We start from the raw sequence: 127,210 nt of genomic DNA on the forward strand, positions 1-127,210 counted from the left end.
GGTCCTTGTTAAATGTTTCTTGTATTTTCTCCATTCTTTTGCCAAGATTTTGGATCATCTTTACTCTCATTATTCTGAATTCTTTTTCAGGTAGACTGCCCATTTCCTCTTCATTTGTTAGGTCTGGTGGGTTTTTGCCTTGCTCCTTCATCTGCTGTGTTTCTCTGTCTTCTCATTTTGCTTAACTTACTGTGTTTGGGGTCTCCTTTTTGGAGGCTGCAGGTTCATAGTTCCCGTTGTTTTTGGTGTCTGCCCCCAGTGGCCAAGGTTGCTTCAGTGGGTTGTGGAGGAGACTAGTGCCTGTGTTCTGGTTGATGAGGCTGGATCTTGTCTTTCTGGTGGGCAGGTCCACGTCTGGTGGTGTGTTTTGGGGTGTCTGTGACCTTATTATGATTTTATGTAGCCTCTCTGCTAATAGGTGGGGTTGTGTTCCTGTATTGCTAGTTGTTTGGCATGGGGTTTCCAGCACTGTAGCTTGCTGGTCGTTGAGTGGATCTGGGTCTTGGCGTGGAGATGGAGATCTCTGGGAGATTTTCACTGTTTGATATTATGTGGAGCTGGGAGGTCTCTGGTGGACCAGTGTCCTGAACTTGGCTCTCCCACCTCAGAGGCACAGACCTGATGCCTGGCTGGAGCACCAAGAGCCTGTCATCCACATGGCTCAGAATAAAAGGGAGAAAAAAAAGATAGAAAGAAAGAAAAAGATAAAATAAAATAGAAGTTATTAAAATAAAAAACAAGATAGAATTATTAAAAAAAATTTTTTAAGTATTTATAAAAAAAGAAAGAAGAGAACAACCAAACCAGAAAACAAATCCACCAATGATAACAAGCCCTGAAAACTATACTTAAAAACAAAACAAACAAAAAAACGGGCAGAGAGAACCCTAGGACAAATGGTAAAAGCAAAGCTATACATAGAAAATCACACACCAAAGCATACACACACACACTCACAGAAAGAGAAAAAGGGAAAAAAATATATATATCTTTGCCCCAAAAGTCCACCTCCTCAATTTTCGATCATTCCTTCTCTATTCAGGTATTCCACAGATGCAGGGTGCATCAAGTTGACTGTGGAGATTTAATCCACTGCTCCTGAGGCTGCTGGCAGAGATTTCCCTTTCTCTTCTTTGTTCACACAGCTCCGGGGGTTCAGCTTTGGATTTGGACCCGCCTCTGCGTGTAGGTTGCCTGAGGGCGTCTGTTCTTCGCTCAGACAGGACGGGGTTAAAGAAGCAGCTGCTTCGGGGGCTCTGGCTCACTCAGACCGGGGGGAGGGAGGGGTTCGGATGCGGGGCAAGCCTGTGGTTGCAGAGGCTGGCGGGTCGTTGCAGCAGCCTGAAGTGCTCTGTGCGTTCTCCTAGGGAAGTTGTCCCTGGATCCCGGGACCCTGGCAGTGGCAGGCTGCACAGGCTCCCGGGAGGGGAGATGTGGAGAGTGACGTGTGCTCGCACACAGGTTTCTTGGTGGCGGCAGCAGCAGCCTTAGCGTCTCATGCCCGTCTCTGGGGTCCACGCTGATAGCCGCGGCTCGCGCCCATCTCTGGAGTTCTTTTAAGCAGCGCTCTGAATCCCCTCTCCTCGTGCACCATGAAACGAAGAGGCAAGAAAAAGTCTCTTGCCTCTTCGGCAGCTCCAGACTTTTTCCCGGACTCCCTCCCTGCTAGCCGTGGTGCACTAACCCCTTCAGGCTGTGTTCACGCTGCCAACCCCAGTCCTCTCCCTGGGATCTGACCTCCGAAGCTTGAGCCTCAGTTCCTAGCCCCCACCTGCCCCGGTGGGTGAGCAGACAAGCCTCTCCGGCTGGTGAGTGCCGGTCTGCACCAATCCTCTGTGCAGGAATCTCTCCACTTTGCCCTCCGCACCCCTGTTGCTGTGCTCTCCTCCGTGGCTCTGAAGCTTCCCCCCTCCGCCACCCACAGTCTCTGCCCGCAAAGGGTCTTCCTAGTGTGTGGAAACCTTTCCTCCTTCACGGCTCCCTCCCGCTGGTGCAGGTCCCGTCCCTATTCTTTTATCTCTGTTTTTTCCTTTTTCTTTTGCCCTACCCAGGTACGTGGGGAGTTTCTTGCCTTTTGGGAGGTCTGAGGTCTTCTGCCAGCGTTCAGTAGGTGTTCTGTAGGAGTTGTTCCACGTGTAGATGTATTTCTAATATATTTGTGGGGAGGAAGGTGATCTCCACGTCTTACTCTTCCGCCGTCTTGAAGCTCCTCTCCACACTTATTTATTATTTACTATTTATCCATCCAGATTTTTCTCTATGTATATTCAAGAAAGCCAGGACACACACACACATTTATTTATTTACTTACTTATTTATTATTTATCCATGTAGATTGTTCTTTACATATATTCAAGGAAGCCAGAACACACACACACACACACCTTTATTATTTATATATCCATCTAGATTCTTTATATATTTTTTAAAAAGCCAGAAAATGAGTAAAGGGTGGGGTTGGGTATTTAATTTCTCCAGGAAAATATTAGATGCTTGGCTAATATGTTAGTTATCACATATTTTATAGGTGTGTACCATATATTTTTTCATTATGTTATGCAGTTCTTTATGAATTCAAAACCACTGGTCTTAGTTTTGATTGCCATTATGATTCCATGAATAATTTTGTTTACCCTCTTCTGCCATTAGCTTCTTCCTTTTTGTAGTTCTTGATTTATCTGGAATCCATTAGTGTATTTTTTGAGGTATGGATCAAAAGCAGTTCTTCTCCACATATGTTTAATTGCTTTTACATGTTTTTATAATCTGTGTGTTTTCCCTTAAGTTTTGTTTAATCATGTGGTTTAGGAAGAGAGGTGGGGGTCAGAAGGGGGAGGAGTCTAGGTGTAACAAAACAGGGGTGTATAGGGTACTTCAGTTTCCTTGCAAAGTGGTTTGGTTAATAGCTCTAACACCATATTGTCTACGTTATAAGTAACCCCCACCCCCCAAAGCAAGCATTTGTGTCCCACTACCAATTGGGCCAGTTCCACCCACTACCCAGTGCACCTCGGAGACCTTGTGAACTCTGGGCTGGATGTGTAACTATTCAGGATAGTGTGCTTCCAAGATGAGAGTTTTTAGGTTGTGTGTCCATCATTACCCCAGATCATTCCATTTAGTCATCATCTCCCATGTGTAATTCCCAATAAGTGACTGTGTTTATGTCATCACCATGCCACATGAACCCCAGTAACTCTTCAAAACTGGCGCATCATTAAGAGTCCCTTTTTCAGGTTTTCTTTTTCTAAGGAGGGGGGCAGCTGGCAATCTGTTGGTGTTTTTCTTCCAGTTTTATTGAGATATAACTGACATACATAAGTTTAAGGTATGCTGTATAATGGTTTGACTTACGTATATTGTGAAATGATTACCATTATACATTTAGTTCAGGTTTTCTATATGCAGCCTATTTTTCTACAACTCTAATGTTATTATGTTTTGAAATTTGATAGGTTGAGTGCCTCATTTGTCACTTTTCCTTAGATAACTTTCATGATCACTCTGATATTGTTTTAGTGTTACTTGGCATTAAAAACATCTGTATCCTAATTTCTCTGCACGTCATACCTGACTATATTGGGGGTTTTTTTGTCCTCACTAAAGTTTTAATAATTTTCTATTAATAAACCTCAAATATTCCAAGTAAAGTTTATATAAAAGTTTTATATATTGTCAGTAGAATCTCTATTAATTGTGTGGCTTTAATTTATATGTTAAAGTTTCGCAGCTTAAAAAGTTTTTTTATTATGTCCATAGAGTCACTATTGTGTGGCTTTATTTTATACATTGTTTGCAGCAGGAATTATTTCATTGATTTCCTGGAGTATTCTGGGTAAATAATGGATACTGGGTTGCTTGATTGATGTATTCATTATATTACCCCCACCACTTCCCCATTTACCCCTCCTCTTCCCACCCCCAACCCCATCCTCTAGACCCCCTACCCTCCTAACTCCTCCTTCCCCCTCTCCCCCCTTCCTCACCCCTCCTTCCTCTTTCCCCCTCTCCCCTCTTCTTCCCTCCTTCCCCCTCTCCCCCTTTCCTGTCCCCCCCCGACCCTGTTCACTTTATGCCAGTGTATGCTGAAATGATCGAGACACAGTTTGCACTTAACCACTAAATCTTTATTGAATTTTTACTCTAACATCAGTACAATATTAGTAAATAGAAATACAGAGTAAAGAGAAAACAGCAATAAAATGGGGAAGGGTAGGGAGGTGGGGCAGGGATAGGTAGGAGGTGTAGAGTTAGGGAAAAGGGGCAGGGGTAAGGAGGAGGGCTACTGACAGGGGCCTAAGCAATGGTTCTTATTCATCAGTTTCCTATAACTTCCATGAATCTTTACCATTCATCATTATCAATTTCACTCCAGCAACAACTTCTCAAAGGGCATCTATCTATCCTAACTCTCTAAAGGCTTTGTTTACGATCTCAATCCCTGGAGTGAATACCCAGGGCAGAGAGGCTCTATTAAATTATTTATCCAATCATCTTTGAACTTTCTCCCACTAGGTTTTTATCCATGTTCAATAGCCCTAAAAAGATTGATCTCCCTGCAGTTCCCTCCGAATTTATTTGAAATCTTTAGGGGTAGCAATCATAGGGTAAGGGATCACAAGTAAGTACACATGTCCACTTACAGAGATATCTAACACATTATATCATGCTTTTTAACTAATCCCACCCACTTAAGATTACTTAATAGTCCCTCCCACTCTAAAATACTTATGATTATATATATCCCCAATTACTTATACTGATTACACAAAGATATAAGAACAATGCAATTTTCCACAGACCAATTTGATAGCATTCTACAATCTGAAGCAACAAAGAACTTTCAGTCCCAACAGATGTTCATTCTTTCTTTAAGATGAAAACGCAGCATGGTTCCCATCATGCGCTTCATCTCTGCAGGTGGTCCTTTATCTCTGCCCAGGTCTTTCTAGCAGAGTGTTCTCTGTTGTCAGTCTTGGAATTCTATCTGATGTTAGACATCTGTGGTGGATGATGACTGGATCAATTCAGGAGTCCAAGAGGTACCTGCACACTTAAGCAGAAATCCAGACTGCACTATGTAGATGTGCACCTGCAAGTTCACTGCGCTAGCTCACGTGATTTAGTCCAACTAATTCTCCATTTTCCAGTATCTAATACAAATACCTCATTGCTCAAACTAAATTGACCCTTCAGAAATGTATGTAAACTTCCTCTGTTTCAACAACCTAACATGGTGACCTTAGCTAGTTCTCTCCACATCCGCCTAACAATGGGAGCTGATACCTTCTTCCTTGATTTTTTAAATTAACAATGAAAATTTGGGCCAAAAGTCAATCAATTTTGCCATTTTGTTTCAAAAGGTAGACTGTTGGCTTTGCTTAATAATTTTGATGTTTTATTTATCTCCTTTGTTTCTATTTTGCTCCCTTTCCACCCTCTTTAGAGATTTAATTCTTTGCTTTCCCCTTTCTGATGAATAAGGCATTTTGTTGGGAAATGCCAAAAAAATCGTATTCAATTAAAATAGTTGACCAACAGCAATGAAATAAATCACATGAGCGAAAGGAAACTTAATAAAATTCTGATTCTACAGAATAAATTTGAGATTACTTATCCTTAACACCTACACTTCTAGATAGCATATATAGCTGTAGAGCATAGTACACACTGCCAAACAGGTTTTCACAAGCTTTATGAAACAGCCAGAAGCATGTCAGGGACTTCATCCGTGAGTTGTTCACCCACACCACCATGCTCTCCCTGACAGTTGTTGTTGCCACATTTCCAGACTTCTGCTTGTAGTGATGGCAAATGTCCATGTGCACATGCCAGGGCTGCAGACAACAGCCCATTTCTAGGCCCTCTGCAGCTTGAAGATCAATTGACAACTGTAAATGTGACATAGAACAACTTAAAATTCAAATGTATGGAGGATGGATTGGTATCTGAGGTAAACTGAAGTGATGCTTCAAAAAGTCCAGAAGCACAAATGCACCATTTAAAAAGTAATTACTCTAAAACACGAGTGACTGACAAGCTTTCTGCTTCCATTGGGGGAAAAAAAAAAAAAAAGGAAAAGTTGTTTTGAATTAAATAGCCAATTAGGTATCTTCCTTGAATTTGTATGTCATTTTGTGTGAGTTTTAAAGGCCCAATCAAAAAAAACATTGAAATTATGGATGATGTTAAAACAGAAGTTTGAGGATGAACTATTATACAGATACTCCAGTTCTGAGGAGCCTCTCATTCACAGTGTTGTAAGAGTTCACAGTAAAGAAATATTTTACACTACCTTACTTATCAATTTTAATTAATTTAACAGTAAGACTTGGATAGTACTTTGTAATTCAATGGAAATAACTTTTGAAAGCAGAGTCACCACTTTAAAACACTGTTAAAAGGACACTATCAACCTACAGCTAAAACTTTTAAGTATTTAAACATGCAAGGATAAGGGTGGGTGATAATGAATATGTGAAAGATGATGTTGATGAAAAGTGAAACTTCACCATTAAACTCCTCTTCATGACAGGCAATTTGAAATGTACACCATGTTGTTTTTCTACTGCTCAAACTGTTGGAGACTGTGTGTTGAAACACATGCTCCGAGAAGCCTGCCTCTTTCTTCTCCATGCATGGCAGCAAAATAGAGTCTTAGCAGCCAGGCAGGAAGGATGACACAAATCCTGCAGCAGGGTTAGTAGCAGTAGTAAACAGAAAGAGAGAGGTTAGACAAACAGTTCAAGGTAGTAGCAAGGGACCAGGCTAAAGGAAGTCAGGCAGTCCCAGGTTAGCACAAAGCGTCCAGGAGACACCAGCTGATGTCACTGGATTGAAGACAGCTTGTGTTGTCTGTTGCTTTGAGTTGCTTTCCGAGGCCTTTCATTCCTTGGCAGCTTATCGGCTCCATCCCCTAGAGGGTGCTAAAATCATTCCCCCTCCCTAAGCATCCTAGTGCTACAGTCTCGTGAGGGGAGACGATGAAATGCCCAGATGCATATGGAGGCAGAGACATGGATAGATGCTCCCAAGACTTCAGGTGATGCTCTTCCAGCCAATTAACAATGCTCTTGAAAATTCTTCCTGAAGTTCCAGGTCAAGGTGGTAACATTAACTCTGAGTCTCCCCTTTAAGAGTTGGGTACGGGGACTTAGGAGTCCTTTTGATTTGCTACTCGTTAGCCTTCATACATGACGGAGACATGATCACATTTCACAAACATCTAACACACCTGGAGCCACCAATAGTCTCTGGTTACCAGGTTTAAGGTTTTGTGGAAGCCATTGCTGGCATGGTGATGGTAAGGTGTTGTGACAAAGCCAGAGTTATTGGGTACATGTGATTTGCACCAGGATGTGAAGGCACACTCAAACATGCCAACATCCAACTAAGCGTACTTCCTTCCGAGGCCTGAGGTGTTTCTGTTGCAAGGGTTTTGCCTGCTCCTGGGGGAACCAGTCGAGTTGCTGCTCCTTGCATCATGAAAGTGGAGTTTGAAGATGGTGAAGTTTCAAAGGGTGCAGCAAAAAGATCATGGAAGCCGTTTCACACTGCACCAATAATTGTGGCTTCCTTAATAAGGCCTCGGTCCTCCAAAGGTGTAAAGAGAGTACCGAAACTGCAAGAAAAGTCATGTCCTCCTCCTCCTTGTCTCCCCCTCCATGAAGAAAACAGCATTTACTGTGTTTGCATCAGCTTCTCAGTAACTATTAAATGAGGAACCTGGCAGCCAATAATTCACATGGTGACAGAGGTTTCAGCAGGTAAAACCCAGGCTTCCAGGGTTTGCTGGGAAGTAAACTTATTACAAATTTTAATTAGATTGGCAGTTAAGGTGGAAAACAGGGATAATTTGTTGGTAAATATTTTGTCACTCCCACCAAACAGTGGAGGTCTGTTGGTGCTTTAGGATGTGCCCCAGTCCAGGGTGGCCCTGACCTTCTGTAGCCGTTTCAGAGAAAACCTGTGCCTCAGGTTGGTCTGAAGGTGCAACAGCCCAATTTAGCACACAGTCACTGATTGAGAAGCTGAACAGGAGTTCATTTCGAGGGCAGAGATCCTGAAGGATATGATGCGTATTTACATGGTGCTGTAAGACGGCGGCGGCGGTGGAGGTGGGGGCGGTGGCGGCGGCTGCGGCGGTGGGTACTGGGGCACCGGTGGCTGGCGGTACCAATGCGGATTCCAGGTGATCATCACGGGGACATACAGTGATCGCCCCTGTCCATCTCGCCCCACGGGGTACCAGGCGAATCCTACCGGGTAGGTTGGGTACGTGGCATATGCAGGGTAGGTCGGATATCCTGGTATTTGAGGTACGTATTCAGTGTACGTTGCCAGGTGAGCTTGGTCTTCTAAATTTGGAATAGACAGTCGAGGATACTGATTCTGGATGGTGAAATTGTTGGGAGCTCGGCAGTCGTAAGAAACTTGCAGTTTCCACCCCCTTTTCACTTGGAGAACTTGGGCTCCGTTGGGTGCGACGGTGGGAGTAATGAGCCCATCTTTCACGTTTCGGGCCACAAAATCTCGCAAAGCTGCCATTTCGGGTTCCGACAGTGAGTACACGTGTCCGCTGGGAATACTGTGCGCTCCAGGGATCATTTCTATGTTACGGTCAACCAGACGGTGGTCTGGGTAGACGTTTTCATCTACTGGAGTGTACACATTCTGGACGTAGTAATACCTCACGGGTTGGTAAACTCTGTATCCTTCCACCGGGTAATAGAATGACGGTTGTGCTGGTGGTGGGAGCGTGGGTGGTATCGGAGAGTACATCCGGCAATGGTATCGGCAATATTCGGAATCGAAGACGATCGATCGGGTGCTCCACGTGATGTTGGGATCGTGTGTGCTCAGCCAGCGCACCCCTAGGACGATGGGGAAGAACGGAGACTGAGTCACATCGAATGACAGCACCTCACGGTGATCTCCCAAGTCGACGATCAGGTCGTGCGTTTCGTGAACAACTGGGCCCGATGCTATGGGACGTCCATCAATCGCTTCTACAAGTATTGGCCAGTCCTTGACTCTCAGAGGAATGCCATTCTGGGCAACGTATTCGTGATCAATGAAGTTGCCCGAAGCACCAGAATCGATCATGGCTCGGACAAACAGGGTGTGTCTGCCCGGAAGATGAATCTGGAGCATCACTTGCAAGTGTGGCGATGAAGCAGCATCATCTTGTGGGGACCTTATTAATTCCGGCCCGGTCGCTGAAGGTCCCTCTACAGCGGGGCCGGGGAGTTTCCCGCCGGCGAAGCCTTCGAGGCCTTGGCAGGACAGTTGTCGGCATAGTGACCTCCATTCCCACAGTAGAGGCACAGGTTCAGCTTTCGGCGTCTTTCTTTTTCTTCCTGGGTCAGGCGCATGCGGGCACCTCCCACGGGCTCGGTCGGATCTACCTGGTGGTGGCTGTTGACGTGAGGCATCACCAGCGCACGTGGCGGGGAGCGTGGCTTGCGGGTGGCAGCTGCCCGGGCCAGCCTTCTCTCGATGTGGATGCACTGGCCGATCAGCGCGGACAGCGACTTGGCGACTTCGAGGCGCGACAGCTCCGCCTGAATGTGGTCGCTGAGGCCCTCGTGGTACTGGTCAATCAAGGCAGGCTCGTTCCAATCCAGGTCCTGTGCGATCATCTGGAAAGCGTTGGAATAGTCGATGACTGACCCCATGCCTTGGCGCAGACGTCTGATCTTGCGTTTGGCAGCCTCGCGCCGCTGAGGGTCTTCAAAGACATGCTTCATTTCGGTCATGAAGGCTGGGTAGTTGTGCATCAGGTAGTGTGATCGCTCTAGCTTGGCGGAGGCCCAGCGGGCAGCACGGCCGGTCATCATGCTTGTCACGAAGCAGACGCGCACGCGATCAACAGAGAAATCTCTGGTGCTCTTTTCCATGAAGAGCTGGCACTGGGCCATGAAAGGCACCAGCATGTCTGGGTTGCCGTCAAACTTCTCGGGAAGGTCTTCTGGGCTCTCTTCCTCGATGGGAGTGGCTGGGGCAGCAGCGGCGGCAGCTCCGCAGAGCTCGATGTCATCTTCCTCCTCCTCAGGGGCGGGCTCCACCTGCTCGCGGAGGGAGGTGTTCTCCTCTGTGAGTTTCTGTACCTGGTTCTGCAGGTTGTTGTTCTCCTCGGACTGCTTCATGACCTTCTCTCTGAGGTTGTTGATCTCTTCAGAGAGATCCTCCCGCCTTCGTTCGGCCAGGTTGGGGTTGTACTGGCCCCTTTGGCCACTGCAGGGGGAGTTGGAGGGGGAGGCAGGATCGTTGGGGGGAGGAGGAGGAGGAGGAGGTGGGCAGTCGGGCCCCAGGGTGAGAGGTGGGGTGGGAGGAGACCTCCCAGGTGTAGCCTCACTCCGGTGGGGATGGAGGCCTGGATCCTGGCCTCCTCTTCCACCCTTTCGCCTTTTGGTTTTCAGAAGCTTTTTGTTTCTGTAAGTGAAGATAAAAGCATAAATTCAACATATGCATTTAAAGCACCACAATACAAAAAAGATTTTATCATTTAAAGTATCTACTAAAGTACTCTAAACACATGACTATTTAAAGCATCTCTTTGTTCTGCTTGCTCACATCAATAGTTAATAAACAGACAAAAGCCCTGCAAAAAAGATATTAATCAGTAGGACAGTAGATAATGAAAAGCATCCTACTTTTTGATGTCCAAATGACTTTTTCCTCCTCAAGAACCACCTGTTCATCATGATTCAACAATACACAACTGTATCAACAGCACTATGACCTTTACTGACTAATAAAGAATGAGGAGACACTCCAAACAAGAAGTTTTATAAGGAGAAAGCAGAGCAAGAAACTTTCAAGCAAAGATTGATAGTGGAAAATTACACAAAATAAAGTCAAAATTATAACTGTTTATTATTACAGAAGTTACCTGAAAAGTTGCTACTATTCCAGCCAATAGAAAACCAAGAAAAAGAAGTGGGGGGGGTGAGTTAAAAATCACAGTGCCTGTATTCATCATCCTGGGGGGAGAGGGGCACTCTGGCCCACTGTCACGACCCTGATCCACCTCTACAGAGAAGGCAACTAACTAGTCATCAAAACAAACAACTGCCATCAAACCAGTGGGATTGTCTAAATTACTTTTCAGACCATAATTTGATTTCCCAAAGAGAATTCCCTTTGGGACAGAAATGGCAATGAGTAGCAACCTGTGTAATATCAGTTTCCCTCCTTATTATGCAGTCAATCAACAAATATTAATTGACGTCTCCTAGGAGTAGCTGGGCTATAAAATGGGACATTCCAAGAAGCCCAATAATAGTATACCTCAAACTTATAATAAGGATTTAATTAAATAATGCAGGTAAAGCACATAGTGAGTATTCAGTAACTTAGCTGATATTAATAAAGTTATTAATAAAGAACAGAAACTTTAAATTTCTGTGTAATGAGGCTGCGATTAGAACAGGGAGGGGCTGCAACTATGGCAACCTGGGTATGCACATCCCACTAAAGATACTAATTTTTTTTTTTTTAAATACTCTGTTGGTCAGACAAATCCAGGGCCTCATTAGACTTGCAGGTCACCAGTGTGCAATCCCAGGTTTTTAAACAAGGTTTGTCAATACATCCCCACCCAAAAGTTTGTAACTGAGAGTGGGATGGGTCACTCCTAGCGGGGTGAGTGACTGTATGTGTGTGTCGGGGGAGGGGACAGGGGGGTTAAACGTCCTAATTATGGGTAGGGTGACAATAAATCACACATATAATAAATCAGCACACAGGGCCTGATTACTTCCTGGAAATAGGGTTAAATTCATTTCGAGTAATTATTTTAACACTTTGATGATTTTTTTTAACAGGCATCAAATTCTCATATTTGGAAAACTGTAGGAAAGTGCTCAAAAGTTTAAAAATATAATATGTAAAGCAGGCAGACTGCCTATTCACTACATTTTAACTTGGCAGTCCTGGTCACCTGTTCCTCTCTGACCCATCAAGGTAAAAAATGGACACCAAATTAATTATGTAAAATAAAGCCACAAAGATAAACGTGTTATTTCAGAGAAGTTAGGTGAAAAATAGCTAATATTTCAACCAATAGTGTACAAGGGGGAAAAAAAAGGTGATGGTAATCAAACGTGATGCCTGGCTGTAGAGAAATACCCCTTCCTCCTTCCTTCCTAAGACCCCTCCTCATTCTTCAGGCCCCTCCCCTGCGCCAGCCCTGCCATCCACAGCCATTTTCCCTTATGCCCTGGACTGTGGGTATGGCCTCGTCAAGGAGTGGCTATACAGCAAGTAGAGTCCTTAAGGGACAGAATTACTGTGCCATTTTAATAGTTTTAAATGCTACTTAATTACTTTAATAGCTTAGGTTATGGAAACAACTAATAGTTGACATGCAAGATAAAATCTTCAAGTTTAGAAAAAAAAATCAGAAGATGTAATTAACACATCATAGCCTGTGACATTGTTTCATTTCCAGCTGCTTAAAGACAATTATATTGGTGACACTCAGAATATGAGGTCACAAAATAATGCAATTTTTATTAATTAAACTTAAGAGTTTTAATGTTCCATTAAAAAGCAACTAATAAGCGCAGGTCAGGTGACTCAGGTGTCACTTCTGTCATCAAGACACTAATACTTAAAAACTTAGAGACAAGACTTCTGAAAAGGCATTCACAGCATGGCCTGGAGCAGCGTGACCCAGGTCAGGAAGGTTAACAACCTATATGTCAATCACAGTCACTGGGGTGGGCTTTAATGAGGCCCAGGTCTGATGGTTTTCACATCTGCAAGACATGATAGGAGAGAAATAACAGTACATTAGGAAATCAGCAAACAATCACTGTATTGTTTATGGAAACAGAAAATCAATAAGAGTTTAAAATTCAAATGCTTTTGGTGACAGGAAGGAAATATAAAGGTGAGAAGAGACTGGAGATAGGAAAACAGGAAGGGGCTGCAACTATTTAACTTGGGGATGCATACCCCACCCCCCCAACTTTTAATTCTTGTAAAATTTTTAAATACAGTGCCGGTCAAACAAATTCAGGGCCTTTTGTAACCTAGGAGATCACCAGTTTGAGGCCCTTAACTTTTACCAATATCAGGCCTAAGGTCTACACCCCCGGGGTTTGTAATTTTGGGGTGGGACCCTAAGTCCTAAAAGAGTTAACTGCCCAGAACAGAGTCGTTTAACCATTAAAAGTGATATGGCAGTGGGCAGGCAAGTCAACAATGTAAGTAAAGTTTACAAATGTTTAAACAGCAATTGGAGCACCAGTTAACATGGGAACAGGAGAACGGTAACTTGACTTGAATATAGGACTATGGCTCCTTAAACACCCCCTTAGTAGGGGCTGGACTGGGGAGGTGGGTCAAGGGGCCCCGTGCCTAAAACCTGGAAGGACACACAGCATAAAGCTAAGTTCCCTGGGTCAGATGCCACCTTTACACACGAAAAAGAGTTCAGTATTACTCTGTTTAAGAAGTAAAGACATTTGCTTCATCTTTGACTCTTCACAATGACTTTTGAAACTTTCTATCCCCCGCAACCCCCCTACAAACACACCAAAGTGCAAAAGTAGCCAAAACCCGCCATACATTAAACATCACACTAGTAAATGACACTTCATTAAACAGTGCTTAATTGTTTTACATTTGCAAACATCCACATTTCTTTTTGAGAGCTATGAGTACTATTTGCGAAATGCAAATTCTAATAATATGCACATTTTTCAAACCATTGTTTTGAACCTCTTTAAAATGCAGACACAAATTCTGAAGAGAAGAGGGGTCAGGGTAGCAAGGTGGGTAAAAGGGGCCTGGGGACTTACTGAAAGGTGTAATTATGATTAGCACATGTTATCCATAGATTGTATACTTGTTGGGGGCTGGGGGGAGGGGTGATTGGTGGGGTGTGACAGGTTTTTGGGTGCTGCTAAATGCCCCTGTAACAGTCCTGGCTCATGGTTCCTAACATATGGAACCAGGTTTTAAAGTTTCTTCATTTAGTTAGAAACATAAATAGCGGATTGGCAGTTAGCTATTTGTTTGTTTTATATAGATATTTTTAAATGCCAGCTAAACCTTCAATCTATATTTTCTCATGTAACCACTTTGTTACGTTACACAAATTTTAAATGACAATTATGTACCATTAAATAATCCACTTGCCCCAAATTTAAATAATTAGCTTTTGCTTTTTAGTTTATAAAAAAGCTAATTATTTTGAGTGTTTTGAATTAATTTAGCTGCTCTGAATTATAATTACTGCTTACATTATTGGAGCTTAAAAATTTTTTTTTTTTTTCTGTTTTAAAGATCCTGTTGAATGAGAGAGAGATAAGGCAAGCAATGTCTTGGACAACCCAGGACAGCAAAACACCATAGGAAATAGCCAGGAGCAAAAAACCAGAAAACAACTGCAGACACCAAGGAAGACACTGAATAAACCAGTTTACTCTGGTCATTTAACACTTATTTGTGCCTACAATGTGTCAGGCACAATTATGTAGGCAAGTTAGCCAGGGCTAATCCCCTAAAATTCCAAGAAAAAAAATCCAGATAAACACCTCATCCTTGCTCAGAGGCTAAGCCAGTAGCACCAACAAAGTCACTTAAAACTCCTGTGAAACAAAAGTTCAAGTTGTTCTTTATTTTGTAGCCACCAAAGCATCTGATTCCAGTAGGTCCCACCACAAAGGTCCACTAGTGTGTCAAAAAAACTTGAGTTTTTTAGTTTTAAAAAATTAAAATTTTAATTTAAAATTTAATGATGTTAAAAGTATTTAAAATATTTTATTTTTCATTTGCAGTAAAAACATTTAACTAGATTGCCTTTAGAGGCGCCAGCCACGTCAGCTTAGAAGCACCCTTCATAAGCCACTATCAGGAGTTTAAATTGTGGGATTATGTTATTTAACATATGCAAAGTGCTTATTAATGCCATGTATAATTACTATTGTTGTTAATTGTTCTTATTTATTATTCTTATATTTATTAGACACTGGTGGATAAAAAGCAAAACCAGCGCAGAAGAGAAACCGCAGCAGCGAAACCGCAGGAGAGCTGGGCTATGCAGCCAGGCGCAGGCAGCGAAGACGCAGGCGCAAAGAAAAGGTACCTGATGGGAGGGGTGGGGGGCTCACACTGCGCAGGCGCAGGTGGGCCCTGGGGAGGTGGGGCCATAGGCCAGCCCAGAAGAGGCTGGTTCACGGCGGGGCCAAGTTTTGAGAGGTGCGGTCTGGAGGAGCCACTCCAGAGAAGGGGGGCTCAGAGGGAGGAGGGGTCTAGGGGAACGGCCTCAGAGGAGGTGGGGTCTAGAGGAACCGCCTCAGAGGAGGAGGGCTCGGGGAGACGCGGGGTCTGGGGAGGCAGGGTCTAGAAGGCGCGCTCTGGGAAGGCGCGCCGCAGAGGAGGCGCGCTCTGAGTAGGTGCTGGGAGGTGCTAAGCCTGTTCCGAGGAGATACTGCAGAGAAGGCGCGCTAGGATGGGCGGGGCAGGTCTGAGACTGGCTGCATGCCTCTCCCAGGATTCCCCCCTCCCCAAGCCCCTCCCACCAGCCTCCAACAAGCAGATTCATTTCATGCAACAAGAGCAATCACCCCCAGATCCAATCCCCCCACCACCACCCCGCGCCTTCCAAGACTAAGCAAACCAACAGTTTCCACAAACTGTTGCTGGACGCCAGTTCGCGCCACCACTACAACTATACCACCACTTCCATCAAGCGCAACTAGGCAAGGCAGCCCGCTCTGCCACCACCAAAAGATTTTTTACGCTCAAGTCAGCGCCCTTCCACTCCACTGCCATAGCAGGAATGGTGTGGGCAGAATGTTAAACACTGATTTTTGCCCAGGGCTCCATTTTGTCTACAGCACCATCATGTAGAGAACCGTCCTGTAGAAGAACATAGTGGGAGCCATTCCAAAAGGTGTGTAAGAGACAAAGGGTGGGGTTCCTCCAAGAAGACAGAGTAATCTTACTCTTCAGTTCATGTGCGCTTCAGCTGGTTTCTTTGTAGCGCAAAACAGTGCAGCTTGTGTACCTCTGCAGCTGTTATTACTTTGTAGCGCATTTTAGGTGTAAATTGTTCCGCAGCTCATGTACCTCTGCGGTTCCTGTGTCTTGCAGCGCAATGAAGCGCTGTTGTTGTGCTAATCGTTATCATTTTTGTAGCGCTGATCTTCTACAGCTCAGATTTTGTAGCGCATTTAGAGCGCAAATCAGTCATCGGTCTGCGGCTCACATATCGTTGAAGTTCATACTGGTTTTAGCGCAAAGAAGCATCCATCAGTCTGTAGCGCATCGAAGCGCCCATCCGTCCGTAGCGCATTTGAAGCGCTCATCAGTTTGTAGCGCATTTGAAGCGCTCATCAGTTTGTAGCGCATTTGAAGCGCCAATTAGTTTGTAGTGCCTATCACTTTGCAGCGCATTTGCAAATTGGTCTGTAGCTCATGTCCGTCTGCAGCTCATGTTTGTCCGCAGCTCATATGTGTCTACAGTCCGTATCTGGACTTAGGTTCTGGAAATCAAAGCCCCGAAGGCTAGGTTTCTCCACGCAGTTTTGGGGCACAGCCAGTGAAGGCGTGACAAGGTGTGCGTGGAGACATTCCGGGCGCTACTCCATCTCCCGCAGCTTCCGATAAGAAGGGGGAATGAATGTGATCTTAAAAAAAAAGAAACATCCTCACCGCATACTCACCACGCGAGGACTCCTCTGCGAAGACACCAAGGACGGGGTCCCACACCTGCGCCAGGCGTGGGCTCCGCTGGGTGCTCGGCAGCCCGGAGTGGCTCCGGACGCGAGCCCGCTCAGCGAACCTTTCACGAGGCTCGGTGGTCCCTCTTCGCTGGTCTCCTCAGGTCGTAGTCAGGTTTCTTCGACACACACCAACCGAAGTTGAAGCGCGTGTACCGAGAGCGCCGACCGGGAGCCTTATATAGGCTGAACCGAGGAGGGGGGCGCCAAATCCCAGCGTGCTCCGCGGGTTAGGGGGGCGGAGGGGGGAGCGGGGGCGGAGGGGGTGGGGGATGGGGGAGATGGGGGTGGGGGCGATGGCCACGCTACACTGGCCCGCCGCTAGAGGGAGCACGGGATTAAGGAGGGGGTGCAGGATGCTGATGCTGAACTGGCCAAGCTGGGAGGAAAGAAGAAAGGGAGGGGAGTGGAGAATCGAGGACGGCTGGCCTAGGCAGGCCAAGAATGCAATTGCCCTGGTGGTGGGAGCTGGGAGACCCTTGTGCTTGGACGGGACAGTGTCGGGGGACACGCAGGATGAGCCCCGCGACCACTGGCACCTTCTTGCTGACAGGTTAGTGGCCCGCGCGCAACGGGAGGTCCTGGGGCCAACAGGCCGCCGCTTCCCCATCCCCCGCCCGGGTTTTGGGTACCCGGGTGCATTTTCTGGGCATCAGCCCCTCTTGCTGCGGAATCCCCGGTGCATCCCTCCTCCAGGACGCCCCGCACCCCACTTCCCGGGCCCTGTGCGTCCCCTACCAGGCTTGACCCCTGGCCTTTTTTCTCCGCGCCCCCCCGCGGGCCCCTCCCTGCCCAGAGGCGCCGAAATTCCATCTCCAATTTCCATTCCCATTGCTCCCCCACCCCCACCCCCAGCAGTCCTGGTGGTGAACCTCTCCCGATACCTGCCTCAAAGAGCTGGGGGTCGTTGACCATTTGGGGGGGGGTTGTGGCTTACCCCGCGAATGGGGCTCTGCGGCCCAGAGGCGCGCCGTAGGAAATGGGTGTCAAGCTGCGCCCCCCTCTACACAAACGCATCTTTTTTTTCCTTTTCTTGAATCCGATCTGGAGAGAACACAAAAATGTGCATTTGAAACGCCTAATTCTCCTCTCTTTCTAAGTGAATTTCTCGGCGACGGAAATCTCATTTTTCTTAGGTTTTGCAGAGCAGCGAAAAGGAATCATGAAACGCTAGGAGCCAAACAGGGTGTTGAGGTCAGGGTTAACCTCGGCTGGGGGCCAGAGATGCTGCAAACAGAACGGTTTGCCCCACCAAGTGCACTATTTCGAGAAAGCAAAACAATTAGAAACAGCTGTGGATGCCTCCAGTGTAGTTGGCGGGCTTCGGAGGCACCCAGCTACGGCCTTGTGGTGGTGATTACGAGGTTTACGCAGAGACCTAGATCTCTTTGCAACATTACATTTTTATAAATCTTGTAGGGTGAATGAATACATTTAGTCACGGTTACCGCACGTTTAATCCTTTGAAGCGTGTTGCCGAGATTCGGCCGCAAGTATTTGTGTATATTTATACGTATAAGCATATGTATTTTACGTTAGAGAAAATTGCAGTGAGTTACAAGAATTTAAAATACTGATGAGGAAGGATGCTGGAAAAAAAGCCTTAACGGGGGTTTCCATTTAAGTGCCTCAGTGCTAACGCACTGAGAAAAGGGACAATCTGTTGATAATCTTAGTAAAAGAAGTTTAAAATGAAAAACCAGTTGCCTACAACTGAGTGAGTTTCCTGAAACACAGATGAGACACATTTGTATATAAAGGCTAAAACTGAGCATATTTCAGTAACATTGCTACAGATTATTTTATACATAGAGGATAGATAAGAATTTGACCCATTGTAGGAGGACAGATAAGAATTTGACCCATTGTAGATGATACGATGGCAGAGATCTCACTTAAAGCGAGCCTTTCTAGGAGTAAACAAAACTGTAGCACATTTATTGAGATTCTACTTTTTAATCAGAAATAAAATGTTGACTATCAGATATGTGAATGAATGAAGTGCAGATTCCCAACACTGAAAGATATTTTTCTAGGAAGTTGGGTGAACATAATTATACTGTTTAGAAGTGCCTAGTGCCTTTTATTTAATGTTTAGGATGTTCACTCTTTTCTTCAATGTAGAATAATTTCAGGATTTATTATGTATGCTAGAGTACTGTTCTGGTGACCACTGGACTGTCAAATTCTTAGCATTTTTAATCCAGGAAAGTTACTTCATCTACTTGTTTGTTAACTGATAGACATTCTTTTTTCTAAAAAATGAAATTAAAAAATAGTATAGGTGATAGAGAAAATTCAGGTTTAAAAATCTATCCCAAGACTTTTAAAGTTTGAACAAGTTTGAACCTATTTGAATTTTTATTTCAAAATGTTAGCCAGGATTTCTTTTGGCAGGGGGGTGTGAGAAAAGAAACAGCTTTAGTATTATCCTTATCATAATAAAAGTAATTCCTATTCATTGTACAAAATTTAGGGAAGAAAAACTCCAGAAAACTGGAAAAAAAATCAAGAAGAAAATCAAGATTACCTGTAATCTCTTCATCCTGCGATAACCCTAGTAAACATTATGGGCTGTACTTTATCTATGCTTATATATGTGCCTAAATAATATACATTTTTCACAGAGTTGCACATGTATAATTTCTAAAAATTGAAAATGGGATCAAATTAATTTCCTCCATTTTTTCTCTTCAAGGAGCCTTAACTATCTAAATAACTTTAAATATGCAGAGTTTTTTTAAAAGGAAATAGTATTAATTACTTTTTCTAATTAAAATTTTAAATGAACAACATTAGTACGGAAATATTTAAAACCAAAGAATAGAGAGTTTCCTCTGATCTCACTATTGTAACATACACATAGTAATCATTTGGTATATTTCCTTGTGTTTTTTATTCTTCTACATATGAAATAATTTTTGCTCAGAAATAGATTTTTCTAAGGAAAAAACAACATCAGTAGATAAGTAGTTTTGATAAAACTTTTTATTCTAAAGCAACAAAACAATGTTAAACATAAAAACAAAAGTACAATGTTAATAGATAAATACTTGAGATAACATGTTACCTAAAACAACAAAACTGCATTTAAAACCACCCCCCAACTTAATAGGAATTTAAAACACTTTCTTGACATCTGATATCATAAGTGAATTTTGGATTTTCTCAGATATTTGTTCCCATTGTTGTTTGTTCCTTACCCGTTTTGCACAAGATTACACGCAAAGCAAAAAGAGGTGCTAATGTGCATTGTATACTTTATCAAATAATAACTGGGCATTGTATCTGAACATTTTAATCCATTTTTATGAGAATTTCCTGTGGATCTATGAAGCTGTTTATTTACCACCTGTATTTTAACTTCTAGTGTAGTGGGAAAATTGTATTTCAAAACAAAGTGGGATTTTCACTTGTCAAATAATAGCTAGAGTTTCTAATTGGACGTTTTATTTATTTAAGACAATTTTCCATGTATCTGTGAAGCTGTTGATTTGCCTTATATGTTTAGCTTAATTTCTTGGGTGGTGGGAAAATTGTATTCCAAAACAAAAAAGTTTAATTTTCACTTGTCAAATAATAACTGGACTTTCTAGTCGGACATTTTATCTATTTTAGATGATAATTTGCTGTGGCTCTATGAATCTGCTGATTTACCACATGCATTTGGCTTACCTTTTAGTATATTAGGAAAAATTTATTTCTAAGCAAAGTAAAATTTTCAGCTGTCAAATATTAACTGGACTTAGTACTTGATCATTTTATCCATTTATTATAAGAGTTTGCCATAAATCCAAAAACTGTTGATTTACCTCATATATTTAGTTTAAATTCTAGTATGGTGGACAAATTGTTTTTCTTAGCAAAGCAGAATTTTCACTTGTCTCTCAGACATTGAAAATTAGCAAGGGACAGTGAGAAAACCGATGAGAGAAAAAAGTAGCACGTATCCAGTTTCTAGCACTGGTTTTCACTGATAAAAACCATGCTCCAAACAAAGTGTTGAAGCATTGAAGAAACCCTGACATGTTAAAAAATTCTCAATCAGATATTCAGATTGGTTGGGATTGTAATAAGTGCAGTATTTATGGATCATATTTTCTCCAAAATAACCAGCTACTTTGTTTCTTTTTCTTTTTTACTAACTGTCCACACTTACTCTATCTGATCCCTTTTCTTAAAACTTACCGTTAAGTCAGTTCTAAATACCCAAGTGTAAATTCTATTGTTGGTCTTATTTCCTACTCTTAGTGTAAAAAAGGACTCTAAGTGAATAGATGACATGGGTTTATGTGTCCGTTAGAGATTCTTGGTCTGGAGCTCTGTTTAAGTCCAGAGCTTCACAGAAATATTAACATTGTGATTTTTTTCTTTCTATCCTTTCCAATCCCTCCATCAGAGACAGAGAGACAGGCATGATAGGAAGACAGATAGACATGGGTAGACAGATAGACAGATGGGCAAACATGGACAGATAGACAGACACTTGGGCACACACATATGCATGACATCCAGGCTTTTTCTAAACTTTAGGATCCAGTTCTCCAGTTTGCTATCTCCCTGATTTCTAAAAATATTAAGCCAAAAGCACCAGTGCATAATTCAGAAAGGGCAGCTGGTGTTTCTAAAGATCAACAAGTATTTTTCAGGTTGGTAGAATCAGATAGAGTCTCAATGCTCTTAAAGTTGTTCCACATGAACTGCTTCTGAACTGCTTCCAAGCAAAATTCTGTCTAAGCAAAATTCAGTTTTTTTAAACAATGTAACTATAGTAAAGACAGTATTGAATAAAAAACAATCTCCACCATCTGACACTAGAAGAAACATTTCCATTGATGTTCCTTCCTTTCTAGTCTTTGTTCCATGTGCATATATATTTTTACATGACTATAATTTTAATATGTGTAGATTTTTTACACTTTGCTTTGAAAGATAAGTGAATCTTGCTTTCAGCTAAGCATTTGTCAAGGCTTTAGAATGCTCCTGTGTGTGAGATGCTGTGTTAGACTAGCAGGATTGCTTTGTGAGCATGAGGCAGGCTGAACCAGTACCCACCAGGTGTTGTGGGGTTTACGGGCTTTGGGTCTGGGAGCCGTCCCTAGTGAAGGATCACAAGCCTTTGCCCTGGGTCTTCTCTTTTTCAACATTTTTATGGATAACTGTGATGAAGATCTAAGATGCTTGCTTTAAAATCCATGGTTGACTTGAAAAAAGGTTTACTGTTACAAATAGATAACAGAATTTAGAGTTAACAAGGTTTAAGTAGGCTGTAGTGCTATTCAAAAATATATTTTATAGCAGTAAATGCATCATAATTCGTTGGTGTGTAAGGAAGGAGGTGACTTTACATGGTGGCAGTTTTTGAGGAAAAGGACAGTTAGTATGAACTGGTGGCATAACGTGGCTACAAAATTATCAAATTTAGATTCCGATAATAGTGTAGTGTCCATATGTCACAAAAATTAACAGTACCCTGATCTAATTAACCACATCTGTAGTATTGTGTCCATTTCTGGCTGTCACGTTTAAAGAGAGACATTGACAAAGTAGACAACTTCCAGAACAGTCCGTGGGGATGGTGAGGTGTCTGGCAATCCTGTCATAGGAGGTATCCTCCAAGGGTCTGGAAATGTTTAGCTTGAAGACTAAAAGACATAAACTCTCTTCTGTCTGCTTCAGAAAGCACATCTAGCTGCAGTGGGTGAAAGGTAGAGATGGATTTCAACTTGAGACCTTTCTAACAGTGCAGCTCAGGAAGGGAATCAACTTAACACCTTTACTTGGTCTCTTATTTTAAAGTATCAGAAATATTTACCTTTCTTGTAATGGATATTTAATTTGAAGGCCATGATAACATTTTAGTGTAGGATAGCAAAGATACTTGTGATGGAAACATTTTATTTTTTCTGATCAACTATCTAAAAAGAATAGCCCTATGTGTTGCAGGTTGATTTCTTACAACTTGAAAATAGCTGCAACAGGACATTTTAACACATTCTTTCCTCCCTTCTCATTTCATTTCAAACATGAAAATCTGAGAAGTAAAGTTTTCCCCCCCTGCAAATTATCCTGGCTTTAACTTGCTTCCTAGAGTTGTTCCTTTCCTAGTGTTTCTTGCTTGCTGAGAACAGGCTTCTCAGGCAGAGTGGCTACAGATGCCTGGGGGGGCGCCCTGGCTTGGGGGAGTGGACCGCTGCTGGGCAGCTGAGACCTCAGCTGCTGGAGCCTCTTACTCAGGGGAAATGTGGAGCCATTCTCCCTTCTGCAGTCCCCGCCCCCCCTTATATGTCCTTGCAATACTTAACAGTTACAATTTTTAGCTTTTCAATAGAAAATAAAACCTTTCAATCAAAAGTAGCTGCTGCCCCTGTGCTCTTTTAACTTCTTCTCTTCCTTTCAAGTTAGCCTCGTTTCTGACTGCCAGTCTTAGTGTTTCAAACACGTCTCGGGACAGATTTTTCTTTCCTCTCCATCTGCCTATTGATTGTTTATTTTGATTATAATCTCTAACTTTGAAAATGTGATTGCTCAAAATTAATTTGTAGAGTATGCACACAGGACCCCACTTCTAAGAACTGATAACCTGTAACACATCTGACTCCATAGCAACGATTTTTATGCCCCTGACCCTTGAAAACTAAGACTCTGATGAGAAATGTGAAGAAAGAAGAGAACATTCTTCAGTCATCTTTTTAAACCAACTTTTTCCTGCCTCTTTTACTCCTGCCTCTTCTCCCCACACCCAGAACTTTCTCCTCCACTCAAATTGTTAGGTCAGATATATGGGCAAACTAACCCTGACTATGTGAAGTGTATTTTTAATGTTGAACAAGTTTCTCCTCTTCTTACTTTCTCTATCTTTTATAAAAGTGTCGTGCACTTTTGTGGGATAGTAGTAATACACCGGGCAACTTGTGATGGCTGGGTTCCCAGTTTTTGAAGATGCCACAGGCGTTCCTGAGCTAAGCTCATATTTCCGAGAGAGAAATGCTCAGCGATGAGCGTCTGGCTTGTCAGCGCTCACGCACCTGATCAGCGGGCGGCTACTTGCAATTCCTTGAATGCAATACTTGCTTCTCTGCTCCTGGGTTTGGGAAGCAAATGATCTCCAACGTTTAAAATTTAAAACTTAAAGAAGTTATCTTAGGAAATAAACAGGTAGCCTCGAAACATGAGTTGCTGTGCTTATTAATGTTATATTCTTGCAAAAATCAACATATTAGTAAAGCTGAAGTGCTGTTTTCTTCTTGGGCCACTTTGGTAAAATTCTTATTTTTCGTGTCTTCATCTAAGAATTTCTATGCACTCTTTATGCAATCCCGGTTTAAATGTGTCTTATCACTTAAAAAGCGCTCGTCTTTAGCACGTCTCATTTTCTACTTAATTGCCTTGGACTAATCAGATTTTTTAGACTAGCTCTTTGGCATTCTGCACCACGGGAATCGCCACGGCATCTGTTGTGACACGGAAGCCAGACTTTTTCTCTTCTGACAAATGAAGCCGCTCATTTCAAAAATGTTTAGGAGTTAGGCAGCTCCAGTGTAAATTCTTTCCCATTCTTTAGCTTTTCACTCATTCATCTGGTCACCACTTTGATTATTATGGAGATTTGGGGTTCACTGTGAATTTGAAAGAAGAGATCGCAGTTAATTTTCCTAGAGCAGTTAAAGTGAAATATTTTAGTTCCTGATTTCTTCAGCAATAGACATAGAAGTAAAGTTGATTTTTTTATCTTGGAATGCAGAAGAAGAAAAAATTAGCCGCATGGTTTTTCTTTTTTTTTTTTTTTTTTCCTCCTTAGCAAATTGGTGTTTCTCACTGTGCGGTAAAATGTCAGTGGCTCTTCTGTCCTATGAAAGAGTTAATCAGTGTAGCACCTTTAACATGTTTCATTTTTTTGTAGTTATAGAATTGATTCTAATGAAAGGCCAGTACTGCAGAAGTGGAAACAGAACAGGTTGCTACATGTGCTTATCAAAATTTGAAATGTATGTTATTTTTTGTCTAGCCATTTAAATTCTAGTTTAGTTTACAAATATACTCCTTTAAGTGATGAAAAATAAAAATATAAGGACCTTTATTGTAGGATTGATAGTAATAATGAAAAACTAGAAAAAAAATTGGGTCATCTTACTAACATACTTTTTTTATTCATTTACTTTTTGAGAATTGACTGGTTTTGAGACTGTGTTAGATGCTGGGGAATACACTTTCCCAGCCGTTAGGGAAGTTTTACATTAGCGGAGTTGACAAAGATTAATCAATTAATCACACATATAAATGTGCCCTCAGAACTATGATAAGTGCTACAAACACTAGTAGAATTTCTAAGCAGGGGATTTGGCCAGACAGGGGGATTAAGGAAGGCTTCTCTGAGAAGGTACTCAGATCTGAAGGATGAGTAAACATTAAGTGAGGTGAAGAGGAAAGGTATATTTGAGGTCAAAGGAAGAGCTCTGTAGAGGCCCTGGGGCAGGTTGCCCTGGCAAACAGAAGGTGTTGGAAAAAGTCCAGTGATGTTGGAGCCGGGAGGGAAGGGGAACTACAATATGAAAGGAGGCTAGATAGGGGGTCAGGGAGCAAATTTTGCCTACCTTCAAGAGTGTAATCTTCATCCTAAAACCAACAGGAAGTCTTTGGATAGGTTTAAGCAGGACTTGATCAAATTTGCATTTCAAAAAGAGCACTTAGGCAGCATTGTGATGAAAGGATTGGAGGGGTCAGAATAGAAGCGGTACTTCGAAGGCTACTTTAGTAACCCAGAATAGAGATGATGACCTCCCAGGCTAGGGTGGTGATGGGGAAATGAAGATAGGAGGGACATCTTGAGGGGTAAACAGCAATCGGAGTGGGTTGTGGATTGAATTTGGGGTGGAGAGTGACAGGAAGTATCAAGCATGATTTCTAGATTTCTGTTGTATTCATTAGAATGAATCGTGATACCATTCTCCTGATGAAGAATGCCGGAAGAGGACCAAACTTTAAGGGAAAGATCAGGAGTCCTAGCTTGGACCGGCTGAGTTTGAGGTGATGATAAATAAATTATGATTGAGCCACACAGCATAAAGCTTTGCAGTCTTAAAATGTGATATCATGTAAACACGTTCAAGATATATGCTAAGGGAAAAAGTGTGATCACATTATGTAAAGAAAAGCATGGTGTATGTGTGTGTTTATATGTGTATGTGTATCAACATACGTTTGCATATGCATAGAATATGGAAAGATGCAGGGACTATTAAGAGTGGATACCCTCGGCAGTGGCATTAGGAGGATGGCATTGGAGGGAACTTTTATATTTTATACCCTCCTGGTTATACTATTTGAATGTATTACAGTGAAAATTTGTGGCTTCTATAATAAAGAAAAATAATGACTGTTTCAAGTAAACACCCATTAGTATACTATTGTTATATTTTTTATTTTGAGCAGAATTTTCTCCTACAGTTTTGCTTCCCTAACCCGCTTTGCCTTTTAATTCTTTCCCACTAGATCGCACTATTAGGCTAGATTTCACCGTCTGCGTAGTATTTTGTATTCTACCTTTCGCTAATTTTATTAATTTCAAAACAGTCCAACATTTTGCAGATGAGGACATTAAATTGTAATGGTGCCTGTAACTACTTAATATATTATGTATCCCATTTTCAAGGGTCCCACTGGTGCTCCTTATGCATCTAGTGTTTCTCAGATAGAATATAGATAGTACCATTTCCGGGCAGTGAAAACCCAGTACGTGTCTTGGTTGGGCTATTTGAGCAAAGGTGTAAAACTCCAAAGAGAAGTGGATAACCTTCCCTTCTCCATGAACTATTCTATCAAACCAACACTTCTTCTTTTATCAGATATTTAATTTTTCATCCAGTTTTGATATATGTAATGCAAAGTCGAATCTTGTGTCCATGCAGTTTTTGCTTTTGTTGCGTTATTTCCTCAGAATAAAATACCTAAGAGTTTGTGAGAGTCAGAGAGTACAGATATCAGTATAAATTGCTTCTTTTTATTTTATTTTATTCTTATTTTTTTAACATCTTTATTGGAGTATACCTGCTTTACAATGGTGTGTTAGTTTCAGCTTTATAACAAAGTGAATCAGTTATACATATACATATGTCCCCATATCTCTTCCCTCTTGCCTCTCCCTCCTTCCCACCCTCCCTATCCCACCCCTCTAGGTGGTCACAGAGCACCGAGCTGATCTCCCTGTGCTATGCGGCTGCTTCCCACTAGCTATCTATTTTACATTTGGTAGTGTATATATGTCCATGCCACTCTCTCACTTTGTCCCAGCTTACACTTCCCCCTGCCCGTATCCTCAATTATAACTTGCTTCTTATCACACCTGGCTTTTGCAGCTCTCAACCAGTCTGCCTTGGCCGGTACTGGGAATGAAGACTTGCTAAGATGCCCTGTGAAGTTTGGGGTGGTTGGAGCCCCTGGGCTTCTCCTTCCGCTGGTGAGCAGCCTCTAGCGTTTACTCCACTCTGCCATGCAAATATCATTTTTCATGTGTCTCATGACAGTGAAGAAAAAAGAAAGAGTGCTATATTCTATAATGCCAACTGTAGTGACAATAGTTTTTTCATGTGAACATCTATTTTTTTAAAAAAACACATTTAAAGAACTCTAAAATTTCCTTCATATTAAGTGAAGAGTAAATGTAATAATAGCTTATATTTTTAGAGAACATCATTGTGTGCTAAGCACTCTTCTAAGGGTCTTAAGTGTGTTATCTCATTTAATATTCACAATGCCTCTATGAAGTGGGCACTGTTCTGGCCCTACCAGATGAGTAAACTGAGGTACAGAGACATTGAATAACCCACCCAGTGGACAAAAACTGGGATTTTGAACCCAGGCACTCTGTCTCCAGAGATGCTGATTTAAACACTACCTTTCTGTGCTCCCAATTTTTATTTCACTCTAAAGTCTAAAATCTTACCTAGCTTGTGCTAAAGTTATAAAATTCTAATAACTTTAAATTATATTAATTACTTACGTTCTGCCCTGCCAGGCTCTTCTGTTTTAACAAAGTTTAGAGGCTTCTCATTCTGGCATTTTTGGTTTGCAGTCTTGCTATTACACTCCTCTTAAGAATATTTTTTTCTGACTCCCTTTGAAGTTGGGGTGGACAGTTCTCCTCAACAAAGACATTTTTTTCTCCATAGGTTCCAACTAACCTTTTAGCTTTCCTCTTTTAATGAATTGTGTGTGTGTGTACATACGTACATAACACATAGGATTAATTCTCATGGGTATTGCCTCCTTGCTAGCTGTTTCTAATCCAGCAGTCAGGGAAAACTTATTTTTTTCTAGAAAGAAAAGTAAGTTGAAGAGGACCTACTAGTAATAATAAAAATATCTCAAATTACTTAAGAAGTATACAGTTCACAGAGTGCTTTCCCATTTAACCATTTGGGGATCGTATTGATGAGTAGATAACGGGGACTTAACGGGGACTTTGAAGTCAATCAAGAAATGAGTTCAAAATCCAACTCTGCTACTTACTAAACATAATGATCTGGGATAAGCTACATAATTTCCTAAGACTTCTTATCCTCATTGTAAAATGGAAGTAATAATACCTGTTTCACATAGTGATGATGTAAGGATTAGAATAGTTACGTATAAAATGTTTAGTGCCTTGTACTTAGCACTCAAAACTTGGTAGCTAATGATGTCAGCTAACATTTTTTAGAGAGAAAAATATAAAATCAAGATTTCAGTATAAGAGACCATTTAAAAAGTATTAAGGATAGTTACACAGAAAAGGGAAGAGAAAATGTAGAGGGCAAGGGAGAGACACAATGACATGGGGAATGATGAGAGAAGGGAAGAGATGTAGGCGACATGAGCTGTCTATCCTATTTATGAAAACAAAGTCTGTGTCCCCTTTGAGTGAAATAGGAAAAGAGACAGATGAAACAGTGGACAGAGAGAGACTTGACAGTTTGGTTCTAAGGTGAGTGTGTTAATCAGATTATATTTCATCTGGCATATTCTGCTATTTACTTGGACAGTGATGTCAGACTAAATTATTATTTATTATTTCTATCCCTTGACATTTTGATTAGCTCATCAGCAATCAGTCACTATTCACAGCTCTTCAATTGCTTTTATTAAATAGCAAACCCTTCCTCACTAAGCCAGCAAATTATTCAGGTTTGGGAAAGAGTCTTGTCTCTTCAGAGAGTGTTTGCCCCAGGCCAGATGAGATGCAGTCATGCTGCTACAAGACTCCGGATGAATCATGGAACCTTAAGACAAACTTTAAGTATTGAATGGTTTCTAGGGAATTTAAGGGCATGCCAGTCACCATTGGATTAATTCAGGCTTTGATGAGTTTTGAGAGGGAGCACTGAGGAATTGGTTAAATTGTATATCATGCTATGCTAGCTAATTGTGTGAATGTCTTCTTAGTCTGGGCTCTGTAAACACAAGATTCATATTATTCTTTGCTTTTGTGTTTATGAATTAGAGCAAAACTCATATCCAGGTACAACTGTAGCATAGATTATCATGAACGCAATGAGCACAGTGGAGTTCTTTCAGGATTTCTGAGGATGGTCCATTATCTTTGGAAGGAGTCCAAGAATCAGTCTATACAGGCTGACTTTTTTTTTTACACACTAGATTTAATCTTGAAAAGTAATGTATAGAATAAATAGTTTCAAAAATTGAGTCATGTTTTCCCATCCTAAGGAAATTTGTTCTCATAGAAAAAAAATGGTGTGCTCCTTTTCTAATGAAAATTAAACTTATTAAAATACTACCTTTTTTTCCCCAATGAGTATTCTGCATTTGTCAATGTACAGATTACAATAATTTTCTTTACAAGAAGTTAGCTAAGTGGATCCATGACCTTGGACACACAGTGAAAAACAGATATTTCAGTGTTATTGAGATTTCTCCCTCAGGGTGTGGAACTTGAATGTTTAAGCAGACACATTATCCGTGGTGTTGTGTCTTGCCTTTATTGACATTGTCTGGTGAGTAGAGCAGTAAAAAGTTGTCTTTTTATTTAGATTTATTGGACTGTGGTCTTCTGTGGTCAAAGCAGGACTTTAGAGGGATCAATATAAACTTTAAAAAAATGAATATGCTCAAAGCAATGCCAGCCTTAAAACAGAGCTATATCTGTGAGATGTGTTTAAACTGTTTTACCCTGCCTCTATTTTATAACAACTGAGGCACCAAATTTGTCTTTTGAATTTTGAAATTCTTGTCTGTAAAAGCCAAGTAGGCTGCACTTACATAAGTGCATGAGCAATGATACGTTGGTTCACCCGGCAAGGATGTGCAGTGACATTAAATCTTATGGGTTAGTGTGGTTCTAAAAGCCAGAGTATGAGGCAAAAAATTTCATAGACTTAAGTTACCCTAGTAAATCCTTTAAATTACCTATGAAGTACATTATGTGTAGTTTTGTGTGTATAACTGAACAATAATTCTTATGCAGAGCATGGTCTGAGAACCACTGGGCTAGAATAAAGGAAGGAACAAAAAGGGTGCTGTCTGGACCCTCAAACCCTTCTTTCTTTATGGTAACTCCTCAATCCATGGAAAAGTGGAGAATTCTGAAGCATGCCTGCTTGCCTGCTTGCCTGCAGGGTTTACTCGATTCTGCTGTTCGATCAAGCCTCTATAACCTTCAGACATGTTAACAGATTCTCTTGGTTTTGTATGGATTGAACTAGACAATCTACATGAAAGCACTTTGCTCAGGACCAGGTGATGTGATGGATTTAAATGTAAATGTTGCTTGTCAGGTCCACATATATACATTGTTTTTTGAAAAGTTGTAGAGAAGAACTTGGCCACTTGCTTCCTGTATTTCTAGGTTGAGATTTCCCACTTTCCAGCAGTGACTTTCATGTTCTTGCAAATTGGCTGCATCTGTGGGCCAGTTGGGGATAAGAGAGAGTAAAGTTTTCTGTTATAAGGTTAGCCCTACATTTGCCACATTTGATGTGACTTGGTTGAATATCCTATATACCCTTGGGTCCTGTAGGTCTTCTGTTGGTCTTCTAGAGTTCGTATTTGTGTGTGAGAATCACCTGATGAAACTGTGTAACCCACCTACCTAGATTCTCCATGGTGGAGTCACGAATATGTGTTTTAAATTTTTTTATTTTGTAGTTTTTGGGGTGTGTGAGAATATGTATGTTTAGAGAGCTGCCCAGGTGATTCTTATGTAACTAGCATGTTGCCTTTGGAACCCAGCAATTAGGAAAACCCTTGGAGGTGTGATATTTTGCCACAAGAGGCCATGAACATTTCTGATCCTATTTTAGCTTAAATTATTTAGGAAATGACTACTGTATTCTTAATCTAGATTTAAAAGGACATAACTTCAGTTCTTAGGTGAGTCAACCATTTATTAGGTGAATCAGCCATAAGATTGGTCTTTTAGTAGTTATAAAATTAGTATACTTAGGTTTACATAATTTAAAAATTCAATACCAACCAACTCATTTATTCACTTGGGGTGCTAAGCCTTTGATTTCCACTCCCAGGTGTCACTGAAATGATCACCTGAGGTTTTTTTTTTTTTTTTTTTTTTTTTTTCCTTTTTGCGGTATGTGGGCCTCTCACTGTTGTGGCCTCTCCCGTTGCGGAGCACAGGCTCCGGATGCGCAGGCCCAGCGGCCATGGCTCACGGGCCCAGCCGCTCCGCGGCATATGGGATCCTCCCAGACCGGGGCACGAACCCGTATCCCCTGCATCGGCAGGCGGACTCTCAACCACTTGCGCCACCAGGGAGGCCCTCACCTGAGGTTTTGTTTGATTATTTTTAATAACTTGGGTTTTGAATTGTATTCTTGTTTTCATTTTGGAAGGGGACTTGGTATTTCTTATAATTTAGTTTAAGTTTAGAATTTTACTCAAAATTCAGTTTGAGAAGGAAATAACCATTTCACCTCTGATTTACTAGGGTGAGGAGCCCTTTCAACATTAAGTGTCCTGTACCCCAACAAATGTTTCTCTCTTCACTTGTCCTTACTCTCTGATTCATGAAGTATTTTCTTTATATGCTTGTATAAAGTATATGTGTTTTGTATATGCTGTACAATATACAAGTACATGTATATTGTATGTTTCTGCTTGGTCCCACCCATTCTAGTTTTTCTGGGATTGTGTCTCATCATTTATGTTCCTTTTCATTACACCTAGTCTCTTTCTCTCTCCTTATGTCTTTTCCTCAGCTTATAAACAAAATTTGTTTCCCTACACTAAAATAAACAATCTTTTTCTCTACCTTGCTGCTCCTCAGTCTGACATATCATCTTATCTCTTTGCTTCCCTATTCTGGCCAGTGTTCTTAAAAGATTAACTCTGTTTGTTGCATCTACGGCTTGGCCTTTTGCTGTCTGGCTTCTACTCTTAGCACTTTATTGGAACTCTGCTTTCAAGGAGTCACCAATAACTTCTCCCCTTTCACATCTAGCAGTCTTTTCTAAGCTCTCATCCTCTTTGACCTTTCTGCAGTAAGTGAGGATGTTGATCACACTCTCCTTTTTGACAACTCTTCCGTTGACATATGTATATGACACTTCAGGCTCAGTTGTCCAACCTCTCTGACCGCCTTGTCTCTTATTTCTTTGCTGAATTATCCTCTGTTTTTTGCTATGTAAATGTATTTATTAACATGTTCTTCTGCCTTTGTTGTCCCTCCCACTTTTCGTGCATTCCTTCTTGCTATATATTTCAACTCCAGAAGCTAGGACAAAACTATGGGGTACACACTGGGGGATTTGGGAACTGAGCTGAACTCAGAGGGAACATATCTGAGATGGCTAGAGGAAGGGAGAATGAGATGGTGACCCAATGTTGTAGTTAGGAAAATGGTACCCAAATATCAAGTCTGGAAGATAAGGATGGAAAGTGGGAGAGTAAGCAGTAAGATTGGTAGTTTGGATGATTGGAAATAGTATAGGCAAATAGGTCAGGAACGTGAATGTGTATCTTCTCCAGATCATTTTGTACCTGACAGTCTAATGTGTGTTACCTGAGAGCATGATCTCTTTAAGGAATTGCACTGGAGCTTTGGCTTCAACAATCATTTCTCTGGTGATGAACTTCAAATCTGCATCCAAAGCTTGCCTTAGATTCTCCTGTGAACCAGAGCTCTATTTCCATCTTCTTCTTAGGTGGTTTCACCTGGATATCCAACTGGTACCCCACATTTAACATATCCCCAAATACATTTGTCATCTTTCTCCTGAAGTGGACTCCTTTTTGGCATTCCTAATATATCACTGTTTAGTGTCATCCTGGATCAAAACTTCAAAGCCATTATTGATTCTTTTTTTAGCCCACATCCAGCAATTTGAGAAGTACTGTCAGTATTCTCTCCCATGATGTCTTGTAACTGGCCCCACCTTTACTCCTCCTTTCTTCAACCCCTGATTATGGGCTGACTGCTACTCTACACTCCAGAGATATCCCCCTATTTAGTATCCACTGATCCTGATTCTGTTCATTGCTGCCAGTGTAATGTTTCCAAAACTCAACTGTAAATTTAAAAGACGTTTTAAACTTATCACAACATTCCTAGCCAGGGAAAATTGCTTCCCCTCTCAGTGCTATTGTAGCAGCTGTGCTTTCTACCACTGTGTGTATATGTGTAATTGCTATACGTATACACTATATTATATATTACATATATATTTTGGTACATGAATCATCAATCCCTATAGACTGTAAGCTCCTTGGAGGGCAGGAACTGTGTCTTTACTTTGTATCCCCATATATTCCTTGTATTGACATGCAACAGATATTTATTGAGTGGAATTAAACAGCTCGCTGGGGCTGGAAAGAATCTGATACCTGTTAATACGTAGTAGGTGATTTGTGATAGTCATTTTAATTTGACATTAATTTCATTTTTTGTGCATTTGTTTTATTCTGAAAAGCTTTTTTATTAAGCTGTGCTGATGGCATAAATGGAACAGTTAACTGGAAGACCAAACAGGCCAACAATTTTATTATCAGCAGAAAAATGACTGCTGGGAAGAAAGATGGTGAGTTTAGGTTGTAAATCTAAATCCCTTTTGGGGAATCAATTAAATGTCCGCTTCCAATAGTCCTTTTGCTTTTTTAGTCATGTGTGGACTTTTTTTTTTTGATAAGTCAATCTGAATAAAATCAAATTTTGTTTTCCTAATCTTCTAAAGCTTCTGATTCTCTGTGTTCTTAATCCATTATTCTCCAAGTTTTTTTCCTTTGCTGTAGTTTTCCCCTTTTTTTAACCAAAAATAATTCTTGTTTTTAACCTATTGTTGCCCCTTATCCAGTCACTAGCTTGCCACTTATGAAAATTGTCCCAGTGTGGTTATTATAACAATTTACTTATAACATTGAAAAACATTAAGAAGTACATTTAACGTAAATCGTTTAAAAACAGTATTTACATAACCTTAGAAAACTGGTCATAAAATATTTTGGCTAGTTGTGGATGATTTTTTTTTTTTTTTCTTTTCCTTTTTGCGGTATGTGGGCCTCTCACTGTTGTGGCCTCTCCCGTTGCGGAGCACAGGCTCCGGACGCGCAGGCCCAGCGGCCATGGCTCACGGGCCCAGCCGCTCCGCGGCATATGGGATCCTCCCAGACCGGGGCACGAACCCGTATCCCCTGCATCGGCAGGCGGACTCTCAACCACTGCGCCACCAGGGAGGCCCGTGGATGATTTTTTGAATGATTTTTGTTGCAAAACCAAATTGGTATGTTTGCTATTAACTAATTAGATGGCATTTGTTTTCTATTGAAAAGATGGCCTGACCCTTGAATGATTGTCCTTCTAAATTTTTCTTCCCTATCTTTAATGTGTTCATTAGCAATATGTCAGGACCTTTGAAATAATGCATTTCATCAGGGAGAAAAAGACTTACTTAGTAACCAAAAGATTAGTTGTTTTAAAAATATCAATTATCAATATGAGCTTTCACTTAATATTTCTGGATTACTTGTCTTTATAATCCCTCTTAACCGTACACTCCCCACCCCCCCACACACACAATTTTGGCTCTATGTGGTCATGAACAGAACATTAGCAGAACAGTAGCCTAGTTTCTATAACTTTGGGGTAGCCAGAATATCTATTAAAAAAAACAACAGTTTTAAAATATTTTGAAAAGAGCAGTAATTTTATGTGATAAAATGGCCTTACAGAACTTTCTAGGTACCTTGTAGGAGTGATTACTGGCTTACCTCATTTTCTTCTTACATTTCTGAGCTGGGGGTCACTGACGTTTTTCCAGCTGGCATCAAATTATTCCTCAGCTAGAACCTTCTACTCCCAGATCTGTTTCACAGTGGGACCAAGGCTCCCAGCATCTCTTCTATGCTGCTGTCTTTGAAACAAACCCACAAACACCTTTGCATTTTTAAGGAATTTTCATCTCTAATATAAAAGAAAAGAGTTTTATAACAGTAAACTCTCATGAAAAGTTCACAAAAAGTTGTTTTCAAAAGCACTAGACTCACTTGTTCTAGGATCTAAGCGCATTGTCCCACAGTCCTTTCCCCACACCCTCCTTAGATATTCTGAAGGGATTTTCTCTGTTTCCTTCAAGGGAATCACCCCCGACTACCTTATCTGGGCTGCTCCTTAATCAGGCTGAGGGCCTTTGGCTTCTTCAGCACATCCGCTATTCCTGTTTTCTTTTTCTTTTCTTTTATTTATTTTTGGCTGTGTTGGGTCTTCGTTGCCGCGCACGGGCTCTCTCAAGTTGTGGCGAGCGGGGCTACTCTTCATTGCAGCGTGAGGGCTTCTCATGGTGGTGGCTTCTCTTGTTGCTGAGCCCAGGCTCTAGGCGCATGGGCTTCAGTAGCTGTGGCACGCGGCCTCAGTAGTTGTGGCTCGCAGGCGCTAGAGTGCAGGCTCAGTAGTTGTGGCGCACGGGCTTAGTTGCTCCGTGACATGTGGCATCTTCCCAGACCAGGGATCGAACCCGTGTCCCCTGCATTGGGAGGCTGATTCTTAACCACGGCACCACCAGGGAAGCCCCTTCCTGTTTTCTAACCTTCCCAGTTATGGCCCCAGATGGCCCTCAGTATTGCCGTCTGCAGCTTACTTCTGTTGTCTCCCAGGGATTTGGGACCTGCCCACACGAGATCACTAAAGACTCTTCCTCTGGACTTCACACTATTTTGCACGAAATTGCAGTCTTTCCCTTTTCTTCAGTTTCTTCTTTTTAACGTTGATCCCTAGAATTTCTGTCCTGTTTAAGGGTGTCCCTCCATTCCTGTTTGATTTTGCATAAAGGTGCTCTCTAACGGGCTGTCAAGCTCAGCTGAGTCATCTACTATAGTGCTCTTCTTAGTGAAATGTATTCCAAGGCCTTTAGCATAGCATTCTCTAGAATCTCCATCTCTTCCTTTTTCAAACTTCATGCTCCCTCTGGACCTCAAACTGATTTTCTCCTTGGAACCTGAGCCATAACTGTAGTTCTCAAAATCGAAATGATCAATACATCTTGAGGTAACCAGTTCAGACTGTCTCATTCTCTTATTTCCTCAGTTTCTCTTGAACTCATTCTTTAGTTTCTCCCTTCCTGGTCTCCTCCTCTAATTTAAATCCTATCATTATAGTTCTGCATTACTAAAATATCTTACACAGAGAGTAATGAGTTTACTTTAGTGGGTTGTAATAATGTAATGGACAGCCACCAAATGTATTACCTCATGTTAGCAAATCAACAAAATACGTAACTACCCTGGGTTCAAGTCCTGACTCTTCCTCTTACGAGTCCTGTAAGCTTGAACCTGTCATTCAGCCTCTCTGGGTTCAGTTTTGTTAACTATAAAATAAAGGACTGAACTTGGTTTTTTGCATGCAAACTCCAATTGATGTTATCTGTCAGGCATCCTGGATTGAGTAGAATGCTGAGGCCATATCCAAGCTGGAAGTAATGCAATGATTTGTCTCTTCGTAGAGAAAGTTATTTGGCACACCCTGACAGGATGACATCTAAAGCCCCTTTCAATTGCAGTGTTCTATAAGACCAAGTTTATTGATTACCAATTAAAAATGGTTTGCAACCACTTTCCAGCCTACATTTAAGAAAAAAACAACGAAACAAAACAAACACATGATCATTCTATGGAAAAATCAGGATATTTAACTCTAGTATAGAAAAATGATTTTAGTAAGTGGCTTTGGTTGGGGGAAGGGGAATCTCACAAAGTAACCTTTCTGCTTCTTGTAGAAAAAGATCCAAGTAGTGGTTTCTTTTCTACCTCATGTAGAGAAAAGTGGTCCTATCTCTTAGAGGAGTGAAGTTTTAAAAGGCAATTTAATGCCTTCCCCATGATGAGCTCTACAGCCCAGGTGTGGACTATCTGTGACTGAAATAAAACAATAGCTGACCACTGCCCAGTGAATGGCCTTCAGTACTTTGATGCTGAGTAAACTTAAGGGGTGAAGGGCAGACCGCCGAGCAAAGCTTTTGATTCTAAGCCAAGACTTATAAAGCTGGATTGATAAAACACAGGGTAAATTTTCAAAAGGAAAAAAACAAAACAAAACCAAAGCAGGTTGTGTACCTGGCTGCATATTGATGCCTTTCAAACTATTTTTCTACAGACATTATCTGGTTTAGTAATTAAATTTCAATTAGACTATAGAAATAACACATTGAAAAATAAATTAGGAAGGAAACCATAAATATATCAAGCTCTGAAAACCCTGAAATGAGTTCTCTTGGTGCAGAGATATCAAATGGAATTCATCTCTTATAATCAATTCCCATTAATTGGTAGCAGCTTCTTGGAGTGCTGTGTATACAGGGGCTCTGAGCCTCATAAAGAGCTTTCAGCTATTAAAACTGTAAAAGAGAAGGCAAGTCTTATTTTTTTCTGTCCGTACTTAACAGTTTTCTAATTATCAGACATGATCATATAGTAAAATAAGTTTTCAGCAATTGTATTTTTTGTGTAACTTTCTTTTTAATAATACTCCAAGTCTTTAGCAGAGACGTGGTGTCTCTTCTGTAAATAGGATTTTGAGGAATTGGGATACCTAGTTGCTTAGGCAAAAGTTTATTTTAAAAGCTGTACCAGATAAGTGGCTATTCAGTATTATCTTTGTATTTTAAACATATTAAAAGTCTTCTTCATCATCCTTATCCAAATTTTTTTTTCAAATAATACTTACTATTAAGGCAATACTATGAACAGTTGGAAAATATGCACTGTCTTATTTAACTAATTTGCACTCAGTTAAAGCACCCTTGTCATGTTTCCCAATGAGTAGCTTACGTCTTAAAACTCTCTGAACACTAGAGGCAAATTAACAAAATTGAAATGCTTTTGGAAATAGACTTCAGTTTCTTATTAATAAATTACTTATTTTAGTGTGTTATGTTCTTAGGCTGATTTAGCTATTGCTACGGGTAATAGATCACTTAATCAATAGATCTCTTCATTTAAATTATGCAGTATATTTCCCACACATCAAATATGTAAGAAATTATTTTATACAGCACATTTTGATTTGACAGTTTGTTTACGTAACATATGGGTTGAATTAAGACTTTCTGTGGTACACTTATTTATTTCTGAATGCACTTAATACATAGAGTTTATGTTGCCACCTCCTCAAGTAATGGCTGTCTCCCAATTATAGTAAGATCATCTTTTCAGAAGTATACTGTGTCAACTAAGAATCAGGAAATACACCACAAAAGGGTCTCTGGGTAGCCAAAATTGATGCAGCAAACGCAGGCTCCTCTTTTTCACACCTAACAGAGCCCTGCGTGTGTTAAAACAGTAAAAATTTGTTCTTACTTTAACATGCAGTCCCACCTCACTTGGTAGCCTGGTTTCTAAACCTGCAGCGGATTAATAGCAGCAAATTAGAAGCGATAGAGGAGCTGTTACAGGAAACATATGGATAGCAATGAGAAGTGACGGCTGACAACGTGTCTACAGATGAGAACACAGAAAATCTATAAAACACACAACCATAAAAAGCATTAGCAGACGGTGACCCGCTAGTGCTACTGGGATCGGCAAATGACAAGGCAACCAAACAGTCCATGAGGGCATGATTATATTATAGAGGGGAGTGCAATAATTGATGCGCCAAATGATGATCTTATGCCATAATGAAGAAGGATCGACCGCCGAGTACTTTAGAAAACTCAGCTCTCTAAAATGTTTCCTTCGTTGGGGTTCCTGCTAAACTGAGATTTTACTGTATTCTCTCAAACTGCAAAAATTAGAAAATGATGATGTAAGTGGACCTTTTAAAGTGATTAATTTGTTGATAAAGCATCTATGAGAGAGAGAGAGATCACCTTGACGTGAATACTGACAATCCTTTATGACTTCAGAGGAGAGACTTTTAGACTTAAATCTAGCTGAGACTTGTAGGGTGTCACACTCAGCAGCCAGTTTATCTTTATAGTCATGTCCTTGTTCTTGATGCAGAAAAAGGGCTGGTAGATGTTCTCCGGACTTTTTTGTAGAGAGTGGACTTTGTATGTGCCTGTGCACGTGCATATGCCATTAAAAAAATCATTGTGATAATTGTGAAGTGTTATGCTCTAGATTCGTTAGCAATGCACCACCAAACCCTTTCAAAATTTGATGTTTACTAAACACATCCAAATTTGCTTTTATTTTTAAGTAATTGTAAATAAGCACACAAATGTGCACCCTTATATTTTCATCTCAGTGTTGCTCCCATAGGGAGAGAATTTCAAATGAACTATTAATAAAGGAAGACAGGATGCTGTTTAGCTAGCATGATGTCCCACTTTATTGCTACCGCCATCACCGTCTGTTACTTGGTTCTTGGCTCTCTGCTGTCCCATAAGATACATTGTCGAAAATGGTTTGTAGTTTCTATGCCTTATGACGAAAACATACAGGGAACAGTTTTATAGAAAGATTTTGGTAGCATGTTAACAAGGAATATTGGACCTGCATTTAGGGAGGGTGAAATATAACCCTGGCCACTTGCCCACATATCCTTTTGCTCTTTTCAACTCAGATATGTAATTTTTCCTTTAAAAAATTCCATTATTTATGACTACCTGTCTTCAGTTTTTAATCTTTGCAAATCTAGCTACCCTTGTGGTTTGAAGATGATGTTTTTGACCCCCCGTGGGTTGGACTTTTGGTTTGTTTTGCCCATTAATGGTGATGGATTTGCACGGATTTAGCCACAGATTGGTTTCCAGTTTCATTTGTATCCAGTGGCATGTGTTTGCAGAGGTAATGGATTTGCAGCCCTAGACGATTGGAGAGCCATGCAATACACAGAGCAGCCAGACCCTGTGACCTCAGCTTGATTAGCACGGAACTGTATGCTTGTATATTTCAGAGACTTTTAAGAGCTTTTTTTCAGAGATGTGTATTTCAGAGATTCTTAAAGTGTTTACATTTCGTTTTCAAGACTTTCTTTTAGGGAAAACAATATGTGTCAAGCTTACTGTTTGTGAGTACTACCTAGACATATGTGAGTGCAACATGTGTCACCGTTAAGTAACAGCCTTTTTTGGTGTTAGTGCAAACCCTATCAGTATGGTTTATATCGCTCATGTTTAGAACAAGAGCCCATAACTCTGACTTCTCTGTGTCACTTGTTGGTTTTAAAGGAAACTAGGTGTAAATACTGTCCAAATAGCCTGTGTTGAAGAGCTATTTGTTTTGCAAGTAACAAATGGGAAAGGTAAGGTAAAGGGCACTTCTCTAAAATGTTCTGTGGGTGCCCATAATTTAAACTGATGCTACAGAAAGGAAGTATTATTTTCACAAACAAAACATAGTGGCTTAGTCATTTTCCATTTCTAGATGATGAGTGTGTCATACATCTGTATCATGTTTTTCTCAAAGTGAATGGCGTACTATACTTACAGTGAAGCAGGCTTTACTGCAGAGTTGCCAAGGTAACTGACCAGCAAGTATGCAGTTCAGCAGATTGCAGAAAGGCAGTTCTACACATGAATAAATAAATGTGCATGTAATCTTAAAAACCAGGAGGGCCATGGTAGATTGTGGTTTGGCTCTGTAGATTGTAGAAATGTTGTTTGTTGTTGTTTTTTTGTTTTGTTTTATGAAAGCAGAAAGTGAGATGTTCTACGCTAGTCCTTGAAGTGAGGTAATAAACAGTGACAAGTACCCTTTTATGGTTCTATTTTAGGCCCTGCCGTGGGCCATATAGAAAATAGAACCATTTCAATATTATTAATATGAACAACCTTTCTTTTTGATTTATAAGCTAGCTTTTACCACCTTATGGCAGCAAAAACTATGGGAGACTTAGTTTATAATGTAAATGGAGGATGGTAGCCCATAAACTGCTACACACATATGATAATTAATTTAAGTTACAAAACTGAAAATGAAGTTAAGTATTATATATATTTAGTCCACAAACATAAGAACTGTGTTTCCCTCTACAGTGCTTTGTATTAGAATGTATTCATCCATTTATAAAATTATTCACATATGCCAGACACCTTCTAGGTGCCGAGAAAATAACAAAGGTAAATAAAGTTCAGTGCTGGACTTCAAGGTGTTTTTAATCTCTAGAAAGAATAAATTGGATAAGCTCCAAAGAGATTCCTTTGAATTATGCAAAACATTCCTGTGCCTTGGATGTAGGATTGTGATCTAGAATTTAAACACCTTTCTGTATAGAATGAAATAACTTCTCACCAGGAGTTCACAGCTCTCCATAATTTGACTCATCTTCCCAGTTTTCCTCCCCCCTACCAGGATCTAGCATTACTGGCTTAATTCCTTTTCTTGAGAGGGCCCCGCAGTATCCCACTTTTGTATCTTGCACATTTCACCGCTGAAATTGCCCATCTCTGAGTTTCAGAATCTTGCTAGTACTTTAAAAGCCATATTGAATTCTCCTTCTTATATAAACCTTTCCCAGGTCTTTCCAGCTTCCATTGCTCTTCACCATCTTTCCAGGTCTTGCCAGAGCAGTTTGTCTCTCTGGGGTCATACCTAGTTAGGGGAGTGTTGGTCTCCCAAACCAGATGGTGAGCTCATGAAAGGCAGGGACTGGGTCTCCTTCATCTTCACATTCTCCACGGCACCTAGCATTCAGGGGATGCCGTGGAATCCAGCTGGTGAAAAATCTCTAATTCTCATTCTCACTCTTTCTCTGTGATTCACTTGTTCTTGTTTTTTTGGAACGGGAGCATTTTCACAGGTGAGTAAATTGCTCTTGGGTAGAGCATGGGTACTCTAAATGCAATGGGAATGCTTACCAGTGCTAGTACAAAACAGGTCAGGAAAGAACGAATCTCCCGATGTATCTAATTTAAACCTAACTTGCCGCTTCCTTCCTTCAGTTACCACAGCCTTTGAAGTTGTGTTTTTAGTAGTAAAGCTATGGATACATGAAGCTACAAGCCAAATATTTTAGTTCAGTTCCCCATTTTTGGCAGCCGTCCACAGAACTGTAGGGGCAAGTTTTCACAGATAAAGAAACATTTTTGTGGGAGTTCTATTTTTATGCTGAAAAATTCACTGTCAGGGATTTTGCCATCCAAGGGCTTTTAGTTAGTTGTGAGCCTGGGAGTGAGCAGCCTTGGGTTCTTAAGGTTAATTACTACATTTACAAATCCATCAGTGACTAAGAGAAAGAACTTGCCTGATAGGGTTTATCTGTTTAAAAATTGCAGCCAGTAGCCAAACAGGAAGATAGAAAACCAAAAGAGACTGTAGAGGTGACAAGGGTAATGGCAGTAATGTGTTGGTGGAGATGATGATACCAGAGGAAAAAACGATCAGTTGAAACTAATCAAACCAATTTGGTCATTTTATTGTACTCACATCATGTATCTTAAGTAACCAGTAAATCATGAAATCTGCCCCATTTCACTTAAAGAAATGATTTGCACTGAATTTTATGATGTAATTGTTATTGCTTATTTAGGAGGTAGCATAATAGACTAGATTGTATGTGTGAATTATTAAATGTCGAGATCAGGTAAAGTGGAATAAATCATTTCCAGGAAAGATGGGGGGGGGGGAATAATACTCAAAGAAAGAGTATCCAATGCATTTTTATAAGTATCAATCTATATGAAAGTCACCTTACATATATCAATGGTATTATGTAGTCTGATATGCTCTGTCTGGCAAACAGTTAATATGGTGGAGATTGTTACCATTTAGAAAAATAACTCTTTATATTTTGCTTTGAAAAAAGGAAAAAGAAAAAATATACTGCAGCAATTATATAGCTGGTCAGTTCTCATGATGTATTTTGTTGGTAATAATCGCCATAAAAATTACAAAAGAGATTTCATGGATGTCTTTATTATTTAATAATAATTTAAAATATTAAATATGCCTAATTCTGCTTACATAATATTTGAAACGTCTATAAACACAGCAAGTTGAGAGTTGTTCCATGTTTTGTCCTAAAACCACTCCCCTTTAAAACAAACTTCTTAACAATCTTGCATGTTGCTTCAGTTTTCTCAGAAATTTCTACATAGTGAAACCCTTCTTTACAGTGTAAGTGAATTTTCAAAAGCAGATCTCATTATTTGTCTGTCTCTTATCTTCCCTCTTTGTTTTCAGTGTACACTATTTTCTCCAAGGTGCACTCTGATCGGAATGTCTACCCATCTGCAGGTGTCCTCTTTGTTCATGTTTTGGAAAGAGAGTATTTTAAGGGGGAATTTCCACCTTACCCAAAACCTGGTATGTTCTGGTGGGGAAAAAAGTGGTTAATTTACTAAATTTTTCTTTTTGTTCAATGTGCATAATCTAGATGATATATGATCAGGTATTACTGACATTACTTGACATGGTCTGGATATGTGATAAATTGATTGTTGTAGAATATTTCCCATTTTATGATTAGAAATTTAATTACCGAAGGAAATAACTCATTTTTGAAATTTAAAGAAAAGTGTATTTCTGATTTCCTAGTCTTGAATTTTGTGCTTCTGACAAGTCATCTACCTGTATTCTCAGAGAAATAATTATAGATATACAATTACAATTTTACACATTAAGACTTAGAGTCTTATAGAGTACATTGATTTTTGGAAAACTATACATATGTTGTAGAAGAGAATGAAATATGGTATTAAGAAAGAGTTCTCAAAAAAACTTTTACAATATGAGATAATTTTATATAACTTCATAATCATATAATGGAGATTAATTTTTCTTCAAAGTAATACCAGTTACAAAGTTCTATTTAATTTACTATCAGTTTAAATTATGTTATGTTGGATTGTCACAAATGCCATCAAATTAACGAAGATACAGAAAGAATAGCAAGAGAAAATACATTGTTATTATGACTCTTAAGTAACAAATAAAAATGAATTTCTGAAAATTCCAGCATTAGAATTAATATAAATATTATTTTTGTGGATTATATGATGAATAGCATACCTGAAAACACTCATAAAATATAGTTAAGCATGTTCTCACCAGCATTCAAGAAACAAGGCAGTCTTTTCATCAATTACTTAAAAAATGTGTTCTCATGAGGGGCATTCTATTTTTGCAAAACTATATAGCTAAACCTTGTGAGCAGCAGCTTCAACATTGGAGAAGAAAATGTAGTTAAGAGGGCTTCCCTGGTGGCGCAGTGGTTGAGAGTCCGCCTGCTGATGCAGGGGACACGGGTTCATGCCCCGGTCCGGGAAGATCCCACATGCCACGGAGCGGCTAGGCCCGTGAGCCATGGCCGCTGAGCCTGCGTGTCCGGAGCCTGTGCTCCACAACGGGAGAGGCCACAACAGTGAGAGGCCCACGTAACGCAAAAAAAAAAAATGTAGTTAAGAGCATAGTTTCTGGAGTCAGCCAAGAGTAAATTCTAGTTTCACCACTTAATATGACCATGAAGAATTAACATGGAAAATTACATATTTCATCAATAAAATTAGGGCTAATAAGAGTACTACTTTCATTGGTATGTTTGAAAATCAGATGAAATAGTGCCTGTAGAGGCCAGGCACATGCTAATAAAATGACACCATTATTATTTATTATTAATAAATGTCATGTTATTGCAGTTCTTTTGGATTTGGATTTTTTCAACTCATCCTCCGTTGTTTTTAAATTACATTATTTTTGTCTTGATGACACTATTATAATTTTGAGATATCCCTTAAGATGAGTTTGATAGTGCTCAGAGTTTCATGAAAGGAAGGTTTCTCAGAAGAATGAATACATCAACATGATTAGGGTATTTTCCTGAAAGATAGTTGTCTCATTGGTAGAACTTTTCCACTGCTGTGTGACCTCCTCCCCCCAAAAAAGAAAAGGAAATTTACCCCCAAATTGTATGAATATGCTTTCTTTGTTAAATCAGATTTCTAGACTAACTAAACAACCAAAAGGATTTTTTTCTTGCATGAGGCCCTAATCTAAATTCCCAGATAGATTTTTTTTTTGGTGTGTATTTAATTTGCTACAAATGTTAAGAAAAAAATTTTAGACGGACATATTTTTATTGAAACAATCAAAGCAACATGTGAAAATAACTGTCTTATATCTTACTTCTGTGTTTCTTACCTAGGCGAGATTAGTAATGATCCCATAACATTTAACACAAATTTAATGGGTTACCCAGACCGGCCTGGATGGCTTCGATATATCCAAAGGACACCATATAGTGATGGAGTCCTATATGGGTCTCCAACGGCTGAAAATGTGGGGAAACCAACAATCATTGAGGTAATTTACTTAGAAAGAGCAAACTTATATTCTTGGTTTTTTTGTAATTTGAGTTTCAAATGTTGTAATTAAAATTACATGGCAGTGGTTTTCAGTATTTTATGCATGAAAACACACTAGGTAACATTTGGAAATGTACCATTCCTTTCTGTTCATCTACAGAGTTTCTTGTTTCAGCTTTTATGTAAAAAAGCGCCATCTAAATTAGTGAAAAAAATTAAAAGTTATTTAAAAGAAATAAATTACTGTGAATTCTATTTAAGAAAATGAACAAAAACTTAAAACACTTATTTTCTCCAAATTTTAATTTCAGATTTCATGTTCATTCAGTCATTAAGGAGACGTGTTTTGAGCCCCTACCGGGTGCTGAACATTATGATAGGTGTCGGTGGTAGAAAGATGAATAGTAGCTGTGCCCTGCCATGTCTTACAGTTCAGGGGTTGAAGCACTGAATGGAAACCCAAACTTAGCCAGCACTGACATAACTGTTATAATAAAAAGGTGCTGTTTGATGCAGAGTTATAAGAGGGTAAATAGAAATTCACTAAGTAGAAGGAAGGCTATTTTAGGCAGAAGATGCAGCACATCAAAATCTTGGAGGCATAAACATAACCACATAGTCTTAGAGAACTACAAGTGTGGCTAGAGGACAGGATGCACTCCAGAAGGCAAATGATGGGAACGGAGGTGTTGATGTTGGTAGGAGCAGATCTTTGAGGGCTCTGTAAGCCATGTGGATATGTTTGACCTTTACCTTGGGAGTGATGATGGTGCTATAATTAATCAGATTTTTACCAGTACCTAATATCATACCTGGAAGATATTAGAAATTGAAACAATAACAAAAACAATGATGACATCAAACCTTTAATGGGAATTAATTTTTTTTTAATGAATGGATATAAAAGCTAAAATTGTTTCACTCTTTACTATACCTAACAAAATCAGAATTATAATGGCAATTAATGGCAGGAGAGGCCTACTATAGTTTTATGCCTAGATGCCTCTAGGATCTTAAATTGGAATTTAACTCTTCAATTCCATAAAAGCTTACTGGTAGTGACCAGGGCACCAGCATAGGAACTGCTAGTGGAATTGCCAGGAGTTTGCATATGTCCTGCATGGCATGTTTTCTACCACCAAAAATTTGTAGAATTTCTGTAGATTCTCAGGAGATTACATGCTTTGCATTTTTCTCAAAAGTTTTAATCAGCTGTGGACTCTGGATATGCGCTGGCTGAGAGAAGGTGTTTCTTCACTTGAAATGAAGTTTGTATTAACATGACATTTCAGTGATTTCTATCTATAAATCTACTTTCTTAAGGCAATGTTGATATAAGATAGAAATATATGTAGATATAAGAAAGAAAGTTATTTGGAGTTATTGTCAAAATAATTTTAAAAATATTCAGTAAAGTTATAAAAAATATATATAAATGTAAGTCACCACCTTGCTAGATTAAAAAAGAAAAACACAATCACCTTGAAGATTCAGAGAAAGCATTTAATAAAATTCAACACCTATTCTTGATAAGAAAAAAATAACTCGTAGCAAACTAGGAATATAAGTGAACTTCCTTAACCTAATAGGTTATTTATCAAAAATAATAGCAAACATCATTTTTTAATGGGAAAACACTAGAGGAATTCCATTTAAATTCAGGAACAAAACAAGAATGACCCCCTGTATCACATCTATTACAGAATATATTAGAAGTCCTATCCAGTGCAGTAAAGAAAGAAAAATTTATAACTATTCGAAAGGAAGAAATGGAATAGTCAATGATATAAAGAGTCTATAGGCTATTAAAATCTTCAGAAAGCCTAACAGTAAGCTATGGGATCAATATAAAAAATTTAGTTATATTTATTCATTAAATAACAAGTACTGAGGAAAATACATGTTTTTAAAAGATACCATTTTTTTAGTAGCAGCAAAATTATAATGTACTTGGAATAAATCTAACAGAAGGTATGCAAGTTCTGTATGGGAAAATTATAAAACTTTGTTTATATTAAAAATGCCTATGTAAATGAAAAGATACTTCATTCAGGGATAGGAGCACTGAAAATCATGAAAGCATCACTTTCCCCCTAATTGATCTATAGATTCAATGCAGTTCCAATAAAAGAATCTCAGTAGGTTATTTCATGGAACTTGGCAACTAATTCTAAAATTTATAAAGAAGATAATAAAGCAAAATCAAGACATGCTTAGAGAAGAATAAAAAGGGGAAAGATTTCTTTCCTTTCCAGATAGCAAAATTTATTGTAACTATGTAGTAATCAATCATAAGTTTGTATTGATACAGGGGTAGACAAATTAACCAATGAATAAAATAGGGAGCCCAGAGACAGATCCATCTACATAAAGAACAATGATATATGTCTAAAGAGATGGTGCCAAAGATCACAGATTAGGGAAAAGGAGGTCAGTTTATTGATTGGTGCTCAGCATATGGCAAACATAAAATTAGATTCTTGCTTTACAGGAAATACAAAACTCATGTCTAGGTAGATTAAGGATTTAGCAAAAATTTTAACTATTATATAAAACTGTAGAGGAGTATCTTTCTGAGTTTGGGGGAGGGAAAGATATCTTGAATAACACCTAAATTTTTTTATTTAAGAGAAAAGATTGATAAATTTTACCATGTTAAACTTGTGAACTTCTGTTCAAAAGAAAACATTAAAGAAAAGACAACCCACAAGCTGGAAGATGATATTTTAAATATATATAGCTGACTAATGATAAGTATGTAAAATATAAAAAAGGACTCCTGCAATTTCAATAAGAAAAAGACATGAACAGACATTTCACCAAAGAGGAGACATCAATGCCATTTAAGTAAAGAAACTTACTCTCCTCAGTAAGGAGGAATATTCAAATTAAAACCGCAGTGAGAATTTTATCCTCAGTAAAGGTCATTGCAGTGGATTTGGGTTGGAAAATGGAATATTTCACATAGCTGAGTATCACTGTACCCTATGATCTAGCAGTCCCACTTCCAGATATGCACTTAAACAGTTGCATGGAATTCCCTTATGGTCCAGTGGTTAAGACTTGGTGCTTTCACTGCTGTGACCCGGGTTCAGTCCCTGGTCAGGGAACTAGGATCCTGCAAGCCACGCAGCATGGCCAAAAAAAAAAAAAGAAAAAGAAAAACACTTGCAAATGTCCACCCAAAGGCATGCACAGTCATGTTCACTGAGCAATGTTTGTATAGGAAAACACTGGAAACCCACAAACCAATTGAGATCTAGAAGTCCAGCAGCAAGAGAATAGATAAATTGTGGAGTATTCACACAGTGAACATTTACAGCAGCAATGAACTTAAGCTTGCCTGGCAACATGAATGAATGTTTTTAATGTAATGTTGAAAAAAACCAAACAAACCCCAGAAGACTGCATACAGTTTACTATTTTTATAGGCGCTCAAAAACCAGAAAAATGGACAATATATTTTAAGCATACATGTATGGATAATAAAACTATATTTAAAATGGATGGGATGATAAACACAAAATCCAAAATGGTTACTCTGGTTGGAGAGAGGCAAGAGGCTAGGGTAGGAGAGAAACATGTGTTGAACCAGGATTCACAGGGGTGCCTTATACCTTACTACCAACATACAATGTTATGAATATGTATCAAATAATATCTAAAAAGATGATGAGGGGGCTTCCCTGGTGGCGCAGTGGTTGAGAGTCCGCCTGCCGATGCAGGGGATACGGGTTCATGCCCCGGTCTGGGAAGATCCCACATGCCGCGGAGAGGCTGGGCCCGTGAGCCATGGCCGCTGGGCCTGTGCGTCCGGAGCCTGTGCTCCGCAATGGGGGAGGCCACAACAGTGAGAGGCCCGCGTACAGCAAAAAAAAAAAAAAAAAAAGATGATGAGGGCTTCCCTGCTGGCGCAGTGGTTGAGAATCTGCCTGTCAGTGCAGGGGACACGGGTTCGAGCCCTGGTCCAGGAAGATCCCACATGCCGTGGAGCAACTAAGCCTGTGCACCACAACTACTGAGCCCGAGCTCTAGAGCCCACGGCCACAACTACTGAAGCCCGTGCACCTAGAGCCCGTGCTCCACAACAAGAGAAGCCACCACAGTGAGAAGCCCGTGCACCACAACGAAGAGTAGCCCCCGCTTGCCACAAGTAGAGAAAGCCTAAGCGCAGCAACAAAGACCCAATGCAGCCAATAAATAAATAAATAAATAAATAAATAAAATTTTAAAAAAGATTATGAAAACTTAGCATATCTTTCATCTAACACAAGTATTGATTTATCTGTAAATAACTCATTTCTACATCCATATATAATAACATTTTCAGTGTTTAAAAATATTCTATTAATAATATAGTCAAAAGATTTTGCATATCTTAAACTAATATTTAATCATATACATCCACTAATTAATTTATTCAGTAGCTACTTATTAAGCATCTAAAATAGATCAGCCACTATTTTAGAAATAGGGGATCAGAAAGTGCACAAACATGCATACCTCTTTGCTATGAAGGGCTTCACATCATCATGATAAGTAGAATTCGATTGAGGATATTACAGTATTTAAATATCTCATTAGAAGTCATAGAAGAATTGCATTCTGTTACAGCTGTTAAAATTAAGCATTAAATATAAATTCAGGTAATAAAATTCTTCCTCTGGATTCATGAAAGGTTCTTCACTCTCTTGTGTAGCCTCTGATTTAAAAAAACCTATTAGAATTTATGAAATTTACAATAATGAAATTTGTGATAATTATGGGAAGGCTAGCCAGAAAAATATTGCTATTAATCTGAAAATGTTTAACCTTTTTTTCTGAGCATTAGCTTTGAGATATTATAACAAATAGTATCTAGTATTTTTTTTTCCACTGAGAATATTATTAAATTTTTTTGCAGGGTAAACTTTTAAAATCATGAGGATTCCCAAATGTTTTTGCATTTCTTCATTTGCTTGTGAACAATAATGCCTCGTTAATTTTAATGACTAGTCTTAATTTTAGTGTTCAATGTGAACCTAATTGATCATGTGTCCCAATAGAGAGCAGCAAAGAAGTCATTAAATCCAAAAGAAATTTGACAAATTGTGGAGAGATAAGTGCTTTTATCTTTGTGGAATAATACGCATTTCAGAATATGTACTTTGAAATATTGTTAACGGTTTGGAATTTTTTATCCCAAAATTCTGATTTTCACTGTTCTCTCAAATATTATTTCTGATGAGTGTAATGTATTTTATTTAAAGCTCATATGTGATGCTATTAAAATCTTCGATACTTGTTTTTAAATATGCAAGATATTTCTTTTCAGTTTGCGTCAGTTTTGTCTTTTTTGTCTCAGTGTCAACTACAGCTGAAGTTACTGCCAGAAGGCTAGTGCTGGGATGCTAAGACTTTTACACAATCATTTGGGGTTTTTTTGAGGTACTGCAGGCCTGTCTGAGTGATTTAATATCTGTTATAAAGTTAATTATTCCTTGATTTTTGAAGCCATATCCTGTTGTTGGCCTTTGCTTTGTTTGTTGTTTGCAGTGGCTGTTTCTGAATTGACTTTGATGTAAGTTCATTGGCTCTGCAAACATTTACTAATATTTGACTCTGTGAAGGGATTGATTTGTGTTTTTGAGCATTTGCCATCAGCTTCTCAGACTGTGATCCTTACTGCTCCACTCCCATTGTGAGATATGATTTCCAAAGGGTTCGTGACACTTCTTGACTGGTTGGTGTGCAGTTTAGTACTGAATGCAAACAAAACAGAGATGTGCTTGTTTTAAAGTGTACTTTCTGGTACGATCCTTAAGCTCCATTTAAAAGTACGCAGATATATTGTTTTGGCTTTTTTGAAATTTTAGAACAGCTCTGGTAAGTAATTCGTAATGGTTAATCCATTTACTAATGATGCATCTGCATTGCTACTGGCACTTAACAGTCTTCTATAAAAGGGTTTTTCTGATTTTAACTTGTTGTTTTAGCATGTTAAATAGACCTAATTATCTGTTTTCCCACAATATTGCTAAAAGCTCTGGATTCTTGTCCAGAAAAGGAATATTTTGTAAGTATATAAACAAATAATGAAAATGGAAAGAATGACAATTTGTTTTCATTTTGTCTTTAATGAATTTCGTTTTCCAAATAACATTTTACTTCTTTAATATGACTTTCTTTTTCTAATAGATAACTGCCTACAATAGGCGTACCTTTGAGACTGCAAGGCATAATTTGATAATTAATATAATGTCAGCAGAAGGTAGGTATGGAAAAATACGTTGCTGATTGTTTCCTTATTTGCAAGAAGTATTTCATTATATTTTATATGTATGTAAAACATAGTTAAGGATTTTAAAGCACCACATACTTACTATAACTAATGAAATAGTAAAATGTAGAAAACTAAGCAATATTTAATTCATTATAAAATATCATGATGTGTTTTGGTGCTGAAAACCTCAGGGTAGGGAACCAAATATAGAGGCCACTTATTTTCTCCAGGCCTTGGTTAAATCATCTGTAAAGTGAGACTAAGAATACTATTTCTCTCATAAGTCTGAGGTAAGAATGCCATCATTTAAGTCTCAAAATGTGCTTGACATAGGGCTGATCATAGAATGCATGATTGGTATTATTTTACTTTGAAACCTATCATCGGTGGTAGTCTGGTTGTATATGATGATAAAGAGCTGTTGATGGACAGAAATAAACCATAATTTGGGTCACAGTCTCCTTTCTGAATAGCTAATCATGCATCTGTAATTGCTGGAGTCCAACAACAATTTATTGTTACACATGCTTGAATTGTAAATGATGCCTAAGGATTTAGAAGGTTAGGGACACAGGAGAGAGTCCAAGAATTACATTCTCAAATATTCTGATCCTGTTTTGGCATTCAATGGGAGAAATACATACCACTAAACACTTTGTGGTTAAAGTTTATAAATCATGGGATACTATACCAGATATCATTTATGAGGGTGACAGGAGAAGAACTGATATAGCATTTTTCCCCCAAAAACAGTAAAACAGTTGTGCATCCTGGATAGGAAAATTCTTACTTCTATTTACTAGTACGATTGAAAACAAATAAGCAAACACAACACATTTTATCAGAGCCTACTAATTTTGAATTCATAATAATTCAGTAAAGGCTGACTTAAAAATTACCTTTACAGTATATGAAAGAAAGCAATTTCGATAGAATCGATAATGCAGTACATAACTGGGGAGAAGATTGCTGGAAGGTTTTGAAACCCTTAACATGAGTTTTTTCCCAGGCATTTTAGCTGTAATAATTGCAGACAACAAATGTGCTAGTTTAAAATTTAAAATGACCTTCATATATGAAAAGAAATTCCAAGTACCAGTTCCTTTGGCCTGGACAGAAGACTCTCTACCCACTTTTCCACTTCCCAAGGGCTTTTGGAAGGTATTCATGTTTGGATCAAGGAGATTTTTATTCTTGACTCCAATTGTAATTGGATACTTGCATCCAGTCCAAGCTGTCCTTCTAGAATTTGGAATACCTTTAATGAGCAGAATGGTTGCGAAGTTCCCTTTCTCCTTGGGAATCCATCAGTTTAGTTATATACTTCCATTGCAGTGGGCTTGGACCACTAACCTCACTATTATGCTCTCAGAGGGACTCAAAACCCTTTGTCAGGTATGGGAGCCCCTACAAACTGAAAGGTAGCCTGGTCTACAGTTTTGAATCTCCTCCTTCTCAAGTCTGGTCTCAGTCCTGTCAATACAGAGTACACAGGCATCTGTCAATACAGAGTACATGGGTCCACACACGTGTACTCAATACATAGTACACATGCGGGGACCCATGTTCAAGCAGATACTAATGTAAGACTGTTAGATGACTAAAGGATTGAAAGTTGGCATTAGGGGCTACTTATTTAAATCAGGGTTGAGGGAGCACGAGCACGTGGGTTTTGAAAGCCTCCTTTTACATAAGGGTCAGTGGCCCAAACTCTGAAAATCAGTGCACCAAATGGCAGGCATTTTTCCTTGCTTGTCTCGATGGAATGCATGTGGACACTAGGACGTACATCTTTGAGCATGGCCTGTACACATGCCGTTTCTCCCGGATAAGGTTAGGAAAGAAGTAACAAGGGTTGAATATCCGGATAACCATGCTCAGTGCAACTCCCTGCCCAGCAGTCTCCTGCTCTGGGAGACCTAATGGGAAATTAGTCATGTAGAATCATACAACATGGAGCTCAAGAAGAGTACATAGAGTGATTCTCTCTAAATTGGGTTTAGTGCCTCAGAGGCCTGCCACCAATCTGTTGGCCTACTGTTCCCTTGGCCTCTGTGATATCCAAATATAGCAGGCATGGGATTTCCCCAAAGTTAGAAAGCTACTGTGACTCATCTCTGGGAGCCCTGGCAGCAGCACTTGGCCGGGTAGACGGCAGGCAGCTGCACAGCCTGGAGCCTCAGAGGGCGTGGCAGCCGCAAGTCTCAGAAAGGAGCCACGGAGGGTCACATGGATTAGGGAAAGCCAAGTAACAGTTCTCCAAGGAGTAGCACTGATAATAAGGAAAAAGTTTTGCACGCTTTTTAAGAAAAATTTCACTGAATGAAATTAATAGATGAGAGACTTCTAGCATACCCAAAAACTATACTTGGTATTATTTATAAATATTATTTATTGCCAAGAAACTGTTCTTCATGACATTTTTCTGCATGACTGTTTCTCAGTATGGGGAAAAATGTAGCATGATTAAGCTCCTGTTTATCTGTATAAAACAGGAAATGTATCAGTATAAAACAGGAAACTTATCTACATAAAAGAGAATAAACATAGCATATTTTAGAAGATTGCAGATGGGCCATACATCAAACAAATCTAACAAAATCATAAGCAGAATAAATTACAGGGTAGGGGATGAGTAAAGAGCCTTCTGTGATTAGGGCTTTGAAAAACTTAGTCTTTAGGGAGAGACACCACACTCCAGAAAACTCTCCTGAAAACTCGAAAGCCAGAATATCTCCTTGACTTCATCTCTGGCATCAAATGTCCTTTAATATTAAAGAGGCTTGATAATAAATGAAGTCATCAAGGTTTCAGTTATTTATCGTATAATTTTAGTTTTTTGTTTATTAAATAAGAATGGAATAGTACATGGGATAAGAATAGTATAAGAAATAAGAACATATAGTACATGAGTTTTAATGAAATAAGTCAGAGGATATACATAATATAATTATTGTTGGGGACTTTAAATCCGTGTATAGTCCAGACGTACTTTTTTTCCTTTTTAAGTAAAGGGCAGAATCCAAGTAATTAACTTGTGCATATTATTGTAAGAATTGCTAAAGTTTACCATTTTCTCAGTTCTTACTCTATATTGGGAGCTCCATTGAGCACTTTATATATACAGTCTCTTTTAGCTTAGATAAAAATCATATGAGGTAAATTCAAATGATCAAAGATCAGCTTCCCTTTCTGAAAGTATGGAGAAAAATACAAGTACCTGCTTACCTTCTGCTTGTGAGTGTTAAATACGGTAATTCACCTCTTTCCCTTAGCTTGGCCTGCCTCGTAGTAAGTATTCAAAAAAAGTAGCCTTTATTCTTACAGAAATATTACTAAACAAAAAGAAAGCTATCCTTTGTCTTAACAGAACAACCGGAATACAGGAAATGATAGTTTGTAATTGAAGAGTAACATTTGAGAAGCTGAAATAAATTATATTTATTTAAAATTTCTTATATTGAGAGTCTGAATGGGACATTGGTTGGTTTAAAATATTCATTTTGGCATCTTTAGAGGGAAATTATTGATGAGACATTGGAGAGGGAAAAAGCTAACTAAATCTCTAACAATGTGAGATATGGAATTTCATGAGAAATTTAAAATATTATTTCTCTAGAATATTTAATTATGGAGTGATCCAAAGAATGAAATAGCTATGATTTCAAAGTTCTTATTGAAAATACAATCAATATTTATTTTAATAAAATGTGATGTTTTAGCATGCTCTAAAAAGAAAGGATGGTGCTATGTTCTTCAGCTTCCTCCTTTGTTCAAATGGGAAATAGCACTACGTAGGATTGTAATGATTAAACAATGTATTTGAAGATCTGTCAGCTTTAAAGCACTACAAGTACAAAATACTTTTCTAAGTTCTGGAAATGCTCCTTCTACATGGGTACATTGACAGGACAAGGAGGCTGGCACGTCACTGGCAAGTTAGCGACAGATTTGAGATTTGACATTTTTTTCTTTTCCTTTTTCTTTTTTTTCTCTAATTGTGAATTGCCCTGCTGTCCCTTAGATTTAATTGCATTGTAGATAAAATTCTGGGTCTAATGTACGTCATGCTTTTAGATATATCCTCTGTTATATAGAAAGCCTTTAAAGTCAGTAATAATGTCGTTCCCGAAAGCCAGGACTGTGACAGAAATCAACAAATCTCAAATGGTTCTTTTGTTTCCCTTTCAAAAGACTACTTCATTAAAGATATGCATACCCTTTTTCACCAAAATTAGACTTCCCGTTACCATATCAAGCAGAATTCTTCATTAAAAATATGAACGTAGAAGAAATGTTGGCCAGCGAGGTTCTCGGAGACTTTCTTGGGGCCGTGAAAAATGTGTGGCAGCCAGAGCGTCTGAACGCCATAAACATCACATCAGCTCTAGACAGGGGCGGCAGGGTTCCGCTTCCCATCAATGACATGAAGGAGGGGTAAGCAGACTTGCCTTAAGTATGGATTTTTAAATATGGTGATCTTATCAAACTTATTATAGATGGAAGATGGCCTATTGCATTTTTCTTTTTAATAAGAAATAGTTATTGTAAAGATATGAAAAAACTAGCAATTTTCTGTATTGACAAAGAGATTGCATTAATGGTTCTTTATATCTGATGTTCCAGGTCCTGTGAAATCTAATCGTAGATCAGGATCCACATCATAAATTACAGCACTAAGTCTTTTGTACCTTCCATAGAGAAGCTGTTTATTTAGGGTCCTGAATTTCAAAGGAAATTGATGCCCCAGTTATCAGCTGCAGGAGGATGCACAGACTGCTGTAACTTTATTCTAGGAAACTATTTCTTCGCCTTTAACATTCTTTCCACCATGTGGTGGTGATTGATGGCTGGGGTGGATTTGAAACCCATTCCTAAAGCCTGGCCTTGTCACTCACAAGCTGGGTGACACTGGGCAAACTGCTGCACTGCTCTGGGCTTCAACTTCCTCACCTGCTCCAATGGGGACTAAACTCTCTCCCTCAGGGTTGTTGTAATGATTAAACGAGACAATGCATTTGAAAGGGACTTGTCTATCCTCAAGCCTTACAGAGTATGACTTACATTCTTGTAGAGGTTATGAAACACTCCTTATGCCTGGGTACACTGACAGATCAAATGTCAATGTCAAATGAAATTTTGCTGTTTAATTTCTGTTCTGTAAGTTGAGGCAGATCTGCCTTTTAAAAAAAACAATCCTATAAATGTGCAAGATACGGAATAAATCACATTTTAAGTAGCATGTCCTTTTCCAACTCTTCCTTTATCCATATTCTTGGTAACATTTGTACAGATGATATCTGGAATGAACTGGAATATCTGGGTTAATAAGAATCAAATTTAAGGGAAACTTTAAAGGAGAACTTTGTTGGAGAGAAGGGAAAAGATCACAAATAGACATAGATGAGGTATGAACGAGAAGTCCGAAGGGGGATAAAGGATAAGCAGTGAGCTGCAAAGTCCAAGTTACAGATTCCAGAATTACATTGTACCTTGTATGGTACAGTAATGGATTTTGAAGTCAGTCAAGCACACATAGAAGTGCTGGGAGGAAAATAGTTGTTTTATCGCTTGCCTATCATCTGCTGGTTGGCTTTCTCTATGAAAACATAATTCTGGAGCTTAAAATTTTACTTGAGAGGTACAACATGGATCTCTTTCCCAATGAGTAATTAAAGGAGGACCATAGAAAGAGATGAACAGGGGTATCTCCCCTGAAGACATTCTCCAAATGTGGAATCTTTTCAACAGTTTTTTAAGGTAATGTGTTCCACAGTGATTGTTAAAACAATGACCAAAAGATGTTGGAGGAAACAACATGAAAACCAGGTATTGGTAGAGTTTTCCATAGTTGTGCTTTCTTCTGGGCTCACCACTTCTCTAACCAGTAGTGTAGACCCCACCCATAGAGGCACTTTAAGAAACAACTAGGCTTGGGCTTCCCTGGTGGCGCAGTGGTTGAGAGTCCACCTGCCGATGCAGGGGACGCGGGTTCGTGCCCCGGTCTGGGAGGATCCCACATGCCGCAGAGTGGCTGGGCCCGTGAGCCATGGCCGCTGAGCCTGCATGTCCGGAGCCTGTGCTCCGCAACGGGAGAGGCCACAACAGTGAGAGGCTCGCGCAAAAAAAAAAAAAAAAAGAAACAACTAGGCTAAATTGAACTCACAGCTCTCTAAACCAAACTCTGACCTAAAACAGTGCTGTGCAACTATGTCTAGCCTGAGAATTGCCAGTAGAGCTTTATGAACAATATACCTAGGTTCCTGGCCTCTGATTCCCCCTAGAGATTCAGGATCTTTGAGTCTAGGGCTGGGCCTGAGCATGTGACTCTAAATTAAGAACAGAATTTTTTGTCCTACAAGTAATTGTTGGAGAATTCAGTCATTAGCTGACTGACCCCCAGCACCTGCTAGCGGGAGGCATGTGCTGTCAGTCCCGTGGCATTTATTTGCACCCTGTTGTCTCAGATCCTTTCCCAACTTGAAATGCTTTCCATGAGTTTTAATTTAATGTTAAGCTGCAACCTTTACAGAGTATTCATATGATTAAGTCTTTTAAAATAGAATTTCTATAAATTGTACCCAGTGCCGACTCTGTTACTCCAGTGTCCCTATATGTGCACCAATGAAATAAGATCCTACTTGAGTATAATTGCAGGAGAAAAATTTGTCCCTTGGAATGATTTTGCATATTTCCTTTGGTTGTTACATAATGTCAAGGTAACAAAAATAGGGTTTTTTTTTTTTACCCTGTTGCCTTAAATTTAGAAAGAAATCCAGTGTTTAACTCATCTCTTGTGCCTTCCTTTCTTTTTAATGGTGTATATCATGATTCTTTTTTTTTTTTTTTTTTTTTTTTTTGCGGTACACGGGCCTCTCACTGTTGTGGCCTCTCCCGTTGTGGAGCACAGGCTCCGGACGCGCAGGCTCAGCGGCCATGGCTCACGGGCCCAGCCGCTCTGCAGCATGTGGGATCCTCCCGGACCGGGGCACGACCCCATGTCCCCTTCATCAGCAGGTGGACTCTCAACCACTGCGCCACCAGGGAAGCCCCAAATGATTCTTAATTCACTTACAAAACTTTTTGCCTCTGTACTTTGTTTTGAAAATAACATGGACTATAAATCTCTTTAAAAATGAAATACTGAGGGGCTTCCCTGGTGGCGCAGTGGTTGAGAGTCCGCCTGCCGATCCAGGGGACACGGGTTCGTGCCCGGGTCCGGGAAGATCCCACATGCCACGGAGCGGCTGGGCCCGTGAGCCATGGCCGCTGAGCCTGCGCGTCCAGAGCCTGTGCTTCGCAACGGGAGAGGCCACAACAGTGAGAGGCCCACGTACCGCAAAAAAAAAAAAAAAAAAAAAAAGAAATATTGAAAAGATTGAGGGTGGGATCAGAGATGCAAAGGAATTGCATCCCTTTATTTTCTAAAATTTTATTTAAAAATATATTTATACACTTCAGAAGTGTTAATTAAATACCTAATAACCGTGTTCTGCTTAATATTTTGCATAAGTCTCAGTCTCTGATTAAAAAAAAAAAAATCCTTGAAAGTATTTCCTATTACGCATGGCAGTCACACTTTACTAACTGCAAACTTTTCCATGTTACTCAAACCAACAGCAGAAGACAAAGAGGAGCTCCCAGTAGTAGACCCTCAGAGTAAACCAACAGCCCTTCCACGGCCCAAAGTGCCCTTAAATGTCAGTCATCAAGAACCCCCTCTACAGCATCCCAGCTCCTCATCCTTCTTGATGTGCATTTTTTTCATCTCTGCCAACCTCACTGACAGCCTTTAAACTTCTTCTAAATCTAACAGAAAACAATTATAAGGATTTCCTTCAAAGTGAGTAAGCTCCTGCAAAGGAACCCTAAACCTCCTGAAAAGATTCCCTTTCACTTTCCAGACCCATAACCTCAGGGCAACTGTGCTCTCTCTGGGTGTGGACTTAGGGTTGCTTTGCTCTTGACACTGAGCCAGAGGCTAAGGACTCATGGATGCATTTAGCCTGGGATAAAGCTCGTGGAAAGAGGAGCAGGTTCATGTTTCATTCTGGGCATGGCAGAGCTGCCAACTCAGGGTGAGTGATGCGGTGTAAATGGTGGTTAGGAAGGGAATGACGGGGTGTGAGGATTAAAGAATATACTCACTTTTCATAAGAGATTGTCAAACCTACCACTGTTTCCTCTGTTACCAAAGCCTGTGGATCTATCCTCAATCAACACCAGAGGATCCTAGTTTATTCTCTAGACAGTCTCACAAAGTACTCCCTCTAATTAATTGTCTGCTTTTTGCCCTGTAAAGGGCTCAGAGAGAAGTTACCCTTGAAGAAGAGAATGTAAGTCAAAGGCTGCCAAAAACTGCTCTGATGCAAGGTCATGGTCCTAGGCCAGTCTGTCGTGCTCTGCTGAATCTGTCCCCATGTTTGGTGATTTACAAGATAGTCTTTAATTCTTTTTTTTTTTTGCGGTACGCGGACCTCTCACTGTTGTGGCCTCTCCCGTTGCGGAGCACAGGCTCCGGACGTGCAGGCTCAGCGGCCATGGCTCATGGGCCCAGCCGCTCCGCGGCATGTGGGATCTTCCTGGACCGGGGCACGAACCCGTGTCCCCTGCATCGGCAGGGGGACTCTCAACCACTGCGCCACCAGGGAAGCCCAGTCTTTAATTCTTAAATAACGTGCCTCCTATGTTTTTTTGTTTTTGTTTTTGTTTTTTGCGGTATGCGGGCCTCTCACTGTTGTGGCCTCTCCCATTGTGGAGCACAGGCTCCGGACGCGCAGGCTCAGCGGCCATGGCTCACGGGCCTAGCCTCTGCAGCATGTGGGATCTTCCCAGACCGGGGCACGAACCCGCATTGGCAGGCGGACTCTCAACCACTGCGCCACCAGGGAAGCCCCCTCCTATGTTTTTGATGCAACTATTCTTTCTTTTAGGGAATGATGGTGATGTGAGATTGGAATTTTTGAAAAAAAGGCTTAATAAAGTAAAAATTGGAAACCAATATTAGTCCATTTTTATAAGTATAAAAATAAATAAATTTTTAAAATCAATGCAACTATATGTCTAACCTATATGTCTATAACTATATTTCTTTAATATCTATTCTTCTAAGTTCTAGGCGTAGATTCATTTTTTTTCTTTCATAGTTTAGCATTTATTAAGTATATTTTAATGGGGGAATAATGTATTAGTCTCTAGGGTACAGTGATTTTAAAGAATGCAATCTATGCTCACATCTATTAGGGACCAGGCAAGTAATCAGATAATTAGAAAGCAGTGTGGTACCTATCACAGTTGAGGTATTCACAGAGACGGCTCCTCTCCCACTTCTGGTCCATGTCAAAGTGTTCATAGAGGAGATGAAACCTGATTTGAGTTTAAAATATGAGTACAAATTAGCCAGCTCAAAAAATGAGAAAGCGAGAGTCTAGGCAGAGGAACAGCTTGGGCAAAATCCATTAGGTAGGAGGAAGCCTGGTCAATTTGGAAACCTGCTTTGTGTGGAAATGGGGGACAGGGATCCAGAAATGATAATGACCAAAGAGGCAAAGACCAGACCATGTAAGGCCTTGTACACCTGGAAGAATTGTTTGGGTTTTTATCTTGAAGCACTAGGGACCTTTGAAGAAAATGGTTTGTATTAAAATTTTCATTTTAGCAAGTAGGCCTGCTAAGCCCTACCACATGGCTGAAAGAATAGACCAAACCTAAATGCCTCCTTTCTGCAAGCAGGAAAATCCTCCCACAAAAAACTCCAGAAAGGTCTGAGCCTTGTATGCCAGTTCCCTCTTCTGTTAAGATAGTTCATCCCTTCTCCAGTAAAGATGAGTAACAAGCAGTAGAACTAGAGTCCAGAAGTGACCTTATTCTTTGTTTTATTTCTTATTCTGAATTAGATTCTTTATTTAGTTTTATTTCTTCTTTATTTTTCATCTTATTTTTTGATTGACTGATATGCACAGAACAAAGAAGTGGGGTGGAGCAGAGAGGCAGGAATCATGATGCATTTTCTTTTAAGAGCTCAAGAGTTCCCAGGCAGCATGTAGCATATGTGGACACTTTCTTCTCTAAACTGTCCCTTGTCTCCTATATACATAAAATAAGGAATAAAATACATTCATTACTTGGACAATTAGGTTAAAAAATACAATCACTGGATCTGTTTATCTGGCTGTTGCTGAAAAAAAACAGAGTTTTGACTTAAATTGTTTTTTTTTATAAATTGATTTTATTTTATTTTTATTTTTGGCTGTGTTGGGTCTTCGTTGCTGTGCTCAGGCTTTCTCTAGTTGCGGTGAGCGGGGGCTCCTCTTCGTTGCAGTGTGTGGGCTTCTCATCGCGGTGGCTTCTCTTGTTGGGAGCACGTGCTCTAGGCACGTGGACTTCAGTAGTTGTGGCTTGCAGGCTCTAGAGCGCAGGCTCAGTAGTTGTGGCACACGGGCTTAGTTGCTCCATAGCATGTGGGATGGGATCTTCCCAGACCAGGGCTTAAATCCGTGGCCCCTGCATTGGCAGGTGGATGCTTAACCACTGTGCCACCAGGGAAGCCCTTGACTTAAATTTTTTTACCTGTAACGCGGTTCTCCACATTGTATGTGTGTAAAGGACTCAGTAAATGCGTTTTACCTAAAGGGAAATTGAGTTGTTCAAATTGGAAGAAAAAATCCTTCGTAAGGAACAAATTTTATTCAGAGTACCCAGTGCCTAAGATTGTGAGTCACCATGTTTTGTTAACATTGCTTGAGAGCCTTGAACTTGATAATATACTCCCATCCCATCTGTTTACATATATTTCAAAGTTTGAAAACATGTGGCTATGGTCATAAAGGTAAAGATCATCCTCCTTTCACTTCATAAAAATTTTAAATTTCTGCCTATCAAAAAGCTAGCCTATCAAAATAGCTGCAAATCAAAAAAAGCTGCATGTCAAAGATCTGGGAAAACAGCAGATTATGAAAAATGTATTTTAGCATGTATAGCATAGAATTATAATTGTTATACACGGCCTTGTACAAAATTATTTTTTTGAAAAGCCAACATGTTGAAACTTACTGGCTCTATAAAAGAAACAATAAGTACACGTTTTTTTGACTTACAAGGCAAATCCAGTATCTACTTCTCTTGAGTAGTGTGTTTGCATTTTATTTATTAACTTATTTATTTTTCCCGTTTTCTTGTGATATAATTGATGATATAACATTGGATAAGTTTAAGGTGTACAGCATCAAGATTTGATATAAGTATATATTGCAAAATGATCACCACAGTAACTTTAGTTAACCTCCAGCACCTCACATAGATACAATTTTTTTTTCTTGTGATGAGAACTTTTAAGAACTACTCTCTTAGCAACTTTCAAATATACAGTTGCTTCTGTTTTTAAACTGGTATCATTCATTCTGCAGATAGGCTCCCTGAGAACAGTGAGAGAGACTGGGTTCAAGGAGAACAATCAAGGGGCTGTTGCTTCACTCCCTGTGGAAAGTGACAGTGACTAGAACTGGGTGGTAGTGGGATGGAACAAAGTGGACAGGTGTGTATGAGAGTTCTTTCAGGGTAAATGTCAGAGACTGATGATAGATTGAATGTGTAGGGAAAAGGACAGGAGTCAAAGATGATGGTGCTTGAGCATCTGGCCATGCCAATCACCAAGAGAGAAGATGATGGAAGGAGCAACAGGTGGAGGTGGGGTGGGGTAATGATGAGCTCAGTTTGGAACATATTAAGTTTGTGAAGCTTCTGGATCATCCAAGTAGAGAAGAAACTAGTTTGGCAGTATGTGTCAACTGTCATAAAAATGTTTCCACTTCTAGGCATCTCTTTTAAGATAGTAACATTAAAGAATATGCACAGAGATAGTCTTTACAATATTATTTATAACATCAAAAAATGAGAAGCAACTTACGTGTCCAACTCTGAAATAATTACTGAATAAATCATGTGCACTTAAAAATTATACTTCTATAAAAATATAATTACAAAGACTGTACAATATGGTAAATGCTTATGACGCATTAAGTGAAAAAGCAGGATACAAAATTATATTTTAGAGATTGATTGCAATTAGGCTAAAATATATGCACTTGAAAAGTATTCTGCAAGGTACATTGGAAAATGAAAATTGTGATCTTGGTATTAGAAATTAATTGTTTTTATGTCCCACGTTTTATGTAATGTTTTTATATTGCTTTTATAATTTGAGGAAAAAAATAAAACATTTCAAAGCACCCAAAACATATGCTTATGCCTATTTATGTTATCTTGAAGTGAATTAATTTAAAATCTTACTAATTATAAATGCAAATCAATGTTATGTAAAAGCAAGAGAACTTCTAACAGTTTTAAAAATATTTATTTTATTTCTGTATTTACAAATATATTTCACAGTTATCAAGGAAAAATATGGTCTTTGCTAAGCAGTTAATAAGGGGATAGAAATTGGCTTTATATGAAGCTTAAAAGTTAACAAATTGTTGTAAATGGAATATATTTCTTTTTAAAAAATTTTTATTGTAGTGTAGTTGATTTACAATGTTGTGTTAGTTTCTGCTGTACAGCAAAGTGAATCAGTTATACGTATACATATAGCCACTCTTTTTTAGATTCGTTTCCCACATAGGTCATTACAGAGTATTGAGAAGAGTTCCCTGCGCTATACAGTAGACCCTTATTAGTTATCTATTTTTTATATACTAGTGTATATATGTCAATCCCAATCTCCCAGTTTATCCCTTCCCCCCACCCCATCCCCTTTCCCCCTTGGTAACCATAAGCTTGTATTCTACAAGTCTACAAGTCTACAAGTCTATCTGTGACTCTTTTTCCGTTTTGTAAATAAATTCATTTGTACCGTTTTTTTAGATTCCACATATAAATGATATCATATGATATTTGTCTTTCTCTGTATGACTTACTTCACTCAGTATGACAATCTCTAGGTCCATCCATGTTGCTGCAAATGGCATTATTTTGTTCTTTTTTATGGCTGAGTAATATCCCTGTAAATGGAATGTGTTTCTATTCACTAATTATCAAAATTCTTTACCAGTGGTTTCTTTCTTTTTTTTTTTTTTTGCGGTATGCAGGCCTCTCACTGTTGTGGCCTCTCCCATTGCGGAGCACAGGCTCCAGATGCACAGGCTCAGCGGCCATGGCTCACGGGCCTAGCCGCTCCGCGGCATGTGGGATCCTCCCGGACCGGGGCACGAACCCGTGTCCCCTGCATCAGCAGGCAGACTCTTAACCACTGTACTACCAGGGAAGCCCCACCAGTGGTTTCTTATATCTACTTTTTCTGAACTTATAAATGTTTATCTTGATTTTAAATTTCAATCCATTCTATACTATTTGTCTCCCAAAGACACCATAGTTTTTTAAAAATCTTTCAAATTAAGTCCAAATATAAAATTGACATAAAGAGCAATCAAATGAATCTGTGTAATGGTACTCTGGGACACAGTTGTCAATTAAGTGTGTGACTTCATACTTACATACCTTTGAATTTTTGTGCCATACTTTTATTTCATTTCTTTAAAAAAACAGCTTTTTTATTGAGATATACTTTACATACTATACAATTCACCTATTTAAAGTATATATAACTCAATGGATTTAGTTTATTGACAAAGTTGTACAGTCATTACCACAGTCAATTTTAGAGCATTTTTATCCTCCCAACACTCCCCTCTCACACCCATTAACAGTCACCACCACCACAATCCCCAGCCCTAGGCAACCACCATTTATTTACTTGCTGTCTATAAATTTTCAAATTCTGGACATTTTCATATCAATGGAATCATACAATATGTGGTCTTTTGTGACCAACTTCTGCCACTTAGCATATTGTTTTCAAGGTTCATCCATGTTGTAGCGTGTACAGTACTTCATTCCATTTTATGGTTGAGTAAAGTATGGATATTTTACTTTTTATCCATTCATTAGTTGATGAGCATTTGAATTGTTTCCACTTTTTGACTATTAAGAAGAATGTTGCTGTGAACATTTATGTACAAGCTTTTTGGTAGGCATATATTTAAGTTTCTCTTAGGGTATATACTTAGGAGTGGAATTGCTGAGATATATTGTAACTCTGTATTTAACCTCTTGAACTGCCAGGCTGTCTTCCAAGCAGTTGCACCATTTTCCATTCCCACCAGCAGAGTAGGAGAGTTGCAGTTTCTCCCCATCCTTGCTAGCACTTCCTACTATCCGTCTTTTTCATTGTAGCCATTCTAATGGGTGTGAAGTGGTATCTCATTGTGGTTTTGATTTCTATTTTGCTGATGGCTAATGATGTTGAGCATCTTTTCATGCACTTATTGGACATTTGTATATCATCTTTGGAGAAATATCAGTTCAGATCCTTTGTCATTCTGAAATTGGATTATCTGTCTCTTTGTTATGGAATTGTTAGAGTCTTTTATATGTTGTAGGTATAAGTTGCTTATTAGACATATGACTTGTAAAGATTTTCTTTTGTTCTGTGGGTTGCCGTTTCACTTTCTTGATGATGTCCTTTGAAGCACAAAGTTTTAAAATTTGATAGAATCCAATTTATCTATTTTTTCCTGTTATTGCTGGAACTTTTGGTGTCATATCGAAGAAACTGTTGCTTAATTCAAGGTCATTAAAAATTGTGTCTGCTTTCTTCTCAGTTTAATAGTTTTAGCTCTTACATTTAAGTCTTTGATTTTTTTGAGTAAATTTTTATATGGTGTGAGATGGGAGTCCATCTTCTTTTTTTTGCATGTGGATATCCAGTTGTTTTGGTACCATTTGTTGTAAAACTATTCTTTCCCCCATTGAATTGTCTTGGCACCTGTGACAAAATCAATTTACTAAAGATTTTATTTTTGGACTCTGAATTCTATTCCACTGATCTACATGCCAAGCCTTAACGATAGTACCACACTATCTTCATTACTACTGCTTTATAGTAAGTTTTGAAGTTGGTAATTGTGAGTCTTCCAACTTTGTTTTTCTTTTTCAAGAATTTTGTGTGTGGGTGGGTCCCTTGAATTTCCATATGAATTTTAAGATCAGTTTGTCAGTTTCTGCAAAGAAGACAGCTGGAATTTTGATGGGTTTATTCCATTTTGTAAGTAGTTATAGCATTGTCATTAGGAAAAGAAATAATATTTATTTAGAGTAATTTCCTGCTTTTCCCTTTTCTTTTGGAAAAAACCTATGAAATTTCTACCTTCTTAAACTGCTCCAAGATTATTTAAATGCTATTATCACTATCTTCACTTTTATTGTGAAACTCTTACTGGCAAATTGAATAGGGTTCTTTTCCCCTAGTTGCCAAGATACACATCAAGAAAATACATTTTGTTTGCCTAATTTGTATTTACCAAAAAATAGTTTTTCTTTTATATTAGCTTCTTAAAGATTGAGGGACCTTATAATGAGGAACCTAACAGTAGGGGTCTCTGCAGTAGGAAAGCTGATGAACAAAACTCTAGGTAGAATGGAGAAGTCTGCCTACAGCTCCACACCTCCAAGATGTAATATCACGGTATTATTAAAAATGAAATCAGATGAATAATGATAATTATTTTAGTGATAAAATTATTTTCTGAACAATTTACTTTAAGAATATTTTTGAATGTAGTCTACCAAATATTGTAATCGAAATATGATACATGATTATTTTGAATTAAATAGGGTGAAAAAATTTTTAGAAATTAACAGGGAATCAAGAGAGTGTCTCGTACACCAAAGCACCCAGTAAATATTGGTTGAATAAAGGAAAGAATGAAAAGAAGCCCCTACATGAATCACTGCTTTTAAAGCCCAGGCCCCTACCTTAGGGATGATTGTAGATAATCCCTCAATTCAAAAGGATAAATCCTGCTTTCAGGGTAGATTGTTTTTCAGTGTTTCCAATTTTCTTAAAGGATAACCTGAGTGTTTCACATTTTTGCAGCGTTTATGTCATGGTTGGTGCTGACGTCCCATTTTCTTCTTGTTTACGAGAAGTTGAAAATCCGCAGAATCAATTGAGATGCAGTCAAGAAATGGAGCCTGTAATAACATGTGATAAAAAATTTCGTACTCAATTTTACATCGACTGGTGCAAAATTTCGTTGGTGAGTCTTTATTTTGTTTTTGCAAATGTAATTAGAAGTGATGTGGCTGGAGATAGCATTTGACTAAAACCTGAATTGCTTTTAGGAACAAATCCTGGGTTTACTTTGTTAACTGCCGTTGACTTCCCTTGACTTTAAGGATTTGGCAAGTCCGTTGAAAGTGCATCCATTTAAGAAATAGTACCTCCACTTTTGTACTCAGTCTACTCTTGATTAGTTGTGGGGGCCAGATTAGCTTGGCAGGTGGTCCAAGTGTTCCCCCTGGACATCCAGGTGGCTGCTAAGTCAAGATAGATTTTGGAGTCAGTGTGACATGTGCAGGAAGCCTCAGATATGCTGCCACTGTCCCACTTGGGAAGGGGAGACTGGAGTGCAATCACAAATCTGAAATAAAGCAATATTGTGCTATGATTCAATGTCCTAGAAACGCAGATTGTAGGGAGAGACCAAGGAATGAAAGGAAAAGCAGAGAAAAGTTAGACTCTTACCCCCAGCCCCGTAAATATTAAATATTTCTTTCTAAATCACTTTTTTATTAGCATGCTCAAGGACTTAGGAACATATGGGTAAGGTTTCCTATATGTGAAAGGTATATATGATATTTTATATATAATTTATATTAATTTTTTGATTCTCCTTTCTGGAAGATAGGAAGGTTGTTTCACTTCTCTAGCGACCTTTAGATTTAACTTCTGTCAACTCTTGATGATTGGTGGTGAGTGAATTAGGTCTAAGTTTAAAGTTGACATTTGAACACATATCAACACATAAACACAACTGTCACTTCATGTCTTAGAGAACCAGCGGCAGGCACTTTTCCCAGATCCAGGATGGGAGAACATACTGCTCACACTGTGGCACTTAGCACCTGTGGCCCTTGGCCCCAGGCTCCTCTTTCCATGTTGCTGTGTCTTAGGAAAATAATGGTCTTTCCCTATCTTCTCAAATCAAGTAAAATTATCCAGATGCTGTGGTTTATGTGTATTATTTACAAAGCTCAATATTTCAGTCATCATGCTAACCATACAAGGGTGCAAAAGACTGAGTGGCTGCAATCATAACTTAAATAGATGCCTCTCACCAGAGCCAGTAGACAGCAGGCCCTGACAACACCATTTTATTTGTGCTTGTGCTGTACAGTGTTCATGTTTAGGAAAATTATCTAATTTCTAAAGGTTTAAAAATGACTTCTGCTTTGAAGATGTTAATTTCTGGGTTAAGCCTTCATAAAGAGAAAGGTTGGGAATTTTCATTTTTTCCTTTTCCTTTTATTTATTTATAGGTCACATCTTACCACAGAAGATTTCAGGAGGTTTAAATTAAAGGGTCAGACAATAAACATAATATATAAAATATAAAAGAACTGGAAAATCGGGACCTAAACTTTACCAAAACATAAGCCTAAGGTCAAGTTTGACAATAAGCCTCCTAATGTCCCAGATTAAATGAGGAAATTCATCTGTTATTTGGGTCTCATTCTTAAAGGAGGTAGAGCCTCAATTTCTGGGCAGAAGATGAAGTTTTTACTAGCACTGTATCATTAACAAAATTCTTCCAGTGGAGTTTTATGGGAGAGGATACTGAGAAATGCCACAGATAATTCTCCCCAACATCCTTTTAAGGGGCGAGCAAATGTAGTAAGTAACAAGTTTCACATGGCTGTTTTTGTAGTGGCCTTCAGTAAAAACCTTAGCATAATTAAATGCAACATAGTGAAAGCAGTTCAATTACTGTGGAGGTAAATTAATATAGTCCAAGTGTTGTACATTTTTTGAGCCTGGAATAGAATTTATTGAAACTGTAGCATTGGATGGGTTACCTGTTCCTTAAACTATCTTTCCTAAAAACTACTTCTGTCAGCTGGATGGCAGAAAGATCAAGGTTGTAGTCACTTAGAAATTGTCTCTCTCTCCCTTTTTTTTTTTTTCTCTTTTACTAACCTTAGAAACCATACTCACATACTGGTTGTCAGCCAGTTCACAGTTTGTAACATCTGCACTAGAGATTTGTCACTAGGAAACAAGAAATATACAGAGTGGTGTGAAGGACTTCTGCTTTGGAGGAAGTAAACTGAAAAACAACAACTGTACACACACACACACCTACACATGCACACATATTTGTTATATTTGTATACATTTATGTATGTATATATGTTGTGGGAAGGACCTAGAAAGTAGGCCAATACACACCCTTTAATTTATTACTTTTATGCATTACTTCTTCCTAGTTTCCATAAATAATTGCAAGTTCAAGGTGATAAAGTAATTGGAAAAGATTGCTTTTTAGAAATTAGTCAAAGACTGTCTTGATATGTCTAGATCTTAAACTCTCATAATGTTTGCAACTATTAATTTGATGTGTAATTGTCTTCTTTTGTGTCAGGTTGATAAAACAAAGCAAGTGTCCACCTATCAGGAAGTGATTCGTGGAGAAGGGATTTTACCTGATGGTGGAGAATACAAACCCCCTTCCGATTCTTTGAAAAGCAGAGACTATTACACGGATTTCCTAATTACACTGGCTGTGCCCTCGGCAGTAGCATTGGTCCTTTTTCTAATACTTGCTTATATCATGTGCTGCCGACGGGAAGGAGTGTGAGTACTTTAAAGCACTAATAAAAAATTATAGAGCTACTAAGATAACCTATAAGATTCCATTAAAAGCCAAGTTTCATTTAGTGCATAAAACACTTTATAAATGAATTGAAATTGTGTTCAAGTCAAACTACAGTACTTTATTCCTTTAAAATGAAGTAAAATAGTTTTGAGTCTAGTAAATTAAATTAGAGGTTATAATTACTTTATTCAAAAATTATTAAGGCTAGATGTAAATTCTTGCAGGCAAAACAGTCCCAAGAATAACTGAGGCTAGATATTTTGGTTATACAAGCCATCCTGTGTAAGCAGAGACTGCGGAATCTATTGACATGGTAATTGCACTTTAAATAAATAAATTGTCTCAGTCAGTTTGATCAGAAATGATGGTCAGAATTTTTCTTGAAATTGTTCTGCTATCAAACAGGGCTATACCACCTAAATGTTTAAAGGTATATATAGATATATAAAAACTTAAGAGTAAATTAATGAAAATAAGATGATAATTTGAGTAATGAGTCTTCACTTCATGAATAGTTAGTACTTTCTGGACATCTATGTCAATTAAAATAATCTCCCGAGATTATCTGGAAGTCAGGGTAACAAAACAAAGGATAAAAAATTAATAAAGCAGCAAGTAACAAATTCTTCCATTTTTACATGTAGCCTGATTTCATTATGTCATAGAACTTATTTCCAAGAGCTTGATTCTTAATCTCCATTTTTTTTTTCATTTTTTTCTGTGCATTTCTCACCAGTATTCCATCTCTGTGTGTGTACTCATCCAAGTAACATCATAAACCTGGTGGCAAATGCTGCCTGGTTGCGTTTAACAGTAACAGTGTCAGCATTTCCACCTCGTGCAAGATCCATGAGCATATAGTCTTAATGTTCCAAATATCAATGCTATTATTTAATTCATAAATTTTGTTTTGTTTCTAGGGAAAAGAGAAACATGCAAACACCAGAGTAAGTGTCTTCTTCCTGTTATTTTCTTTATCATTTCTTTTTCATTTCTCAGTTGCTTGTCATGCTCCATACATGTGTGTCATGCTTTTTTTTTTCCATTCATCATCTTTCATAGTTTATTTCATAAACGTGAAAGCTGCTTTCTAAATAGAGATATTTAGGAGGGGTGAGACTAAAAATAAAAAGTGTGTGAAAACTAAGACTATATAGATAAAAATTAAAACTAAAATATTTCAGATTCAGAATATTAACTTGCCATTTATATTATGTGATTTCCCAATCTGCATTTCTATAAACCAGAGAACAGATGAAAAGACCTTTCATACACGTTTTCCTGAATCTACAGTAATAACCTACCATAAAATGAAACTTATGTGAGTATTTATAAATGCCCCATCAGAAGCAACAATATAAAAGCTATGGTAGTTTTATCTTAATCGTAGAAATTAAATAGAATAGTAGTTTGCTACCTAGGGCTGTAATAGTAACACAATGCTTTATAGCTTACTTTAATGAGAGATGCATTTATTTAAAAATTAGTTTCTAATTTTCAGTTTTGTTATGTTAAAAGTATATGAAATGTATCTTTTTCTGAAATAACTTGTAGAATGCCCAAAGTTAAATAATGTCTTCTTATTTTAAAAAGAAAAAAAGATTTCGTAACTTTTTCAAACTGATGACCTGTGGGGCTAATACGTGATTTTAAATATATGTGGTTTTATTTCTTTTTGACCTAGCATCCAACTGGTCCATCATAGTGCTATTCAGAAATCTACCAAAGAACTTCGTGACATGTCCAAGAATAGAGAGATAGCATGGCCCCTGTCAACACTTCCTGTGTTTCACCCTGTGACTGGGGAAATCATACCTCCTCTACACGCAGACAATTATGAGAGCACTAATATGCCACTGATGCAAACACAGCAGTAAGTATCCACTTGGAACCGTAATTACTATTATTATTTTTATTTTTATTTTTTTGGCTGCGTTGGGTCTTCGTTGCTGCCTGCGGCATTTCTCTAGTTGTGGCGAGCTGGGGCTACTCTTCATTATGGTGTGCGGGCTTATTGCGGTGGCTTCTCTCGTTGCGGAGCACGGGCTCTAGGCATGCGGGCTTCAGTAGTTGTGGCGTGTGGGCTCAGTAGATGTGGCTCGCGGGCTCTAGAGCACAGGCTCAGTAGTTGTGGCGCATGGGCTTAGTTGCTCCGCGGCATGTGGGATCTTCCCGGACCAGGGCTCGAATCCGTGTCCCTTGCATTGGCAGGCGGATTCTTGACCACTGCGCCACCAGGGAAGCCCCTGGAACCGTAATTATTAATGCATGAATATATCTACTTAATGTCTTTCAAGACCAGACATCTTCATTGTTGTTGCATTTGTTTTTGTTTTTTTTTTTGCATTTGTTTATTTGTTTATAACTGGAGGAGAAAATAGCAAAATACTGATAGTATTAGCACCAACCCCATGGTGCTAATCCAAATAAATAGAATTACTTTCAGGAAATGCTTTTTTTCCTTCACTAATCCAAACAAGATGACATTCACCTTAATATTTAAGAAACTGGCACTGCTAATAAACTAACATATGCTTGCTCAAAGATGAGTTAATTGTGAAAAGAAAGGCATGTCCTAAAGCATAACAAATGGATTATTTTTTAGAACTATTAGAATTGTTTGGTTCTGTTAACCTATTGTTTTTAATGTTATCACCACAGATCTATTTAATCTAAATTTTTTGCCTCAGGGTTTTCAGCGTTTTCTTGTTTGTTTTTTGTCATTTGCTTATATATCAAAATGAGTAGTTCCAATTTTGGCTAGAAACACAATTTATTAGTACAGACCTTCTCTGTAGTGCTAGAAGGACTATGGTTAGAAAGCCTGGGAAGAGGCCTTTGTAAGGGATAGGTGTGGAGGAGATTGGTTGAGGAGACTGGCCAGTTGCTCTTGAGAACCCATGTTATATGTCTAGAAGCTCGGTTTTGGTATAAGGGAATTGTAGGTAAAAGTGTCATTTATTTCTAAGAACATGGCTGTTCTTTTCTTTTCTAACCATATGTTAAAATGCGTTAAATTCAGTTTCCCCAAGGAAGTCACGGTTTGCTTTTGAGATCCTCCTCCTTTTCAGTTTACTTTTGTAAATACAATGGATCTACAAAAAAATCTGGCCCTCTCACCCCAACACACACACACACACACACACACACACACACACACACACACACACATACACAAACGTTAGGATATGATATAAAAGTAACCTCTTACTGATTAAAGATTTATTTGGGAACCATATTGGGTACATTTTTCCATTGCAAATGCTTATTTTGCAACCGTGTAAAGAGCATGTGGTAATCTGAAGATTAAACAGTAATTAATAAGAGTATTATAGACAGTCAGACTATAAGTTTGTCCAAAATAGCTTGGCAATCTAAAAATATTGTGAAAGAGCGCCCAGCTAGCTCGGTAGAGAGTGAGACTCTTAAAAGTATTATGAATATTTTCCTGAAGTCCTCTAACAACACGTACTTACTGTTGGACAGACCAAGGTATGTGTTTGTGTGCATGTATGTGTGTGTGTTTGTGTGTAATTGATTCAAGTTCCATTAGCAGTAGGGAAAATTGCATACATTTAAAATTTTGAGTTTTGGAAACAATATTCTATCAGGGATGTAAATATTAAAGTCTCACAAAATTGAGTTGTACTGAATGGAACTGATGGATTTCTATGTCCTCTGATGGTTAGAGGGTCATCATGAAACCTACTTTACCAGGATTATTAGATACTGATGAGAAAAATTAGGAAAATTTCAAGAGTACTGTAATAGTTCACAATTTAACAATCTCTCCTGTCTTTTTTTAGATGAAAATTATGAACAGCCTTATTCATTTTCAAAATGAAAATAATTAAAGAATTCTTTAAGGCTTCCATTTCTTATGTTCTTTACCCAAGAATGCTAGTGAAATGTCGATATTTATTCTTCAAAGGTTGATATATATTTTCGGGCTTCCCTGGTGGCGCAGTGGTTGAGAGTCCGCCTGCCGATGCAGGGGACACGGGTTCGTGCCCCGGTCCGTGAGGATCCCACATGCCGTGGAGCGGCTGGGCCCGTAAGCCATGGCTATTGAGCCTGCGCGTCCGGAGCCTGTGCTCTGCGATGGGAGAGGCCACAAAGGTGAGAGGCCCGCGTATAGCAAAAAAAAAAAAAAAAAAAAAAAAAGGTTGATATATATTTTCAAAAATGAAATGGTCAAATACATTTGAGAAACAGGATATTTTGTTTTTTTGTGTTTAAACTACAAGAGTTCTCAGAGCCTTTGGTGTGTTGATGATATGCTTTGTGAAAAGCATGGAAAAGTTCGGAAGAGGTTAACTATTTAAAGAACACAGTTTGGGAAATCTTCTATTGACAAAATAACAATGCTATCAAATTTTAGAGGAGAGAAATATTCATTATAATGAATAGGGGAACTTGAAAATGTTTTTAAGTCAGTAAAACTTTAAGGGAGGAAAAAAAGCCTGGGTCACTTTTTTTTTTTTTTTTTTTTTTTTTGCGGTACGCGGGCCTCTCACTGTTGTGGCCTCGCCCGTTGCGGAGCACAGGCTCAGCGGCCATGGCTCACGGGCCCAGCTGCTCCGCGGCATGTGGGATCTTCCGGGACAGGGGCACGAACCCGTGTCCTCTGCATCGGCAGGTGGACTCTCAACCACTGTGCCACCAGGGAAGCCCGCCGGGTCACTTTTTAGATATGCTTTCTGACCATATTTGTTGGGAATAAGGATAACTCTTTAAATTTTATTTTGATTCTATGTTACTAGGACTTTGCAATTTTGCTACTAATGTACAAGCAAAATAAAATTTCCTATCTAGTTTATAACTAAATGCATCTTCCTGGTCCTTCCATAACCCCATCAAGACTGTCCTTATGTTGATCAGATCTCTCTGTTTACAAGTGCAATAGGTTATTTTATTGAACTTACAACAATTTGACCATACATGCATTTTTAAGTCCAGAAAACCTTTATATTATTCAGATTTCTGCTAATGGAAAAAGTCCATTAACTAGCACTTCTATATAAATAGGATACATAGATAATTGATGATGTTCACAATGATTATTCTGAGGCACTGAAAGATCATCAAGTGTGTCTGACTCATCAGAGGAAAATTAAACTACATTCAATGTAGTTTCAGTGTTGAGTTTATATTATCTTTCTTTTATTCTTGGAAATGGATAATATGTGCACAGTCTCTATGGTAACTCCCTATAAGCCAAAATATGTGATTAACCTCATTTTCCAACCATGCCAGATAGTAGAGAATTTATTGTTTCAGGTTCATCACAACTGTCCTTTACGCAAATTCAGCTTTTACTCCTTCCCTGTTTTTGAAGGTTTGTTTCAGCCCAAGTACACACATACATAAATATTTTGGTCATTTGGATCGAATTGAATTCTCATTGTTAAAATGAGATATTAGATGAGGTATTACAGTACTTGATAACCAGGTATATCCTTGGATAATGCTGCCTGTTTTTTATTAATTAACCCTCTCTAAAAGGGCATGCATCTTCATATATTCATACTAACTGTACTGAATTTATCATTAGTAAATAATGTGGCTAGCTACATTATTTGGTGTTTATTCTTCAGACTTGACATCAGAAATATTCAGGCATAATAGGGCTGAAAGTTTATGTTGGCTTCTAACTAAGACTCAGGAACATTCAAAGCTTTCCTTCAAAGCTGCCTAGAAACTTGTTTGGGTCTTTTTTTTTTTTTTTTTTTTTTTGCGATACGCGGGCCTCTCACTGTTGGGGCCCCTCCCGTTGCGGAGCACAGGCTCCGGATGCACAGGCTCAGCGGCCATGGCTCACGGGCCCAGCCGCTCCGCGGCATGTGGGATCTTCCCGGACTGGGGCACAAACCTATGTCCCCTGCATCAGCAGGCGGACTCTCAACCACTGCACCACCAGGAAGCCCCTGGGTCTCTTAAAGAAGTCAGTCCACGAGATATAGCGAACCTCGTATAGTGAAATGGTCTATAGAACTCGTAACAGTTGTGTAACGGGAGGCTGCCACACTTATTTATCAATTACACAATAATCTTTTCTTTTTGGTAAAATGCTTCATAGGACTCCAGACTGGCACCTTGAATTAGACAGTAAAAAAATGTTTAATCATTTGCAGATGATAAAATCGAGATATGGATAAGAGACCTAAATTAGGTCAAAACTGAGATTAGGTTATTTACCAATCTTGATATCAAGTCAGGGATAGATAATGTGGTCATTGACCTCGAAGGATTTCTGATTCAGGTTATGGGCAAGGTGATTGAACAGTTAGTGGAAAGGGAAACTGGAGCAGGCCCAGGAGAGGGGACACCTGCTAGAAAGGGAGGATTTCATTTTGTACAGTGTTCCTTCTACTTTTCACATTAGAGAGACGATATAGACAGACTTTAAAAATTATCACATAATATAAAAATATAAGGCAAATTAATTTTGATCTTTGCTAACATATTTATTGTTTCATAAACTTTTTTAAAAATAAATTTATTTATTTTTAATTTTGGCTGCGTTGGGTCTTCGTTGCTGTGCACGGGCTTTCTCTAGTTGCAGTGAGCGGGGGCTGCTCTTCGTTGTGGTGCACAGGCTTCTCATTGTGGTGGCTTCTCTTGTTGTGGAGCATGGGCCCTAGGTGCGTGGGCTTCAGTAGTTGTGGAACACGGGCTCAGTAGTTGTGGCTCGTGGGCTCTAGAGCGCAGGCTCAGTAGTTATGGCGCACGGGCTTAGTTGCTCCGCGGCATGTGGGATCTTCCCAGACCAGGGCTCGAACCCGTGTCCCCTGCATTGGCAGGTGGATTCTTAACCAGTGCGCCACCAGGGAAGCTCTCATACATTTTTTAATTTTGGAATGATTTTCAAGCTACAGAAAAGTTACAAAGATAATACAGAGTTCCCAGAGATTCCCCCACCCCATTTCTCCCATCGTTAACATCGTACAGTCCCTTAGTTTGTCACAAGAAACCAATGTTGGTGCTTTACTATCAGCCAGACTTCAGATTTTTTTTTTTTTTTTCAGATTTCACTAGTTTTCCCCCCCAATGTCCTTCTTCTGCTCCAAGATGCTGTCTAGGACACAATAATTGGCATATCTTTTTAGTCTCTTCTGCTCTAGGCAGTTTCTTAGACCGTCCTTGCTTCCCATGACCTTGACAGTCTTGAGAAGCACTAGCCATGTCTTCTGTAGAGTGTCCCCCATCCCATAGTATAGTCAGGCTGTCTGCATCTGTACTTAATCTGTTATCTTTGTAGCTCAGTGAATACGTGTTACCGTTAATAAGAAGAAGAATTTTTGCCTCTGTAGGCAGTCCCCTGACTTATTACAATTCATTGCTAGAAATCACATGCTAAAGTAATTCTTAAAAGTAAATTTGCTTTGCCCGAAGAATCATTGTTGTGATTAGAGGTTACGTTTTTGACCAAAGATGTAACATCAAAAATATAATACAGATTTGACTGATATACTTCAAATATAAGCTTTTGTAATGATTTAAATTAAGAAAGTCAAATTCCATGGCATAGAATTTTAGGTCCTAAAAGAAATGTTGAGAGATAGTAGTCTAGCCTGGTTATTCCCAAACCAAGTTGCACGTTACACTCCCCTGTGAGGCTTTTGCAATACAGATCCCAGGGCCCTACTTCTGGGAGTTTGGAAGCTGGTGGACGTATGTATTATGGTGGAGCAGGAAAAAAACACTGGGAATCCCAGCTTCAAATACTTAAAGAACCTACGTTTTAGGATTCAGTATTTCTAGTATTTCTGTTGTGGAGGGAGGGGGGGAAGTTTTAAAGGGGGAACAGTTTCTCCTAATTCCCCCTGAGGGGTCTGTGCAAAAGAAAATGTGAAAGGGGACAGTCCAGAGTGTTGGGCTTTGTGCCTCTAGATTTTCACACTTCCTTAAACTGCCGAGGAGGATGGTGTGGAGAAGTGAGAGATTAGTGCTGATTAGAAAATGATATCTGAATGGGACAGAGAAACGGTAAACCTTGAAAAGATAAAAACTGTGCTGTGATAAAAACTGGAAACTGTGCTCATTTTGCGATTTCATGTGAAGTATTGACTGGAGGATCCCAAATATTCAATTTTCTAAAAACTAATTTACTCTTTAATTTGTAGTGTATTATGTGGTCTTTTAGGGGGTAGATCTGCCTCTTCATTATTCTTTTTTTTAATCCCAACATCAGTATCAATTGATCTTTCCTGAGTGGGAGGCATCGTCAATGAGGAATTTATATAAGGAATAATAGGGGAAAGTACCCAAACATTTTCTAGGAAGATTTTAATTGGCTATACAAAAATTTTCCTTGTTCATTATACTAAACATAACACTTAATCCAGGGTGATTGGGTCTCCCTCAAGACAGGAAGTAGGTTGTGTTTAATCTTTTACAAATTAACAAGTATAAAAGTAGAGTTAAGTCTTCTAATTATAGATATTTAGTAACTAATCATTTTAGCTTTTATCTAAAGTATTTTTCCATTTGTCTTCCCTTGGGTAGTAGTGAGAACCAGCTTCATGGTAAAATTCCATAAATAAAAAATTAGGTCTCAATGAAAGTTAGTATCAGTTGAAGAGACTGTTTCGGGGGATCAAGATAATGATTTCCTGTTGACAAGAAGTGTCGAGCAGCCAAGGATATTTCAGAGCCATTGACTTTTTAAAAAAATTCAGCGAGTATACACTATAAGTGATAGATATAGTATCTCTCTGATGGACTTTGGTTCTAGAGATTTGGACTTCTTCAGTTTAAAGCTGTGGTAGGCTTGCTTTCAACTTTATAAAAGTAGGGAAAAAAACCTAAAATGAGTGAATTTCTCCTTTCTTCTTTATATTCCATGTATATTCTACATTGATTTTAATTAAAATTAGATCTTGAAATTTAAAATTGTGGTGATGTTTCCAACTTCTTTGTGTCCTTCCTTCTTTGAGCAAAATAATGGCCTGCTTCCTTAGTAAAAGTAGTCATAGGGTCCAAATCAGCATTTTTGTAGAAAAAATTTTGTAGAAAATTCAAGGTTTGGGTAATGTCAATTTTGCTAATAATTGAGAAGTTCCAAAAAGATATTACTATTTCTTATTGTTAAATGAATCCATACTAATTCAAAAGAAGTGTTTTGTGTTCCACATAAGTAAGCTAATGTCATTTGTTTTCAACTCTGGCATGGAATCTGTGGCTTTATACAAATCACTCAACCTTTCTTTGCTTTTGAGTCTTCAAGCAAGTAGGAAAATAATGAGTTGATAATCATCAACCTTACTCATAGAATTACTCTACAGGATATCCAAGAATGTCAAATTACTTTAAAATGGTTGCACAAATAATAAATAATTGTGTACTCCCCCAAATCACTTATTTATTAATTTTCAAATTATTACCTTTGCTTTCTTAAAGGATAGAGTTTGTACAATAGCTAATTTACATAATTTTCTATTTAAATCCCTGTAGTTAATGGTAGTAAAAATAGAAAAAAATTAATGCTAATAATTTAGAGAATTACAGTTTTTGTAAATCTTTTTTCTACATAATTCAGTTTACGCATAATAATCTTTCCACCAGTCCACTAATAACTTAATTATTCTAAATAGTTTGATGACTTTATAAAGGTCCTTTCTTTGAAGGATTATAGGACTTCTGTTTGAAGTCAACCCCAACTCTCCTGTCTAATTGCCTTTAGCAGCCTGCTTTCACTAAAGATAGAAGTGTTTCCATTTTCTTACTGCATTCTCTGCTCAACTATAGCAAAGTCAGTTGTGGGCATTTTTCTAGTTTGCCTGAAGCAGCGCTCTTATGAGTTATACCTCCCTTCAACCTTTAAATGGAATACATACTTCAAATATGCCCATCATAGGTATATTAACACTCACAGGCTTACTTGTAGCCACAAGTTTGGTCAACCACAAAATCAGTCATGTGTGCGCACCTTGGAGACTCTGGGGATGTTGAATCTCCACATATTTTTTTGTTGAGCACCTTGTTGCACACATTGTACTTGTATGTAACTCATCTGAATTTCAGTTGAAGTTGTGAGGAGCACATGTACATTGTTCAAACTTAACAAACTTAATTGGGACACTCACTGCAGATACTTTTAAATCCCTAAACCAGTGTAATACACACAGTTGCTCATACTTCTCCAAATTTCTTGCTCATTTGTGTGGCACTTTCTGAACTAACCATTTCTCTTCAAACCTAACCAAGGCCATTGCTGTTTAGAAAGTTGTAGCAAAAGAGGGAAAAAAAAAAAAAAAAAAAAGAAGGCTAGAGAAGAAATGACAGGGTGTAGATTGACTTTGATCCGTGGTTTTAAAACTGTGTTCCACAGAAGGGTCAGGTGGGCTGGCCAGTGAGAGGGGGGTCCAGCTACTTCATTCACAGATTGATTTTGAATTTGGTTATCCTGATCTAGGGCTTTTGAAAGGCTTTCTTTGTCCTCTTTGGTATCTTTATTTTGTCAAAATGTATTGATTTAATCCATTAATAGGCCGGGTAGGGCTAGAGATGATAGGAAATGAGGACGTGTGTGTATGTGTGTGTGTGTGTGTGTGTGCACGCAAGGTGTGCTGTATTCATTTCTAATGTAGAATAGACCCAAAGTAGTTGTACCTGAGAAGTTAAAAGAAAACTCATATCCCCCTCCCAAATGTCCATGAAATTGTATTTTGACTTTGGTAGTAAAGATGTTTGTTTACCCATCTTTAAATCTGTAACTTGATTTCCTTTCTGTGGTTTGTAAATTAATCTTTTTACTTTCGTGATCAAAAGCACTATAAATACATTGTGTGAAATACTGAAAGAATAAACAAACCAATGAAAGTACTCTTGGAGACCAGACAAGGATAAGTAGGGTTGATAGGGGATAGCAAAAAAAGAATGTAATTATTGAGATGAATTATTAAGTAACTTCCTCAAATTGAATTAGAATTGATTTTATTTCCTTAACTATATATTTTAAAAGGAACTGAAACTTAAAAAAAAAATCACTTGAAGTCATTAACATTCCTATGGATTAGTTTAAGTTTGAACAGTATTTAGTATGTACTGTTTTCGAGTTTAGATCATTGTATTAGGAGCATAATATTTGCCTGGCTGAAATGATTCAGATCAACGCTTTTCAAACTTTGCTTCTTGGAGGTTTCTTACCAATGCCTTAGGGGCCAGCTTGTGAGGCCAAGGAGACAAAGCAGGCGGGATTCCTGGCTCCCTTGTTTCAACCCAGGCAACCTCACATTTATCTCTTTTGTACATCAAGAGTTCTGCTTAGGATTTCAATTAAAAGGAATTCCATTGCTGAAGAGAAACAAAAAACCTTGAAAATCCCTGGCTTGGATCAAGCCCTACTCTGTTGCAAGGGGCTGACTCCTAGAATTTCTTCCACACAGAATCTAAATTGTATATTTTTGTAAACTAATTTTCATATCAAAATCTGAAAATGCATGGGTAAATATGAGTGTTAATAAACATGTGTATTATGTGAATCTTTGTAAGTATCTTCATTTTTGCATGTATTCGTCCAAACATAATTTATTGCATGCTTACTGCTAGGGATACTAAACTAAATAGGAAGGTTCTTACTGTTAAGGCACTTTGGGGCAGTTAAACATTATGTGAGGAGAAATACAATGACAGCTTGTGTATGGAAGCCTGCTCCGTGGTAACCTAGTTGGGGAAGGGATGCTTAGAGAGTGAGGAGGCATAGAAGAGGTGGTACTTGAGATGTTACTTTTTAAATTAAAAATAATAAGTTAAATTTTTTTTTTTTTCTGCGATACGCAGGCCTCTCACTGTTGTGGCCTCTCCCGTTGCGGAGCACAGGCTCCGGACGCGCAGGCTCAGCGGCCATGGCTCACGGGCCCAGCCGCTCCGCGGCATGTGGGATTTTCCCGGACCGGGGCACGAACCCGCGTCGCCTGCTTTGGCAGGCGGACTCTCAACCACTGCGCCACCAGGGAAGCCCAATAAGTTAAATATTTTAATTAACGTTCCTTGTGGGATATTTTTTAATTATAGGAGTAATATGAGTCCACTGTAACAAATTTTGGGTTGAGTTTGCAAGGATAAGTGGGAGCTGGTTGGGGGCAAGAGATGATAGTGGCCATGGTGGCGGTGATTCTGTTTCAGGAAGTTCAGGAAGGGTTCCAGGTAGGAACTAGATACATTGATGGCCTTCCAGATCACACTAAGAAACTTGAAACTTAATTTGCAGTAGGTATAAGGAAATAATGAAATGTGTTCATTTGAATGACATAATCAGATTTGTGTCTCAGAAGATCATCTGACAGCAATGTGCACAGTGGATTATAAGGGAGCAAGAATGGGAATGAGGAAATAATTCAGATCAGTTGCAGAGTTCCAAATGAGAAATGATGATGGCTTCAACCAAGGTAGCAGTGGAGATGGGGAAGACGCAAACAGATTCAAAGGAGATTAAGGAGACTCATGAAGGGTTCCCAAGGGATTCATTGTAGAAACTGAATGAGAGGGAAGAGTCAATGATGACTTCCATATTTTGACTGGTGCATTTGGGTGGATAGCCAGTGGCATTCCCTGGGATTTGGATGGAGGAGCACAGGTTTGGCACAGTGAATGAAGATGGTAATATATGTTGTTCTGTGAGTGTGTATATGTGTTCTAGACCTGGATCTGAAAGTGTACAGGTTACAGACACAAGCCCTGGAGTCCTATGTTCTCATCTTTATCCACCACTTCCTGGCTACGTAGCCTTGGACTTCCAAGCCTATTTCCTCATCTGTAAATTGAGAAAAATAATACCTACCTCCTATGTCGTTGTGAGCTAGAGTATAACATGTAGTAGAAACTCCATGAATATTATCAAATATTGTTATTATTCATCTTCCTCAGACCTCAGTTTCCGCATCCGTAAACTTATGAGAGGTGGGGGGCTGTGTTTGTGCTGGATTAGATGATTTCTGGGGTCCTTCCAGCCATAAAGTTTTTCATTCTGATGTGTCTGCTCTCTGCTAACATGTGTGTGGACAAATACGGTTTTACTAAAAGATGTTAATCATTTCTAGGAACTTGCCACATCAGACTCAGATTCCCCAACAGCAGACTACAGGTGAGTATGAAAAGTAATAAGTTCATGTTTATGAAAGAAGCTAATAGATCAAAAGATAATTATACTACTAGATAATTTATGAAGCTTTAGCTTCACCAAGTGAGGCAAAACAGTTGTGTCATTCCTTAATCAGAGTTAGAACCTCTGAATAATAGCTTAGATCATTGCGTAGATTGGCGTAAGAGTGATAAACACAGGGTAAATGATCTTACAGCAAAAGCATCCATGGAGGTCCTGTCTAATTAAGGAAGACTGAATAAAATCCCCTTCCTTCAGTGAAGCTCCCTATTCTTCCCCTTGGTATGAAAGATTCTTAGCTTGGATGCTTCCAGGATTTGTCTCAGTAAGTGAGCAGCTTGAAACTGACTCTTACAAAAGGAAACCATTGTGACTAATCACTGAGGCTTCAGGGGGATAAATGAGAAATGGTTGGTCTGGTTTTAATGCCATTTAAAAAGCTCTTATAACATGACCAGTGACAACAAGATGGCGGGCAATTCTCCCTGGACTATTCTATTTCCCTAAGACTTGCTTTCTTTAAGTTTATTTCTTTCAAGTGTCCCTAAAAAATTTCCACAGCCTATTATTTCATTCATCTCTGTACCAAGTAGATAATGTATTCATGATTGTTTTCTAATTAGTGGTTGATTCTTAGTTCTAATTGCTGAGCAACCAGTAATGCCTTTGTAGCTCTTTTGGAAAAGCCAGAGAAGTTTTAAAAATGTAAGTTGGATGTGGAATTCTGAGTATGAATAGTGGTATTGTGGTAGGGAAGCTATTAAGTAAGTCTCATAAAAACTTTAGGCACATATAGAAAAGTATTGCTTGTTTTCATTCAAAAAATTATCTTCTCTATCACTGCTTTCGGGAATTTAAGGAGATTTTCGTTTGACAACTTTTCAAAGATTTGAGGCAAGTATAATGAAGTTGTTCATCAGATTTTAATTATGAAATAATGTTTATAAGAATTTCCCCCACAATTTTGATTGCTTGTTTTAATTAAATGCTAACATGTTTCAACAAGACTGTTCAGTATATTAATGCAGTGGTGCTACTGTGTGACCATTCAGGAGATTAATGAAGGAACAAACTGCTGTAAATATGTGTTGTCTAAAGAGCAAAGAAATAAATGATTCCCTACTACCACTGATTTCATGACTTTTTTTTTTAAAGAGGTAAAATTTTAAAAGAATGTTTCTTCAATGGAAATGCTAGAACTTCTTCCTCATTAACCTCAGACTTCCATCTCTCCTAAGATGCCTTACCTCTGATTCTTAATTATTTCAGACAAGGAGTGAAGGAAGACAATATCTAGAAAAATAGTAAATAGTTCTTTTGAATACTTAAAAAATCTAGATTTTACTTCTCCCCCACTCCCATTGGGAGAAATAAGGAAACCTAAGTAGATGATGTTAGGGAGATTTACCTAATAGTTGTATAAATTTTTAGCAAGTAGACTTGTTAGCTTGCTACATTTTAGTAATAGGCACCGTTTCCAAATACAAAGACAATTTATGCCTGAGCAAATGTTATAAGAGCCAAAGAATTTCCCTAGGGGGATTTTAGGTTGTTCAACATAATTTTCTAAGTTATTTTTCTAAGACAGGTTTTGGGGAACGAGCATTTTGCTTTCATCTCCTTTTTAGTTAACACTTATAGCCTATTACCTTCTTGTTTTCTTATATTTTTCTGTAATTTTCTGTATTATTGACTAAAGTACACCGTATCTTCTTGGTTGTTTTCTTCTTGTTCTTGTTTTTGATGAGTCCCCAAAGTACCTAAGTGCTAAAGGGAGAGAGACCAGCCTGGCATCTTTTTTTTTTTTTTTTTTTTTTTTTTTTTGCTGTACGCGGGCCTCTCACTGCTGTGGCCTCTCCCGTTGCGGAGCACAGGCTCCGGACACACAGGCCCCGCGGCCATGGCTCGCGGGCCCAGCCGCTCCGCGGCATGTGGGATCCTCCGGGATCGGGGCACGAACCCGTGTCCCCTGCATCGGCAGGTGGACTCTCAACCACTGCGCCACCAGGGAGGCCCCAGCCTGGCATCTTTTATAATTATGATATTAGATTTTTGTGTTTCTGCCTCTGATAAATGTAACACCAAATCGTCGTACCTCCTGAAGAGAAGAGCTAAATGGGCAGGTTACATTCCTTATTCCCATTCTGTTCATGTGAATGAAAAAATGAAGTTTGTTTCTCAATTTATAAGTTATTCCATTCTGTCTGCACATGCATGGATTCAGTGCTATGTATGTATTTTCATGTGCACAACAGCTTTGCTGACCCTCTATCCTGGTTATCCTGGTATCGCAAAGAGGCAACGACATTTGTGCAGGATTTTCATAATTTGTTTTTTCCAAGTACCTCAAAGCACTATGCTAATGTCACAGTTTTCTTTATGAAGGTGATTTAAGCACAGAGTTTGTCCCATGGATATCAAGTTATTTTGTTTGCAGCTTGCTGTATGGAATTTGTCAAGGGAGGGTATATTTTGAAGTTTGTTTTCTTTAGTTCGTCGTTTTCTTTTAAAAGATCATCAGAAGTTTAAGAAATGAACTAGCTGCTGGGGTTGTAATCCTGGACTTAAGCACTAGCTGAGATAATAGAGCAGTTAAGAGCTGACAATAGCACTACCGTTGGGACCAGGCCCCAAGCCGTTAGTTTTGATGCCACTTCAGGCTTTCTCATTTTCTCTGCCCTTCCAAACCACATGATATTTTCTAAAGAGCCACGATTCAAAGGTACAGTCATACGTCCTGCAGTCAAACTAATTCTTTTTGTTTATTGTGGGAGGAATTTTCAGGCCATGCCTTTTGAGAAATACAGAACATTGTAGCTTTGACCCAAGAAGGAGAGGACTAATTTAGAATTTCCTTTTTTTTGAAAACCAAATGCAGAGAAATAATGCAACATAATTATTTTAAATTATGTTAAGAGGATAGAAAATTATGCCTTGCAGTAATTCATTTTGCTCCAAATCTAAAAGTGTCCATGCTTAACTCATGCCCATATTCATTCTTACACATTGCAGGTAAATGGTATCCCTGAAGAAAGAAAGCTAACCGAAGCAATGAATTTGTAATCAGACAATATAGCACTTATATCTTATTTTTTCTCTCTTCCAATAATGCATGAGCTTTTCTGACATATGGTATGCATGTTGACAGTATCAAGTATATACCAAATAATACAATATAACATTCATTTTACTAATGTATTTTTTTTGGTACTTAAGGCATTTTTGACAATTTGTAAAACATTGATGACTTTATATTTGTTACAATAAAAAGTGATCTTTAAAATAAATATTATTAATGAAGCCTGAAGTCTGGCAAAATTTACTTCAGAAAGTATTTGATTGCCTCCTGTGTAGTAGGAACCTTTCATTGCTAGGAACAGGTTCATGTGTTCATTCTTTATTTAATGAGATTTTTATTAAGCACTTCCTATAATGTATGAAATGTCTGTGCTTCTGTGTTCCAAGTGGGCTACCCATTTACTTAATACTTTTATCCTTGTGGCCTGTAAAGCTTGTTCTTTTATATACCGCTTGTTGGAGTGTTTTAGGGTAAACGTGGCCCTTTGGATTGTGGATCTGATGATCCCCAGTTCATGCAGGGCAGCCCAGACTGCATACTTAACCTGACTCTATAATCAGATATTTGGTTTTAGAAGCACGCCAGGAGTTGTTACTCAAAAAGAGAATAGTTACCTGCTGATGGTGACATGAATGAGCTCCAAAACCCCAGGCTTCCCTGTGGTAACACTACTTTCAAGGCTTAGCAGAGTTTCCTTATACCATGTTGGTATACATGCTTCATGCATCTTGGATACTACCGGATCAATGTGGTCATCAGGCCAACGAGCAGGCCGCTTTTGTTGCAGACTAGAAAGCCTTCTCTTAATCTGATCTGGGCAGATTTCTGTGTTACCTATGAATTGGTCAGAGGATACACAAAGGCTATCTAGATCTGATTCCAGAATCCAAGAAGGTTCCCTGTTAGTGTTGTGTACAACTTGTCTTCCCCTTAGGGGAAATAGCCTACCATGTCCCTGTCATTGAAACTCCCCCTCCCAGCCACACCTTCCTGGGACTTAACAGAGGATGTGGGATCTTTGATTTTTTTAAGATTTACCTCAAATTCCTTTCCAAGACAGCTAGGGTATTGCCACTTGCTCTTCTCCTGGATTGATCAGCTTGAGGTTGTAGAAGTATTGGGTCAGGGCCATGTGCTAGGAGAAAGGAAATGTTGCCACAACTCCCAGCGACTAGACTAGACTCTCCGCACAAGGCGGAGAGTTAACAAACTGTTGCTCCTGCCAGGTGAAATCAGACTACTACTGGTAGTCCAAATGAGCAGGAACAAAGTAATACAGAATCCACAAATCAGGAACTGCAGATCAGGAGTCAGGAACTTTATTCATCTGTTCTAGGAAAGAGACTACTGTGGGGATTGGAAAATGCAGTTGGAGTTAGCATCAGTTTTCACACTGACCATATTGAGGAACTGAATGGGGATAAGAATCATTGGCCAGCATCTCACAAATCTTTGATAATTGCCTTAATCTCTGCAGTTCCCTCTAAACCAGTGATTTTACCTCTGACTTAATACTTCGATAGGGAAGAAGGTCCAAATAGCTTTCCCAGTGGTTGTTGCTACCTTAATAGCCCTTAACTTTATGGGTAAAAAAATGTGGGGATTCTGCCCCATGCTGAGGATTTCTGTCCCAACTAAGCACCCTCATAGAGGGCAAATGAGTACATGGTGAGTTTGGGGTCCCAGTGGTGAACTTAAATTAGAACACCTTTTTTCAGTAAGCTGTTGCCCTAAAAAAACAGTTGCAATGGTTGTCTGCACTTTCAGGAACTCATGAAACCTCAGCTTTAGATTTCAAATATCCCCTAAAAGTTTGTGACTTTTCTTTTTTCCATGGCCACTCAATAATTGATGAGCTCTCTTTGGGGAAGTTCACGTCCGTAGGTCTACACCGATGATAGAAGAGAGCATTAGGTAAAAATGTTAAGGCTAAATTTGAGGCTAAGAGAGTACTTAGAGAATAATTAAGTAGAAAACAACATCAAGGCTGGAGCCTCTGAGTACAGATATAGCATGTAGGTGGGGTGTGTGACCTCTGGGATCAGTGGTCCAAGATTTGAGCTCTTGCTTCCCATGTCCTGACTATACCCAATTGAGGGGATGGATCAAAACTTTCAAGCAAACCATTCTAAGATGGAGCAGCCTCACAAATTTGCATTTTGGAATTTCTTATGGGACACTCTTCTAGCTGCTTATCTATTTTACACCCAATATGTTAATATGAGTCAAGTCATGTTCTGAGGACACTGTGGTGGACCAAACAAAACACAGGCTCTGCCTTCATGCAGTTTACACTCTAGTAGGAAAGACAGACATTCATCGAGTTGTCATACAAATAAATGTCAAATTGCAACTGTGATAAATACTATGAGAGAAAGTCATTGGTGCTATAAAAGCTTATCACAGGGGGATGTGACCTGGTCATCAGGGCCACAAAAGATTTCCTAAGGAAGTTTGCTCTGCTAGCAAAAGGATGAGTAGAAATTGATAAGATGAAGTGGAGTAAAAAAGAGTATTTGAGGCAGAGAGAAGAGCATTGCTAAGTCCTTTGGGGAGAAGAGTTCCTGATGAGTGTAGAAGTTTACCAGAAAGTTCAGTGCAGCCAGAGTATGGAGTATAGGGAGGAGGTGTTGGGAAAGTGAGACCCAAGATAACAGGTAGGACCAAACAACCATGCATGACTTTAAAGGCAAAAGCATTTTAAGAACGAAGGATGGTGATGTGGTCATACTTTGCATTTTTGTACAATCAGTCCAGCTGTAATATAGAGAAGAGATAGAGGAGGTGGGCAGAGTGTGAGTGGATAGACCAGCTAGGAGGCTATTGTAGATATAACTGGAGAAATAACTTTGGTGGTAGAAGAGATGGAGAGAAATGGAGAGATTCAAGAGCTATTCAGAAACATAGGCAGAACACTCCATGACATAAATCACAGCAAGATCCTTTTTGACCCACCTCGTAGAGAATTGGAAATAAAAACAAACAAACAAGAGAGCTGTTTAGGAGGTGAAAAACAGCAGTTGTTGGTACATTGGATACTTTGGAAATGGTGTTAAGGAAAAGAAAGGGGCTAATTCTGATGGGGCCGTGTCAAATGGTAGTGCTGTCCATTGTTATAAGAGATACTGGATAAGAACCAGGATTGAGGAAAACAGTATGAGTTCAGTTGTACATAAGGTGAACTTGAAGTGCCCTTGAGAAAACCGAGAGACATAGGCTGTTGGATACATGAATTTGAAGCTCAAAGTAGAGGTCTGGGCTGGTGATATGATTGGTAAGTCATCTGGGTATACATAGTCATTGACGCCGTGAAAGTTGATGAGAAATCTGGTCCTTGGTATGTCACCTGAACACTCGTGGATCAGCTACATTTTGTGTTACAGTTATTCCTCCAATGGCTAGCAAAAGAGTAGGGTGCATAAAGTTGAGTGTTTGCCAGAATCTAATGGACAGAGAAAGGTAGGGATGGTATTTTATTTACATTTCACAAAATTAAAATGTAATATTACTTACGTTTTTATTGAAACCGTACTATGTTATTAATAAATCTGAAGTTTTAAAAGGTTGTACATGGGCTGCAAGGGTTTCTGTGGTTAGATCATCTCGCTTTACATTCCATTAATAGGCTGCAGTTCATCTTAGGTAATTTATCCTGTAGTTTTCATATTGGTGTTTATATTTTTTTAAACTGTGACAACCAGTGTGCTGTGACAAGCAGTGTGCTGCTTAGATCTTCTTTCAGGAAAGAATTTGCCATTCAGCTGCAAGGAGAGCAGTTAACTGTCAGCTTCCAGTCCTTAGCACTTTCAGGATCTGCCTTTGGCCTCTGAACAGAGAAACTTCCTGGGCAGGCACCCTTCAGCCATGACTGAGCATGGTCTGAGACCTAGGGTCTGGCACTCCTCTGATGGGAAATCTTTTCTCTGGACCTTTCTGTTGGGTTGGCTGTGACTGTCAGATGTGCACTGTGGTCGGATGACCTCTTTGCTCAATCCAGCTTCCCCTCCACCCCCTTTCCTTTCAGAGGTGTCAGATCGCCATCACGGGTTGAAGATTTTCCTTGCTCAATTCTGCTTCCATCCCCTCTTATCTTTCACAGCTTTGGCCCCAATAAACCTTTGCACTTGCAATTCCATTTCAGCACCTACTTTCCAGAGGCTCCAATGAATCTCTGTAGTATTGCTTTGCATTCCCAATCACAAATGTGGATCAATGGTTCAAAAATGGTTCACTGAAGAAAACTGACAACAATAAGCACACTATACCAATATGTACATGTACTATAATTCAAAATAATGCCATGAACATATGGAATGATTAGGGCTCCGACTGCAAATATAGAATATATGTCTCTATGTATGAGAATACATGATTTTGGGTAAGGATTTTACATAAAAGAAGCACAAACAGAAAAGTGCTCATCTTAAAAAAGTGGATTTTATTGGATCAGAAATCTGTTCCCTAGTACCTCAGTAACTAGTTTGCTGTCTGTTTTTGCATCATTTTCAAACAATATGTAATTCCTTTTTAATAAAACAATTGGGAATGAAATTGATTGCTTTTATAGATAAATTCATGAAAGGTAGCAGCACCACAGAACTATTGAATTAGTTTGGGTCCCCCCAGAATAGCTCGTTCATTTGGGAGGTGATTCCAGGAAGACAGTATAGAAGCAGAAAGAGTGAGGCGGTCAGAAGGAAAGACAGTAAAGGTTATGTCATGGATCTGGCTATTATTCTGGAAAGCAGAACTTGGTCCTACTGCGGATTCTGTAATGAACTATGTAGCATAAACCTCAGAATTTTCCCTCCATGTGACAGAAGGTTTAGTCTTTCATTCACTGACTCACATACTTGTGGGCTCTGGCTGTGAGTAGGCTGGGTGAGATCTTGGTGCTCTGGAGAAAAACCTGGGGCAGAGAAGCTCAGAGATGCTATGGACACTTGAGATGAGAAAGAAAGAAAGAAAAAGAAAGAAAACTGAATAAGCTATTAGCAAAATGTCTTGATCAAGGGGCAGTGCTGGATTCTGCATAGTATTATTGACATACAATGTTTAAAGGCAATTACTATCACTTGTATTTATTAGCTGACATTTCAGTCTGCAGTGAGATGAAATCATTGATGTACAGCATACAAGTCGACTTGTGATATATGTGAGATTCATATATAAGGGAGAATGGCTTAATGACTTTTTTGCTCCATCATTGGAGTCTCATGCCGTGAGAGGACTGATTTTCATTTAGGGAAAAATTATGTTGTGAGCTGTGTTGATGTGACAAATATATCCCTGAAATCACAGTGGCTTAACACAATGAAAGTTTACTGCTCACTCTTATCACAGTACAGTGCAACTATGTCAGCCTTCCTCCATTTTGTATGCTATATGATTTGGAATACATGATACCCAGGATTTCTATGGAAAAGGAAATTAAAGCTGAAAGGTCATGTTGGTTGGTTTGGTTTTTTAAAAATTAATTAATTAATTTACTTTTGGCTGTGTTGGGTCTTTGTTGCTGCATGTGGGCTTTCTCTAGTTGTGTTCTCTAGTTGCTGCGAGCAGGGGCTACTCTTCATTGCGGTGCACAGGCTTCTCATTGCAGTGGCTTCTCTTGTTGCGGAGCACGGTCTCTAGGTGTGTGGGCTTCAGTAGTTGTGGCTTGAGGGCTCTGGAGTGCAGGCTCAGTAGTTGTGGCGCATGGGCTTAGTTGCTCCGCGGCATGTGAGATCTTCCCGGACAAGGGCTCGAACCCATGTCCCCTGCATTGGCAGGTGGTTTCTCAACCACTGCGCCACCAGGGAAGCCCATGATGGTTTGTTTTTAAGAGATGGGCTTCGAAATGGCATCTCTCACTCTTATCTACGCTCTGGTGGTTGGTAATGTCTTATTACCCAGACATAATTGCCATGGATGCTAGGAAATGTAGTCTTCCTGTGTACTCAGGAAGAAAAAGTGGTGAACACAAGCATTGTCCCACAGATGTGGACTGGACAAAACATGTGATTGGTGCTTGTGGACTAATAGCTGTATGTGAAAATGAAGGACATAATTATGCAGATAAGTAGTTCTGTCGTCCTCAATGACCTAATTTGTCAGATAGAATTTTTAATTCAGTGGAATTAAAAACAAAAAAAAAGTGCCTAGATATAATAATTGAGCTAAATAAACACATTTTGGAGAAATGCTGCCTTGAATTCTTGTAGAAAAATATGTGATTTTAAGTTTACAGTCCCTTGTCTGCTATTTCCAAATACAAAGATTTCAGTTTTTTTCACAGCTTCATAGAAAATCCATTTAATGATAGAACTTGACCTGAACAAAAATGAGGATACTTATATTATCTTTCTTAATCCTACTTGGTATGATTTTTTAAAAATTAATTAATTTATTTATTTTTGCCTGTGTTGGGTTTTCGTTTCCATGCGCAGGCTTTCTCTAGCTGCGGCAAGCGGGGGCTACTCTTCATCGCGGTGCGCAGGCTTCTCATTGTCGTGGCTTCTCTTGTTGTGAAGCACAGGCTCTAGACACGCAGGCTCAGTAGTTGTGGCTCACGGGCTTAGTTGCTCCGCAGCATGTGGGATCTTCCCAGAGCAGGGCTCGAACCTGTGTCCCCTGCATTGGTAGGCAGATTCTTAACCACTGTGCCACCAGGGAAGCCCTGGTATGATTTTTTGCTACAGAAAGTTTAACATTTATTACAGGGTATTGCCCTTACCTTATTGAATATGTTATATAAGGAACATACCTTATATTAATTGCACTTACAGAATCTTAAAACAATTGGATATTAAAATATACCTGTTCTCAAGAGTTTTCAGTAATGTATTGTGGACTTATGTTAGTAATTTTATAAATAATATATTTAATGACTTTTATATGACAAGCTTCTTTTTATTACCTAAATTTGGGCGTCCATGTGTGTGCCTAAAGCAAATTAAGTGCTAAAACAATGAGGTAAGATTGAGATAAACTGGTCTAACAGAATAATATATCCCTGTTCCTTTTTTTTCCCCAAACCATCTCAAAATTTCTAATTGGATTTAGTATCAGGTCATTTTATTCATTCATGCAGTGAATATTTATTTAGAACCTGTTATGTTCTAGGCATTGAATTATGTTTGGTAAATAAAACAGACAATGTGTTATGAAAGACAATAAACAAAGTCTAGTACAATGTCTGACACTAGTTGGCGCTAAATAAATATTTGTTGAAGGAATTAATCTAATGTCAATAAGTAAAGGCTGTGAAGGTTAAAGGAGTGTTGTAATAGGGACTGGAGAAGGGAGCTGCTTAGATTAAATGATCAGAATAGGTCTATCTTAAGAGAAAACACTTAAGATAAAATTAGAAAGATGATCACATGTCAGTCACCCTTAGCAATTTTGTCAGATGGAATAGCATGAGCATGGACCCAGAACACCTTCTTGTGCCAGAAAAATTTTAAATGTCCAAAGAATAATGGAGGTTTACCAAAAGAATTCAGGAGCCAGCTAGAAGGGGCTCACACTGGCCAAATATAAGACAATTTGGGTAACAAGTATAGTAATGTATTATAAACTGTAGATAAAAGTCCCTGAATCTATACTGATATAAATGAATGAAATGCTTCCTTACAGTAGAATATCAACTAATGTAGAAGATATGATGGAATTAGCAAATCATCATTTTGCAACCACCATGGAGAAAACTGTTTAACACAAGAATCATAAATAGATAATTAAGTAGAAACTAAGATCTGGGTACTAGATATTCTAGAGTGTCATTGCTTCTAAGTCCTCCCAATGAACAGAGCTAGAAAATATATAGATGTATATATGTACACACACACATCTTCTATCTCTACAGTAATATAGGATATTTACATAGACTCAAAATATCTCTGTACAGTGTAATGATTAATTACTCTTTTAGTTTCCTAAAGCTGCTCTATAAAATATCATCATCTGGGTGGCTTAAAACAACAGAATTTACTGTCTCACAGTTCTGGAAGCTAGCAGTCTGAAATCAACATGTCAGCAGGGCCCTGCTTTCTCTACAACCTTAGAGGAGAATCCTTCCTTGTCTTTTCCTAGTTTCTGGGGGTTTGCTGGCCATCTTGGCATTCCTTCACTTGCAGTGGCAGCCCTTCTATCTCTGTCATCACATGGCCTTCTCTCCCTGTGTGTCTGTGTCTCTGTATCTCTTCTATTATTCTCATAAGGACACCAACCAAATTGGATTAAGTGCTGACTCTATTTCAGTGTGACTTCTTAACTATTACAACAACCTTATTTCCAAATAAATTAACTTCTGAGGTACTGGGAATTAGGACTTCAACATATCCTTTTATTTCCCCATATTTAATGTATTTCTATTGCCAAAATACTTTCAAAGAAGGTAATGTTTTCAATTTACACCCTAACCTATGCAAAGACAGGTTGTCAAAGATGACAAAAGTAATAATATTCATCGCTGGTACTGGTGGTTCTATTTAATACTTCTTTGATTATCACTAAAGATGAACATTTTTTACATAGTGTTCCGGCCATCCTGTTTTTTCTTCTTACTGTGGTAACAAAAACCACACATAACATCAAATTTACCATCTTAACCATTTTTAAGTGTACAGTTCAGTAATGTTAACTGTATTCACATTGTTGTGCAACAGATCTCTGGAACTTTGTCATCTTGCAAAATTGAAACTGTATACTTGTTAAACACTAATTTCTCCTCCCCCTTGTCTCAGTCCTTGGCAACTACCTTTCTACTTTCTGTTTCTATGATTTTTGACTACTTCAGCTACTTCGTGTGAGTGGAATCATATAGTATCTGTCCTTTTTATAACTGGCTTATTTCAATTAGCATAATGTCCTTGAAGTTCATCCATGTGGTAGCATATGACAGGAGTTCCTTCTTTTTTTAAGGTGGCGTAATATTTCATTGCATATCTATATCACATTCCTTTATCCATTCATCTGTTGATAGACATTTGGTTTGCTTCTACCGCTTGGCTATTGTAAATAATGAAGCAGTGAACATGGGTGTGTAAATATCTCTTCAACATCCTGCTTTGATCAACATATCTTAACAATTACCTTGGCGAAAAACAGTAACTTTACTGTAAAGAAACCTGGAAAACACTACTTTAACCAAGCAATCAAAGGTACCATCAGTAATGGGACAAGTTTATGCTACATGCCTCCTGTTATAATGCATCAAAAGAACCACCATTTCTGTGATATTTCTGCCAAAAATACATATCCTAAATCAAACAAGAAGAAACATTTGATAATACCAAACTGAGAGACATTCTACAAAATAACTGGCCTTATTTTTCAAAAGCATCAAGCTCATGGAGCTATAGACTGAGGAACTACAGATTAAAAGAAACTAGAGACATTACAACCAAATGCAATGTGTGATCTTGAGCTGGAATTCTCAGGTCTTTTAGAAATAAATTGTATACATAGACAGATGGATAGATATATAGATAGAAATAAAAAATCAAGTGTGATAAAATATTAACATTTGATAACTTTAAGTATATGGTACTAGTTGTACTATATTTAAAATGTTTTAGAAGTCTGAAATTATCTCAAAATAAAAATTCTTAAAAATAGCACTCTAACAAAAATATTAAGAATGGATAAAAGGGCAAGGAGTTAATGCAGAGGAAACAAGAACAACTTTTGAGAAATAGGATGAGGAAGAAAAAACGGATAGAACTATTTGTCTTTGAGAAATATTTTGTACATAAAATTGATAGGATTTGTTGATGGCTTGGAAATGTGGGGAAAGGAGGAATGAAAATAATTTCCAGAGTTATGGCCTTAGTTCCTGGGTATATTTTTTATCTATTTACTGAGTTTGAGAAGGCTGAGCAAAGAATATATATCAAGGATAAAACCAAGAGTTTAGTTCTGAACTTTTTTTCCTAGTTACAAAGGCCAGCTCTTACTAGGGCAAAGAGCAAGGTAGATGTGCAATCTGAGGAATTTTCTATGCCATTTGCCAAATTTTCGTGTATATAAGTTTGTGGTAAGCCTCTGAAACAAATTTTATTGGCTCCAACAGACAGTGTTAGTAAAACGTTAACTGGACATGTATACTAATGCGTGGTAATGTCTATATCAGTGCAGAGTGTTCAAAGGTTCTGTCATGGATACAGATAATGAAGTCCAGGGTTCTTGTTTCAGGTGAATGTGTAACACGGGGCTATCTTAGACAAACTGAAAGGAGAACAAACACATTTCAAAATAGAGTTATGGCCTAACTTACCTGTGGTGATTCCTCATCTCTGAAAATTATTGAAAAATTGAAATGAATAATTAAAATGGCTTCCTCCTGTGTTCAGGGATCTGAATGTTGAGATTGTGAACTCCCAGGCCAAGCCAAACGATCAGGTCACTGAGATAGAAGAATTCTTTATTGACTCTGCACATGGAATTCCTAGTGAGCCATAACAGTGTCATTGGTGCTACATCTTTATAGTTGATAGTCATGGATTAGACCTGTGAGGTCTTTCTTAAAGTAGCTTGGATCTATTATGTTGACAAATTCTGCATCAGAGTGACTCACAAGCCTACTTGGTGAGAAATATTCTATTTTGGGAGAAATGCCAAGTGCCTAAAAATGTTTAAATTGGATGGAATATGTATCCTTTAACTAGATTATGCTAAGCAGCTTACGTCTTGATGTGTCATTTATCTACTGCTACAGTTCTGCTGTGTAACAAATTACCCCCAAAATTATAAGCATGTTTTAGCTCACTTTGGGTCAACCATTTAAGCTGGGTTTTATTAGAAGTTTCTTTCAGTCTCAGTTAAATTTCCTCATGTGTCGTGGAGTTGACTAACTACTGATCTAGGGTGGCCTCAACTGGTATGGTGGGAGAACGTGGTTTCCTCCAGGTTTATTTCATTTAATTGGGCTGGCATGGGCATGTTCTCATAGCATGGCAGAAACACAAAAGGGTTATCAGAAAATGTGCATCTTCTTTCAAGCCACTCTTTGTGACACAGTTGCTAATATGTCATTAATTAAAGCAAGTAAAGTGACTGAGCCCTAAATCAGAGTAGGAGAAGAATATAAGATTACAGGCATACTAAATATGGGGCAGCTATTAACTGGGGCCATTAATTCAATCAATCTACCATAGTCTGCACACTGGCCCTGATTGTTTATGTTCCTTCCACATGCAAAATACACTAAACCCCTTTCAAGACTCCAAATTCTCATCCAAACACAGCAACAGACTTAAAGTACAAGATTTTATGATCTACATCAGGTTCAGATGCTTCTATTTGTGTGTGGTCTCTCTTGATATGGAGATGTATACTAAACTATGAGTAATTTGCCTCATTCCCACAATTCCACATAGAATGATGAGATAGGTACTTGTTAAATAAATAGATACTTTTTAAAAGAGGGAAGCATTGGAGATGTGTAACAGTCATTGATTTGTTTTCAATTGCTATATAGAAATTATCACAAACTTAACAGCTTAGAACAACACAAATGTGTTATCTCACAGTTTCCATGGGTCAAGTGGCTGGGTATGGATTAGGTGAGTCCTCTGTGCAGGGTCTCACCAGGCTGAAGTCAAGGTGTTGGCCTGAGCTATGATCTCATTTGAGACTCAGGGTGCTATTCTAAGCTCACTGGTTGTTGGAAGAATTCAATTCCTTGTGGTTATAGTACTGAAGTCCCTGCTCTCTTGGTGGCTATAGGCTGGAGACAATTCTCACTTCCTAGATGTTGCTCTCAGTTCCTTGCCGTGTAGCCTCTTGCATAGTTCACAGCGTGGTATCTCCTTTTTCAAGGTCAGCAGGAGAATCTCTCTCATTTTGAATCTCTCCCTTTACGAATGGCTCAGTCACTCTTTTAAGGGTTCACTTAATTAGGCCAGACTTGGGGACAATCTCTTTTCAATGAACTCGAAGTCAACTGATTAATAACCTAATCACACCCTTTTCTTAGTCCCTTCTATACTCAATGAGAGGGGGTTATACAGGGTATAATTATACCAAAAGTTTGAATAGTGGAAGCTATCTTAGAATTCTGCCGATCACACTCCTTCCTCTGATTCCCCAAGATTCACATCCTTTCCAAACAGTTGCTGCTTTCCTAGGGGCAATGTTCCCAGGAGTATCATCCTATTATGGCATCTGCTCAAAGTAAAAAAATCTCATCATCTAAGTTTGGATTTCATGATATTATCGGCTCAAAGTCCAAAACCTCATTGTGAAACATTATTTAAATCAGATGCAGATAAGGCTCCTGGATGTCATCTGTTAAGTGAAGTTCTTGAAGTCTGATTTCTCTTAACCTGTGAACCTGTGATACTAAAGAAACAAGTTTTTCCCCCCAACATACCTTGGCTACAATGGTGAGAGACGTGTAGGATAATAGTTATAAACATTCTGGTTCAAAAGGCAGAGAAAATGGTAGATAAAAAGGAAACTGATCCATAACAGCTCTGAAATCCAGTTGGGCAACTGTTTTTTCCTAGATTAGGTTTCAAGGCTTGGGAATAATCTTACGTGACTCTTGGTTCCATCCTCTGAGTCATTCTTTCTTTTTCATGAAAGGTAGCATGTATTATCATCCTGCTTCCTGCCAGTAGATTTTGGGGGTGGGTGAGAGGTATTAAACAACTTCCTTTAATTTGTACATTTGCCGTCATTTTCAGTCCCAGCTGGCAAAGTTTCCACTGGAATGATTTTCTCAAGAACTTAATGGGCTTTCCATGGATCTCACTGAGATCAACTTCAGTAGACAAAAGCCACATCCCTAGATTTTTTGGAGATAATTCCTTCTCTATCTTTGCCTCCTGCTGAGATGGCAGAGGGACAGCACCTTTATGTTTCTTAGAGGCCCTCTGGTTTGATTGGGAAGATCTGGGAGGCACACCCTTAATCTCTTGCCATGGTCATTTATGTGACTGAATAAATTAAAATTTTAATTATTTATTTATTTTATTTATTTTAGGATAGCAAAGGGAGGCGGTGTGCCTTGTAGGAGAGCACAAGACTTGGAAGTAGTCACATGAGTTTAACTCTTTTTGTTTTGGGCCCACCCCATCACTAGCTGTGTGAGCTTCTATGAAATAGGCTGTGGGTCTCTGTGTCCTCAGCTGTAAAAGGGGCAGGATGAGCATCCTCTAGGGTGAGGAGGGAGGATGATTTCATGTAGTGGTTAAGAGTATAGACACTGGAACCTGGTTCCCTGAGTTCATATCCCAGCTTAGCCACCTATTAGCCATGTGACCTCAGTTTTCTTACCTGAAGGGACAAGTTCCAACAAACAAAAACCCAGGACCAGACGGCTTCACAGGCGAATTCTATCAGACATTTAGAGAAGATCTAACACCTATCCTTCTCAAAAATATAGCAGAGGGAGGAACACTCCCAAACTCGTTCTACGAGACCACCATCACCCTGATACCAAAACCAGACAAAGATGTCACAAAAAAAGAAAACTGCAGGCCAATATTACTGATGAATATAGATGCAAAAATCCTCAACAAAATACTAGCAAACAGAATCCAACAGCACATTAAAAGGATCATACACCATGATCAAGTGGGGTTTATCACAGGAATGCAAGGATTCTTCAATATATGCAAATCAAATCAATCAACGTGATACACCACATTAACAAACTGAAGGAGAAAAACCGTATGATCATCTCAATAGATGCAGAAAAAGCTTTTGACAAAATTCAACACCCATTTATGATAAAAACTCTCCAGAAAATAGGCATAGAAGGAACTTACCTCAACATAATAAAGGCCATATATGACAAACCCACAGCCAACATTGTTCTCAATGGTGAAAAACTGAAACAATTTCCTCTAAAATCAGTAACAAGACAAGGATGCCCACTCTCACCACTGTTATTCAACATAGTTTTGGAAGTTTTAGCCACAGCAGTCAGAGAATAAAAACAAATAAAAGGAATCCAAATCGGAAAAGAAGAAGTAAAGCTTTCACTGTTTGCAGATGACATGATACTATACATAGAGAATCCTAAAGATGCCACCAGAAAACTACTAGAGCTAATCAATGAATTTCGTAAAGTAGCAGGATACAAAATTAATGCCCAGAAATCTCTTGCATTCCTATACACTAATGATGAAAAATCTGAAAGAGAAATTAAGGAAACACTCCCATTTACCATTGCAACAAAAAGAATAAAATATCTAGGAATAAACCTACCTAAGGAGACAAAAGACCTGTATGCAGAAAACCATAAGACACTGAGGAAAGAAATTAAAGATGATACAAACAGATAGAGAGATATACCATGTTCTTGGATTGGAAGAATCAAACTTGTGAAAATGACTCTACTACCCAAAGCAATCTACAGATTCAATGCAATCCCTGTCAAACTACCAATGGCATTTTTCACATAACTAGAACAAAAAATTTCACAATTTGTATGGAAACACAAAAGACCCAGAATAGCCAAAGCAATCTTGAGAAAGAAAAACAGAGCTGGAGGAATCAGGCTCCCTGACTTCAGACTATCCTACAGACTACAGTGATCAAGACAGTATGGTACTGGCACAAAAACAGAAATATATATCAATGGAACAGGATAGAAAGCCCAGAGATAAACCCACACACATGGTCACCTTATCTTTGATAAAGGAGGCAAGAATTATTATACAATGGAGAAAAGACAGCCTCTTCAATAAGTGGTGCTGGGAAAAATGTACAGCTACATGTAAAAGCATGAAATTAGAACACTTCCTAACCCCATACACAAAAATAAACTCAAAATGGATTAAAGACCTAAATGTAAGGCCAGACACTATAAAACTCTTAGAGGAAAACATAGGCAGAACACTCTGACATAAATCACAGCAAGATCCTTTTTGATCCACCTCCTAGAGAATTAGAAATAAAAACAAAAATAAACAAATGGGACCTAATGAAACTTAAAAACTTTTGCACAGCAAAGGAAACCATAAGCAAGATGAAAAGACAACCCTCAGAATGGGAGAAAATATTTGCAAACGAAGCAACTGCCAAAGAATTAATGTCCAAAATATACAAGCAGCTTAAACAGCTCAATACCAAAACCACAAACAACCCAATCCAAAAAGTCAGAAGACCTAAATAGACATTTCTCCAAAGAAGATATACAGATTGACAACAAACACATGAAAGGATGCTCAACATCACTAATCATTAGAGAAATGCAAATCAAAACTACAATGTGGTATCACACCAGTCAGAATGGCCATCATCAAAAAATCTACAAGTGATAAATGCTGGAGAGGGTATGGAGAAAAGGGAACCATTGGTGGGAATGTAAATTGATACAGCCACTGTGGAGAACAGTATGGAGGTTCCTTAAAAAACTAAAAATAGAACCACCATACAACCCAGCAATCCCATTACTGGGCATATACCCTGAGAAAACCATAATTCAAAAAGAGACATGCACCACAATGTTCATTGCAGCTCTATTTACAATATCCAGGACATGGAAGCAACCTAGGTGTCCATCAACAGATGAATGGATAAAGAAGGTGTGGCACATATATACAATGGAATATTACTCAGCCATAAAAAGAAACAAAATTGAGTTATTTGTAGTGAGGTGGATGGACCTAGAGTCTGTCGTACAGCGTGAAGTAAGTCAGAAAGAGAAAAACGAATACCGTGTGCTAACACATATATATGGAATCTTAAAAAAAAAAAAGGGGGTCTGATGAACCTAGGGGCAGGACAGGAGTAAAGACGCAGATGTAGAGAATGGACTTGAGGACATGGGGAAGGGGAAGGGTAAGCTGGGAGGAAGCTAGAGAGTAGCATTGACATATATACATTACCAAATGTAAAATAGATAGCTAGTGGGAAGCAGCTGCATAGCACAGGGAGATCAGTTCGGTGCTTTGTGACCACCTAGAGGGGTGGGATAGGGAGGGTGGGAGGGAGACACAAGAGGGAGGGGATATGGGGATATATGTATACGTATAGCTGATTCAGTTTGTTATACAGCAGAAACTAACCAACATTATAAAGCAATTATACTCCAATAAAAATGTTAAAAAATAAAAATCCAGAAGTCATAAAGGAAAAGACTGATAAAATCTTATATGTATATAAAACATCTACAAAGCAAAAACAGCATAAGGAAAGCAAGAGACAGACTGAGAAAAAGTATCTGTATCTTATAGAAAAGGGCTGCTCTCCCAAACATGTAAGGAATTCCTTGAAGTTGATAAGAAAAAGACCAAGAATGGATAAATGAGCAAACAGTATAGGCAAAGTATTCACAGAAATGGAATTAGTAACTGCTTTTAAATATATGACAGGATGCAATTTGATAACACTCCATCGGGGGTGTGGGCTGTAGGAGACAAGCAGTGATGCATTGTTGGTTGGAAGTATAAATTGCTAGGATCCCTAAGAAAAGCAATCTTGCTGTAAATATGAAAATTAGAAATGCATATACCGTATGACCCAGTAATCCCACATCTGGGAACTTATATATAGATTCATACTGGTGGAAAATGACCTTATAAATCTGTTCACTGTAGTATTATTTGTAATAGCAATTGGTTGGAACAAATTAATAAGAGAATGGTGGATCAATATGGGAATCAATAAAGGAATGGTAGATTGCTGTTGCCATATAACCCTATGCAGGCGTAATAAACAGTGGGGAAACTATACACTGATAGGGAAAGATCTCCAAGGAATATTGCTAAGTGAAAAAAAAAGTACAGAAACCTGGATAGGATAGTATATTTTACGTTAAAGAAATGGGAATATATATTTCTTTGTGCTGTATAAAGGGACTTTGTAAGAATACATGAAAAGCTAATGAAAGTGGCTACATGTCCTTGGGGAGTAGCAGTCATGAGAATTAGGCAGATGACGGACTGTGGAGGAAAAATAAAACTTTTAATATTTTTTGATTTTTGAACCATCTAAATATATTCCCTATTCAAAAATACATACATGAAAATAAATAATGAATGAAGTTGACCTTGAGAGAAGATGCTAGAGGACACGGCTGGCACCAGTATACATTCCTATTTCTGTTATCTCCACGTATCTCCCCTGGTATTTTAAAGACGAGCAGAATGCTGAGAGAGAGGCTTACCAATCCTCTGGTGTCTTCTTTCTGATCTCTCCTTATAACTCCATTGGTATTTTCAAAGCTAGCACCTTGCCAAAAATGAAGTGTACACGTGCTTCATGCGGGAAGTGATGGGCAATTTTAATTTTTGTTCCAATAATATGCCTGTTCCTTTTACATGTCCCCACTCAGATAAAATTAGAACTCTGAGGAAAGAAAGATAACCACGGGTCTGGTAAAAGCAGGATATCAAAGGTTTAAATCTGTAGAAAAGAAAAAAAAATGGACGACTGCAATATGTTAGAAAAGAAAAATCACTCACAACAATAAAGAGTAATAAAATAATATAAAACAGGATAGAAGTAGTAAGGCTAAAATTACAGTTAGCAGAAAAGTGTAAAACCCCTCTGGCAATATCTGGCATACAGCTATTCTGTCTGGTTGATTCAGAGTGCAAATTTAAATAGTAACTGGCAGGGGACAGTGGGTTAAGGGAAACATTCTCTCTGTATCTTGAAAACCAGAAGAACCATCATTGTGCCGCACCAGGATGAGTGGTGTGTGAGGGGTAGAGATGGGCCAAGATGCTCCTCAGAAACAAACTTGGAATTTGCTCTTAATCACAAACAGATGGGCCATTGAGGACCCAAGTTTCTGCTCCATATAGCACAGACTCAATAATTTTATTCTGTAGAATGTTTAAGGAAGGCGTAACCAAAAGCCCACAGTGGCACGTTGGAAAAAAAAAAAAAGGAAAAACTCAATAAAGCTCCCATAGAATGACCTGCTTTGAGCACTGTTGCTTCCTGATGTACCCTCCAAGTTAAACTATTTATGTAATGTAGCCAAAGTAATGGAATGTAGTGATGTGCCACATGAAATCATAAACTACAAACCAACCATCAGTTGGAGAAAATCTTGCTTTAAAAAAATAAAATTGTAAAAGTTTTTTATATAAGAATATTAAAAACAGGTCTACTCATTTTTAAAATATTTTTTTCAATTTGCCTTTTAATTTATTTATGGCATTTCTTTTGACCAAGAGAAATACTTCTTTTTTATAAATGAGTATCCCAATCCTGTGCATTTTGTTTTCTTCTTTTGGGTATATGTTTAAGCTATTCTTTCTGTATCAGAGATTAGATTAAAATTAAGTTGTATTTTTCCCCTCCTTTCCTTGCTAATTTAAAATTCTGTGTTCACTATATTATGAATTGTCCTGTTTATAAGACTCTATTCCCAACTTTTTCTTCTGCTCCTTTGATGTAGCACGTGAATTTAGTTGTAATTTTCTGGGTTTCTTTATTACTGTTGAGTACAACTACTTCCCTCATTATTCTTTGGGGTGACCACGGAGGTGTGCTGCTCAGATCTCCCCTCAAAACACATGAACCAGCATGTAAGAAGAGGAGTCACCATTTTGGAAGGGACAAAGGATCCTAATCAGCAATAGGAGGTGGGACTGCTTTTACACAATGGCGGATGGAAAGAATGGGTGCGGAACCTAGCCTGATAAGAGTATGATTGCCAAGAACGCAGACCCTTCCAGAAGGAGAGTTTGGATCACAACTCCAGGTAAGCCACGGAGAGCTGCATGGCTGGGGGCAAAAGGGATTTAGAATTGGCAGCGGAGGAGGGAGGTGTGAGCATCAGTTGTGGCCCGAAGGCTTACTGCAGATGCAAGGACTGTATGTTGTCCTATTCACCTCTCTTTTGAAAATTTATCTTTAGAAAAAGTGGCCCATGGAAATCATGTGGGACAAATTTCCTGGAAATGTGTGGATATGGATTCATGTCCAACACCAAGGGTGAACTGTGATGGCTGTGGAGGTGCCCTGTTCACATCTCCCTTCAAGAGAACCCAGTGTGAAGAAGGCCATAGTGGACAGTCTGCAGGTACAGCACCTTTGCAGCTGCCTCATTGTTCAGGCTGAGGTCTCCATCTCCCTGGGCTGCCCCCAGCCAACAGCAAGCACGGTGGGTGTCCATTAGCCGACCTCTTCCCCTCTGACACAGGACTCCTCTGAATGGGTGATCCTTGCTCCAGGTCTCCTCAACAGCCTGCCTGAGACTTCTCAGGGTTTCATGCACTCTGCAGCTCCTTACCCAAATTTCTATCCTTTCCCCTTTCCTTTCACAGGTATCACAAATGCATCATGGTTTGAGGGAAAGAGATGAATAAAAATGACATAAATTTTGAGCTTGAACATTTTTATGTAAAAAATTATAATCAGTCAAAATAGAAGACAAATGGCAACCAGGGAAAGTATTTGCAAAACTAGACTAAGGGTTGTCATCCTATTATACAATGAATGCTTACAGATTACCAAGAGAAAGGCAAGCTTTTAGTTCCATATGGATAAAGGAAATGAATGGGCACTTTATTAAGAAAAAATTTGAAAACTGAAAATAAATAATTATGACTTGATTCGGCCCAACCATCAAAAAAAAAAAAAAAAAAGAAAAAGAAAAAGAAAACCCAACAAAAACACCTTCCCTCAAATAATTCTTTAGCTATATATGAGTTTGCCAGAGCTTAAATATGATCTTCTCAGAGAGGCCTTTTCTGACCTCTGCATGGACGAGGCCTCTTTAACACTGACCCCTTTTTAAAAATATGGAAAAGGGAATAAGGAGGGAAGTAGTGTAACCTCCTATCTTGAGTGGTCTACTCAACACCTCCTCCAAGTGCCAGGTTCTTCTTCCTCCTCTCTTCTCTGCCAAGGGTCACTACTCCCTTTGACACAGACTACAGATTGGGAATTCATGGGTTAGTGTCCCTCTAAAGATAATACTGCTATTTCTCTCAAGGCCCCTGTCGTGTAGGGTGGGGATTGAGCATGGGGCAGACCTTACTCTCCTTTCAATCAACATCATATCAGGTCGTTAGGGTGTCTTAAATTTTTCTGAAGGGCCAGGAAAACTAAAGCCACAAGAAACAGAGGAATCGTCCTGAATCCTCCAGCATCCTCTGGGATACAGGAAACAGGGGGCAGTTGGGACTACATTCTAGTGGAGAGACAGCATCTGATTTATGGTTTAAAATGAAGTCACTTGGCCGGGGCCAGATGCTGTCAGAGCAGTAGCATAACGATGTTACAGTGAGAAGCAAGTATCCACAGAAGAGGTCACTGCCCTTGTGTACCAACATCTTGAGGCTGTGGCCTGGCATCTGGTCCTCAGAGCAGTAACCTCCAGAAGGGAAACAGAACTGGGAGTTAGGAAAGGAACCAGCACAGATACCACTAGAATTTTTGGTAATTAAAAAAAAAAAAAAAAAAGAAACAGTATTGGCTGAGAAGGAAGAAATGATGTAGAGGGAACAGGAGGAGAACTCTCAGCCTTGTTTTTATGAAGAGTTAGACGGAGAACTATGAACGCTTTGTGGAACATTTTATGAGCTACACTGGCTATGCCTCTATTGCTATCCTGGGTGGTATGGTGTGAAGACAGTTATGACCACCACACTGCCTTGTTCGAAGAAAGGACATAAGATGGCTTACAGGGCTGGGCAAAGTATAGTCAGATAACATCATTTGAAGTAGATGAGAGGGAAAAAGGGGCCAAGAATGAGGCTAATATAAATAACAGAGACCAAAGTGCCCTGTATTCTGGGATGGAGCACAAATTTAGCTCTAGTTTTTTATCAGCATATTTGAAAAGCCAACTCACAGTGTCCATAAGATAGTAGCAAATGAACTAACTGTTCAGGAGAAGCACAAATATCCAGTGCTGAGGCCAGAATGAAATAACTCTTGAGAGTCCATATAAAGAGGCCATTGTGTAACGTAATCAACAACATTCTTAGCAGTGACATGATAATAAATTTCATGTAATGGTTTTGTAGAGTGTCCTGCCATGCTGACCAAGGGCTTCAAACCAAAGGCAAATCCTGGGGGTACAGAAGGAAGATACTGCACCAGTGGTCTTTTCTGGGTGCTTGCCTTACTTAATTCTGAGGTACATTTTAAAGGATCTGAGGAAGTGGTAAAAACCAAATCTTTAATATTCCTTTACACATTTGGCCCAAGCCAAACCCATAACTGATAGATATTAGATAGCTGAAAGTTCAAAACTGGATATCCTACACCTGGAGTTCTACTACTACAGAGATCTAGGGGAAAAGTAGTAGCACAAAAGGACATTGAGTAAATGTAGGAGCGACACCTTTTGGGATAATTTAGGAGTCTAATAATCAGGAGTTTCTGAGGGAGTACTCTAAAGCTTGGCCAAGATTCTCTTTAGAAAAAAAGAATGGAATATGTATTCTCAGACAGATGGGCCATTTAGGTTCCAAATTTCTGCTCAGTATAACCTAGTCTTAATTAATATTAGTCTGGAAAATGTGTAAGAAAGGCAAACTAAATATAGTGGCCATTAAAATTAATCCTCAACTCTCAAAAAACATCCATAGAAAGCCTAGCTTTGAGTACTGTGATTTCCTGATGTTCTTCCAAGTTAAATTATTTGCGTAATGTACATCAAGGTATCTGAATGAAGTGACCTTCTGTCTAGAATTAATCAGGAACCAACTGAAATTTGGAAAATATCTTGGTTTTTCAAGACTTTAAGAGCTCTCTATATACACAGGACATTAAATTTTTGTCAAATACTCATGTTCTAAAATTTTCTGGCTTGTATTTTTTCTATTAATATCTTTTGGCATATTGGTTTTAAATTTTTATGTAATGGGATGTAATAATTCTGTTTTATCTTTTACCTTATTCTTAGTAGATCTTTTCTCATCTTGAAATATTTACTTGTAATAGGGAAGAAACTTTGTATTCTATTACAAGTGAATCACTAAAGGGATGTTGCCTATAAGCTTAAATTATACATAATGGCCCACAGCTGGGAACCCTGCCTCCCAGGTAATACGCATTTAGCTAAAATACCTTTGTTTAGCTCAAAGGAAACATCCTGACCAGGCCCACCTGTGAACAACTGCAGGCAGGAATAAATTAACACGCCCTCTGGGTTCTGGCTGGAACCAGGACTTTAACCCCTCCCTTTTCAGTATAAAAGAAGCCTGAATTCTGACTTGGGGAAGATGGTTCTTTGGGACGCTAGCCCGCCATGTTCTCTGTCTGCTGGCTTTCCAAAAAATTTGCTATTCCTTGCCCCAAGAGCTCATCTCTTGACTTATTGGCCGGTCGTGCGGTGAGCAGGACAAGCTTGGACTTAGTTAACGAATTTTGACAAAGCTAGCCAGGAGCCTTGCTGCTGGTGGGCAGCCATCCCCAGTTGGGGAATTTTCAGGTAAGGCCCTAGCAGCTGCCAGGACCACTTGTCCTGAGGGTCTTCCCTTCAAAATTCCCCGAAATGGAACTGGCTGACCCAGGGCTTGGCACTTGGAGCAAGGAATCGACATCTGGAAGCTGATGGGCTCAGTACAGTAGGGTAAGTCACTCTGGTTTGTACAGCCAGAAACTCTTTTTCCTCTATTTGGGGCTTTTTCCTCTGGAATGAGCCAATTTGTTTTGTATTTGAGTGAAGTACCCTGTTGGAGAGAGAAAGTAGTTCTTGGACTTTTACCCGATTTGTGAACAAGTTTGTTTGTTTCTTTGAATGCTAGCATCTGTGTGCACCATTTGTGTTTTGTTTGTCTTGTATTTCTGTCATTAAAAAATGGGGAATGTTTCAACTATTCCTAAAGCAAGTTCTCTGAAGCACATTTTGGTTAAGTGATGTGATTACAGCTATGAACCCATGACTGAGAGGAAGACTTTTTATTGTAATGATGTGTGGCCACAGTACCTGTTAGGATCTCCACAAGGGGTTTAGGCTGGGTTACCTTGGGACCCTGTGCACCATGTACTGTCACCCTTGTTGTGTCAAGTACCTCGTCTGTGGTCTCCTGTGTTGTTGGTCTGGATCCAACAGCTCTCCAAGGAGTCACATTGCCTTGGGGTTAAGTTGATGTTTCTTGTGATATGTAAAACCCCGAGACCAAACTTGAGGGTTTGTTTAGGGTTTTCTGTTTGTTCTTCAGGTTTTTCATTTCATTTTGTCTTGGTACCGTTTCTCTATTTACAGACTGATGTCAGTGGAGGAAAGGAACAACAACAACAAAAAAACCCTGTCTGTTCTTGTCTGAAAGCGGGATATTCTCAGGGAGAAAAAGTTTCCACTGGGTTCCTAAAATCACCAAAATCACCATTCCAAAATTCAGCCTGGTTGGCTAATGTCAAGGGAAAAACGCATTCTTTTAACGGTTACAGATGATCAATTGCTATTCATGGTTTTACAGTGGACTTTGAATGGCTCTATAGCAATTCTGTGAAGGAGCGGGGAAGGATGATGATCCTTTGTGTGCAGCACTTGTGCTGTTACATCAGGGTGAGGAAAAGTCAGACAGTTGTCACCTTTATGGTAAAAGAAACCAAGGGAAATTCTGTCATACAGGACGAAAAGAAAGGGAATGAGGGTGAGGATATGTTGCTCCAACCTCTGGCCGAGCTGACTGTCCCAGCTGCTCCAGCCATTATACTAATATATACACCCCTTCCACTGCCTCCTGTTCCAACCCAGCCCCAATTCCCGATGCTGGGGATCAGGAAGTGGTCAGACTGCCCCACCTCCTTATAGGGGCAACTAGAAAATCCTGTGTTAGTTCCTTGGGTGCAGGGACCTAGTATGGTATTCCCATCTAAGACCTCCACAAGGCACTCAGTTTGAACCAGGAGCCACTGCTGGAGCAGGGCAGTTTGCCTTGTGCCGATATCCTCTAGGAGGCCTTAATGCAAATGGCAACGAGCTGGGTTTCCATGGATCCATAGTCCTTTCTCCACCTCAGACTTGTTTAATTGGAAAGATCGCAACCCTCCTTAGAGGGAGGATATGCTTACAGGAGATGAAAGAAGAATGGTCATTGATAAGGCCAGGGAAGAAGAGTACCATCTCTACCTAGTAGACTCAAATGGTACACCTGAAGCCCACTTGACAGTACCCACAGCTGAGCCAAACTGGGACTCCGGTGAGTGAGGAATGCCCTTATATGAGCTCTACCGTAAGTGCATCTTGGCAGGGCTTTGAAAAGGGGTACCAAAGCAAGAGTTTGAATAAAACTCAAGAAATTCAGCAAAAACCAAATGAAGACTCCTCTTTTTTTTTTTTTTTTTGAGAAAAGCCAGCATAAAAACACTTGTATTGCAATAATAAAACTTGAAACATTTGTAGTGCAGGGGGTGGGGATGGGGTGGGGGAATAGGCATCAATTTCTCTCACCAAATCACCACATAGGACAGCAAAGGTGAGAGGGGGGAAGCTGAGCATTAACAATCAGGAGGTGCTGAAGCTATGATGGCCAACATCACTTTCTTAAGACAATGGGATTTGTCACGATGGCTGGGCTTTCATGGGTGTTAAGTGTCTACAAACAGCACCCTCAATTTAACTTTCAATTACAGTTTTTAAAATTTAGGAAGTGGAGCTTGTATAGCTGTGAGATTACAAGAGTCCTGAATATCCATTAGAAAAATCACAGGATGGGGAAAAAAAAAAAAAAGCCAGGCCATGAAGGTTTCAGAGGTCCCTGATGGCCTGGGGACAGATACCTGTAGTGTCCACCATCTCAGTGAAAACGACCTGCTGTCAAAAGGCACAGGGTTTAAGGGGAGGGCAGGGGTGGGGCAGTGGAGGCATTGGGCATCCCATTTTATTTATTTATTTATTTATGGCTGTGTTGGGTCTTTGTTTCTGTGCGAGGGCTTTCTCTAGCTGTGGCAAGTGGGGGCCACTCTTCATCGCGGTGCGCAGGCCTCTCACTATCGTGGCCTCTCTCGTTGCGGAGCACAGGCTGTAGACGCGCAGGCTCAGTAATTGTGGCTCACGGGCCTAGTTGCTCTGTGGCATGTGGGATCTTCCCAGACCAGGGCTCGAACCCGTGTCCCTTGCATTGGCAGGCAGATTCTCAACCACTGAGCCACCAGGGAAGCCCGGGCATCCCATTTTAGTTTTGGGTAGGGCTTCTAATTCAACCCAAGGACATCTCTCAACTTGGAGAATAATTCGGCCCTTAAAAGCACCTCAAATCTGGCATGGCTTTGCAGCACAGCAGCAGCAAGAATGTTTAATATATAATAGATAAACTTTCATCCAAAAAAATAAAATAGATTCTTGCACACACTCCACCCCACCCCCATGCACCAATTCCTATTCTAAAGTTAATCCATAACTTGTGCTGTTAATACTTGACTAATACTTAAGTGGAAACCTAGAACCAAACGACTGAAACTCAATCTTCACCCCAAAACGAAAACAAACTAAAATGAGTAACTTGAGGTTTATGGCGTATAGTTCAGGTCAACATACATACGAGGAGAAAGGGGAAGAGCAAAGCCCGTGACAGAACACATTCAGTCAGGGAAGACGTTTATACAAAGAGTGTAGTGGAACATCAGGAAAAGCTCCCTGCAGACTCACTGTGTGCATCTGGAGGCACCAGATCCTTCCATGGCACATCTAAGGATGGGGAGCCATTCCTGTCATTCCAGTTTTAGAAGCTCCACTGGCACCGTGGGCATAGTCTGGGGAGATAGCTTGGCTCTGTGACCCACATTCAACTGGGCAACCCTTTCTTCCCAGCCTCAGACCACCCCCTGCTTGCCCAGCACAAACTTAAAGGGCTTGTTTCTGTCCTGGGAGGAATCGAATTTCTTTCCATCTTCAAGCATCCCCGTGTCGTGCACCGTGCAGGTCTGGCTGCACGTCAGGAAGGTGCACCGGACCCTCGGGGAGATGGTCTCCACCTGCACTCCCATGGCAGCGGGGCGGCAGACACTGGGCGGGTGGCCGGCGCCATGGGCTGGGTGGACCGAGAGTGGACTGGTAGCGGTTCCACTGGTCTGCCTCTCTGAATTTTTGGAAAGGATTTATCAGGCCTACGGACATTATACTGATGCAGATCCCAAGGCCCCCGAAAATATGAGAATGGTAAATTTGATCTTTTTTTGGGCAAGGTGCCTCAGATATCAGGAGAAATTTGCAAAAATGAAATGGTGCATTTGGAGTGAACACTTCTCAAATGGTAGATGTTGCTTTTAAAGTGTTCAGCAACAGGGAACCATGACAGAAAAAGGAAATTGCAAAGCAAAATGCCACTTTTTCTTTTTTTCTGTTGCTTTTTAAAATTGAAGTATAGTTGATTTACAGTGTTGTAAATGTTTTCAGGTGTACAGCAGTGATTCAGTTATACTTCTATATGTCTATTCTTTTTCAGATTCTTTTCCCTTGTAGGTTATTATGAAATATTAAGTCTAGTTCCCTGTGCTATTACAGTAGGTCCTTGTTGGTTATCTGTTATATATAGTAGTGTGTATATGTTAATTCCATCCTCCTAATTTATCCCTCCCCCTCCTCTTTCCCTTTGGTAACCTTAAGTTTGTTTTCTATGTCCGTGGGTCTATTTCTGTGTTGTATATAAGTTCATTTGCATCTTTTTTTTCCAGATTCTACATATAAGTGATATCATATGATATTTGTCTTTCTCTGTTTTACATCACGTAGTATGATAATCTCTAGGTCCTTCCGTGTTGCCGCAAATGGCATTATTTCATTGTTTTTTTATGGCTGAGTAATAGTCTATTGTGTATATATATCACAACTTCTTTATCCATTCATCTGTCAATGGACATTTAAGTTGCTTCCATGTCCTGGCTATTGTAAATAGTTCTGCAGTGAACACTTGGGTGCATGTATCTTTTCGAATTATAGTTTTCTCAGGATATATGCCCAGGAGTGGGATTGAAGAATCATATGGTAGTTCTATTTTTAGTTCTTTAAGGAACCTCCATACTGTTCTCTACAGTGGCTATACCAATTTGCATTCCCACCAACAGTTGTAGGAGGGTTCTTTTTTTCTCCACACCCTTTCCAGCATTTATTATTTGTAGACTTTTCAATGATGGCCATTCTGACCAGTGTGAGGTGATGCCTCATTATAGTTTTGATTTGCATTTCTCTAATACTTAGCAAATTTGAGCATCTTTTCATGTGCCTCTTGGCCATCTGTATGTCTTCTTTGGCAGAATGTCTTTTTAGGTCTTCTGCCCATTTCTTAATTGGGTTTTCTTATTTAGTTGTATGAGCTGCTTGTGTATTTTGGAAATATATCATTTGCAAATATTTTCTCCAGTCCATAGGTTGTCTTTTAGTTTTGTTTGTAGTTTCCTTTGCTGTGCAAAAGCTTATAAGCTTGATTAGGTCCCATTTGTTTATTTTTACTTTTATATCTATTGCCTTTGGAGACTGACTGACCTAAGAAAACATTGGTATGATTTATGTCATAATGTTTTGCCTATGTTCTCTTCTAGGAGTTTTATGGTGTCATGTCTTATATTTAAGTCTTTAAGCCATTTGAGTTTTTTTTTTTTTTTTTTTTTTTTTGCGGTATGCGGGCCTCTCACTGTTGTGGCCTCCCCCGTTGCGGAGCACAGGCTCCGGACGCGCAGGCTCCGGACGCGCAGGCTCAGCAGCCATGGCTCACGGGCCCAGCCGCTCCGCGGCATATGGGATCCTCCCAGACCGGGGCACGAACCCGTATCCCCTGCATCGGCAGGTGGACTCTCAACCACTTGCGCCACCAGGGAGGCCCTTGAGTTTATTTTTGTATATGGTGTGACAGTGTGTTCTAACTTCATTGATTTACATGTGGCTGTCCAGCTTTTCCAACACTTGCTGAAGAGACCCTCTTTTCTCCATTGTCTATTCTTGCCACCTTTGTTGAAGATTAGTTGATTGTAAGTGTGTTGATTTATTTCTGGGCTATTCTTGCCACTTTTGTTGAAGATTAGTTGATTGTAAGTGTGTTGGTTTATTTCTGGGCTCTCTATTCTGTTCCATTGATCCATATGTCTGTTTTTGTCCAATACAACACTGTTTTGATTACTGTAGCTTTGTGCTATTGTCTGAAGTCTGAGAGGGTTATGCCTCCTGCTTTGTTCTTTTTCCTCAGGATTGCTTTGGTAGTTCTGGGTCTTTTACCGTTCCATGTAAATTTTAGTATCCTAGTTCTGTGAAAAATGTCATGGGTAATTTGCTAGAGCTCACATTAAATCTGTAGATTGCTTTGGGTAGTATGGCCAATTTAACAATATTAATTATTCCAATCCAAAAGCATGGGATATCTTTCCATTTCTTGGAATCATCTTCAATTTCCTTACTGTTTTACAGTTCTCAGCATATAAATCTTTCACCTCCTTGGTCAGGTTTATTCCTAAGTATTTTATTTTTTTGATGTGATTTTAAAAGAGATTTTGTTTGTTTGACTTTGCCTTTCTGATATTTCATTGTTAGTGTAAAGAAACGCAACCGATTTCTGTATGTTAATCTTGTATCCTGCTACCTTGCTGAATTTGTTTATCAGTTCTAGTAGTTTTTGTGTGGAGTTGTTAGGGTTTTCTATATATAATATCATGTCATCTGCATATAATGACAATTTTACTTCTTCTCTTCCAGTTTGGATATGTTTTTATTTCTTGTCTGTTTGCTGTGACTAGGACTTCCAATAGTATGTTGAATAGAAGTGATGAGAGTGGGCATCCTTGTCTTGTTCCAGATTTTAGCAAGAAGGCTTTCAGCTTTCCACCATTGAGTATTATGTTGGCTGTGGGTTTGTTATAAATGGCCTTTATTATGTTGAGATATGTTCCCTCTATAAGGAGGGAAGAGTTTTTTTTTTTTAATCATAAATGGATGTTGAATTTTATCAAATGCTTTTTCTGCATCTATTGAAATAATCATGTGGTTTTTTGTCTTTTCTTTTGTTGATGTGGGGTAGCACATTGATTTATGTTGAACCATCCTTGTGGCGCTGGGATGAATCCAACTTGATTGTGGTGTATGATTTTTATGTGTTGTTGGATTTGGTTTGCTAATATTTTGTTGAGGATTTTTGCATCTATATTCATCAAAGATATTGGCTTGTAATTTTCTTTTTTGGTATTGTCTGTTTGGTTTTTGTATCAGGGTGATGGTGGCTTCATAGAATGACTTTGGGAGTGTCCCCTCTTCAATCTTTAGGAAGAGTTTGAGAAGGCTCAGAAGAAGTTCCTTGTATGTTTAGTAGAATTTCCCAGTGAAGACATCTGGTCCTGGATTGTTGTTTACAGGGAGTTTTGTTTTTGTTTTTTTTTTAAATTACAGACTGTATTTCACTTCTAGTGATTGATCTGTTCAAATTATCTATTTATTTTTGATTCAGTTTTGATGAGCTGTGTGTTTCTAGAAACTTATCCATTTCTCCTAGACTGTCCAACTTCTTGGCATATAATTGTTCAAAATTTTTCATAGTACTGTTTTTATTTTTTTTTTGTATTTCTGTGGTATCGGTTATTTCTCCTCTTTCATTTCTTACTTTGTTTATTTGGGTACTCTTTTCTTCTTGATGAGTCTGGCCAGAGGTGTGTCAATTTTTGTTTACCCTTTCAAGGAACTAGCTCTTGATTTTATGGATTTTTTTTCTATTTTAAAATCTCTGTTTTATTTCCTCTCTGATCTTTATTTACTTCCTTTTGTTTACTTTAGAAAAAGAGTGACAAAACCTAATTCTTTTAGGTGGTAGGTTAGGCTGTATATTTGAGATTTTTCTTGTTTTTTGAAGAATGCCTGCATTGCTATTAACTTCCATCTTAGGACTGCTTTTGCTGCATCCCATAGATTTTGTATTGGTGTGTTTTCATTGTAATTTGTCTAAAGGTATTTTTAAATTTCCTCTTTGATTTCATCATTGATCCATTGGTTTTTTCAGTAGCATGTTGTTTGGTTTCCATGTAATTATTTTTTTCCTCATTTCTCTTTCTGTGGTTGATTTCTAGTTTCACGCCATTGTGTTCAGAAAAGATGCTTGAAATAATTTCTATCCTTAAATTTGTTGAGGCTTGTTTTGTGTCCTAGTATGTGGTCAATCCTAGAGAATGTTTCATATGCATTTGGAAAGCATGTGTATATATCCAAAAAAATCTGAAATGTCTTAATTGATATTTTTAAGTCTAACTATTCTATTGTGTAATTTAATATCTTTGTTGCCCTATGGGTTTTCTGTCTGGAAGATCTGTCCATTGATGTGAGTAGGGTGTTAAAGTCTCCTATATTACTGTATTCCTGTCAACTTTTCCCTTTATGTTTGTTAATCTTGTTAGATAGAGTATTAATAAATATTATCATTTAGAATAGAAAGTGAGAATTTCTCAGACAAGCAAGAACTAAAAGAATACAGCAATACTAAACATATCCTAAAGGAAATAGTGAAAGTTCTTCTTTAAATAGAAAAGAAGCAAGAACCTATAGGAAAGAGAAAATAACAATTGGAAAGTAAATCACTTAAATAAGCCAGTATACAGATTTAAAAAGCAAATCAAAAAAGTTTTTGTGGAAGCAATGATAACTACAATGAAGAGTAAAAGGAAAACATGAAAATGTAAAAGAGGACAGCAAAATCATAAAATGTGGGGGACGAGAGTAAGAAAATGTACTTTTTTTTTTTTTTTTAGAATGTGTTTGAGCCTATAGGACTACCAGTCTAAAGCAAATAGATATAGTAATGGGTTAACATACTTGAAAAGCAGGGTTACCACAAATCAAAAACATACAATAGATTCACAAAAACCGAAAACACAAGCATAATACAAAAGAAAACCATCAAACCACAAAAGGGAAAACAAAGAAAGGAACAAAGAAGAAATACAAAATCAACTGGAAAACAAGATATATATTTGCCATTTTAAATCTATCAATAATTACTTTAAATGTCAATGGACTAAATGCTCCAATCAAGAGTGGCAGATTTGATTAAAAAAATAAAACAGGAGCCTACAATATGCTGCTTACAAGAGACCCACTTTAGGGCAAAGGACACACATAGATTGAAAGTGAGGGGGTAGAAAAAGATATTTCAGGCAAACAAATGACAAGAAAGCGGGGGTAGCGACACTCCTATCAGACAAAATAGACTTTAAAACAAAGGCCATAAAGAAAGATAAAGAAGGACACTATATAATGATAAAAGGATCAATACAAGAAGAGGATATTACATTCATTAACATATGCACCCAACATAGGAGCACCTAAATACATAAAACAAATATTAACAGAAATGCCACTTTTCTGGTAGTGTCATTGGATTCCTGGGAGGTGGGTAACCTGAAGAGAGGTAAGCCACCACTGGGGAAGGAACAATCTGCTTACTGTAAGGAGGAAGGACATTGGATTGCCATAGGCTAAAACATAAGAACAATAAAAGATGGGAGCCTCTCATATGGTAGAAAGAGAAGGACACTCTGATGAATGAAGAGGCCCAGGGTCTCCCTTGGACTTGAGGCACCTAATTCCCATTTCCCATTAGGAGTCCTGGGGAATGAGCTGATTGACCTTCTGATAGATACGGGTGCAACATACTCCGTGGTAGACATCAGAGTGGCACAGGAAACATCTCAATCCGTCCTGGTCATGGGAGTATCTGGAGGAGTACGAAATCATTCATTCTTACAACCTCTAGAATGCCAACTAGGAGACCTCACCCCGAAACAAAAATTCTTATATATGTCCGAGTTTCCTATCCCTCTTTTGGGCCAAGATCTCCTTCATAGAAAAGGACAAAGAGAGGGCCAAAGAATGGGGTTTCACTCTTGATCACACCTTGCTTGGCTGGAAATGTAGTGCACAAGGAATTGTTTTGATCCCTGAGACACTCTTGGACACTGTGCTGCAGCACATTCATAATAGTACCCATTATGAGAGATGCCACCTTACAATGGACTAAAAAGTATATAATGGGGTCTAACCTACAAAAGATCATCCAGCAAGTCACTCAGAATTGCATGATTTGTGCTTAAAACTAACCTGAAGAATGCTGTCAGACCTCCCCAGATGGGGACTCAACACAAAGGAACCTGCCTCACCGAGGATTGGCAAATAGACTTTACTCAAATGCCTTGAGCTGCAGGAAATTTCAGATACCTGCTAGTGTTTGGATACTTTTTCAGGATGGGTGGAGGTATATCCCACCCAGACAGAAAAAGCCTCCGAAGTGGTTAAAGTCCTCCTTATGGAAATTATTCCAATTTAGATTCCCTAACACCCTTCAAAGTGACAATAGGACTGCTTTTGTCTCCAGTATAATCAAACAGGTATCTAAAGCATTGCAAATTAATTGGAAACTGTGTTCATCCTGGAGACCACAATCAATAGGAAAAACCGAGAAAATGAATCATCTATTAAAAAGGAGCATTACTAAAATGTCAAGAGACTAATTTAACTTAGGATAAGGCCTTGACAGTTGCCCTGATATGGATCAGAGTGGCTCCCAGAAGCAAGCTTAAATTAAGCCCCTTTGAAATATTGTATGGTAGACCATTCCAGGTGTCTGCTGGGTAGGAGAATCTATAAATGCTCTAAAGACCTAGCAGTTGTCTATTATGTTAAAACTTTGGGCACTATACTAACCCCTGTTCATGAATTTGCCTCCAACCGGTCTGCCTTTCCAACGGAAGTAGCCTTACATCCTTTCCGACCTGGAGACTGAGTCCCCCTTAAAACCTGGAGAGAACAATGGCCTGAACATCAGCTGACTGCAAGGTGGACAGGACCACACGTGGTATTGCTTACCACCCATTCATCTGTCAAGTTAGCTAGAGTACCACACATTCATCTGTCAAGTTAGCTGGAATAAAATCATGGATTCATCACACTCAGATAAAAGCAGCACCACTATCATCTGAAAATGACCCTACTTCTGAGAGGCCTGGAGAGCAATGGGTTTGTGAGCTCTTAGAAGACTTAAGGCTGCTCTTTAAAAAAAGAGAGGTATTGATTATAATTTCATTGTTGCTAGGGAAGGGTCAGCCCATTTAATTTTGTCCAAATAAATAGCACAGGAATTTATATGTATTGGGAACAGGAACCAAAACCCCAAGTTCAATTAAATTAGACAATAAAGTGCTAAGGAGTTTAATCGATTTCAAATAATTGTAGATAAAAAAAGGAAGGAGGATTGTATTACTGACTAAAAGACTCTAAGGAATATTTCCCGTTCAAGGTTCATCAATTCCATTTTGTAATCACCTCTTCGTCACCCCCTTTTCAACAGCGATTAGAGAGGTCTTCATCCCTTTTCCCCCAAGATTGGGGAATGGATCATTGACAGTGGGAAATTGTAATAGGGAAGAACCTTTGTATTCTATTACACTAGAGGGATGTTGCCTATAAGCTTAAATGACACATAATGGCCTATCTCTGGGAACCCTCCCAGGTAATGAGCATTAAACTAATATACCTTTGTTTAGCTTACAGGAAACATCCTGACTAGGCCCACCTGCGAACAGCTGCAGGAAGGAAGGAATTAACACATCCCTTCCAGAGTCTGGCCAGAACCAGGATTTTACACACACCCCCCCCCACCTTTTAGTACTGATATAAAAGAAGCCTGAATTCTAACTCAGAGAAGATGGTTCTTTGGGACATTAGTTCATCATCTTCTCAGTCTTCTTAGTCTTTCTGAATAAAGTCGCTGTCCCTTGCCCTAACAGCTCATCTCTCAATGAGTCGCCCTGTTGTGCAGTGAGTAGTATGAGCTTGGACTTGGTAACACACAAGTTCTTATTTCTAATTCTTATTTTGAATGTCTTTAAACCCTTTAACCATCTTAAATAACTTTTAGTATATGGAGTAAGAAAGGGAATTTACTGCCCCCACTCCCATAATTAAGCAATTGTCTGAGGACCATTTAAAGATTATGTCTATCTTTCCTTAGTAATGTGAAATCAAATATTACCTTACTCTAATTGTTGGAATTAAAATGATTTTGTTTCATATTCTGTCAATCTATGTATTCTTGCACCTAACCCACACTGATAACTGTAGCTTAATGTGTTTATACATCCAATTGTACAAGTCCTACCCCTTTCATTACTCTATTTAAATTCTTTTTTGGATAGCCGTGCCCATGTATTACTTCTCTATAGTTTCCATTTTTAATTTTGTAGTCTCTAAGTGCTCCAGCTCTGTGTCCCTTGTGTGCGAATGTGTTTTGAAAGTGCTGGACCCCTTGGCCTTCAACTAAATGTTTTTCCATCATTTTTTTCTCTTAGTGATAGTGTTCCTAGGTGGGGGTGAGATGGAAGGAGATGAGTGGGTTCTTAGTTATAGTTTACTCTCTCTATACCAGAAATGGCTGTCACTACTTTTCTCCTGAATTACTTAGTTAAAACTAATCTTGCCACTCCAAACATTAATATCTAATCTAGTCTCATAGAGGAGAGTCTAATCCTTTTATTAGCAGGACCTTGACCCTATGACTTATCAGGCAAAACAAAACAAAACATACTGACCTAGTTATGAAAAAGCTATGGTCAAAAGTCAAGAACTTTGACTAGATAGAAAGTAGAATAAAGAAGGTTAAGAATTAAAACAAAAAAAACCCCAAAAAACACAACTGCCAGATAGAGAATCAAACCTTTTTATTTTTAATGTACAAGGGCATAAGCCTTTAATGTAACATAAACATTTATAATATCGGAGATATTTTAAATTAGAAAATGGAAAGTTTTTTCTTTCTTGGTTTATCTTGAATTTGGAAAAAGAATCTTGGGTACCGTTCTTTACTAACATGTAAAGTGTCAGATATTTCCATTATGTTGCTCAGTAAAATTTTATCTTTGAATCCTTTAAAGACAAAGTATTTCATTTTATCCTGTTTCATAGTCCCAAAAGTTCTTTATAATGGATACAATACCTGTATAATAGCTTTTATATTTTAGAACTATTCCTAGTATATTACATAGAATTCAGGTATTCCAAAATTTTGTCATATTTAGATTCTGGTACCATATTGAATGGCAGCCATATAAATTCCACTTTTTTCTCATATCTCATTTTTACTATCACCATTAACATGAAAAGGTAAAACATATAGTGCTTTTACATTTTATAAGATTTAAAACCAGAAAAAGTTTTCTAGAATTTAGTCATCAACCCTATAATTTTGGGTATGTAGTTGCCAATCGTTGCTTCTCTGGAAACCATTTTTAGCATAAGAAAATGAACCAGAATAAACGTTGCCAAATACATTTCCCCAAATCACAATTATCCTGAGAATGAACAAATTGAGTCATATATTCAATCAGTTTTGAATGTCTTTGCAGAAAAATATTCAAACTGGTAAGACAGATTGAACTGCCAGTCAAAATTGGCCATCTTTATTTCAGTCTTTGAAATTAGGCTAATGGTCATTTTCTCTTGAATTATGTAAAAAATTTAATCTCTTTCAGTAGTTCTAAAGACCTCTAAGTACAGTGCCATCTAACCTCCTGTCATATAGCAGGCTCCCATATGGTACATCCAATCTATCAAACAAAACACTGACCTGTCTATAAGCTAACCCACAAAACACTTCCAGTTTATGATATCAATGGCTATATCCAGAATGTATTCTATTTTTAAAATTTAGCATAAAGCCATTCCCAGGGAATGAAATGAGTGGACTTAAGTTCCATGTCCTTGAAAAACATCATTAATTTCAGTCTCATTTTGTAAGTCCATGGATCATTACAACAGCACTTTCTGTTATCATACTAATTAACTTTATTAATATTAGCCTATATCAAACTTTAAGATCTCAATCAAATCAGTAAATCATTTTCTTATAATGAACATGACATAGGTATGATTCTGAGTCCATTACATTAGAATTCCCAGTGTAAGCAAAATATAATTAACTAGGTGGTTTGCTGATATCTGGGCTCTCAACTGCAATAGAAAATGTCACAAATTACACTTTTCATAAACTTCCTCTATAAGTTCTCAGCCATATCTTGATATACCAAGGGAGATAAGTTTTCCTAGTTAGCCTTCTATTTTCAAAAGCTTATTTTTTGGGCATGTAATTTCTGCTATATTCAGTGGACATGCTTTTAAAACTTACCATCTGTTAAATGTTCTGGTGCAATTTTTTCACTTAATATATATCTGAATTTCACAGCACTATCATTTAAAAAATTTTCATTAAAGTCCTGTTGAAATTTCAGGTTTTCATTTAATTAATCTGATTTTACTTATACTGGCACTTATATATACATTTCTAGGTACTGGCAATAGTTTTTAATATAGTTTATTTCATAACGGTTTAAGTAGTATTTTTAAGTAGTATTTTATGACATAGTCACATTTTGTCTGAACACAGAAGAATATTTTTGACTTCCACAAAAAGCACAATCTTTTTTAAAGATAGATGACTTTCTTAGTTTATCTTTTCATTTTCCACTTTTGATAGAGATAGGATTCCAAAGAAATAATTCTCTCTACTATAACAAATATAATAGTATAAGTACAATGACAAATTGCAGTTGACATTTTCCCCCAGCATAAAGCAAAAAAATGAAGAACGGTAGGACTCACAGCGAGTAAAAGCTTATGTTCTACCTGGTATGGCAAGCACTCAGGTCTGCAAGTAGTTTGCATCCAGGACAGAAAGACTCTTACCCTGCTGCAGAGTCACAGGTTATGTGCCATGTGACTATTTAAACTCACTCTTTATCTGGCTGCATAAGTGGGTTAAATTTTTTATAACATTATTCAAATCAACATCCTAACAGCCAAATAAAGTATATCTTTAGCCTCCTGTCCAAATCACTAAGAAGGCAGTTGGGAAAATAATTTTCCTTTTCATCATTTGCAGGGCTGCCCACCTGCCTTGTATGGGGTTAGTACTTGACAGTTTCTGTAGCATTTATTTATTAGTTCATTCAGCAAATAATTGAGAGGTATTGTTCTAGGAGCTGTGGATACCATACAGAGTAAAACAGAAAAATCCCTGTCCTCAGAAAGACTACATTCTAATCGGGAGAGGTGGGAGATTAAAAAAAATAGGAAAATAAAAAGTGTTAAGTATGTTGGAACTACAGAGAAAAATGAAGCTGACTAGGACCATAATCCAGGAAAGAGCTGGTGGACTTCTGGAACAAGGTGATCACATAGGGGATGATGAAAAGTGGTTGAATTATTGAATTATGGATATATTTTGAAGATGAAGCTGACAAGTTTAACTAAAATATAAGACAAAAAGTATGAGTCAAAAATTTTTTATTTGAGCACCTGAAGAATGTAGTTGCCATTTACTGAGAAAAAGACTGTGGGTGTTTTTGTTTGTGGCCAGTTGTGGGGAAGCTTGGTTTTGTTTTAGACTTGTTAAGTTTGAGATGTCTTTTAGATATTCAAATGGAGATGTTAAAGTACGCAGGTAGGTATCTGGATTTGAATTTTCGGGAAGAAGTTCAGACTAAAGACAAAAATTTGGTAGACATCAAAATGTAGATAATGTTTAAAGCCATGTGACTATTCATACTCCTTAAGTAATATCACCTAAAGTTCTGAGAACTGACCTCTGGGAAATTGTTTAGAGACTGAGGGTGTGAAGAGGATCCAGTACCAGGACTGTGAAGGAATGGCTACTGAAGTAGGGAGAAAACGGGAAATGGTGATGTCCTGGAAGCATAGTGAAGGAGATGGTTGAAAAGGGAGGCATTAAATCAACTGTGTCAAATACTGCGCATAGGTCAAGTGGGGTGAAAACTCAGAACTAATCAATGGATTTAGCAATATGGAAGCTCTTGCTGATCTTAACAAGAGCAGTTCAGGTCTGGAGGAGAAGATAAATGAAGCAGTAGCTTTGGGAATGCCAGAGATAGAGGAATTTTGTTTCTAAGATGGGAGAAAATAAAGCCAGAATCCGTTAGCTGATGGTCAAGCCTCTCTATACCTACTTTGTGTATAGCACGTTACTATATCCATCTTGACTCTGGAGTTACAGTCTTACTGAAGGAATGGAAGAAATGACAACATAATGGCACCAGGTAACTAATGCTAGAATAGTTTAAAAGAAGATAAAGTATTGGTGTCACAGAAAAGGTGGAGTTTAAATTCTATGTTAAAGAAGTTGGATCTAGGTAGATGAAGAGTGGGAACAAAGGAATAGTATATTTGGGGAACAGTAAGATTGGTCTGGCTGGAATTCATATTAAAAAGACATAAATATGGAGAACTTTTACCATCTGCTAAATTCTAGTTTATTATTTTGGAAGTGGAGATTAAAAGAATTAAATAATCCATCTGTGGTAGCTATAGAATTTTAAAAATTTTGTTAAGTTTTATGATACTTTTAAGTGATTTTCATTATTAAAAAATTCTCTCAAATGTCTTCTATATAATAGGACCACTAGGTATTAGTGAAGTAAATGCTAATACAATCAGCTGAATTTAAAAATATCATAAAAGTTACTTTTAAGGATGAAGATTTTGCCTGAACATGACAAACACTTCTAGGTAAGCATAAATTTCCTTTTAAAATGTTAATTTTTTTTTTTTTTTTTTTTTTTGCGGTATGCGGGCCTCTCACTGTTGTGGCCTCCCCCGCTGCGGAGCACAGGCTCCGGACGTGCAGGCTTAGCGGCCATGGCTCACGGGCCCAGCCACTCCGCGGCACATGGGATCCTCCCAGACCGGGGCATGAACCCGCATCCCCTGCATCGGCAGGCGGACTCCCAACCACCTGCGCCACCAGGGAGGCCCTAAAATGTTAAAAATTTTTATGCTTTGGAATGGTATTTTAAAAAGTATTTTGTAAATAATTGTGTACAGTATCATGTCATCTGCAAACAGTGACAGTTTTACTTCTTTTAAAATTTGGATCCCTTTTGTTTCTTCTTCTCTGACTGCCGTGGCTAGAACTTCCAGAATTATGTTCAATAAAAGTGACAAGATTGAACATCCTTGTCTTGTTCCTGATCTTAGAGGGAATGCTTTCAGCTTTTCACCACTGAGTATGATGTTAGCTGTGGGTTTGCCATATATGGCCTTTATTATGTTGAGGTAGGTTCCCTTCATGCCCACTTTCTGGAGAGTTTTTCTCATAAATGGGTGTTGAATTTTCTCAAAAGCTTTTTCTGCATATATTGAGATGATCATATGGCATTTATTCTTCAATTTGTTAATGTGGTGTATCACATTGATTGATTTGCATATACTGAAGAATCCTTGCATGCCTGGGGTAAATCCCACTTGATCCTGGTTTATGATCCCTTTACAATGTTCTTGGATTCGGTTTGCTAGTATTTTGTTGAGGATTTTTGTTTCTATGTTCATCAGTGATACTGGCCTGTAATTTTTTTTTTGTGGTGTGTTTGTCTGGTTTTGGTATCAGGGTGATGGTGGCCTCGTATAATGAGTTTGGGAGTGTTCCTTCCCCTGCAATTTCCGGTAAGTTTCAGAAGGATAGGTGTCAGCTCTTCTCTAAATGTTTACTAGAATTCGCCTGTGAAGCCATCTGGTCCTGGACTTTTGTTTGTTGGAAGTTTTTTAATCACAGAAATTTAAGTCTCCTTAATCTGTTAGATGTATTATAGCTCATAATATATTCAGCTCTACTTTTGGAAAATAGTCTCGTTTATACTACCTTATGGATCTAACTTTTACATAAGTTTTATAATTCTAATTCATATAATATAAGATGCTAGGAGGGATTTCATTAAAAGATCAATACAGATTTAAACGTGCTTTTCAAGCATGAGTATCTTAATATTTAGAATTTTTGAAGTTGTCAAGATCAATTCTGCAGGAAACTACCTAAGTTGTTGATGTTTTAATCAAGGAAAGCTGTTAGGTTGAGCCCTATGAAACTGCCATGTTTGTAGGTCAAAATGACAGTGTATTAGCAATTTAATATTGTTCAACATAAAAATTCCAACTTGGCTCTCAAGTTTACTAGATTATCCCTCCCCATCTTATCAATCTAAAGGGGGAGAGGCATTCTCATAGAAATTGCATGTTCTTTGACAAACTGTTTTTACTGAGTCTGTTTTATGAAGGTTCTGCCCTAGGTCCTATGGTTTATTTGTTTAGGCTTAGTAGTTTATATACTTTTTTTTTTTTTTGCGGTACGCAGGCCTCTCACTGTTGTGGCCTCTCCCGTTGCGGAGCACAGGCTCCGGATGTGCAGGCTCAGCGGCCATGGCTCACGGGCCTAGCTGCTCTGTGGCATGTGGGATCTTCCCGGACCAGGGCATGAACCCGTGTCCCCTACATCAGCAGGCGGACTCTCAACCACTGCGCCACCAGGGAAGCCCTATATACATATTTTTACAAGCTAGTAAAAAATATACATAATCAAACACAGACATGCTTATCATTAAAGTTAATTTTACCAAGCTTAAAAGCTTCCTATGCTCACTAACATTTGAAATAATATTCACCCATCTTTAAAATTTTAACTGGTCAACTTATCTTACAATGGAATGGTAGGATATAAATGTTATCTTACACCAGCACCTAAAACAAATAGGATCCAGTTCATAGGTACAGAGAATGGTTTTAGGTGAAGGCTCTGAATTTTTAATGCTATGTTGGCTATCCATCAAAATGGGACCGTTTGACAAGGGAAACGGGGAAGGATTGGGTTAGACTGAGTCAAGCAAGTACCTTTTGGGGCCAGATGATAGATTTTTCAACATGATTTATATTACAGAAAATTTGAGTTTTAGAGAACCTGTGGTTTTATCTAAATTTTAG

The 127,210-nt window shown here is 38.8% G+C and overlaps 2 protein-coding genes across 3 annotated transcripts; one reads left to right on the forward strand and one right to left on the reverse strand.

Moving 5' to 3' along the window:
* Positions 1–8,082: 8,082 nt before the first annotated feature.
* PEG10 (paternally expressed 10) lies at positions 8,083–10,163 on the reverse strand. Its single transcript, XM_060108342.1, is given in 2 exon segments — positions 8,083–9,257; positions 9,260–10,163. Coding segments are annotated over 2 exon segments (2,064 nt in total). The 5' UTR covers positions 10,149–10,163.
* A 6,959-nt stretch (positions 10,164–17,122) lies between these two features.
* Positions 17,123–86,711, forward strand: SGCE (sarcoglycan epsilon). 2 transcript variants are annotated; one of them, XM_060107900.1, is made up of 11 exons: positions 17,123–17,292; positions 43,299–43,421; positions 45,259–45,416; positions 51,596–51,668; positions 55,919–56,117; positions 67,612–67,774; positions 70,160–70,371; positions 71,314–71,340; positions 72,078–72,266; positions 83,437–83,480; positions 86,511–86,711. In XM_060107900.1, exons 1-11 carry the CDS (start codon positions 17,184–17,186, stop codon positions 86,525–86,527), a joined length of 1,314 nt encoding a protein of 437 aa, XP_059963883.1. In that variant the 5' UTR covers positions 17,123–17,183; the 3' UTR covers positions 86,528–86,711. The 2 variants fall into 2 exon arrangements, with proteins under 2 accessions (XP_059963883.1, XP_059963884.1); XM_060107901.1 differs by lacking the exons at positions 83,437–83,480; positions 86,511–86,711 and adding an exon at positions 33,656–33,763 and having other exon boundaries at positions 72,078–72,270.
* The last annotated feature ends 40,499 nt before the right edge of the window (positions 86,712–127,210 follow it).

This window comes from Mesoplodon densirostris, chromosome 9 (assembly GCF_025265405.1).
Source record: "Mesoplodon densirostris isolate mMesDen1 chromosome 9, mMesDen1 primary haplotype, whole genome shotgun sequence".
Classification (NCBI taxonomy): Eukaryota; Metazoa; Chordata; class Mammalia; order Artiodactyla; family Ziphiidae; genus Mesoplodon; species Mesoplodon densirostris.

Coding starts and splice junctions, on each gene's coding strand:
- SGCE (XM_060107901.1), top strand. CDS start 17,184: ATGCAATTGCCCTGGTGGTGGGAGCTGGGAGACCCTTGTGCTTGGACG. Junction 17,293..33,655: donor TGGCACCTTCTTGCTGACAG/GTTAGTGGCCCG, acceptor TATTCTGAAAAG/CTTTTTTATTAAGCTGTGCT. Junction 70,372..71,313: donor TGCTGCCGACGGGAAGGAGT/GTGAGTACTTTA, acceptor TTTTGTTTCTAG/GGAAAAGAGAAACATGCAAA.